Source organism: Cavia porcellus, unplaced genomic scaffold (genome assembly GCF_034190915.1).
Source record: "Cavia porcellus strain 051 isolate PalLab524CR breed Dunkin Hartley unplaced genomic scaffold, mCavPor4.1 scaffold_16, whole genome shotgun sequence".
Taxonomy (NCBI): Eukaryota; Metazoa; Chordata; class Mammalia; order Rodentia; family Caviidae; genus Cavia; species Cavia porcellus.
Window position 1 is genome coordinate 57,846,815 of NW_026947499.1, and position 142,378 is coordinate 57,989,192.

Here is a 142,378-nt window from a genome sequence, read left to right on the forward strand (position 1 = left end):
TATCTAGTTTGAAAATCTGTACTTAGAGTGGAAAACACACAGGAAATGGACATATTTCTAGAAACATATGAACTACCAAAGCTCAACCAAGAATTTTGAATAACCCAATATTAGCTATTGAAATTGAAAATGTAATTAAAACTTATCAACAAAGAAAAGCCCAAGTCCTGATGGATTCACAGCTGAATTCTACAAGAAATTTAGAGAAGATTTGATGCCAATACTCCTCAAACTCTTCAGTGAAATTGAAAAGGAAGCAATCCTCCTTAAATCATTCCTGGAGGCAAGTATTGCTCTCATACCAAAACCAGAGAAAGACCCAACCAAAAAGGAGAACTATAGGCCAACCTCACTACTGAACATTGATGCAAAGATTCTCAATAAAATACTGGCAAATAGAATGCAGCAAACCATCAAGAAGATTATAGATCATGACCAAGTGGGATTCATCTCAGGAATGCAGGGATGGTTTAAGATATGCAAATCAATAAATGTAATACACCACATCAACAAAGTCAAAAACAAAAACCATATGGTCATCTCAATAGATGCAGAAAAAGCTTTTGATAAAGTCCAACACATGTTCATGATAAAAACCCTTCAGAAACTCATAATACATGGTGTCTACCTCAATCTTATAAAGCCCATCTATGACAAACCAAGAGCCAACATCAGACTAATTGGACAAAAACTGAAAGCTTTCACTTTAAAATCAGGAACAAGACAAGGATGTCCACTATCACCACTCCTATTCAATATAGTTCTGGAAACACTAGCCAGAGCAATCAGACAAGAGAGAGAAATAAGAGGAATAAAGATAGGAAAGGAAGAAGTTAAATTATCACTATTTGCAGATGACATGATATTCTATATTAAAGACCTAAAAAAACTCCATTAAAAGACTACTAGAAGTAATATACAAATTCAGCAGTGTAGCTGGATACAAAGTCAACACTTAAAATCAATAGCATTCCTGTACACACACAAAAAAAACCTCACTGAGAGAGGAATTATAGAAATATGGCCCTTCACAATAGCATCTAAAAAAATAAAATACTTAGGAATCAACCTAAAAATGTGAAAGACCTATATGCTGACAATTATGCTACGCTAATAAAGGAGATTGAAGAGGCTATTAGAAAATGGAAGGATAGGGGCTGGGGATTTAGGTCCGCGGCATAAGCGCCTGCCTTGTATAGCAGGCAGTTGTGAGTTCGATCCCTGGTACCGATAAAAAGGAAAAAGACAAAAAAAGAAAAGAAAATGAAAGGATATTCCTTGCTCTTGGCTAGGAAGAACCAACATTGTGAAAAATGGCCATACTCCCAAAACTGTTCTACAGATTTAACACAATCCCAATCAAGATATATTAGTATATCTCACAGGTTAGAGAAAACACTCCTAAAATTCACTTGGAAACAGAAAACACCCAGAATAGCAAAGGCAATTCTGGGCAACAAAAGCAAGGCAGGAGACATCTCAATTCCTGACTTGAAACTATCTATAAAGCCACAGTGATAAAATCAGCATGGTACTGGCAAAGAAATAGACCTGAAGATCAATGGAACAGATTAGAAGATGCAAACACAACTACAAAGACACTCAGCCACCTGATATTTGACAAAGGCACTAAAAATGTTCACTGGAATAAGGATAGCCTCTTCAATAAATGGTGTTGAAAAATTGGCTCTCCACATGCCGAAGACTGAAACTAGATCCATGCCTATCATTGTGCACGAAACTAAAGTCTAAATGGATCAAAGGCCTAAATATTAAAACAGAAACAGTAAATCTACTGGAAGACACGGTAGGTAGAAGTCTTGGAGACATAGGGATAGGCAGAGAATTCATGAACAAAATGCAAACTGCATGGGAAACACTTTAAAGAATCAACAACTGGGATCTCATATTATTGAAAAGTTTCTGTACCTCAAAAGAAATCACCAATAGAGTGAAGAGAAAACCCACAGATGGGAAAGAATTTTAGCTAGTAACTCCTCAGACAAAGGACATATCCAGAATATATAAAGAATTGAAAAACATCAAGCCCCCCAAATTCAAAGACCCTCTCCAAAAATGGGCATCTGAGATGAACAGTTCTCAGATGAAGATATATAAATGGCAAATAAATACATTAAGAAATGTTCACCATCACTGGTCATTTGAGAAATGCAAATTAAAACAGCACTGAGATTTCATCACACTCCAGAAAGAAGAGCTGACATCAAGAAATCAACTGATAACAAATGTTGGCAAAAGGAACACTGCTCCACTGTTGGTGGGAGTGTAGACTGGTGCAATCACTATGGAAATCAGTGTGGAGAATTCTCAAAAGACTAGGATTGGAAGTTCCATTCAACCCAGCTACTCCCCTCCTGGGTATTTTCCCAAAAAAACTGAAAAGGTCATATCAGAGTGATAATTGCACATTTTATAGCAGCACAATTTGTGATAGCTAAATGTTGTCAACAACCAAGATACCCATCAACCGCAAAGTGGATGAAAAAGATGTGGTATTTTTACACAATGGAGTATTACTCAGCTATGATCGAACTCACAAAAAGCATGATCTTGAGGCCTTTATACACAAATGGAGACAACTTGAGACTATACTCATTAGTGAAAGAAATAAGAATCATTATTAAAAATATCATATTGTGCCCCCCATTATCAAATGGGAACCAGAAATCTGAGCGTCTCCTGGGAGGTTGACCATAGCAAATAAGGGGGACTTCCTTCTACCATCTGTTTGAAGGCAAATATTTTTATTACTGTTTTGCTCTTTTCTGATTAATGGTACTGCTCTATTCAATATTCTGTTTTGATAAGTTCTATAGTGTTCTATATTTCATCTCATTTTGACATATGTGATTGAAAGAACACTATTATAACGATAACAAAATATACTGTGATACCTATTACTGTTATCCCGGTAACCTGCTGTGAAGTTCTGTACCAATTTCACTGTACGATCTTAGTTGGCTTTATTCTGTCTTGTTCTGTTGAATACTTTCAAAATAAAAAAAATCATATTGTGTCTCTAGAGAAATATAGCAGTAACAAAATCCAAAATGTGTAATTTCTATTATAAAAAAGAGAGGAAAAGAAAGTGCTCTAAAAAATATAACTGCATGTATGTTTAAGTGTGTAGGATTCATAACCATATTACTAAGTTTTTTGTTGGATAATTGAGCAGAACTGTTTGCAGTCTCACTATTTGAATGTCCACTTTGTATGCTTTACTTTTGTAACTTGAACAACTATTTCTAAGACAATATGTAATTATCAACTAGTGATTTCTTACTGTTTTTTTTTAAATTATGTATTATCTCTACCCTTTTTCTGTTTTGTTTTGTTTTGTTTTGTTTTCTCTAGATAAAAAAGGCATCTCAGAGAGCGGTGGAATTAAAAATAATTTTCACTCTCTTTAAATTTTTACATGCTTTATTATCAGTCATTTTTTTCATTTTATCAGAATCATGCATGTAAATACTATACAGAAGCATATGGTTTTGCAAGGTTCATTTAAAAAATAGCCCCAAACCAGGTATGGTGGTGCACACCTATCACCTCAGCACTTGAGAGGCTGAGATAAGAGAATTGCTGAGTTTGAGGCCAGCCTGTGCTATATAGTGAGATCCTGTCTCAAATAAATAAATAGTAGCCCCAGCTCTTTGCACCTCTTATTTTTCACTCACAAGATGCAGTCTGTACCGTAGACCAAACTCATGATCTTGCACTTGCCAGGCAGGCACTTATGCCACTGAGCTAAATCCTTGGCCCAAGTCATTTCATTTTCTAGCCATCTCTAACTACCATAATGTTTTTTAAAAAAGAAAATGAGAAAAAGGCCAGAGATATAGCTCAGTGACAGTGCCTGCCTGACAAGTGTGAAGTCCTGAGTTCAATTCCCCATATAAAAAAGAAAGAAAGAAAGAGAAAAAGTAAGTAACAAAACCTAAGCGAGCTCTTCCTTGTCTTTACCCTTGGCTTGTGGAAGATAATGACTGGCCTTGGAATGTATCAGAAAGCATAACAAAATGATATGGGGGGGATGCTAGATTGCATGGTATTAGTTGGTACCCACTGTAGTCACGGCTTACAAGGAGAACCATTACATACAAGACACAGAATTTACATTATTATTTTATAAAGGTCACCCAAAGTTAAATACAAAAAGTGCAGGAAATCTGTCCACAACACTAAAGACCCAGGAAATCCAGTCAAGGGCCTGGATCCCATAGTAATGTCCTGCATGTGTCCAGCTGAAGACCTAGAACTCATAGAAAAGCCTTTCCAAGTCCAACTGGAGGCCTACAGCCCACAACAAGGACTCATGCAAGTCTGCTTAACAGATCTGCACTGGGAAAGCCCTAAGGTTAGTGGTGGAAGCTAGAAAGTCTATGCCAGCAGGGTGAAGGAATTGTGCTAGTATAGGTTGAGGGTTCTACAGTGAAGCCAAGAAGTGATGCTTAGAATGACCAGGGCTCCCACGAAAATTATCACAGGCATCCTGAGCAACAATGAGATCCCGAGCTCCTCTGACAACAGTAACAGCTGAATGCGTCAGTAAGGCAGCATAACAAGCTTTTCCTGGAGATTAAACAGCAAACACCTTCCCCTCCAGAGCCAGGAAGCGATGCTTAACTTAAGGACCAGAGCTCCCCAGAGGTCCCCAAAGTGAACCTCAGCCATTCTCAGCAACAAGGTCCAGAGCTCCTCCTATGATAATGGCTGAACAGCCACACTTAAGAGAACCCACAACACCATACTCTTCCTCTCCATGTCTCCTTTTATGTTGGCAAGTTTCCTCAGGTAGGCCATCTACACTCGGCACCATGCTGATTTAATTCTTCTGTTGTTAAACTGACCACCAGTTTTTAATCCATAACAATATGTGAGCAGCCAACTATGATGCCCCAGTAAAAGCTCTGAACATAACTTGGCTCAGATATTCTGACTGGTAGTATTCTGTGGGTATCACCACACATCCATGCCAAGTGTTTAATGCTTCACTGACTTTACAAGGAGACGATAACAGCATGTTTGGTACCCTTTTGAACTCTATCTTACACATTTTCTCCCTTGGCTGACTTGAATTTGTATCCTTACATTGTGACAAATGGCAACTAGGAATAAGATAGTTTCAGTGAGTTCTGTAAGTCTTTCAAGAAAATTATCAAACCAGAGAGGTTTTTGGAATCTTTTGACATTCCAACTGGTGTCAGAAGGGCTGTTGTGGAGATCTGTCTTCTCCTAATCATGTAGTGGGCTAATCTAGCACATTATTCTTGAGGGACTCCCCGTGCCCTGAGTGAGTGGAGGCTGTTTCTTGATTTCAGCCAAGACAGTATGATAAAGGTAACAGGATGCACAGAATTATGGGTATGTAATTGTGTTAAACAAAACCATAGCACTCTCTTGCCAAAATCTCAAACTTCCTAGCTTTGAAGAATTAAGCTACTACTGTTGTGGGCTCACAAGTAAGGAGTTGAAAGCAGCTCCTGGAAGCTGAGGGAACCCTCAGCTGACAGCAAGAAACAGAAGCCTTCAGTCCCATAAATTCTACCCCAAAGAGTGGGTGCTTCTCCTGCCATGCCATAAACAGCCCCGGCTACTTTCATTATAGCTTTGTGAGATGCCAACCAGAACTATGCTCAGAATCTTAATCCAGAAAAGCTGAAATAATAAGTATACATTGTTTAAAATCAGTAAGCAAAAAAATAAAATCACTAAGCTTGTGGTTACTTTTTATACAATAGGAAACTAAAACAATCCGTGCTCCCTCTACTGCCACTGGCACTTAACCACATCCTCCTTCCCATAAAGTGAATCATAATGTTGATGAGATTAACAGTCAACTCTTCTATTACTGTCATTTTATAAATATAGCTGAGAACTATCGTCAAATTGGACTATGACTACTTTGTCATGTGTGTCCCACATGAGTACTTTTGCTGAGAACTGAACCCAGGCCCTTGTGTGCCTCTGTCACCTTTTTTTATAATGTTAATATACCTTGGATTTTTTGTTTGATACTTTTCAGTTTATCATCATTAATTGTCCCTAAAATGCTTTCTTATATGTTCAAATATAGTAGGCTGTAAGAAATACAATGCACAACTCATAAACAAGACTGATAGACTACATTAAAATTTTACAACTTAGTTTATTAAAAGGCACCAAAAAAGACAATCACATAGAAGTTGTCACATAAGCAACAAACAAAGGCTCAGTTTTACAGAACATACATAGAACTGCAAAACAATGAGGAAAATGTAAACCAGCTTTCGTACTCGGTTTACTCAGCCCTGGGACATGAAACCCACCATCCAGAACTAAAAGAAAAGAAGTCTTATTTGGCTGTTGGTTTCAAGGGATTCAGTCCATGATCACCTGGCTCCAAGGCAGAAACATTCTGGTGGAAGGGCATGGCAGGACAAAGATGTTTAGGTCATGACGGCTGGGAAGAAGAGCAGGTAACAGTACTGGAGGAGAAGCAGCCAGGGACCATACATAGTATCCAAGGTCATGCTATCATGATCCACCCAGATACATCCAGAAGTGTGCTTTATCCCATAGTGGGCTTACAGGCCAATCAACTTGACCCAATTAAGCTTAACTATCACATTTTATTCTTGTCAATTTGACACTCAAACACAGCTCTTAAATCATACTTCATCTCTAAACACAAGAAAAAGGTCATAATTACACCTAACATGATACAACTATCCAGTGTATGAATGAAAGTACAATAATCTCTTCCCTCAGTCTCAAAAGTTCCAGTATTTTTCAAAAGTCCCAAGTCAGTCTCTCCTAAGAGTCAAGGCAAACTCCGAGCCATGAATGTATATAAAAATCAAGAACAAGTTACAGAATCCCAATAACATTCTTATTCCAAAAGGGAGGACTAAAGAGGATAAAAAAAAAAAAAACAACTGAACCAAAACAGCCCAAAAACCAGCAGAAAAAACATTAAATCTTGCAGGTTTATGTCCAGCATCCATAGCACACAGTGGTAAAATGTGGGTTCTAGAGGGCTTCAGTTGCAGCTCTCACAGCTTTTTCCCTGTGCTGGCTCCACCTTCTGTCCGTAACCTTCTTCAGCAGATGTTCTGCATTTCTGGCATCTCAAACTTCCAGGGTCTCCACTGGACTTTTAGTCTCATAGCTTCATGCACTGTCCTCTCAGGAGCTCTTTGCCTAGCCTCCCAGGCCTTCCTTTGCAATCTGAGTTGAAGCCTCTCTGACTCCACAATTCTTGCATGCCATATGCCAATAACACCAGTATCAAATGGAAGTTACCAAGCTCTGTTACCAGTGCAGAAAGTAGGTAGGCCCCCTTGAAATTTGGCTGGAACAATGTCCAAATGCCTGGATGGCTGAGCACAGTGAAATGAATCCCAAGGACCCAATTCCCCAGGAGTGCCTTCTCAAGCAGAGGGGCTAGACATTCTCTTCTCAAACAAAAAGTTTATACTTTTGCATCTTTGAGCCTGCAGTGCGTGAAGTCTTGCTGATTCCTGAGATGCCCTGAAGTCATCTTTCTTGTCTCTGTATAAAGTAGTTGATTCCTTTCGGTGGCGATAATCTCTTCAGCAGACAGACTTTGGCCCAAGCATTACATTTGGCTCTTTCTGGGCCAAAATAGTAAGTTTTTAAAACTTTTGTGCTCTGTTTTTTGCCCCTTGTTCTTGCTATAAACCTGGCTCAAAGTAGTCAGCAGTTTCCATGCCACAGTCTGAATACTAGGCTGCCTTGAAATTTCTTCTGCCAGATAAACTTGTCTTCCACCCTTAATCTGCCTCCTGCAAAATCTCAGCATGGGCAAAATGTAGGTTTTATTTAATTTAGTCAGAGTATAATATGTGTCCTTTGGTCCAACTGCCAACAAAGTCCTCATTTCCAGCTGAAACCTCTTGAGCCTGGCCCATTAGCATTCTGGTCTTACGAGCTCTAAGCAGAATCACCCATCAGTCTCTGCCTACAGCATTCTAAGGCTTCTCTAGCGAGCCTTGCCAAATCTTTCCAAACTCCTGCAAGTTCCAATGGCTTACAAACCACCTAGTAAGGGACAGTCACAGCAACACCACTTCTCCAGTACCAATTTACTCTATTAGTCAGCTTCCCCCATCACTAGGACAAAATATCTGACATCCCAAGTTAGAGGAAAAGGAATTTAATTTGGTTCACAGTGTTAGGCGAGTCACTCCATGGTCATTTTGCTCCAAGGCAGAAACATCAAGGTAGAAGGGTATGGAGCAACAAAGATGCTCAGTTCATGATGGCCCAGCGGAGCTGGGTAAGTGCCAGAGAGGAGGCCAGAGATCATATAAAGTTCCCAAGGTCACACTTTCAGGACACACCCACACCCACACCCAAAAATGTGCTTTACTAATCTCATAGGTGGCTCCCAAGTCAACTGAGCTTACATCATTAAGTTTAACCTCACAGCAAATAAGAAAATGTGCAAAATATATGAACAGGAAAAAGTGAACATCAGTTGCCTCTAGGTGGACTGCTGTTTGACTACCAAAGAGAGCAACATTTTACTAGAAACTTGTCTCTCTGAGTTTGGTACTATATGCATACATTACCTTCCCAGAAACACAAATGGAGTGTTACTAAAAATGAAAATAAATTTAAAAATAAGTTATGTGTTATATTTAGCCATGTTATAAAGTACTTTAGATTTTCCTACAAGATTTTTGTATCTCCTAAAACATGTAGAAAAATATAGAATCAGTTTTCTTTCTTTCCATAGTGTATATGACAGGGCATTATATCCCAATGTATTTATAAGCTGAACAAAGCCTAGTTTTGTGGAAGCAGTCATCATTTCCCCTTTCTTCTTCTCCTTCTTTCTCTTATTCTTCAGTGCAGGGGATAAAACCCACAGCATTGTGCATGCTAGGCATGTGCTCCACTGCTAAGCTACCTGCATCCTCAGCAGTGAGCATTTCTAATAATGTCTCTCACAACCTTCCAGATACTTGTGCTAGGTGACAACTAGTGTTCAGGAAGTACCTGATGAATTTTATTAGGGAGGATACCTATTTTATTATATTTATCACTTTCAAATCTGGTAAAGTTCCTATTTCATAATCTACTTTTTATTTGACACAGGGTTTGCCATATAGCTCTCAATGGTCCCAAACTCATGGACTCAAGCAATCCTCAAGCTGACTTTGCCGCAGCCTTGAGCAGCTGGGATTACAGACATGTACCACTGTGCCTGGTCCAGTGAAGTGTTTAGATTTTAAATACTCCTTTTCTTTCTTATCCCTTAGTTAACCTTTTTGCTCATGTACTTCCTTACATTAGGTTGATTATGACAAAATAAGAACTGAGTAATTAATTATTGTTTTTAGTCCACAATTGTTTTGACAATCTCAATTACTATTGTCATTCCAATTCTTGAATCTTTTTTAGAATACAATTTCAAAATTCACTAAAAATTGGAAATTGATTGTTTCTTTCATATTCAATTTGCTTTGCAAGAAATATTTTACTTTTTGTGTCAATGTATTCTTGAGAGAAAAGATTGACTCCAGGAATAAAAAAATGCTGAAGTTCTTCTTTCCTGAGTCTCTCAAGAAAGAATGCCACACATTCATCAAAGCAGAGGTGTATATCTTCGGGGTTCCAGTAACTGTCCTTTGGGTACTTGACGCATAAATGAAAGAAGGCAGTTTTCACATGGTAAGAGCAGAATTCAGATAATTCTTTTCGTTTTTCAAACTTTTTTTTCAGCTGCTCCAAAAGGTATTTCATTAGTTTTAAACAGTCCTTCCTGTTTAATAAAAAAAAGCAAGCCATTTACTTTTACGTCTGTACAAACTATATTCATTTTATTTTATTTTATCTTTGTCTTTTTGAGACAGGGTCTCACTATGCAGTTGAGGCTGGCCTTCAACTCACTTTGTAACCCAGGCTGGTCTCGCACTCCCAACAATCCTCCTGCTTCAGCCTCCCAAATGCTGAGATTACAGGTGTGTGCCACCACACCCAGCATGCAAACTACATTATTTCTCTAGTGGCCAACTTCAGAAACTCAAAATGAGTAATCCCTTTCAACCTCATTTCTTTGTGGTACACTGCGTTACCAAGAAAAATAAATGCCCAGTTAGTGTAGTTCCAAGTTTGACCAGATAGTCTCTAGCTTTCAACTTAGCCAAACCATCCCAAAGCAATCATCAATAGCTAGTGAGACAGACCCCCCAACCCCTGCACTCTCCTCCTATACTTAATATGCCCTCCTCCCCCAGGTCTCCCCAGCCCTGCAGTATTCCCCAACCCAACCCAGAAATGATCAAGTCTGAGCTTTAGAGTCAACAAAGGCATAAACATATGACACATAACCTGCCATTTAACAAAATAAGAACATTACCTGCAACATTTCATTCCATCAGTTTCACAGCACTTTTTAGAGTCTCCATGATTGTTCAAAATGTCCTTTTCAATGTGAGAAAAAGATAGCCGCCATGTCTCTTCTTAATTTCAAAAGAATAGAAAAGTACTTTACCAAAAGCGTGCATATCTAAACATTTAAGTTAGGTTGCGTCTTTATTCAAATAGGATTCTGAAGATATTGTAGAGGCAAACACATAATGTGAGCAGGTACATTATGTAGTTACATATTAAACCAAGTGATATAAAGAGAATAGGGAAAAATGGGAAATCAGGATAAAGGCAAGGATGTCTGCTATCCCTGTCCCTGTTCAACCTGCACTGGGTGTCCCAGAAAACACAGTAAGGAAAGAAAAAACAGAGTCACCACACAGGAAAGGGAGAAACAAAGCCATCACTATTGATAGATCACATACTTGCACACACAGAAAATACAAAAGAACCCACAAATAAACTCACAAATTTGATTAAGAGTTACTAACACAACAGATATAAAAATCAAACATATTTTTTTTTTTTTTGGTACCAGTGATCAAACTCACAACTGCACACTTGCAAGGCAGGCACTTATGCAGCTGAGCTAAATTCCCAGTCCCCAAAAATCAAACGTGTTTTATATATGACTAATGAAAATGAAATTTTAAGAATGGTATCATTTACAATGACATAAAAATATCAATTTACTTCTAGATATAACTACAAATGAAACATAGAGAGAAGCTGTATATATGACTTCTGTGATGGTTTATGTCAGTGGCCCCCAAGCCTCATAGAATTATGGATGGGACCAAATCTAGCATTTGTGATTGGTTCATTGTCTAGTGCTTGGATTGGTGGTGTAAGTGCTACACCCGCCTAGGGGTGGAGCTGCCTTGCAGTTGGCTGCTGCCAGGAACTGCGGCCCACAACGGCCACCCTGCCTTGGAGCCAACTGAGTATTGACTGAAACAACCTTTCCTTCCCTAATTTTGGGCATCAGGTATTTTGTCTTAGCAAGGAGTAAAAAGTGACTAATACAACTTCCAAGTAACACAGTATGAAAAGGAGGAAAAGAACAACTCAGCAGTGGAGAAACTGAACAAACGCTACCTCAGCAAGGTGGGCGTGGGCAACATGGCCATGCTAAGCTATGCTCATGGAATGAGAAGGGCGCTTCATTTACCTCTGCACGCTTGTTCCCCAAAAGCGCTAACTGCAATATGGGCAAATGAAAACCAGTTAAGGGATTTCCCACAAAACACCTGAGCTATGTTCCTCAACACTGTCAAGGCCAAGAGAAACAAAGGAAGACTGAGACATGGTCACAGTCAAGAGGAACCTAAGGAGACCTAAGTGATCTGTGGATGGGATCATAAGAGCAAAAAAGGACACTCGGGGGACATCAAGGAAATCTGGGCAAAGAATGAACTTAACAATGGTGTGCCAATATCAGTTCATGAATTGTAAGAACTCCTAAGTGAGAAGTTAATGGGGAAAATAGTGTCAGGGGACATGAGAACACTGTACTATCTCTGTGCATTTTATGTAAATCTGAAGCTTTCTAAAATAAAGGGTTTATTAGTTTTGCTTTGTTTTTTATTTTTGAGACAGGGTATCACTCTGCAGCCCAGGCTGGTCTTGAATTTGCAATGATCCTGCCTCAACTGCCCGAGTGCTGAGATTACAGGCATGAGTCACCATGCTGGCTAAATTTATTTATAAAAAAAAAACTACCCTGAGATATCACTTCTTCCTTGACTGTTTAGTTACAAAAGTTCCAACTGGCAAAAAGTTTTACCAAGTTCTACTGACAAGGGCCGGGGGTACCTGAAGCCCTGGGTTCCACCTCCAGCGTAGGGAAGCAGCCTTCCCAGCCTCTACCCCTCAGCCCCAGTTCTACAGCTGAGGGTGGAATGTACTCTGATGCTCTGTGTGAAATTCAAGTTGGGACAATGCCTATGGAGGGAATTTGGGCAGTGTCTAGCAAAATTACCTATGGATTTACTTTCTGACCAGTAACAAAAAAGAGACTTGAATGGGATGGATGTTGGCTGAGGATGCCCAATGTTAGGATGTAGGCTTAGCAGGTATTCATCCCTGGACTCAATCCCTAGCACCCAAGAAAATGGGAAAAAAGAAAGGCTGTTATTTCTATACTAAGTTATGGAGTGATAGCCACAATCTCGTTTAGAGATCAGAGTGGCATATGACTATACCAGTGGTACCTCAGTTTGTGAACTTAATTTTTCCATATTTGGGGAAAGATGACCTAAGGTGTATTTATCATCCAATGCTGAATTCTTGAACAGAAGCAAAATATTGTTGAATGCTTCTGTTTGTGAAATGACTCATTTGCTAACAGAAGCATTTGTGAACCAAGGTATTACTACATATGTACGTATCATATATTTCAAATGAAACATAAACTAAAGGAGATTAATAGTTTATACTCAGGAAGAAGAGAATTCAAAGGAGACATGCATGGAGGAGGAATACCTTTTTCTGTAGCATTAACTTTGGAACTAAAAAAATAAAATAAAATGAACCAGGGGCCTCACCAGGAGGTGAGCCCCACCAGGAAAGCAGCACCAGGCACCAGCTGCTGCTAGAGTGGGGACAGCTACAGCCAAGCCTCTCTCAGGGAATCAGCACCTGGACTGACTGGGGGGCGGGGGAAGCAGGCCTCTCCAGGAAGCGATTCCAGCAATCCCCCGTATCATTATCATTGTTTTGTTTGGTTGGGTTTTAGTCTCTATTTTGTTTATGTTAAATATGATGGCAGTAGCAGCTATTTGAAAGATTAACAAGACATATTGGATTTACTAGTGGCTTGTTTTGAAGTCCTTTATTGCATTCACTGTTTTGGTTTATTGTTTCTAGTCTCTTCTGTTTGATTTTTACTATGACCGAAAGTATCTGCAGCTATTTTGAAGGCAACAAAAGACATTATGGTAACTATTGTTTGTTTCCTAAAATTTTGAAGTCCTGTATCACTTATGCTGGTTTACTTTTGATTGGTTTCATTCTGTTTTATTTTTCTTTGTTTTATGCTCTGTAAAATAAAATATATAAAAAAATTGGAACCATGTGAGTGAATGCATTATAAATTGATCAAAATTTAAAACCAGCATCTAAAAACAGAAACTATAAGGGAAAAAAAGGTGATTGGGCATGATGGTACAGACCTATAAACCCAGCTACTTGAGAGGCTGAGGCAGGACAATCACAAGTTTGAGCCCAGCCTAGGCAATTTAGGGCATTTTAAAAATACAATTTGTGATAGTTCTAGAAAATGTTTGGAAAGAGAAAAGCCAAGACATAAGTGTCTCCAGGCCAGTGTAAGTATTTTCACCACCAGCAAGACTGTTGAATCAGTGAGGTGTGTATACACACACAGGTCTTGTCTAAAGGTAGTCTGCAATAAGAGACACAAAACAGTCCATGGTATCAGACAGCAGTGCTGGAGTTGAACACCCATCATCACCTTCACTCTCTGTCACCTGAATGCAAAAACGTGAGGACTGACCCACTAGGCAGGCCAACGGGGCTGCAAAGGACTTTTTCTCCTCTGCACACTGGATTAGCTTCCATTTTTCTTCAAGGCAGCAGAGGGTCAGCAAGCAGATAGCATGGGGCCATGCTGAGATTGCTGTTATCACATACAAGGAGGGTTTTTGGGAGCTTAGAAAATTGGTCAGGGGTATAGCTCCTTTTTACAGAAAGCTATGTTGTTTACAAAACCATGAAGATAGGTTAGATAAAACACTTGAAGACACTGGTATAGACAAAGACTTTGTGAACAAAACCCCAGCTGCACAGGAGCTATCACAAAGAATCAACCACTAGGATCTCATCCTATTGAAAAGCTTTTGCACAGCAAGAGAAACCACCAACAGAGTGAAGAGACATTTTTTTCCCACAAGATGGGAGAAAATGTTTGCCAGTTGTACCTCAGACAAAGGATTACTATCAAGAACATGTAAAGAACTCCAAAAAAATCATTCCTCCCAGATTTAAAGACCCAATCTAAAAAATGGGCATCTGAGATGAATACATACTTCTCAGATAAACAAATACAAACAGCAAATAAATATATGAAAAAATGTTCAACATCACTGGTTATTCAGGAAATTAGAACAACAGAGATTCTACCTCATGCCAGAAAAAGTGGCTCTTAGCAAGAAATCAAGCAGTAACAAATGCTAGAGAGGTTGTGGGGAAAAGGAAGCCTTTTCCACTCTTGGTGAAAGTGTAGCCTGGTACAACCACTGTGGAAATCAGTGTGGAGATGCTCCAAAAAGCTAGGACCAGAGTTCCCATTCAATCCAGCTATTCTCCATCTGGCTATCTTCCCAGAAGAATTAAAAACGTCATACCACAGCAATATATATGTATCAAGTGACATGCTTTTGAAATTTTTTTCTCTTTGAAATAAAATAGATTTGAAAAATAAACAAATAAATAAATTTATGGGAGAAAATGAAAGTAATCAGCTACTTTGTTTCCTGCCACCTGAAAAAAATATCACAACTGCCCAGTTTTATTGTCTGGTTCTTGGAACTTGCATGTTACTTCACCACAACCTAAAGATCACCCTGCTGGGAGAGGCCAGGACATCAAGGAGAAGGCAGCACTCACCACCTGGCCCCAGTGAGGCGGAGGCAAGAGAGTGCACTGGCTGTTGCTAGGTGAGATGCGAAGGGAAACAGTGCTAAGGGTGAGCAGCTAGGTAGTGAGAATGCTATGGATCATAGCAATGAACTGCCATGAATTGAATGAAGTTGGGACCTCACAGGCACCAGCTCATTTCTACCTTCCTAAATAACTCTATTAGCCCAGCACACAGATGCGTGAACAGGCTCCAAGAGGACCTGCACCCAGGTCAAGATCATACAGCTGGTCAGAGAAGATGTCCCAGGATTCAGAACTGGAACAGTCTGACTCTAAGGCCAGTACTGCCTTTCTTTAAAAAAATAAATAAATTTCAAATGTAGGTATTTCATACTCTAACTATGCACTTTTCAATTCCACCTCCAGGCCAGGCATGGTGGTGCACATTTCTAATCCCAGCACTTGGGAGGCTGAGGCAGGAGGAGCACTGTGAGTTCAAGGCCAGCCTGGGATACATAAGGGAGTTCAAGGTCAGCCTGAACTTCATAGTGAAACCTGTCTCCAAAAACCAAAAAAGAAAAAAATCAATTCCATTTCTCACCAAACTATCATCTTGCAACCTATTTAGCCTGATAGGTTTCAAAACGCCAACAGCATTAGCAGGCTGTTGATCTACTACCCTTGTATGTAATACTAACAACTCTTCAGTCTTTACATTAAAAATACCTTGGAAACTTTGTCCTTCTTTCGCATTTTTGGGAATAAGATAAAATGGCTTTCGTCTTAGTTCAGTCCTGACTTTTCCTCCAAGCCAGTCTTTGATGGGCAGGCCTTCTGTGGTCTTTAGAGGCCAGCTACTCCTTAATTCCAAAGCAAGGATTATATCCACAGATATTTCTTCAGGTTCTTTAATAAGAAGTGTCACTGCAGGGCTCCTGGGTTTTTTCCTTTCCATAACGACCTTTATGTCTGTTTAAATGGATCAAAGGAAAGAAAAAGTTTATTGACTCAATTTTTCCTGGAAGTGAGATAACTGATCTGTGAAACATTAAGTAGAAAGTGAACCTGACTTCTAAGACAGAAACTGGCCCCAGGCGGAGTGTTTACTGATTTAACCAACACTTACTGACTGCCATGGAGGCATGGACACAATGCAAGGGGGCGTGCTCTGATGACTGTGGGGCTTGGGCATCTGGGATGAAAATCCCAGGTAGGATTGTGGGACACTGGGGTAGAAGGGGGAGCCATGTGAGCAGCAGAAGAGGGTTGGAAGGCAGTCTCTGCAGCAGTACAGCATAGACAGTGAACACTGAGACCCAGGGGAGGCAGGGGAGAGCAAGGGGTCAAACCAAGGCTGGGCTGCAGCTTAATTAATTATTCAGTTCGATAAAGGGGTTCCATTCTGTGGATCTGCAGCAGAGGCAGGATACGTGAGGGGAACAGGAAGGTGACCTTGAACCAGGAACCCACACCAGGATTTTGGCCTGGGAAATGGTTCATTTTGACCCCATTCCAAAAAACAGAAAAAGCAGAAGGAATGACTGGGCTGAGGCACATCATTCTTTTGGTGCTATGACTCTAATTGCCCAAAAGCAGATAGTCACTGGACAGGTGGCTGTGGAGGTCAGAGTCCAGGTGTCTTTGGGAGCCAGGGGTGTATGGGCAGGAAAGACTCCTAGGAAAGATTCCCAGGAGAAACTACGCTGAGCACAAAGGAGAAAATGCAAAAGTGCACCGGTACAGCAATTCCTAGTCCTAAGAAAAAGAAAAAAAGAAAGACACTGACAACTAACGGAATGGAACCCTAACTGTCAAGTGGACACATGCTTAAGAATCAATTGGGAGTATACCAGACTCTCTTGGGCAATCAATTAATCATCCAGTGTTTTGTTTTGTTTTTTTATTTTGTGGTCTTTTTGAGACAGTTCAGGCTGGCCTTGAACTCACTTTGTAGCCCAGGCTGGCTTCAAACTCATAGCGATCCTTTTGCCTCAGTCTCCCAAGTGCCAGGATTAACAGCCTAATCATCCAGTTTTTGAAACCTATCTGTGTCATGATGTCAACTCTGTTAATCTTATTATGTCATCATTTCTTAAGTCTTCAATATGCAAATAAAACTATTTTCTTTGTTCAAAATGCTGGAGAAATCTGCATATCTGCCTCTGTTGTACCTTCTGCCCTCCTGTCACCACTGAGAAAGTATGGTCCACCTGTCAAAGACCACCTCTGCCCATAAGTTCTGCATCCCTTTCCCCCTCCCTGCTCAAGCACCTCACTCCTTAATTATTCCTTTGGGAGCATCAGCCGTCTCTCCTTTGCTACAGGATCATTTGCACAAAGGGTTACAGTCTCCTATCTGAAATATACCTTTCTCTTGGCTCTACACCTTCCTCCTTCCCACACTTATCCATTTTCCTGCTGCTTTGACAAGCTCTTCCTCAGTTATCACCACTTTCTCCAGTTCATTCCCTAGAGCACCCACTGCAGCTTGTGCCTAACGCTGCTCACACTCTAGGTCTCCTCTAGACTGGAGCTTCAATCAGGGATCCCACCAATTTCATCAAGGTTCATTTACCCAGCGCAACTGGCAGCAGTGCAGGAAATATTCAGTAGAAATCACAGCAGAACCAGCCAACAGTTAAGAAGAATACCAGGAAGATGCAGCAGACTGAAATCAAGCGCAAGGTTGTTTGTAGCAGGAGGCAGTACTCAACAGTCAGCTGCAGGGAGGTCAGGAAAGATCAGGAGAGGAGTGAGCATACACTGGCAGTTAACAGGCAGAACAAGAACTTTAAGGATCAAAAGTCAAAAAGCTTACCTGTGATGTTTTTAATTTCTTCCTTAATAATTTCTCTAAACTTCAACAGCATCTTAGAAGCTGATAATAATTCATTTTCTACAAACCTATTCAGAGGATTTTCTTTGGGATTTCTTTTGAATTTCACAAAGTAATAGGCACCACTGTTAGAATATTCCACTAGCTCAATTCTGGGGACTTCCAGTATAAACATGACATCAAATTCGTTAGGTGCAGAAATCTAGGAAACAGTAAAAATAGTACTGAAATATCTGCTAATAAATATTTTATAAGCAATTGCAATTTTTGTATAATTTTCATTTGAAACCTTGCTTTGAAAAGCAACAATCCTAACATTTAAACCCTCTGGGAGAAGGTCTACTAGAGCTGGGGTTAGGCAGAGAAGTACTGTTGGTTTTAATTTACCGGGTCCACTCTCAATTCACTCTTTCTTATCATTATCAACCATTATTTTTATAATTAATATAATTTTAAATCACAGAATGTACTCTTTTAAAAATCTACTGCAGTTGGTGACAGGTGTGCTGGCACACACCTGTAATTCCAGCAATCAGGAGACTGAAGCAGGAGGATCACTGCAAGTTCAAGGCCAGCCTGAGCTATGAAGTGAGTTCAAGGACAGTCTGAACTACATAGCAAGGCCCTGTCTCAAAAAACAAAACAAAAAGCTGTACCAGTTGGAGTTTTCTAAGTTTAAAATCTAATAAAATAAAACACTTTTAAGAATTTACCTTTTATGTCACAAGATACATACTGCAGCCACCCTCCTGTCACCCCCTGACCGTCCAGCGAGGGCTCTCTTAGCACAACCACCAGGATGCCCCACGTCATGCACTACACTAATGTCTATGAATCACAGTGTTTCTAAGAGCTTTAAAGAATCTTCTTTTCCATACTCAAAATAATAATTTAGCAATCATAATATTTATTCTTCTTTGTTAAGAATATTGTGCTATCTTAGGCTACAAAATGAACCCAAAGCCAGCCTGTACTACATAGCAAGACTGTCTCAAAGAGACAAAAACAGACTTCCGAGAGAACATGGAGGATAGATGGCAGCAGCTACAGAGGCTCTCTGAGATACCCCGCTTAAAATCCAGGAATAGTGCGGTACGAGAAGTCCTAAGCAAGGGAGATACACCCTGCCGACCCAGGAATGAACTAAGCTATGAGAAACCAACTGGAAATCCAATCCTGGTGCTATAACAGGAACAGATAAAATCTCAGCCCAGGAAGCTAGAACCCACGCCACTGGAAGCCGTGATTTCAATTTCCTGCTGCCGCTGCTGCATCCAAATCTGCAGGGCAGGGAGAGGGACACGCGAAACCTCTGAGAGCAGGAATCTGCAAACGGAGTTGAGAGCAGAACTAGCAGGGAGCCCTACATCGACTTGCAGTGAGTGAGCGGAACGGGGACCCTTTCATAGAGTAGGAGGCTCCAGCAAAGGACATACTGGGACCGGGCAGACTCGCCGGGAACAGGATGCTGCAGTGACATTAGCCGTATATTCCCCTCTCAAGCGGGATTGGTGGGGAATGCCTGGCCTGCGTGACACCGCTGACTAAGACCCAGTAGGCAAGCCCAACACAGGTCCCAGTGCCTGGAGGTTCACCCTAGTGAAGCCTTCGGTAGGTTGACCTGGAGGGGCGGGCCCAGCAGAGGCTGCCCAGGTCTGTGTCTTCCTAGTACACTGCAGTGGGCGGGAACACCTAGCCAGCACAATTCAAACAAACTATAACTGACAAAGAGAAAGAAAATTGGGCCTCCTACATTCGCTTATATGGAAGAAACAAAAAGTATGGGAAGAGGAAGCAACAAGAAAGGGTCCTCAGTCCCCAATACTGAGAACACTGATCAGGACCAAGGAAAGGAAAGGAAAACACAAAGGAAGACAAGAAAACATGCAATATCAGACATGGCACCAATAGACATAAAGTGGTATCTCCAGAGCCTCATAGACAAGTTTAAAAATGAAGTATTTAATGAAATAAAGCAAGATATAAGTAGAATAGTTAGAGAAATGCTAAGCACCGCCCAAGAAAAAACAGATGGTGGAATGGAAGAACAGAAAAAAAGGGAAGAATTGTTTGATGGAGAAAATAGAGAAAACATAGAATACGTGAAGCAGGTTCAAAGAGATTACCAAGGAAACTAAAAACTCTGTCGAAACCTGGCACAACAGCTTGAAAGAAACTAAGGATAGATTATCTGAATTGGAGGGCAGATTTGTAATATGGGAGCATGAACTGAAAAACTTCTTAAAAATAACAAGAAAACAAACAGCAATAATACAAAGGCTAGAAGATGATAAGAGGATCTATAAGAATTAAGAACATAAAAGAAGAAGTAGGGACACAAACAAATGGACTACGAAAGCTATTCACAGAAATAACCCAAGAGAATTTCCCTAATTTAGCAAAGGGTAAAGATACTCAGATGTATGAGGCATACAGGACCCCAGCCACCTACAACCCAAACAGAGCTACACCCAGGCATATAATAATCAAAATTCCAGAAATCCAATATAAGAACAGAATACTAAAAGCTGTCAGAGACAAGAAATAGATCACTTACAAGGGAACATCCATCAGAATTACAGCAGACTTCTCGGCACAAACCATCAAATCATGAAGAGCATGGGGGGAAATAATTCAAGCTTTGAAAGATAACAACCTCCAGCCAAAATTGATATATCCTGCACAACTGTCCCTAGAAATTGGTGGAAAAACAAGGTGCTTCCAGGATAAAGAGGAACTAAGGGAATTTGCAACCACCAATTCAACTCTACAGAGAATACTGCAGTATATTCTAAAAAAGGAAAATACCAAGACTTCAGAAACAATGGCAGAAAGGCCACAATGAATGGAGCAGAAAGTGAAATGAAGAAGACGAACTGACAACAAACGACAGAAAAAGATCTCAACAGAAATGAGGCAGAGGAGATTGGATGGTAGGAACAGCTATTTTGGAGAAAACAAGACATCATAATATCTAGTACTGATTTAGTATCATCTTGCTTTGAAGTCCCACCAAGCTTTTATTCTTCTGTCTCCATCGGTCTTAACAGGTTGTATCTTATTGGATTTTATTATATGTGACAATATAAGCAAAAACTTTTATAGACAAGGAGATAATACAGAAATCATTGTTCATTTTCTGATAGTTGGTTCTAAATACCTTGTAATACTGTCATTCTCTTGAATGGCTTTATATTGTCTTGATATGTTTGGTGCTACAGTATACGAAGTTATATTTCAAAGATTTCAAGGAAAGAGACACTATGGTAACTACTTTTATGTCAGGATATCTTGTGGTGAAACACTATTTTGCTTAAATGATTATGCTTTGACCTGCACTGGTTTGTTGTTATGCCCTCTTTTATCTCAATCTCCTTTTTTAAAAAATTATTTACTTTTTTATTTTTATCTTAATTAGGGAAAAATTTAAAAAGCAGGATACATTATAGTAACCCACTTTGATTTCCTATTAACTTGATTTGAAACCCTGTATAGCCCTCACCATCTTGCTTTGACTGATTTTCTTCTATTCTGCTTTGCTTGATAGTACCAAGTTCGAAAGTATAGGCAAAACTGTGAAGACAATAAGATTCATTATGACGCCCATCCCGGTTGACTATTATCTTCTTTTAAAGTCCTGTAATGTCTCCAATGTTTTGGTTTTATTCTTTACTGTTTTGTTCAATTTTATTATAACTGATGATATAGGCAATTCTTTTAAGATAGCAAGAGGCAGTATGGTAACCATTGCTGATCACCTAGTATTTTGTTTTTACATTATCTATTATGTCCATCCTTTTGATTTGACTGACTCTGTCCTGTTATGGCACATTTTGTTTTACTCTCTTCAAAACAAAGTAATAAGAATTGTGGGAGTAATAAAACCTAAAATGTGTAATTGTCATTGTACAAAACAAAGGAAAAGAAAGTGGTCTAACTGCATATATAACATGAATAGAACTGCATATATATATTTAAGTGTATAAGATAGATAACCATATTACTGAGTTTTGTTGGATCATTGAACAAAACTGTTTCCAGTCTCACTGTTTGAAAGTCCACTTTATATGCTTTAATTTTGTAACTTGAATAACTATTTCTAAGATAACAATATGTAATCTATTAACTAGTGATTTCCTACTGTTCATGTTTTCTGAAATTCTGTATAACTTGTACCCTTTTTCTGTTTTTTTCTTTTTCTCCTTAAATAAAAAAAAAGAGACAAAAACAAAAAAGAATATTGTAAATCTTTCTTTACTCCTTAACAACTATTATACAGCACTGTTACCCCCCACCAAGCGGGAGAGGGGCATTGTTTGTTTGCTTTTTGAGACAGGGTCTTGCTGTGTGGTTCAGGCTGCCTCCAGGGTGCTGGGCCACCACACCCAGCCGGATTGCACTGTTTAAACCAGGACAGAGTGGTTTATTCATTGCAATGAAATACAGCAAGTCCCAACTCAAAGATACCATGCGGCAGGTTCCCCAAATCCACAAATTGAAGTTCTAACCCAGAGTGTGATTATACTCAGAGATAGGGCTCTCAGGTAGTAACTGAGGTTAAATAAGGCCATAAGGTAGGGCCCTAATCCCACACACCTGGTTCGAAACAAAGAGGAACAGCAAGGGTGTGCCCCTGCGCATGTGCGCTGAGGATGGCACTGAGGGCACACAGCAGGGAGGCAGCCAGGAGAGGCTGACACCTGATCTCAGACTTCTGCATCTGGAACTGTGCAGACACAGCTCGACTGCTTAAATCCATGATACTTGGCCACAGGTAGCCCAGGACAACTAGGGTGTACTGTGAGGTTGTGGGAAGCCGCCTATGAATGGCGCCCATTTCCTGCTTCCGGGTTCTTCCCGGCCTGAACAAGCCCGCCAAATTGTCATATCTGCCCAGTTACCCGTGACGCTAGCCTATCAGCTTGTTAGGCGCGCTTCTCTGTGATTGGATACTGCTTCCCCTTATAAGAGGTTGTTCCTGCCCCCAACGGCGGAAGAGGAAGCAACACTGAGGGTGGCGGACCTTGTCAGGTCCGGTTCGCTGTACGTAATAAAGTTTGAGAGCTGATCCTGCTCGAGTTTGGTCTCCTGTCTCCCGCGGCTCCGGTCATCTGGTGGCCGCCCGTACGGGGAAAAAGGTAAAAGACTCAGCGACGTGCCTCTTCGGCCGGGAGGTGCGATTGCTGTCGCCTGCGGTACGACGGAGGACCTGGCCCAATAACAACAGAAGGCCGCGAGCGCCTCTTCTCTTCACCCTGATCAGCTACATGAGATACAGCGGTTCCCGGGACAGGTGAGTACTGGGTCACCTGGGTTGGGTGGACGCACCTAACAGATTTTGAGCGCCACACGGGTGGACGCCGGTCTTTTTTTTTTTTTCTTTTCTTTGCATTTGTTTCGCTTTCGTTTCGCCATTGTGGGCAACGCTGCTCGCAAACCCCTCGCTGACTCCCTAAGAGTCCTGCTGCGGACCCGAGGCATCTAACCGGGTCACCCTTTCGAGATTTACGTTCCTTCCACCAGAGGGTATGGTCGTGGCTTCCCTTTGAGTGTTCCGGTCTCCATGCATTCCCGGTAGCCCTTAGAAATTAAACAACTTAAAGCTATCAAGGACGCAGTTTCAGCTTATGGGCCCAATGCGCCATTTACCATGGCGCTTTTAGAGGCATTGGCAGGTCTGCTTTTAACTCCTGGAGATTGGACCCAGCTGGCACGCGCCTGCCTCTCCCCCGGACAATATTTAGATTGGAAGTCCTGGAATGAGGAATTCTGTGTAGAGCAGGCGGCAGCCAACAGGGAAAATAACCAGAGAGAGTGGAACAGGGATATGCTATTAGGGCGAGGAGCCTTTGAGGAAGATCAAACTCAATACCCTCGCCAGGTTTATGAACAAATTAGCCGCTGTGGCCTCCAGGCCTGAAGACGGCTGGCTGGAAAGGGAGAACATACGGGTCACCTTACAAAAATTATACAAGGGCAGGGAGAGCCATTTTCAGACTTTGTGGCCCGCATGCTTGAGGCCGCTAACAGGATTTTTCCAGATGCTGAGGCGGCTCACCCTCTCATAAAACAATTGATTTTTGAACAGTGCACTAAGGAGTGCCGTGATGTCCTAAGAACTAACAAAAATAGGTCCTTAGAAGAGTGGACACGCCTGTGCCGTGAATTGGGTGGCCACGGCCTAACGCCCAAAGGAAGAATATCATTGGCACTCTTTACCATAAATTTTTTAAATCTTAATCACAATAATCATTCCCCTGCCATGGAGCACAATAACCCGTCCCCGGCCGACAAAGGGCTGGTGAGATGGAAAGATGTCCTTACAGGACAATGGATGGGCCCGGATCCAGTGATTAGCTGGACCCGAGGTGCGGTTTGTGTCTTCCCACAGGAACCAGGCTGTGAACCGCTGTGGGTCCCGGAAAGATTGACGCGAGCAGTAAACTCCCCACCAGTTCCTGATAAAGCACAGGAGGATAAGCCCGCGGACACAAGTCAACTCGACCCTTCTGGGACCGACGCTCAGCACCCGAGACCATCTACAAACTAAAATGTCTGGTTTGGAGCTTTTTCTATTCTGTGGGTTCCTATTACACCTACCTACCTAAGTTTCACAATTTGTCCCTCATAGTCGGTCAGGAACTTGACAATATGGATGGTATCCAACTAGGTCCAGTCAGATTCGATTTATCAACTTTAGGCAGTGTTATAGCCAGTTTGTGGGAACGCGTCACCTCCTGGTTCTCCTGGCCCAACCTGACTACTTGGATCCTGATTGCCGTGACATTCCTAGTGGGGCTTGTGGTTATTAAATGCTTGTTAGATCGCCTCATACAAACTCAGCAGCAGGTTAAGATCACGGCTATGACAGCCATGCAAATGGCAGCAGGTGGCCCATCAGGCCAGCAGGCCGCCACATATCTCCTTCACATTGCAGAACATCAGTTATAAAAGCTGAGTGGGCAAGCCAATGACGGGTAAGACGGGAAAAGCCCTCCCGGTCAACCTAAGACAGGCTCCACTCAGATATACATGGCCTATAAGGCCAGGGGTCCCTCCCGGAGTCAAATTATTGGCATTGAGATGCGAGACCAAGGGTACTGCAGTGCCATCCGCCTCAAAGGTTGGGGGGAAGGCATGAATGAATGTCTATATGCATCCAGGTTCGGTTCGCATATGCCTGGCCCTGCGAAAAAATGAACCACTCACCTTGAGCATGGTCCTGGCGCAAGGATATGCACAAAACAAGGTGATGCACAGCAGGGTATAGACCTCTACATTCTCTCATGCCTCGGCCTACAAGGTAGGCCCACTCCTAGGTGTCTAACAGCAACAACGTCATAGACACCTTGGAGGGACCCACAGACCATCCTATTTTAATAAATAAAAAAGGGGGAGATGTGGGAAGCCGCCTATGAATGGCGCCCATTTCCTGCTTCCGGGTTCTTCCCGGCCTGAACAAGCCCGCCAAATTGTCATATCTGCCCAGTTACCCGTGACGCTAGCCTATCAGCTTGTTAGGCGCGCTTCTCTGTGATTGGATACTGCTTCCCCTTATAAGAGGTTGTTCCTGCCCCCAACGGCGGAAGAGGAAGCAACACTGAGGGTGGCAGACCTTGTCAGGTCCGGTTCGCTGTACGTAATAAAGTTTGAGAGCTGATCCTGCTCGAGTTTGGTCTCCTGTCTCCCGCGGCTCCGGTCATGAGGTGAAACACATTCTGGGAACATAGCTACAAAGAGCAAAGCTAGAGCCTCCAAAAATCTGTTATTTCACAAAAACAGTAAGAGCCCAGGCAGAAATAACCAAAATTCAACTTTTCCAGAACTCTAGAAGCAAAGATTTGCAACAAATCAAAGAGGATTTATTCAAGAAAAACCACTGAAGCCTGATATGTTGGCCCATGTCTTTAATCCTATCACTTTGGGAGGATGAGGCAAGAGAATAGCAAGTTCAAGCCTACTCTAGGCAATTTAGCAATTTAATGAGATCCTGTCTTAAAAATAAAAACTGGGGTATGACTGGTGAATACCTTGGGTTCAATCCCCATGTTGGGAATATGCCCCCAGACTCAATTTGTTGGTGCACATAAAGAAACACCCCGACGCTAAGAAGAAATCTGGGCCAGGCAAGGTTTTACTTCTGAAGTAAGAGAGCACAATCTAGCATAAGGTAGCAGGCGTGCAGGGAGGCCAGCAACAGGTTCTTTTCATCCCTACTGAGTGAGAAGCAGCTGGCGTTTCCCCCACTGGCTGGGCTAAAGGTTCACAATCTATCCCAGCTGGCAAGTGTTAGCATGTGGAGAGGATGTGAAAGGCTGCTGGGCAGGGTTGATAAGCACAAGCAACAGTGCAGGTAAAGGGCACTGTCTTTGGCTATCAGCTGTGTTACTGGAATCTAAATTGAACAAGTATTTTTCATAAATTAGTGTGCTGGGGGCCAGGGATTTAGCTCAATGGCACAAGCACCTACCTGGCAAGTGTGAGGTCCTGAGTTCAATCCCTGGTACTGCAAAAAAAAAAAAAAAAAGAGCTCCACAGGGCTTGGGCCTGCCTGCACCAACTTTACGGCAGCCATGCTCGGCCAGCTCCAGGGATCTGGGCCTGCCTGCCTGTGCCCTCAACTCTGGAGATTGGGCAGCCCGGAATGAATGTCCCCATACCATCCTGAGCCTCAGAAGGAAGTTAAGATCCTTCTCCTGCTGGCCAGGGAACTCTGTGGCTTCCTGCCACACTGCACTGGTTCAGGAGGGCTTGAACCTACCTGCCCCATCCCCAGTGACCCTCTCTCAATCCGGGAAACTGGGCGGCCAGAGTCCCAGAAACTGAGAGCATAGAAGAGGATTTCAAACAGGCCAAGGGGAAGCCTCAGAATAACACTTGAAACATGGAAATGTAGGAAAATGACCAAACGAAAGACCAAAATACAATCTCAAGCATCCAGCACATCCCAAGAGACCTCAGGAGCTATGTACATAGAAGAAAACATATGCCATACACCTGAAATGCTGAAATAATAGCAACTGAAATAAAGAAGCAACTCCAGGAAGCTTTAAAGGAATTCAAACTAGAAATAAAGAAGACAGATAAAAATTGGGAGAACTAAACAAAAAGATAGAATCCCTAGATGAACAATATAAGAAACAAACAGAATACATGAAGCAGATGCAAAGAAATATACAGGAAATCAAAAATTTCATTGAAAGTTGTAAAAACCGCCTCAATGAAAGTGAAGATAGAATTTCAGACCTCGAAGACAAGATTGCAGCTAGCAAACAGGAAAGGAAAGATTTTTTAAACATAACAAGGGATCAGAAAATAACAATTCAACAGCTGCAAGGTGATGCAAAGAAAAACAACATAAGATTGATAGGGATAAATGAAAAAGAAGGAGACAAAATAAAGGATTTTTCAAGAGGATATTTAGAGAAGTAAGAGTTGAAAATTTCCCAAACATGAGAATGGAAACTGACATCAGGATCAATGAAGCATATAGAACTCCAAATAGCCATAACCAAAATAAAACTACACCCAGACATATAATAATCACCATCCCAGAAATCCAATATAAGAATAGAATATTAGGGGCTGGGGATTTAGCTCAGCGGCATAAGCACCTGCCTTGCAAGCAGGCAGTCGTGAGTTCGATCCCCGGTACTGATAAAAAGGAAAAAGACAAAAAAAAAAAAAAAAAGGAGAAGAATAGAATATTAAAAGCTGTCAGAGAGAAAAGACAGATCACCTATAAAGGAAAACCTATCAGAATTACAGCAGACTTCTTAGCACAAACAATAAAATCAAGAAGAGCAAGGAGTAAGTATTTCAGATCCTAAAGGAAAATGATTTCCAACCTAGACTGATGTACCCTGAAAAACTGTCCTTCAAAATTGATGGAGAAATAAGATACTTCTATGACAAAGAACAGCTGAAGAACTTCATGATCACCAAGCCAACCCTGCAAAGAATACTGAAAGGCAGTTTAGATACACTTAGGAAAAAACCACTAAACAAAGAAGACAAACAGAATAGAAAGATAAAGATGCAACAGCAGAAAGATAACATGTCAGCAATAAACCAACATATAACAGTGTCATGGTTTATGTTTGTGTCCCCCAGGCCTCATGAGTTTGCATTGTGCATTTATGATTGGTTCATTGTCTAGTGCTTGGATTGATGGTGTCAGTGCTACACCCACTTAGGGGTAAAGCCAGGATGTGATGTAATGGCAGGAAGAAGGTCTGTCTTTCTCTTTGCTGGTTCAAGCTTGCTGTCAGTGGCTGCCATGAACTGTGGTCCAGCCATGCCCACCTGTCTTGGAGCCAACTGAATGTGGACTGAAACCTCCAAAAACTGTAAGAAATAAACCTTTCCTTTCCCAACTTGGGCTTCAGGTATTTTGTCTCAGCGATGAGCAAAAAATAACTAAGACAAACAGTTATAACTATTAATGTAAATGGTCTCAATGCACCAATTAAAAGAAACAGACTGGCAGAATGGGTCAAGAAACAACATCCAACCATATGCTAACTACAAGAAACCCATCTAACCCAAAAGGATACTCACAGACTGAAAGTCAAAGGATGGAAAACAATATTTCATGCAACAGGAACCCCCCAAAAAAAGCAGGGGTAGCTATTCTGTTTGCAGACAATGTGAACTTCAAACCAAGAATGATCAAAAGAGATCAAGAAGGTCATTACATACTGGTTAGGGGAAAACTTCAAGTGGAAGAGATAACTATCTTAAATATATATGCACCAAATTCCAGACCACCCAGTTATACAAAGCAAGCATTAATAGAAATGTAAAACCAAATTAGCAAAAACATAATTCTAACAAGAGACCTTACCACACCATTGACACCAAGGGACAGATCAATCAGACAGAAAATCAGCAAAGAAATAACAGAACTGAATCACACCTGTGAACAAATGAACTTGATAGACATATACAGAGTGTTCCATTCAACATCAGAATACACATTCTTCTCAGCAGTACATGGCACATTCTTTAAAATAGACCATGTACTAGCCCACAGAACATATTTAAATAAATGCAAAAGAGTTGAAATTATCCCACGCATGTTATCGGATCATAGTGCCATGAAACTAGGAATTACTGATACAAGAAACTGCAAAAACCCCACAAACACATGGAAACTGAATAATACACTCTTAAGCAATCAGTAGGACACAGGGGAAATTAAAGAAGAAATTAAACAATACCTACAAGCAAACAAAAATACAAATACAACATAGCAGAATCTGTGGGATGCAATGAAAGCGGTCCTCAGAGGAAAATTTATCACACTGAGTTCCCACATCAGGAAAACAGAATGAATACAAATAAACAACCTGTTGCTATACCTCAAACATCTAGAAAAAGAAGCGCAAGTCAAGCCCAAAGCCAAAAGAAGGGAGGAAATTATAAAAATCAGAGCAGAAATTAATGCAATAGAGACCAAGAAAACAATCCAAAGAATCAGTGAATCAAAGAGTTGGTTCTAGCCAGGTGTGGTGGCTCAAGCCTGTAATCCCAGCACTCGGGAGGCTGACGCAGGAGGATCGTTGTGAGTTCCAGATCAGCCTAGGCTACAAAGTAAGCTGAAGGCCAGCCTGAACTGCACAGCGAGACCCTGTCTTAAAAAGAAAAAAAAAAAAAAAAAAAGTTGGTTCTTTGAAAGAATAAATAAAATTGATAAGCCCCAAGCCAATCTCATTTAAAAAAGGGAAGAAAAAGCTCAAATTCATGCAATAAGGAATGAGAAAGGCAAAATCACTACGGACTCTTTGGAAATACAGAAGATCATCAACACCTATTTCGAAAACCTCTACTCTCATAGGTTTGATAGTACAGAAGAGATTGACAGATACCTAGAAACATATGAAGTATCAAAGCCAGGTCAAGAAGATGTAAAACTGCTGAAAAGCCAATTTCTATTAATGAAATTGACAATGTAATTAAGTCCTTCCCTACAAAGAAAAGCCGAAGCCCAGATGGATTCACTGCAGAATTCTACAAGAAATACAAAGAAGACTTAATGCTGATACTCCTCAAACTCTTCAATGAAATTGAAAGGGAAGCAATCCTTCCTAAGTCATTTCTGGAAGCAAATATTACTCTACAACCAAAACCTGAGAAAGACCCAACTAAAAAAGAGAACTACAGGCCAATCTCCTTAATGAACATAGATACAAAAATCGTCAATAAAATATTGACAAATAGGATGCAGCAAATCATCAAGATTATACACCATGACCAAGTGGGATTCATCCCAGGCATGCAGGAATGGTTCAACATACGTAAATCAATGAATGTAATTCACCATATCAATAAAGCCAAAAGTAAGAATCACATGATCATTTCCATAGATGCAAAAAAGGCTTTTAATAATGTCCAACATTCATTTATGATAAGAACCTTATAGAAAATTGGAATAGATGGTCTTTACCTCAATATAATAAAAGCCATCTATGACAAACTAACAGCCAGTATCATACTAAATGGCCAAAAACTGAAGGCCTTTACCTTAAAATCAGGCACAAAACAAGGATGTCCCTTATCACTGCTCCTATATAATATAGTACTGGAAATACTAGCCGGAGCAATTAGACAAGAGAGAGAAATAAAAGGGGTAAAGACAGGAAAAGAAGTTACATTATCATTATTTGTGGATGACATGATGCTCTACATAGAAGACCCCTACAATTCCATTGAAAGACTCCTAGATATAATAAATTCAGCAATGTAGCTGGATACAAAATCAATACTCAAAAATCAATAGCATTCCTATACACTAACAACAAAATCACAGAGAGAGAAAAAAGAGAAAACACACCCTTCACACTAGCAACCAAAAAAATGAAATATTTAGGAATTATTCTCACAAAAGAAGTGAAAAAACCTATATAGGGAAAATTATAATACACTGAAAAAAGAAATTGAAGAGGATTTCAGAAAATGGAAAGACATCCCTTGCTCATGGATAGAAACAATAAATATTGTGAAAATGGCCATTCTCCGAAAACTGTTATACAGATTCAATGCAATTCCAATAAAAAATACCATCAACATACCTCACAGGTCTAGAGAAATTACTCCTAAAATTCATGTGGAAAAAAAAGAGACCTAGAATAGCAAAGAGTTCTAAGCAGCAAAGGCAAGGCAGGAGGCATCACAATCCCTAACTTGAAGTTATACTACAAAGCAACTGTTGTAAAATCAACATGGTACTGCAATCAAAACAGAGCCAAAGATCAGTGGAATAGATTAGAAGATAACAACCACAACTACAAACACACTCAACCACCTTATCTTTGATAAAAGGGCCACAGAGGTTCACTGGAAGAACGACAGTCTCTTTAATAAACGGTGTTGGAAAAACTGGCTCTCCATATGCCAAAAACTAACACTAGATCCATGCCTATCACCATGTACTAAATTAAAATCTAAATAGATCAAAGATCTGAATATTGAAACAGAAACACTAAATCTATTGGAAGACAAGTTAGGTAAAAACCTTGAAGACATAGGGGTGGGTAGAGAATTCATGAACAAGACTCAAACCATACAGGAAATACTTCCCAGAATCAACAACTGGGATCATGTATTATTAAAAAGTTTCTGCATGTCAAAAGAAATCTCTAGCATAGTGAAAAGAAAACCTACAAACTGGGAAACAATCTTAGTGAACTGTCCCTCAGGCACAGGATTTCTGTCTAAAACATATAAAGAATTTTTAAAAATCCGACCCCCAAAATTCAAGGATCCAATGCAAAAATGGGCATCTGAGATGAATACACACTTCTCAGATAAAGAAATACAAATGGCAAATAAATACATGAAAAAATGTTCATCATCACTACTCATTAGAGAAATGCAAATTAAAACCACACTGAGATCCCATCTCACTCCTGAAAGAATGGCCAGGATCAAGAAAACTACCAACAACAAATGCTGGAGAGGCTGTGAGGAAAAAGGAACTCTCCTGTACTGTTGGTGGGAGTATAGACTGGTGCAACCATTGTGGAGGTCAGTCTGGAGAGTTCTCAAAGACTGGGATTGGAAGTCCCATTTGTCCCAGCTATTCTACTTCTAGGCATATTCCCAGAAGAACTGAAAACATCATACAACAGTGATATATGTGCACTCATGTTTATAGCAGTACAATTTATAATAGCCAAATCTTGGAAACAACCTAAGTGTCCATCAACGGAGGAATGGATAAAAAAGTTGTGGTATTTTTATACAACGGAGTACTACTCAGCTATAAATAATGACCACATTGAGATATTTATAAATAAATGGATGCAGCTTGAGACCATACTCATAAGCAAAATAAATCAAACTCACATGTATAAATATCTAATAGTTTCCCTAGTGTAAGAAATGGTAAGAATAGATAAAAGTATGTGGTAATCATGACTCCCCATTATATTGCTTTGAAGCCTTACAATGTTTTCATTCATTAATTGGAATGGTTTTATTCTGGGTTGTTTGATTTTATTGTCTGTGATGGTATAAACAGCTATTTTGAAGAAAACAAGACATTATAATAGCTAGTGATGATTTAATATCATCTTGTTTTGAAGTCCCACCAAGCTTTTGTTCTTCTGTCTCCACCGGTTTTATCATGTTGTATCTTATTGGATTTTATTACATGTGATAGTATAAGCAAAAATTTTTATAAAGGAGATAATATAGTAACCATTGTTCATTGTCTGTTAGTTGCTTCTGAATACCCTGTAATACTTTCATTCTCTTGAATGGTTTTACACTGTCTTTTTATGTTTGATACTATAGTATATCAAGGTATACTCAAATATTTCAAGGAAAGAGACACTATGGTAGCTACTATTATGTCGGATTGTCTTGTGGTGAAACACTATGTTGCTTAAATTGTCCTGTTCTGACCTGTGTTGTTTAGTCCTCTTTTATCTTAACCTTTCTTCTAAAATAAAAATAAACTATTGCATATATTTTTCAAAAAATTACTGTGCTGGAAGGAAAACAAAGAGGGAGGGCTGCTTAGAGTGAATTAGAGTTCAAGATGGAGACACTCTTGTTCATATTTTTGATAGAAAAGACAGGGAGGGTTTTTCACATCCAGTACCAAGGAGGGAAGGAGAAATAGTTGAGTACCAGTAAGTACAGCGCATGCTGTGCCATTTGACCTGCCTATTCCTATCCCCATGAGCACAGGACAGCCCTGTCCCCACTTCCTGTTGGGTAACCTCCAGCAAGGGTTATTCAAACACCTCGGGCAGTCTGCCTCTTTGGGAAAGTCCTGTCAGCGGAATCAGATAAATATATACTTTTTAAGTATCTGATTGATTTCTTTTTTTTAAATTATTATTATCTTTTTAAAGAGAAAAAAACAGAAAAAGGGTAGAAATAATACAGAATTTCAGAAAAATAAACAGTAAGAAATCACTAGTCAATAAGTTACATACCGTCATCTTAGAAATAGTTGTTTAAGTTACAAAATTAAAGCATACAAAGTGACATTCAAATAATGACACTGCAAACAGTTCTGCTCAATGATCCAACAAAACTTAGTAATATGGTTATCAGTCCTACACACTTGTTTTTTATCTTAAAGACGGTAAGATTAAACATGTCAAAACAACAAAACAGTTCATAGGAAACAATTTAAAGAAACACAGATTTCAAAGCAAGTCCACTGGAGATGTTCACTGTCTATCTAGTCTCTAGTTTTCTTCCAAATAGTTGTCCCCATCTTCATACACATTGAATATATACTAAACATTATAGAACTAATCAAATCATTACAGGATGATGAAGGCTTTTTAGGTCTTCAAGACCTCCTGATTTGGGGGAAGTCAATAATTACCATAATGTCTCTCATTCTCTTCATAGTAGCTATCTTTATCTTTATGTATGCTGAAATTGAACATAAGAGACTAGACTAATATCACTCTGAACAGTGAATAATAGTATTGCTAGATTTTATATCATAATGCTACAGAATTAGCACTGGATTTCATAGTGTCTCTCCTTCAGAGTATCTGTTCATTACATTGTGTATTACATAATCTGTTCCCGTAAATAGTTTAGAAATTCTTCCCATGTGTGAATCTCTACATGTATATCTATCCTGTCTGTATTTTAGGGAAAAACAGATCATAACAAGACAACAAAACAAATTCCTAGAAAAACATGAAATGAAGAAGACATGTAAGACCACAATATTAGGTGACCTACAGTAGTTACTATGCTTTCTCTTGTTATTTTCAATAGAATTGTCCACATCATCAAGCATAATATAGTTAAGCATAGCATTACACATCTATTTTTATAAAAACACAACTTTGAAGACATTGTAGGACTTGAAAGCACTTAATAATCAAAACTGGAATGGATATCTTTTACATCTTGTCATCTTCAGAGTAGTTGCCTCTACTCTTAGACTTGAAGTATCTAATTTCTTTAATTTAGCATTACCTCTGTGAGATTTAACATACTGTTGTATATACTGGTACTTTGTTCTTTTTCACTCTGTATAGTATTCCACTCAATTAACAGAAAATACCAAATTCATTATGTTGATGGTTGTTGAATTGGTGTCTGTTGTTTTTTAAGTACTGAAGGTAGAAGAACCCAAGGCCTTTCAACAGTAGATAAGAGCTTTGCCACTCGTTTTTCACTCTTACAAATAACGTTGTTCTGTGCTCTCATATATAACTTCAGAAGATATCAAGTCTCTATCTCTCCCTCATATTCTCTCATCCTCTTGCTTTTTCTCTCTCTCAGATGGGTTCTGTAAATTTCCCAAGTTGACCTCAAATTTCCAATCCTCCTGCCTCAACTTCCAGAGAGGCTAATATTACAGATGTGTACTACCACACCCAACAAAATCAGTGATTTTCTAAATAGGTAGTTTCAACAGTGTAAAAGAATTCCAGTTACTCGCACATCTCCTTCAACACTTAGAACTGTCAAGTTTTGTCATCTAAGTCATACTTAATTTTAGCCATCCTAATGGGTAGGTAAAATTTTTTTTTGATACCTATAATCAAATTCAAACCTCATCCTTATCAGCCAGGCACTTTACCACTGAACTATATCTCTAACCCAACAGGTAGAATTTCATCATGGATTTAATTTACATTTCCCTCATGATTGATACTGCCACAATTTTCATATTTATTTCTATTTGCATTGCATAGGAAACTATCCAACTCCTTTGACCAACTCAAAACTAATTTATTCATCTTTTTTATTGATTTGTATGATTCCTTTATCAAATATATGTACTATAGAAGAGGCAAAGGTGGCGGATAGATGGCAGATAGATAACAGCTGGCTACAGAGGCTCCCCGAGATAGTCAACTTAAAATTCAACATAATACAGCATGGGGAGCCCCGAACAGAGGGAGATGAATTCTCTCGTTCCAAGGAGAAACTAAGGTGAGAAGAACCAATCAAACATACAGTCCTGGTGCTATTATTAAAACAGCTAAAGGTTCAGTGCTCCTGCCGCAGCAGGCCACTTGCCAAGCAGTCCAAGGTCCTGCTGCTTCAACTCACTGGAGGCGCAGTCACACTGAGGTCAAGGGTTGGCCAGCCGAATGGAGAGCTGAGCTGGCAGGGAGCATCAACCTGTGGTGAGTAACAGGAGTGGAGCCATTCCACAAAAAGGGGGGTTCCAGTGGATGACATTCTGGGATCGGGCAGGACTGGCAAGTACAAGGGACAGCACTGACTTCAGTCAGTTGTTCCCTTCCCGAACGGGATTGGTGGAGTAAGCTAGGCCTGGGTCACGTGACCTGGCTGAGACCCAATAGGTTATCCGAAATCAATTCCAATGGCAGTGGTGCACACTAACGCAGTGAAGCCTCAGAAGTTTGACTAACCCGGAGGGGAGGCAGCACATAGTAATACAGTGCAGGCCTCAGCAGCTTGACTGATCCAGAGGGGAGGGGCCAGCATACGCTGCCCCTGTCTGCAACTCATTAGCACACTGCAGGGGAGAGGGTCACCTAGCCAGCAAGCTTCAGAATTGTAACCAACAAAGAAAGAAACTGAGGCCTCCTGGAAGAAACAAAAAAGATGGGAAGAGGAAGCAACAACAAAAAGTCCCAGGTCCCAACCCTGAGAACAAACCAGGACAGGTAAATACAAAGGAGAATGAAAACAGCAAACAAGCAATATCAGACACGGCACCAGTGGACATAAGGAGATATCTTTGGGACCTCATACATGAGTTCAAAAGTGAAATATTTAGCCAAATAAAGCAAGATATAAGAAGATTAATAAAAGAGATGCCAAGTATCCTCATGCAGCACAGATGGATAAAGGGAGAAACTCAAACCAAGGAGAGAACCATTTGATGAAGAATATAAAGAAAACATAGAATACATGAAGCAGATTCAAAGAGATTACCAGGAAATTAAAAACTCTGGAAAGATGGTAAATCTGCTTGAAAGAATCTAAGGATAGCTTATCCAAACTGGAGGACTGTTTTACAATGTAGGAGTATGAAAGGAAAAACCTTTTAAAAATAACAAGGAAACAAGCAGTAACAATACAAAGACTAGAAAATGACAAGTGGATCTACAACTTGAGAATAAAGAATGTGAATGAAGAAGCAGGGATACAAACAAAGGAACTACCAAGGCTATTCACAGAAATAATTAAGGAAAACTTCCCAAACATAGGAAAAGAAAATGATACGCAGATGTATAAGGCATACAGAACTCCAGCCACTTACAACCAAAACAGAGCTACACCCAGGCATATAATAATCAAGATCCCAGAAATTCAATATAAGAACAGAATATTAAAAGCTGTTAGAGACAAGAAACAGATCACCTATAAAGGAAGGCCCATCAGAATAACGGCAGACTTCTTGACACAAACCATCAAGTTAGGTAGAGCCTGGAGCAGTACTTTTAGAAGCCTCAACCCTTGCACATCTGGAATGAGAGGTAGAGGATAATGCAAGGTTTAGTAACTTCTTCTGACTCAGACTAATAATATTTGTGTGAACAATACTGTGCAAACATTACTAATGTGCCTAATATATCAAGACACTGACTGGCAAAAAAAAAAAGAAGAAGAGCCTGGAGCAAAATATTCCAAGCCCTGAAAGAAAATAACCTCCATCCCAGATTGATATACCCTGATAAACTGTCTCTAGAAATTAACAAAATGCTTCTAAGACAAAGAGGAACTTGGGAAATTCGCAACCACCAACCCAACTCTACAGAAAATACTGCAGGGCATTCTAGAGAGAGAGAAAAGTACTAGGATTCCAGAAACAGTGGCAGAGAAGCCTCAATGAATAAAGCAGAAAACAGAATAAAGAAGGTAAGCAGACAAGTGATGGCATGAAAAGAACATAACAGAAATGAGGCAGAGAAGGTTGGTTATAATCTCTAATATAGATGGCCTTGATACACTAAATTAAAAAAAATCACACGTGGAATAGATCAGGAGGCAGGGTCCATCGAGATGCTATTTATAGGAAACATAATTAACATGGAAAAGAGTACATGGACTGAAAATCAAATATGAGAGCCAGGCGTGGTGGCTCATGTCTAATCCCAGCACTCAGGAGGCTGAGGTGGGAGAATTGTTGCAAGTTCGAGACCAACCTGGGCTACAATGTGAGCTCAAGGCCAGCCTGAACTGCATAGTGAAACCCCATCTCAAAAAAGACAAAACAAAAAGAAATCAAATATGAGAAAACAATGCTCTATGTGACAGAGAACCAGAGACTAATAGGGGCAACTAGACCAGTGTTTGTGGATAGGTTGGAAAGACAGGCTTTAATAGGTAAAGGAATACAACTAGAGATCAAGTCCAGGAGAGAGAAGGTTTGGAACCACTTAGGTAAATAGCAGGCTGCCCCCCTCCCCAATTTAAAACCAAGGGTCTTGGTCAGACCCAAAAATGTACAGTGTACCCTGGGGAAGAGAAAGGGGAAGGAGAGTCTTAAAAAAGATGGCAGAAGATATTGTTAATAGTGCATCAGGATTTAAAACCCACATTACTCGTACCACTCTGCTTGGACAGATTTTATTCTTTTTCCTTTTTGATAGATTTTATTCTGTCCCAGTTTATCTACTTGCATTAGATTTGAGGGCACAGATAGCTATCCCAAAAACATCAGGATATAGCACAGTAATCATCTTGAATTTCCTGTTATCTTAATCTGGAGCCCTGTATGACTTAACATTGTTTTTGTTTTTTGTTTTCTCTTTTTATCAGTACCGGGGATCGAACTCATAACCGCCTGCTTGCAAGGCAGGGACTTATATTGTTTTATCATGACTGATCTTAGTTAAATCTGGTTTGTTTGATTGCTGTTTGGTATCGACAGATTTTATTCAAAACTGCTATGATTGATAGTACCAAGTCTGAGAGTACAGGCAACTACACTGAAGATGACAAGACTCTACGATACACATTCTGGTTTGATAACTGCCTGCTTTTGAAGTTTTATACTATATACAAAGTTCTGTTATTATTAATACTGTTATGTACTGATATATTCAATTATACTATGTCTGGTGATATAGCCAATTCTATTGAAGATAACAAGAGACAACACAGGAACTATGGTAGAACTCCTTGTACAACAGTCTTATGTGTCTTTTTCATTCCATGTGTTTATAGGAATATGTTTTGTTTTGTCTTGCTTTGTTTCTCTCTCTAATATAAAAAGGATAGAAATACATGTTAAGATTCATCCATGTGTAGAATCTATAAACAGTTTACGAGAACTGATCTTAAGACACATGATGAAATGAACATACTCTGAAGAAAAAGAGACACTAAAGTACCCAGTGCTGTTCCTGGAGTGTCATAACGTGACACCAGCAATAGTATTATTCTTTGTTCAGAGTGATATTAGCCTGCTTGGGTTTGTTCAATCTCAACATAATTGAAGAGATGGATAACTGCATGTATGTTTAAGTGTTTAGGATTGATAACCATATTTTTAAGTTTTTGTGGATAGTTCAACAGAACTGGTAGCAGTCTCACTGTTTGAATCCCCACTTTATATGCTTCACTTTAGTATCTTGAATAACTATTTGTAAGAAGACAATCTGTAGTCATCAACTAGTGATTTCTTACTGTTTATTTTTTTCTTTGAAAGTATTATTTCTACTCATTTTGTTTCGTTTAGTCTTTCTTTAAATAAAATTTAAAAAAACAAACAAACCAAAATAAAAGACCCTACAGTACCCAGTGCTGATCCTGAAGTGTCATGATGTGAAATCCAGCAATACTATTATTCTTTGTTCAGAATGACTTTAGCCTGCTTTAGTTTGTTTAATCCCAACATAAATGAAGATATGGATAAGTGCATGTATGTTTAAGTGTATAGGATTGACAACCATATTACTAAGTTTTTATTGGATAGTTGAACAGAACTGTTTGCAATCTCACTGTTTGAATTCCCACTTTTTATGTTCCACCTTTGTATCTTGAACAATTATTTGTAAAAGGACAGTATGTAAACATTAGTGATTCCTTAACGTTTATTTTTTCTCTGAACGTATTACTTTTACCCATTTTCTGTTTTGTTTAGTCTTTAAAATATATATCTCTCTATATATATGTACTATATCTTCAACCTATAGGTTGACTCTGTCAGTGGTATCTTTTGATAAACAGAATATTAAGCCTAATAAAGTCTAATTTGTCTATCATTTATCATTAGCAACTTTAGCATCTTCTTTAAAATTACAGCATCCCAAACTGGGCACCTGTAACCCCAGCACTCTGTGAGGCTAAACCAGGAGGATCTCAAGTTGGGACCCAACCTTGCCATTTAGCAACTTAGTAAAGCCATGTCTCAAAATAAAAAAGAGCTGAGGATGTAGCTCAGTGTGAAGCCTTGGGCTCAATCCCTAGCAGAAAGAAAGGAGGAAGGGAGAAAAAAGGTAGTATTTGCAAATGCAGTTGTTTCCCATGTGGATATCCAGTTGACTCACTCCTAGAAAAAGGTATCCTTTTCCCTCCTGAATACCTGGATGTCTCTTTTACATGCTGTTTGGAATCACTGTTTATAAGTGGGTTCATTTCTGGACTTTCTAGTCAATTGGTAATCTGCCTAGAATTGCACCAATAGCACCCCTTCATTAGGACAGCTTTATACTAAGTCTTGCTTTCTGGTCAGGTAAATCTTCTAACACTTCCTCCTTTAGGGTTGGTTTGGCTATGCTAATTCCTTTGCATTTCCGTATAAATCTTTTCATCAGTTTGTCAATTAAAACACTAATGAGATTTGCCTGATACTGCACCGAACACACAGAATCAATTTGAGAAAACCTGACCATAATACAGCTTTCTATTACTTAGTTCCTCTGCAGATTTATTCAGTGCTGTTTTGAAGTTTTGAACACTTTTAGTAAAATTTGGTTTTTTTTTTTTTTTTTTTTTTTTTTTTTTTGGTACCAGGCATTAAACTTGCAACCTTACACTTGCCAGGCAGGTATTTGTGTCACTGAGTTAAAACTCCCAGCCCCCATTTTGTTCCTATTTTGTTTTTCATGCTATTGTAAATGGTATTTTTATTTGTTTTCAGTTTTTTGCTAGCATATTGAAATAGTTTGATTTTTATCTACTGAGTATTCTACAACCTTGCTAATTAGGTTTTACATAAACCTAATCAGAGCATCTGCACCTAACAGTTTTATTACTCTTTTTGCAGTCTTCTGCACCTCATTTCTTTTTCTTTCTTGTTGCATTTGCAGGGATTCAGCTCCATTCCTTGCTTTTTTCTCTGGGGTGCTAGGAAGGGAGCCCCAGTCTCAACACATCACTGAACCCTCTGCCACGGAACAGCACCCCAGCACCAGCCTCCATTTTCTCCCTCTGCATTTTTCACACAGATTTCAACACAGATCCTTCTCATCAGTAAACAAAAGAGGAAGGAGGCTTAGCATGGCGGCAAGCATGGCTTAGCATGACAGCGAGGGAGCCATGGGCTCAAAGTCACAGTGCTGTGTCACAGTGTTATTTCTACCCAGTTGGAAACACATGAGTTCTTGTGTTGCAGCTGAGGAAGCACAAAAAGACAGAGAGGCAGGAACAGAACCCAGCAGGACCTAGGTGAGGGGGTAAAGGGAGAGCAGGAATGGGGTGGTCCCTTTCTTAGCACAGCTGTCTGGGTGTCCCTAGGGCCCTGCCCCTCCCCAAGGCCCCTGTGGACTGGAGATGAAGGTTTCACACACACACACACACACACACACACACACCCCAGTTATTCTGTTATTCTACTTCAGATCCAACAGAAACCCAAACTCAAAGCCACATTGGGGGGCTGAGGATGGGGGCACAGGGTGAATGAAGTCAATTCATGTTCAGGAAGAGGAGGTAGAGGTGGTGAATTCTTTTATTTGAAAGGCCTGGGGCACACACGATTTCAGATTTGGGAGTTTGGGGGGATTTCAAAACATTTGTTCGTCCTTTACTAGTTGGGCATCCCTAATCTAAAACAACTAAAACTCCTCTGAGCACCAAGATTTTCCCATCAAGCACTCACAACATGTGAAGAGCTAACTCCCTAAATGAGGGGTAGGCTATAATCCCTACACTCGGGAGGCTGAGGCAGGAGGATCACTATGAGCTCAAGGCCAGTTTGGGCTACACAGAAAGACCTAGTCCCCCCTTAAAAAAAAAAAAAAAACAAAAAAAAAACGAAGAGAATGAAACGTTTATTATTCCAAAATCCTACATCTAGGTTTTACAACCATCTGCCAGCTTACTCAAAGAGAGCCACTCAGTCTAATAAAGCCAATTTATCATTCTCAAATTATGGTCACATGTTAGCCTGTATTTCAGTTTATCACACACCCAACATTTTACTTAAAGCTAAAGGAGGTGCACAGCTCAGAGCTCAGAAAACAGACTGAGCAGGTCAAAAACAACCAGGTTCCTGTCAGGAACTACCTCCCCTCTCGACCTCCAGTGGACTCATTCCATGATCCAATCACCCAGAAAGGCAGCTGAAGAATATATACTTAAAAGCAATGACATGGGACATGTATTCAGAAAGAATGTTGTTTTCATATATCATTTTTTTTTTGCTGTTGTTTATTTAGGGAAGAGATACACTAGAGATACACTTAATTTTTTAAACATCTCTCACTGAGAGCTTTCCATGACATCTTGGTAGGATACAGGTCAGTGGCTAGGAACAACAGAGCTCAACACAAGCATGAAGCTCTGGGTTCAATTCCAGCATGATAACAAAATAAAAGAAAATTAATGGCGGGAAGGAGGCCTGCAGCACAGATGTCCTCTTCACAAGTTTCTCGGATATATTAATAAATAATTACATAACTCAGTGTTTCAAAAAAGTGGTGTGCCATTCCTGCACTTCCATTAAGGAGAGCAGTGCCTGTGTGTTTGCCTGAACGAATCACCAAGTACAAATGCTTCCCACCCGTCGGGTTTAGAATTGAGGTTAGGATTAGGGTGATTCTTGGATGGGGACAAATCAATGAGCGCTGCTCACTTCGGTAAGGGGCTCAGAGCCTGGAGCGTGGGCCACCGGGGTGCCCGGGGGCATCTGGCCCTGGGGGAGCTCACCTTCACGCGTTCGTAGTAGCTCCCAGAGCCCAGCTTTGACGAACAACGGAGCTCGGTGGGCTGCAGGGCCCGCTGCAGCCGGTTCACTAATAGGTTCACCGCGGTGGCCGCCACCGATTTCTCCTCTAGCCTCAGGCGCAGCTGGGTCAGCACTTCGCGGAGCTGCCGGGCGGGAGTGTCGCGTAAGGAAGCCCGGGCACCGCGGGCTGTGGGCTTGTGGGTCGGGCGCTCCTCCCGGGGTTTCTCCTCCTCCTCCGGGGGGTCCTCCTCCTCCGGGGGGTCCTCCTCCTGCTCGCGGGTGTCCCGGACAGCCCTCCTCTGCGCCCGTGGCGGCCGCGTGGGTAGACCGCACTGTCCCACGCGAGCCGGGGTGGCCAGGGGTGCGGCCCGAGACCTGCTGGGCTTGGCCCGGGTTGCCTCCGGAACCGGCCCCGGACCTCCGGGGGAGGGGTCTCGGGCCTGGGGTGCTGTCTGCTCCGTCTTTCGGCGTCGAGGAGCCATGTCTCCCAAGAAGGAAGAGCTGACTTAGCGGAAAGGTGGCGGACAGGAGAACCGGCGGCCACCGCTGGAAATGAAACTTAGAAACTGGCGCGCGAGGCGTCTGCGACCGGAAAGGAGCCGAAACCACGCCCACCGGGGAGGAGCCTCGATACCACGCCTGGGATGTTGGGGAGTAGGAGCCCCAAAGCCTCGGAACCTCTTCCCACCTGAGGAGAGGTCTCAATATCTAGCCCCTCTGTGGGGAAAAAGGACACAACCCCTGCCTGCGAGGGCAGAGCCCGAGTCCCACACCCAAGCGGGGAGGAGCCCCAGAGATGGGCAAACACCCATGTTTCCCGAATACCACCTAAAATTATTGTGGAAAACACATATTTTTGCATATTGAAGTTGACAGAGAAATTTTTTTTCAATGTAAGCTAAATTAAAGGTATTTTTTTTACTTTTAATGAAAAATAGAAATATTCAAACTACATGATAGAATGAGATGAGGCTTGATGAATTAGAATACTATATTACATTTTATTTGACCTTTTTAAAAACACATAACCTCTTAAACAACTTGTTTAAAGTTCCTATCTGGAGTGTTTTCCTTGTTCTGTGTTTTGCAATGTTGGGGCTCAAACCTAGGGGCTCAAGCAAGCCAAGCAAGCATTCCATGTTCTTTAGAGCTACAACCCCAACCCCTATCTACACATCCAATGACTGGACTAAGCACCTCAGAAAGCCAATGCTTGGAGTTTAATCATCCATACTGTTCTGTATGGTGACACACACCTGTAATCTCAGCATGCTGAGGCAAGAGGTTCCAGCCCCACCTGGGCAATTTTCGCATTTAGACCTTTAGAGACCTTATCTCAAAGTAATCTGCCAAACTGATTTAGCAGTTGTAATTCCAGAGTATCTTAATGGAGGCTTCAAACATCTATTTCTAAGGTAACATTTCCTGCTTTATAGAAATGCATATTAATCAGAAAGCCCTTGGTTACTTGATTATTGTTGGTGGTAGTGTTGGTGGTGGTAAGACAGTATCTTGCTATGTAGTTCAGGCTGGTCTTGAACTCACTATGTATCCCAGGCTGGTCTCAAACATGTTAGATCCTCTTGCTTCAGCCTCCCAAGTGCTGGGATTACAGTCATACATCACCACACCCAACTTTATTACTTTTAAAAAAAAATCTTAACCATATGGCTGTTACTTTTCTCTTATTGATGAGACAAAATACCCAACACCCAAGTTAAAAGAGTTATTTAGGATTATTTAGCTCAGACTTGTAGAAGGTTTCAGCCCATTATCAGCCGGCTCCAAGATAGGGTGGAACATGGCAGAGGGGCAGCCATTGATGGTGCCAGAAGATACCAAAAGCAACAAGAGCAAAAGGGAACAGCAAGCCTTTTTCTCTCCCTTATATTGTATGCAGGCTACCCACCCTGGGTTAAGTGTAATTCTCAACCTCTGATCCCAACACTAGACAAGGAACCAACCACAAACTCTAGATTCAGCTGCCACCAAAAAGCCCCTTTCCCTGTGACTACATGAGCCCCTGAGGACATACAGACAGAAACCATAACATTCCACCCCTGGATCCACAAAGACTCAAAAACAAATGTTTAAGCAAAAGGCATTTAGTCCACCTCTAAGAGTTGCCAAAGTCCTATCAGTTTCCACACTGCTAAAAAGTCCAAGTCCCAAATCTCCTCCAAGATATAAGGCAAACTCTTAGCTGTGAGCCCCAATACAAAAGTTAAACACTTCCAACATTCAATAGCATGAGATAAACATTTCCTTTCCAAAAGTTACTAACAGGTGGGTAGAAAAGAATGGGACCAAAGCGAGTTCAAAATCCAGGAGGACAAACATTAAATCCTGTAGTTCCATCTGCAGCATCCAAGGCAATCTGACAATTCATGGGTTTCAAAGGACTTAGGTGACTCTGTCCATATGGAATTTCCAGTAGTTTTAGCTCCTTGGCTTCTGTCTTAGGTCTGCTTTGCTCCTTCCTTCCCGCTTTCCTTAAGTGATCCATGTTCCTGACTTCTCCAGGGTTCCCACTGCACCTTTGGCTTCACCCTCACAGCCTCCCAAACTGGCCTTACACCGTCACACTGCCTGGCCTCTGAAATTAGAGTGGAAGCCTTCTTAACCCCTCAACTCTTTATTCTGAATGCACCTAAAAGCAGTGACACATGAATAAGGCCAAGGTCTGCTGCCAGTTGGAGCAGTTGCCAGGCTGCCCTCTCTCTTGGTTGTAGGGCTCAAGTACCTGGGTAGCTGAGCACTCAGAATTTGAGGAACAAATTCTTTATGTTGCTTCTATTCACAAAAGATCAGCAACTGGGATGTCATCTTATTAAAAAGCTTCTGTTAGTCACATTAGCCAGGAGACAGCTGAGCCATGCCCTCCTATCAGCCAGCTGCAGTATTGTGGCAGGGAAAGAAAAGCTTCTCACTCATCCCCATAAGCAACCAGCTGATTTGGAGGAACACAGGCTGAGATGATAGCAACTGAAGTAAAGAAACAACACTTGTAAAGTTTGACTGACTTTGCAGTCCTAAAGCCCATAGTCTGAGCACCCATTTAGAGGGTAACAATAATTACAATATAGTAATTATTGGGGATTTCCTACTGCCTTGTTTTTGTAACCCAATATTGTTTTCATTATTTTATTTTGTTTCACTTCTTTTATTTCCTTTAAAATAAATAAAAATAAAGCTTTCGCACAGCAAGAGAAACCATCAACAGAGTCAAGAGACAACCTACAATGTGGGAAAAAATGTTTGCCAGTTGTTCCTCAGACAAAGGATTACTATTGAGAACATATGAAGAACTCAAAAAAAATCAAGCCACCCAAATTTAGAGATCCAGTTCCAAAATGGGCATCTGTGATAAATACATACTTCTCAGATGAAGAAATACAAACATTAAATACATGAAGAAATGTTCAATATCACTGGCCATTTGAGAGTTGCAAATTAAAACAACACTGCAATTATGTCTGACTCCAGAAAGAATGGCTATTATCAAGAAATAAACCAACAACAAATGCCGGAGGGTAGTGTGAAAAAGGGAATCCTTTTTCCACTGTTGGAAGGGTAGACTGGTGCAAGTGTTGTGGACATTTCTCAAAAAACTAGGATCCCAAGTCTCATTTGACCCAGATATCCTCCTCTTGGTATAAACATCATACTGACATATGTATACCCAAGTTTATAGCAGTAATAGAGTAATAGTAATAGTACAATGTATAATAGATAAACTTTAGAACAACCTAAATGCTCAGCAACTAAGGGAAAGATAAAAGTTTTTTTGCTTTTTTGTTTTTTTTACCAGGGATCAAATTCATCACCTTGTGCTTGCCAGGCAGATGCTTGTGCCACTGAGCTAAACCCTCAGCCCAAAATGTGTTTTTTTTTTATACAATGGACTATTATTCAGTCATAAAAAAGAGTAAAACAGTATAGTCACAGTATTATACAAACACAGCAATAGTAGCATTAGTGTATGCTTTAGTTACTTTTCTCATTACTCAGACAAAATACCCAGCACCCAAAGTTAAAGAAGGAAAAGTTTCTTTTGGCTCATTGTAGAGGTTTCGGTCCATAGTTGCTGACTCCAAGCCAAGGTGGCATGGCAGAGAGGCATCACAAAGGATAAACAGTCCATGGCAGGCCGAAGGCAACAAGGCAGCTAAGTAGTGATGAAACAAATTAAAACAACAGCAGCCCTCTTTCTGCCCTTGCATTGCATCCAGGCTACATGCTCTTAGAATAGCACCCACACTTAGAGCTGGGCACCCTAAACCCTATTTATAATTATGTCAGACCAATTTGTGGACTACTTTAGTAATCACACACCCTTGATCCCAGCATCATAGACTCCAGATCTATACACCTATGACGACATGAAGCTTTGGGAGGACATGTAGACACAAGCCATAACAGTGTATGTATAAAAAAGATAGAAGCCAGGAGGAGTAGTGCCTCCTGTAATCCCAGTCCTCCGGTCAAATATATTGTTTGTCGATAGCCACAAGAAAATACAGCTGGCACAGAGCAATAGGACGGGATCGCAGCTTGCATCCCAGAGCCATTGGGTTGGAGCCCCGAGCCCTAAATCCTGTTCCCAGCCGCCCGAGACCGGAAAATCGCGCCGAGCCGCAATTAGCGGCGACGCTAGACGCAGGCGCGCTGCGAGTGACGTCAGGCAACATGGCTGCGTCCTGCTTGGTTTTCCTCGTCGCTTAGGCAAGCCCTGGATTTCCACCAGCATGTTTCCCCTCCGAGGCCGTGGCCTCTGGGTCGCAGCGACCCTCTCCAGACAACACCTTCCGTCTGCCCGGCTCAGCGGCGACAGCGCGGCGCCCCGCTCCCCGCACTTCGACGTGGTGGTCGTCGGCGGAGGCCATGCGGGGACCGAGGCTGCTGCAGCCGCCGCGCGCTGCGGCTCCCGGACTCTGCTCCTCACGCACCGCGTAGATACGATCGGTGAGAATGTGAGCGCCCCGGAAGCCGGCGCCCGGCACCCCCATTTCCCTCTGCTGCCCGCCCGGGCCTATAGAGATCCGGTTCTGGCGGGTACGCTGTGGTCCAGGCGGGCGACCGCGGAGCTGCTGCTACCCTTGAAGAAGTTGTTGCGCTGGGGAGAGGCAGGCACGGTGTCTCGGGAGAGGCACAATTTTCAGAAACACGAGGTGGCAGCATCTTAGTTTGTTAGTAGGTTGTTTTTCTGTCTTGTTACCTCAGGTAAAAGGTGGCTTCGTGCCGCTTGCAGTTGTTTATTGAGCGATGTGTGTGTTTTTGAGATTTTATGAAGCCCTTTTGAAGAACGACGCAACCTATTGCATGCTATGGTTGTGTTTAGGATACTCAGTGATTCCACACCATCTTATAAATGAAGCCTTCCTTTCCTTTTGCCTTTCAATTAAGAGAGAACAGTAAGTGGAATATATACCTTGTTTTCTAAAAATTGTGAATAAATCACTATTTGTACATTGAAATACTGTACATAAAAATTACAATTCTGTTTGCAATTAAAGGTTACCTTTTTAACCGAGGATTTAGTTAAGCGGCATAAGAACCTGTCTGGCAAGTGCGAGGTCGTGAGTTCGATCCTCAGTACCAAAAACAAAACAAAAAACAAAAAAAACCGGGAAACTTTTGCGGGGAAAGGCGAAGGTGTCACATTTTGTACCTGGTCAACATATGGAGTTGCATCCCTGACCCTGTTGTGTGTTTTTCAATTTTATGTATTTATATATTTTTATGTATTATTTTATATATTTTATATATTTATATATGTTTAAGACAGGATCTCCCTAAGTTATTAAGTTACACCGCTTGGGTTTTAATTTGGAATCCTCCTACCTTGGGCTTACAGAGTGCTGGTATTACAGGTGTGTACCACCATGCCCAATTTGAGAAGTATACACTTTTGTTGGAGGGTTTTTGAAACAGGGTCTCACAGTGTAGTCTGGGCTGGGCTTGAACTCAGTATGTAATCTAGCCTGGCCTTCAACGCACAGTAATCCTTCTGCCTCAGCCTCCTCAGTGCTAAAATTATAGGTGTGCACCACCGTAGGTTGAGAAATGTACACTGTTAAAATCTATTGTTTGAGGAGCAAAGAGACGGTATGATTCCAAATTTCATTTTGCTCTTGTGCCTCCAATGTTTGTATTTTTTAAAAAATAATTATCTGGTAAACTTTTGCACTTCAGAGAGAAACAAAGTGAGAATCTAATGAACAAAAAAAGTATTGTTGAAACTAAGTTAAAGGTTAAATACTGTAAGTAATATTCAGGATTCCCATATCTTTATTTTGAATCAACATAGTTGTAACTACTTGAGTATAGTGTAACTTTTCAATACATGTATACAATGTGTAGTGATCAAATCAGAGTAACTGGCATTATCTGTTAGCTCAGGTATATAATTTCTTCGCATTGGAAACACTACTCACTTTCTTGAGATATTCAACTAAATATCTTCAGCCATAGTTAAATTTGCTGTGTTATAGAACATGAGAAGCTGTTTCCCCTGTCCAGCTGTACCTGTATACCAATTAACCATCCTCTCTCCATTCTTTCCCACACACACAAACACACATACAAACACACTTCCCAGATTTGGTACCCATTATTGTGTTCTGTGTTTCTTTTTTATCAGCAGTTTTGATTCCACAGAGTAAATGAGACCATGTCTTATGCACTTAACATAATGTCCTCCAGTTCCATCTACATTGCAACAGATGACAGGTTTCTGTTCCTTTTTATGATTAAATATTCTAGTGTGTAAATGTGTGTGTGAATGTGTGTATATGCCTACTACTTTCTTCAGTTGATGAACATGTAGGTTAATTTCATTTTTGGCTATTGTAAATAGTACTGCAGTGACTGTAGGAGTCAGATGTCTCTTTGACATACTGACACAAGTTCTTTTCAATGTATACCTCGTAGTGAAATACCTGTATCCTTCCATTAATGCAATATAACCTAAGTTTTCTGTTTTGATAAATACATTTCAAAGATTTTTTAAAAGAACTTTTATGTATGAGCTACTTTCAGCTTATCTTCAAACTAGCCACTATCTTCATGACTGCAGTAGTTTCACATCCAGATATGAAAGCTTTCAGCAAGATTTTTCTTATTTCTGGAGACTTAATTACTTTTCCCTCATTACTTAATAATGCCCTTGACCGCAAACAGGCGTAACATGATTACTCTGTACCAAAATAAGCACACCTAAGTGAGTTGAGGTCATACTCTGAGCACAAAACCTCATGAAGTGGGAGGGAAGAAGATAACTTAAATGCAATTATGACTGTTTCAGAAGAATAAGGAAGAAAATAACCATCATCCCTGTTTTCACAGGAGTAAAATTCAGGTATAGAAAGTCAGATAGCTTGCTGTAATCATAGAGCTGGTAAGATCTAGAAATTGAGCCAGGTTCTTCTACACATTCTTCATACATAATCCAGATGCTTATCCTCCCTGCACTATTCAGCCTCTTTGGAGGCCATTAAAACTTTGAAAGGCTTTGATGATAATCATAGCAGTAGCAATTGTGTAGATGCTGACACATCCACCTCACATAAAAATCTTTGAGGCAACCACATAGCTTTAGACCTCCAAATAAGTTAGGGTCAATTTAAAGGAAAGGGATAAAATATAATCTTAATTTTGAAGATTATGTCTACAAAATAAGAGCAAAAATAAAACAAGTGGCATTTATAAGCCATAGTTGATGAACCAGTCCAAAGAATTTCTCCACAAAGTTTTGCTTGATGTGTCGGTGTACACTTGTAGTCCTAGCTACTCAGGAGGCTGGGGTGGGAAGATTGCAAGCTCAAGGGCAGCCTGAGCAGCTTAGACTCTCAAAAAGTAAAAGGGGCAAGCTAGGCATGGTGGCGTATGTCTGTGATTCCAGCACTCAGGAGACTGAGGCAGGAGGATCATTGCAAATTCAAGACTAGCGTTGACTACTGAGTTCAAGGGCGGCCTGAACTATGTAGTGAGACCCTGTCTCAAAAAGACAAAAAAATAAAAGAGACTAGGGTGAAACTCAATGGTACAATACCCTGGGTTCATTTCCCAGTACCCCCAAAAAGACGTGCTTGATTTAAGAAGGTTGCATAAGGTACAAAGTCCATGTTTCAAAAGCAACCCAATGAAACAAAAATATACATAAAAAGATTTGAAGAAAGATAAGGGACAGATTGGTGTTACATGCCTGTAATCCCATCACTCTGGGAACCTGAGACAGAATTGCAAGTTCAAGCCCAACCTGGGCACCTTAGTGACTTAGCAAGACCCTATCTCAAAATAAAAAAAGAAAAAAAGGACTGAGATGTAGCTCAGTGCAAAGAACCTGGGCTCAAGCCCCTGCAGAGGAGACAGGTAGGCAGGGTAGGAGGATCAGTAAACTAGTAAGCATACTGTGGACAAGTTGGGAACTTTATGGTATAGATCTCTAGCTTTCTATTTTTTGTTGTATAGCAAGGTGATTCTATTCACTTACATGAATATTTCTTTACTAAACCCTATGCATAGTGCTCATGCATTTATTTCATGTCTGTTCTCTTCAGGTCAGATGTCCTGTAATCCTTCCTTTGGTGGCATTGGAAAAGGACATTTAATGAGGGAAGTGGATGCCTTGGATGGCCTGTGTTCTCGCATCTGTGACCAGTCTGGTGTGCATTACAAAGTGCTAAATCGGCGTAAGGGGCCGGCTGTATGGGGACTGCGAGCTCAGATTGATAGGAAACTCTATAAACAAAACATGCAGGTAAGGATAAGTCGTGAGAACAGGAAAGACTGCAGTGATCCTTTAACCACCATGTTTTAGCTGGCCTTCTCTTTTGTCAGAAAGAAATCCTGAACACACCACTACTCACTGTTCAGGAAGGAGCTGTGGAAGATCTCATTTTGTCAGAGCCAGAGCCTGGGCACACTGGGAAATGCCGTGTCAGTGGTGTTGTTTTGGGTATGTATGTAACCGTTACAGGTGCTGATAACATCTTAGCAAACTGAATGTAAGAAACTTATTTGTGAGCCAGATGTGGTGGTGCATGCCTATAATCACAGCTCTTGGGACACTGAAGCTGGAGGATCATTGCAAGTTCAAGACCAGCCTGCACTACAAAAAAATCTATTTGAGAGCAAGGTTGTAAATATTTTTCTTATTCCAGGAAATTTTTGGTTTTCTCTTCTTAGATTAGGAAAACTATGTAAGTAATCATGTTTCTTTCCATTTTGGCCATCGTGAAGCTTAGGCATATTCTGGGCTTATTAGTTTTTTTTTTTTTTTTTTTTTGCCATTCAATATTGAGCACTGAACCCAGAACCTTCACACTGAGCTATGTCCCCAGCCCTTTTTTATTTTTGTTTTGAGACAAGATCTACAAAGTTGCCTAGATTGGGCACAAACTTGTGATCCTCCTGCCTCAATCTCCCAGAATCCTGGGACTATAGGCATGGTGCATCATGTTTAGCTTTATCAGTACTGCGTTAGTACTGCATGTCAGCGTAGGACTGTATATTTGCATCTTTTCTGCTGGTCTTTTTAAATTTGTTTCTTTTCTTTAGTTCTGACTTTAAATTTTAAGATCTTTGTCTTTTACCAACACACACACACACACACACACACACACACACACACACATATGTTTACATAAATCAAAGTAATGAATACACATTTTCTCTCTCTTTTTTTTTTTTTGTCTTTTTCCTTTTTTTTTTATCGGTACTGGGGATCGAACTCACGACTGCCTGCTTGCAAGGCAGGCGCTTATGCCGCTGAGCTAAATCTCCAGCCCCTACACATTTTCTCTTAATTAAAAGAAATTTAGCAATCTGTATGGGAAAAAATAATTGTATGGGAGCTGAGTGTGGTGGTGCACTAGTGAGTTCAAGGCCATTCTGAACTATACAGTGAGACCCTATCTCAAAAAAAGAAGGACAGAGAGAAAGAAGAAAAAAGAAAAGGGAAAGAAATTTGTATGGGAAAAAAACTAATGTATCCCTTGCTGGTGAGAGCTGTGTGGCCCAGGGTGACTTCAAATTCCTGGCTAAAATGATCCTTCTCATGCCCTAGCCTTCCAGGTAGACTGGATTAACTATAGGCATATGTCACCATGCCCAGATACCTTAATGTCACTTCTGGTGTACCTTCATATTTGTAAACAGTTTTTCTTCCTATATTTATTTTCTAAATAATCAGCCTTAGACATTACTTACTAACATTTTGTTATTCTAAGTGTCTTTATTCTTATACTTTGCTTTCTCCTACCTTTCCAGTATAATGATGGCATAATTTATTTATTTTAGGTTGCTGGGGATTGAACCATCTCTTACATGCTAAACATAAGTTCTACGCCGGAGCTAAGCTCCCCAGCCCCAATATGTCATAACTGACAGTATTCATATCATTATGATTATTTAAGTGTTGTTTACTGTAGGTTAGAATAGAACATTGTGCTTGTTTCTCTCATAACTTTTTTAAAGTGTGCTTTATGTATCAGTATCATTTTCTTTTCTTCTGATACTGGGATTAAGCTCAGTAATCTTCACAGTGAGCTACATCCCCAACACTTTTTTTTTTTTTTTTTTTTTCGAGGCAGTCTCACTTTAGTTGTCCAGGCTGGGCTCCAATTTGGTACCTCCTGCCTTTGACTCCCAAAGTGCTGGAATCACAGGCATATGTTTGTTTTAGAGACACTCTTACTGTGTGGCCCAGGGTGACTTCAAACTCCTGGGCTAAAATGATCCTCCTCATGCCCTAGCCTTCCAGATAGACTGGATTAACTATAGGCATATGTCACCATGCCCAGATACCATTTTTTTAATGCTCAGAGAGATTGCGAGTGATCACTGTTATTTCTTTGATATTCCTGTCAGACAACTGCTTTTTTAGCCCATGAGTCCCTCTGTGATTTGCAGACATCACAGGAGTTAAGACTGGCCTTGAACTCACTGTGTAGCAAAGGCTGGCTTTGAACTCATAACAATCCTCCTGCCTCAGCCTCCCAAATGCTTATAGGCATATACCACCAACACCTGGCTCCTCTACTTTTGACTGTATTGCTCCATAGTCTTCTAGCTTCCAGTTTTGTTGTTGAAAAGCTAATGATACGTTGATTTAATTTTTTTGTATATTCTTTTCTTTCCCTCTGTGAAAGCTTTAAAACTCTTACATTTATCTCTATAGAGTTCTGGAATTTTGAAATAGTGTCCCTCAGACAGGTGTGGTAGTACACAGCTATAATCCTAGTACCTGGGAAGCTGAAGCAAGAAGATCACTACAAAGCTGGGTGTTGTGGCTCATGCCTATAATCCCAGCACTCAGGAGGCTGAGGCAGGAGGATTGTTGTGAGTTCGTGACCAGCCTGGGCTACAAAGTGAGCTCAAGGCCAGCCTGAACTGCATAGCGAGACTCTGTCTCAAAAAGACAAAAAAAAAAGAAGATCATTACAAGTTCTAGACCAGCATGGGCTACAGAGTGAGACTCAGTCTCAAAAATACATAAACACACACACACACACACACACACACACACACACAAAGGTGTCCTTTAGTGTTCTTTTCATTTAGTCACTGTAATGGGATGTTTCATTTCTTGATTTTACTTTTTTTATTAGTTGAGTGTAGTTTAGTTATTTTTTGCATGGATAGGGACGGAACTCAGGGACTTGTTTCTGTGAAGCAAGTGCTCTACCACTGAGCTACATTTTCTTCCAGCCCTTGGTACTCCCTTTTGATCTACAAACCTATATCCTGGTTTTCCAGAATGTTTTTTTTTTCTGTTTTTCCATGCTGTTTCTCTCTGCAAGTCCCATGCTTTTCTGGATTGATTCTCTAGGTTTCTTCTTTTATTGTTTTGGTGTACTTTTTCATAGGAGATGACTTCAACTTTGTTCAAATTTTTCTTTTTTTTTTTTTTTTTTTTTGTTTGTTGTTGTTGAGACAAGGTCTTACTGTGTAGTTTAGGCTGGCCTTGAACCCACTACGCAAACCAGGCTGGCCTCAAATTTGTGGTGATCCTGCTGCCTCAACCTCCTGAATGCTGGAATTATAGGTATATATCACCAAGCCTGGCTGTCCAAGTTTTTCTAATGAAAAAAAATTTTTTTGTACAGAGAATTGAACTTAGGACCATCGCACTTGCCAGGCAGGCACTGAGCTATACCCCAGCCCTGAAAATTGTTTTAATTAATTAATTTATTTTTAGGAAGAGAGGTTTATTTTATCTCACAATTTGTAGAGGTTTAAGTCCATAATCTGCTGGTTCCAGAGCAGAATTGGCATGGTGGGAGGACCTGCTGCAGAATAAAGCAGCTCACCTCAGACAGGAAACAGAAATTGTAGGGAGGGAGATAAGTCATTGCAGGCCACATCTCTAATGACCCACATCTTCTACTAACCGCAAATCAGCTATGAACTCCCATAATTGAATCACCTTCCAAAAGCCCTATGAGTGCATGAGCCCATAGTGGGAAACATCTAGATAGAAACCATTGCATTCTGCCTCTAGGCTCCAAATGGATACCCAGTTGTGTCCGTTTATGCAAAATGCATTTGTTTAATCCATCTCTTAAGAATTGCCAGAGTTGCAGCCAAGCATGGTGGCTCACACCTGTAATCCCAGCACTTGGGAGGCTGAGGCAGGAGAATCATTGCAAGTTTGAGGCCAGCCTGGGCTACAAAGTGAGCTCAAGGCCAGCCTGAACTGCATAGCGAGACCCAGTCTCAAAAAGACAAAAAAAAAAAAAGAACTGCCAGAGTCCCAGCAGTTTCAGCATGACTAAAGAGTTCAAGTCCAAAATCTTCTGAGACTTAAGGCAAAGTCTTAGGCACAAATCTCTGTGAAAATCAAAAGGAAAGTTAAGCACTGCTGACATACAAAGGCAAACAGTCCCATTCCAAAAGGGAAGCATAAGGGGATTTGTCTCATTGCTGAGACAAATACCTGACACCCAAAGTTAAAAAAGAAAAGGTTTATTTGGGTCACAGTTCGTGGAGGTTTCAATCTAGAGTTGACTGGCTCCAAGACTTTGTGGCATGTAAGAGGTATTGCAGAAGAGAAACAGTTCATGGCAGGCAGAGGGCAGCAAAGTAGCTGGAATTGCTGAACCATGTCCACCTTTATATCTCATCTAGAATACCTGCCTCTTGGGTGGTGGTATCCATACGCAGTGTGTGGCACACTTAATCCAGCAGTTATTCTGGGACCCTTAGTCCCAGAATAACACACCCCAGATCCAGCCACCTCTGAAAATCCCACCTGTGATTCCCTCAGGCTTTGAGGGCCATCTAGATAGAAGCTATAATATCCCACCCAAAGATGCATGCATATCCCTTTATGCAAAAGGCATTTAGCCCATCTCTTGAGAGTTGTCAAAGTCCTAACAGCCTCAGCATTGCTGAAAAATCCAAGTTCAAAGTCTCTTTTGATATTTAAAGCAAATTCTTAGCTTTGAGCCCTCAGGCAAATGAAAATAAACACTTCCAACATTCAATGGCACAAGACAGACATTGCCATTCCTAAAGGTACAAAGAGGCGGATAGAAAGGAATGGGAATAAAGTAAGACCAAAACCCAGCAGGACACATATTAAGTTCCCATAGTTCCATCTCCAATATCCAAGGCCATCTGTGGCAAAGTATGAACTCCAATGCTTATAATTCTTGCATATTTTCTCTTGGGCTAGGTCTGCCCCCTCATTACAACTTTCCTCAGTTGATCCACATTCCTGGCTTCTCCAGCCACCTGGGGCTTCCACTGTACCTTCAGCTTCACCCTCACAGCCACACATAGTGCCTCTCTAGGGCACACTGCCTGATCTTCTGGGTGTTCTGAAATCTGGATGGAGGCCTTCTTGACCCCACAACTCTTGCATTCTGCATGCACCTAAAACCAGCACCATGTGGATGATGCCAGGGTCTGCTGCCAGCTGGAGCTTCAGGCTTCTTTCTCTCTTATCTGTAGGGTATTTCTGAGTGCTGTGAACCTGATCCTGAGGAACAGATTCTTTAAGCAACCACCAGTCTGGAATATGGTGCTGTGGGCTATCTTCTTAAAGCAGTCTTTTACCTTTGCAGTTCGGAAGCTGCAGACTGGAGTTCTGCTGGTTCTTGTGATGTTCTCAGGCCATCTTTTCTTGCCCTCTTTTGAAATACTTAGTTTTTTTATGGCTGTTTTTTTCAATTTCTCCTCTGTTCCGTCTTTAAAGGCTACAACTTTATGGAGCTTCCTTTCTGGCCAAACTCCAAGCATTTCAAATCATTCTGCTGGGGTGTTTGCTCCGGATTCTCAATATAGATCTGGCTAAAAGCCCCAGACAACAGCTATACCACCACCTCAACCTTAGACTGCTTTGAAACTTCTTGTGCTAGATTATTTAGTCCACTAAATAGTTTCAGGCAAAGTCTCTGGACATGAGCAAAATACAGGTATGTTTTCTGCTAAAGCATAACACATGATTTGGAGTCCCAAGTGCCAATACACAGACCTTCCCAGCAGAAACCTTGTGAACCTGATCGTCTCTGTCTGCTTTTTTCACTAGCATTCTGGTTTTCTAAGTTCTGACCAGAATCTCTCAAGCTTGGTAACAGCGTTCTAAGGCTTCTGTAGCCAGCAGCTCCAAACCTTTCCTAACTCCTCCTGAGAACCAGTTCCAAAGGCTTCTAAACCACATTTCACAGTACCACCCTGCTTCTCTGGTACAAAAATCTGTTTTAGTCACTTTTTCATCATTGAGTCACAATATGCAACACCTGCCAGTTAAAGGAGTAAGGGTCCAGTGGGCTCAGTATTTGTAGAGGTTTGTAGATAGGGTCTCACTCTGTAGCCCAGGCTAGCCTTAAACTCAGCATGGTCCTCCTGTCTCAACCTCCCAAGTGCTGGGATTATAGATATGTGCCGCCATGCTGATTTAACAGTAGACTTTTTTTACATGTTCTTGTGTGTGTGTGTGTGTGTGTGTGTATGTGTGTGTGTGTGTGTGTTTTGTACCAGGAATCAAACTCACAACCTTGCGCTTGCCAGGCAGGTGCTTACACCACTGAGCTAAATCCCCAGCTTCTGTTCTTTTTTTCTCTCTGTCTTTTTTTTTTTCTTTTTATCAGTACCAGGGATCGAACTCACGATCGCCTGCTTACAAGGCAGGTGCTTATGCCGCTGAGCTAAATCCCTAGCCCCCCCAGCTTCTGTTCTTGTTATCTATACATTATTCTCTTCAGATTTCTTTCTTTGTGCTGTTATTTTTTGTATACACAGCTTCAGATATCTAGGGAACTTCGAATGTCTGGTCAGAGGCAATAAAACACTAATTGGAAAATTTGTATATATCACATACAATTAATTTATTGCCTGGCTGATCTGTATCATAGTGATTTAAGAGTTGAAATGGGGAATGAGACATGGTGATACACACCTACAATCCCAGTTGCGCAGGAGACTGAAACAGGAAGATTGCAGGTTCAATCAGGTTCAATCCCAACTGGGCAAATTAGTGAAACTTGTATCAAAATAAAGAGACTTGGGGATATAACTCAATGACAGAATGTTTGCCAAGTGTGCAGGCAGCCTGTATTCAATCCCTCGCCATTGAGGGGTGTGTGTGTGTGTGTGTGTGTGTGTGTGTGTGTTAAATGGCCTTTTTGTTCAGAGCTCCTAAATATTAATATGTGTTTGCTTTTAAGAGAATCAGTGTTTTCCCAGGTGGATAAATACTGTGGCTGCCCATTAGCATTCTAGTAACAAAATAGTAGCAGGTGCTATACTGAGCAATCTCTTGCTTTTGCAGTACTGGAGATTAAATCCAGGACTTTGCACTGAGCTACATACCTACCACTTTTTTTAAATTTTGAGAGACGTGCACACTTAAGTCACCAAGTCACCCAGGCTGAGCTTGAATTTGTGATCTTTATGCCTCAGCCACAGAGTGCTAAGGTTACTGATGTGTCTTACCACACTGGCTGGAATCTCATTTTTTAAAAGTATATCTTAATTGTCTTGTTTTTGTTTTTTGAGACAGGGTATCTCCACATAGTTCACTGACTTTTCAGTGATCCTCCTTCCTCAGCCCTGTCTCCCTCAGCCTGTGATCCCAGAGCTCCAGGAGGCTCCAACAGAAGATTATGTGTTCTGGGGCAGCCAGGGCTAGATAGTAAGACTACGTTGCAAAATCCAAACAAAAACCAAGAAATTGTCATAGAGCTTTTTTTTTTTTTTTTTTTTTTTTTGAGACATCATCTTGCTATGTAGTTCAGGCTGGCCTGGACTTACTATGTAGCCCAGGCTGGTCTTGAACTTGTGGCAATCCCCCTGACCTAGCCTCTCAAGGGCTAGGATTATAGGCATGTACCACCAGTCTGGCTTGTCATAGAACTTTTTGACTCGCCATAGGCCTGCAGAGGAGGAGCTGGGCAGATCTGGGGTGCCCTCACCGGCCTCTCTGCGTGTCTGGAGGACTCTGGATATCTGCACCCAGACTGCTGGAGTTCCCTCAGGCTTCCAGGTGCAGTGAAGGGGAGAGGTGGGTTTGAGGCTTCCACATCAGCCTCCCCATTCCGGCTTCACTTGGAGACCTGCTGAGCTCCCGATAGGTGGGCTGGCCCACACTACCAGCCTAGCCCAGCCTGTTTAGCTGCCGCGCCTGGCCATTGGTCTGCAGAGGAGGAGCTGGGCAGATTTGGGGTGCCTGCATCGGCCTCTCCATGTGTCTGGAGGACTGTGGATATCTCTGCAACCAGGGAGGGTCCACAGGTTCCTGAAGCACTGTGGCCTGTGGTGAGTACCCTAACCCGGCTGCGATTGAAGAACTGTGGAGCTTCCAAGGGGCAGGTGGGCGCACAGTGTCCCTGAGGCCCAGCTTGTCTGGAACTGCGGAGTTCTGAGCAGGCAGAGGAGGGCCACTGGTTCTGTGGGCCTAATGGCTTGGGGTAGCGCGGCACCAGAGTCTCAGTAGCTCCAAACATAGAAGGGGATTTTCAACAGATCCTGAGGAAGCTTTCAAATAACACTTAAAACACAGAAATATAGGAAAATGACAAAACGAAAGACCAAATTACAACCTCAAACCTCCAGCCCATCTCAAGAAACCCTAGGAGCGATGTATATAGAAGAAAATATATCCCATCCACCTCATATATCGGACACAATAGCCACTGAAATTGACAAGCAACTCCAGGAAGCTTTAAAGAAATTCAAACTCGAAATAATCTCCCAGATAAAAGAAGAAATGATAAAAGAAATGAAAGAGATTCTAAATATATCTAAAGAAAACACAGATAAAAAATTGGAGGAACTAAACAAAAAGATAGAATCCCTAGACGAGCAATATAAGAAACAAACAGAATACATAATGCAGATGCACAGAGATATACAGGAAATAAAAAACTCCACTGAAAGTTGTAAAAACCGCCTTAATGGAAGTGAAGATAGAATTTCAGACCTTGAAGACAGGATTGCAGCTAGTGAACAGGAAAGGAAAGATCTTTTGAAAATAACAAGGAACCAGGAAACAACAATTCAACAACTGCAAGACGATGCAAAGAAGAATAACATAAGAATGATAGGGATTAATGAAAGAGAGGGAGACAACATGAAGGATGTCAGGAGGATATTTAGAGAAGTAATAGCTGAAAATTTCCCAAGCATGAGATCAGAAACTGACATCAGGATCAGTGAAGCATATAGAACTCCAAACAGTCATAACCAAAATAAAACTACACCCAGACATATAATAGTCACCATCCCAGAAATCCAACACAAGAATAGATTATTAAAAGCTGTCAGAGAGAAAAGACAAATCACTTATAAAGGAAAACCTATCAGAATCACAGCAGACTTCTCAGCACAAACGATAAAGTCAAGAAGAGCATGGAGTGAAGTATTCCAGATCCTAAAGCAAAATGATTTCCAACCAAGACTGATATATCCTGCAAAACTATCATTCAAAATAGATGGTGCAATACGATACTTCCATGACAAAGAACAGCTGAAGAACTTCATGAACACCAAACCAACCCTGCAAAAAATATTGAAAGACAGTTTAGATACACAAAGGAAAAAAGCACTAAGCAAAGCAAATAATTAAACAGAACCGAAAGATAAAGATGCAACAGCAGAGAGATAACATTCCTACAATTAACCAGCATTTAACAGTAATAACCATTAATGTAAATGGTCTCAATGCACCAATCAAAAGAAACAGACTAGCAGAATGGATCAAGAAACAAAATCCAACCATATGCTGTTTACAGGAAACCCATCTAACCCAGAAAGATACTCACAGACTGAAAGTCAAAGGATGGAAAACAATTCTTCATGCAGCAGGAATCCAAAAAAAGGCAGGAGTAGCCATTCTGTTTGCAGACAACGTGAACTTTAAACCAACAATGACCATAAAGGACAAAGAAGGTCACTACATACTCGTAAGGGGAAAACTCCAAGAGGAAGAGATAACTATCTTAAATATATACGCACCAAACTCCAGAGCACCCAGTTATATAAAACAATTATTAACAGAAATGAAAACTCAAATTATCAGTAACACAATTGTAACGGGAGACCTTAATACACCACTGACACCAAGGGACAGATCAATCAGACAGAAAATGAGCAAAGAAATAACAGAACTGAATCACACCTGTGAACAAATGGGTTTGATAGACATATACAGAATGTTCCACCCAACAACATCAGAATACACATTCTTCTCAGCAGTACATGGATCATTTTCTAAAATAGACCATATATTAGCTCACAGAACATATTTAAGCAAATGCAAAAGAGTTGAAATCATCCCTTGCATATTATCGGATCATAGCGCTCTGAAATTAGAAATTAATGACAAAGGATACTGCAAAAATTCCGCAAACACATGGAAACTAAATAACACACTCTTGAGTAATCAGTGAGTCACAGAAGAAATTAAACAATACCTAAAAGAAAATGAAAATGCAGATACAACTTACCGGAATCTGTGGGATGCAATGAAAGCCGTTCTGAGAGGAAAATTTATTGCACTGAGTTCCCACATCAGGAAAACAGAACGAATACAAATAAATAACTTGATGCTACACCTCAAACAGCTAGAAAAAGAAGAGCAAGTCAAGCCCAAAGCCAAAAGAAGAGAGGAAATTATAAAAATCAGAGCAGAAATCAATGCAATAGAGACTAAGAAAACAATCCAAAGAATCAACGAATCAAAGAGTTGGTTCTTTGAAAGAATAAATAAAATCGATAAGCCCCTAGCCAACCTTATTAAAAAAAAGAAAGAAAAAGCTCAAATTCATGCAATAAGAAATGAAAAAGGAGAAATCACTACAGACCCAATAGAAATACAGAGGATCATCAACACCTATTTCGAAAACCTCTACTCTCAAAAGTTTGATAACACAGAAGAAATAGACAGATTCTTAGAAGCATATGAAGTACCAAAGCTAGATCAAGAGGATATAAAACTGTTGAATAACCCAATCTCTGCTAATGAAATTGAGAATGTAATTGGGTCCTTGCCCACCAAGAAGAGCCCAGGCCCAGATGGATTCACTGCAGAATTCTACAAGAAATATAAAGAAGACCTAATGCCGACACTCCTCAAACTATTCAATGAAATTGAAAGGGAAGCAATCCTTCCTAAGTCATTCCTGGAAGCAAATATTACTCTAGTACCAAAACCTGAGAAAGACCCAACTATAAAAGAGAACTATAGACCGATCTCCGTAATGAACACAGATGCAAAAATCCTCAATAAAATATTGGCAAATAGGATCCAGCAAATCATCAAGAAGATTATACACCATGACCAAGTGGGATTCATCCCAGGAATGCAAGGATGGTTCAACATACGCAAATCAATAAATGTAATCCACCATATCAATAAAGCCAAAAATAAGAATCACATGATCATCTCTATAGATGCAGAAAAAGCCTTCGATAAGGTCCAACACTTATTCATGATAAGAACTTTACAGAAAATTGGAATAAATGGTCTTTACCTCAATATAATAAAGGCCATTTATGACAAACCAACAGCCAGCATCATACTAAATGGCCAAAAATTGAAAGCCTTTACTTTAAAATCGGGTACAAGACAAGGATGTCCTTTATCACCACTCCTATTTAATATAGTACTGGAAGTACTAGCCAGAGCAATTAGGCAAGAAAGAGAAATAAAAGGGGTAAAGATAGGAAAAGAAGAAGTTAAATTATCATTGTTTGCAGTTGACATGATACTCTACATAGAAGACCCCCTAAACTCCATTGAAATACTCTTAGATACAATAAATAAATTCAGTAATGTGGCTGGATACAAAATCAGTACTCAGAAATCAATAGCATTCCTATACACGAACAACAAAATTACAGAGAGGGAAATAAGAGAAACTGGACTATTCACATTAGCAAGCAAAAAAATGAAATATTTAGGAATTACTCTTACGAAAGAAGTGAAAGACTTATACAGTGAAAATTATAATACACTGAAAAAGGAAATTGAAGATGATCTCAGAAAATGGAAAGACATCCCTTGCTCATGGATAGGAAGAACAAACATTGTGAAAATGGCCCTTCTCCCAAAACTGTTATACAGATTCAATGCAATCCCAATAGAAATACCATCAACATACCTTATAGATCTAGAGAAATCACTCCTAAATTTCATCTGGAACCAGAAGAGACCTAGAATCGCAAAGGCAATTCTAAGCAGCAAAGACAAAGCAGGAGGCATCACAATCCCTGACTTGAAGTTATACTACAAAGCAACAGTAGTAAAATCAACATGGTATTGGAATCAAAACAGAGCTGAAGATCAGTGGAATAGATTAGAAGATACAACCACAACTACGAACACACTCAACCACCTTATCTTTGATAAAGGAGCCAAGCAGGTTCACTGGAAGAACGACAGTCTCTTTAATAAATGGTGCTGGAAAAACTGGCTCTCCATTTGCCGAAAACTAAAGCTAGACCCATGTCTATCACCATGTACTAAATTAAAATCTAAATGGGTCAAAGATCTGAATATTAAAACAGAAACACTAAATCTATTGGAAGACAAAATAGGTAGAAACCTTGGAGACATAGGAGTAGGTAAAGAATTCATGAACAGGACTCAAACCGCACGGGAAATACTTCCCAGAATCAATAACTGGGACCACTTCTTATTAAAAAGTTTCTGCATGTCAAAAGAAATCTCCAGCATAGTGAAAAGAAAACCCACAAACTGGGAATAGATTTTAGTGAACTCTCTCTCAGACAAGGGCCTCTTGTCTAAAACATATAAAGAATTAAAGAAACTCAGACCTCCGAAATTCAAAGATCCAATCCAAAAATGGGCATCTGAGATGAATATGCAATTCTCAGATGAAGAAATGCAAATGGCAAATAAATACATGAAAAAATGCTCATCATCATTGGTCATTAGAGAAATGCAAATTAAAACCACACTGAGATACCATCTCACTCCTGAAAGAATGGCCAGGATCAAGAAAACCGACAACAAATGCTGGAGAGGCTGTGGGGAAAAAGGAACTCTCCTGCACTGCTGGTGGGAGTGTAGACTGGTACAGCCTTTGTGGAGATTTCTCAAAAAGTTGGGACTGGAAATCCCATTTATTCCAGCTATTCCACTTCTAGGCATATTCCCAGAAGAACTGAAAGCATCATACCACAGTGATATATGTGCACCTATGTTTATAGCAGCACAATTTGTAATCGCCAGATCTTGGAAACAACCCAAGTGCCCATCAACTGAGGAATGGATAAAAAAGTTGTGGTATTTCTATACAATGGAGTATTATTCAGCTATAAAGAAGGATCACATTGAGATATTTATCAATAAATGGGCGCAGCTTGAGACCATACTCATTAGTGAAATAAATCAATCTCGCATGTGTGAATACCGAATAGTTTCCCTAATGTAAATAATGATTCAAATATATAAAAATATGTGGTAATCATGATTCCCCATTAGGTGGCCTTGAAGCCTTATAATGAGGGAATAAGGTGGACAAATTATAGCAGAAAAGTGGAGTAGCAGACATGAGGCAGAGACGGTAAGCTAGTCTTTAGTAGAGACAGCTCTGAAACTATATTTAAAAAAAAAAAAAAAGCAGAGGTCATTGCTAATGGTGTATAACGATTTAAAAGACACAGTAGTCCTAGTGCCATATTTAGATTGAATTAAATTTGTTCTGGTCTGTCCACTCATATCAGATTTGAGGACACAGACCTCTAGAACCAAAAATAGCAGGTTATACCACGGTAACTATCCTTACTTTCCTATTGACTTAGGCTGAAATTCTGTATTACTTACATTGTCTTACTCTGACTGATCTTAATTGTATCTGAATCATAAGACTATTGGTTGGCCTTGACTGATCCTATTTGAAATCGGTATGCGTGTTAGAATCAACCCTAAAAGTAGAGGAAACTACTCTGAGCATGACAAGATGTAAAGGATATCCATACTGGTATGAATCAGTAACAGCTCTCAAATACTACAATGCAGTCAAAGATAAGTTTTTATAAAAATAGGTGATAGTATGTTTAACTATAATAAGCCAGTGTTGTCGACAAATCTATTGAGAATAACAAGAGAAAACATAGTAGCTACGGAAGATCATTTATATTATAGTTTTATAAGTCCTATCCATTGCATGTTTATCTAGGAAATTGTTTCACTGTCTTGTTATGAATTGGTTTTCCCTATAATACAGAGAGGATAGGAACAAATACTCTGAGGAAGAGACCTGAAAAACCCGAGGCTTATTTTGTAGCATTATAATATAAATTCTAGCAATCTATTGCTTGCTGATTAAAATGACTCTGGACTGGTTTCTTCAGCTCAACTTCAGCATATGCAGAGATGGGGACGGCTATCACAAAGAGAATGAGAGATGCGATGGTAGTTGGTATTGTCTTCCCTAATTTGGAACTTGAGGACCTAAAAAGACTCCATCATCCTGTAATGATTTGATTAGTTCTATAATATGCAATAAGTATAGAAAGTGGGTGAAGTTAGGGACAACTATTTGTAAGAAGCTAGAGACAGATAAGGTAGATCTCCAGTGGACTTGCTTTGAAATCTGTATTTCTTTAAATTGTTTTTTTTTTTTTTTTAAATGTTCTGTCCTGTTTTAATATGGTTAACCTTATCCTCTTAGAGATGTAAAACAAATAGGTGGGACTGATAATCATATTACGGAGCTTTTGTTCGGCCATAGAGCAGAATGGTTTGTAGGGTCATTTTTTTGAATGTCATTCTATATACTTTAATTCTATAACCTGAACAGCCATTTCGAAGATGACAATTTGTAACTTATCAACTGGCAATTTCTTACCTTTTGTTTGTCTGTAATTTAGTATTATTTCTACCCTTTTTTTAAAATCTCCATGTATTTTTTTTTCGTTTCCTTTTCTTTAAATAAAAAAAAAAAAAAAAAAAAAGAACTTTTTGACTTTCCCAAAAGTACTAACATACTGTTGACCAAACACTTACTGATAAGATAGTGTATTAATTGGGCTGAAGATATATATAGCTCAGTTTGCCTGCCTGGCAAACGCAAGGTCTTGAGTTCAATTCCAGTACCAAAAAAAAAAAAAAGGTCTATTTTGAATTTATATATTTTATATATGATGGAAAATCTACAAATCCATGAGTGATCATTAAAAACTGCCATTTTCAAATTACTGAAAAGATGAATTCCCTTTGCAGATTTGATAGCCTCACCAAGCTCACTGCAGTAGCAGTGGAGGTGAATGCAAAATGATTATAGTATTGCAGTGGGCACCATAGTTACCTTTACTCAGTTATGAGCAGATTTAATATTGCATATTTATGTTTGTTTATCCTAGCTGCGAATGGCACTGTGTAAGGTGCAGGGTTTTTGTTTTGTGGTGGTGGGGATGGGCACCAGACCTGTGCACTGGCTAGACAAGGGCTCTAACACTGTACAGTTTAGGCAAACTTCTACTGATCTACATTCCCTACCCCTGGTATGTTTTGATACATTTTAACTTTCATCGTATATATTTTATGGCAGTAAGTGATAAAATAGCCTGTTGCCTATATAAGTTTTATGCATTCATGGCCTACCTTTTTCTTGATTCTTTTTTAGTATTTCTAGACTGTGAGGTTCATCAGATATTTCAGGTCTTTTTCACCTTAATCTGTATCATCTTCATTTGGGAAAGCAATAGTTCTTTTAAAAGTTTGTGGTTTTATTTGTTCCAGCAGTAGTAGCCTTGTTTTTTAGCTTGATGGTTTATTTTGCCAGAGATTTAACCCAGAGTCTTGCACATGTCAGGCAAGCCCTATACCACTGAGCTAGTTCCCTGGCCCGTAACTGATTTTATATGATATGCTCAAACTTCTTTCTTTTCAGTTGTTTACTAAATTTCCACTATGAAAAGTTAGCCAGTTTTCTTTTATTTTCCTTCTATCCTTTTGCCTCCTTTCTTCTCCAGATATCATGATTACATTGTTTTTATTATAGACTTTCATACCTTTAAGTCATTTAAACCTCTGTGATTTTTGGATTTTTTTGTTTTTTGGGTTTTTGTGTTTTTTTTTGTTTTTTTTTTTTTGATGGTACTGAGTCAAACCCAAGGCCTTGTACAGTTTAGGCAGACTTCTACTGATCTACATCCCCCTTAAATGCTATTTTTTACCTTATCTATATTTTTTTTATTTCAAAGAGAAAAAACAGAAAAATCAAGAAGCAAACAAACCATCAAAAAACAACAAAAGCAACTTTATCTATATTTTATAGACCTAAAAAATGCAGTTTTGTTTTTGTTTTATTGTGTAATTGTGCTAAGGATTGAACCTAGGGCCTTCCCACTAAGCTGTTTTATTTTGTTTCATTTTAAATTTCAGTACAGTGTAAATTGTAATTTGTCCAGGTTGGGTTTGAACTTGAAATGCTTCCACCTCCCAGAGTGCTGGGATTACAAGCCTGTGCTACCATGCCCAGCTGGTGTTTTGCTGTTGTTGCATTGTTACAAAATACACATAACATTAAAACCTATATTTTAACCATTTTTAAACATGCAGTTTAGTGTCATTAAGTACATTTGTAAGATTATGCAATTGTTACCAACATACATTTTTTTCATCATCCTAGTCTGACTTGTGTACCCATTAAATAGCATTTCCTCATGAAGTGAATTCTTATTTTCCTATAAAGCAGATCTGTCTGAGGACCAAAGTTTAATCATAAATTTCAGCAATTTCTCTCATTTTAGTCCCAAGCTTCAATGCTGTGTTCCTCGGTTCTCCTCCTCAGTTCCTTGGCATCAGAGGCTTACAAGGCAAATTAGTCTATTCTAACTGGTGTCTTTCTCTTTTATTTGGATCCTTAAGTTGTAGCCATCGCTCTCTTTTTTTTAATTTGTATTTTATTTTTTGAAAGGGAGTCTTGCCGTGTATACCCAGCCACAAACTTGCAGCAGTCCTCCTCCAGCCTCCCAGGTGCTGGGATTACAGGCCACCACACTGGGCTGTTTTACATTTTTTTATTTCTTTATTTAATTTTCTGTGCTTTTAGAAGGGGTGAGAAATCATATAAGGGAATCAGCTATATTTAGTCAAAAATCTGAAATTAATTAAAAAACTAACTGGCTTGTGTCTAGATGTGCCTTCAAAACCTCACACATTCATAGGTGGGGCTTCTTCAGAAGCACTGGATCTAGAATGTGATTACTAAATCAGTCCACTGATTGGCTTGACACCACCCTAATCCTGGTAGCCTAGATAGAGTATAAAAGGGGCAGGAAGAAGCTGCTGAGGTTGCTTGTTGGTTCCCGTGCTTGCTTGCTTTGCTTCCTTCCGCCTGCCATGAATTGTTTCCCCTTGGCCGTTCCCCGCTCCGGCCACCTTTGAACCAGTCAACTATAGACTGAAACTGCCAATAAACTTTTCTTCCTTTGACTTTGGGTGTCAGGTATTTTGTCTCAGCAATGAGAAAAGTAACTAAGACAATATTTGAGACTAACTTTTCAGTGCTAATAAGATACCAGGAACATGTGAATTGATAACAACTCATTGTGTAATTCCTACTAGATTTCTGGAATCATTTTTTTTACCAATAGGAAGAATTTATTAAGCAAAAGAAAGCTGTCTCGGGCTGGGGATTTAGCTCAGCAGCATAAACGCCTGCCTTGCAAGCGCAGACTCGTGAGTCCAATCCCTGGTACAGATAAAAAAAAAAAAAAAAGAAGCTGTCTAGTAAGGAAAGGAGGCCCAGAAAGTGATTATTTATTGAGCAAAGCCATAAGGTGGGGCAAGTTTAAGGTGGGACAGAACTATAATCAACCAATGAGATTTCAAATACAGTGGCTTAGGTAATTTTGTTTGTTTATTTGTTTTGGGGTATTTTATTTTTATCTTTTTGAGACAAGGTTTTACTCTGCAGTTCAGACTGGTCTTGAACTCACTTTGTAGCCCATGCTGGCCTTGTACGGGCAACAATCCTCTTACCTCACCCTCCTTAGTGCTGGAATTACAGGCCTGTGCTGGCTTGCATAGGTAATACTAATCCAGTGGCAAATCATGGGATGGATATAAGGTAGGACAAGTTTATTTTCAACCAATAGGATTAAAACAAGTTTAGTCAATAGGAGGATATTGATTAAATAGAAACAAATGGGGAAGCAGGTCATACAAGCACATATAGGCAGACAAGGACTTTCCTGGAAGAGATAGGTTAATGAGGTTTGGTCCTCCATCCCAAAAGAAAATAAAGTAGAATATCAGTCACTGCTGTTCATCCTTAGGGAAACTAAATGGGTGAGAGATTTCTGGAATTCTTTGATGTATACATTTACTGATTTTGTTTATTTACAATGATTCGTTTTATTTTTAAAATTTTTTTAGTATTTGCAACACATAATTACATTCACACAAGTATTTGGTACATGTACACAACACACATCTTAATTCTTTTTATGTCTGCTTTCCCTCCCCTTTCCTCTCCCCTCACTGCATCTCTTGGTCTCCTTCACATTTAAAAAATTACCTCCTATTTTGTTTTCATGTATACTTTGGGTTTCTCATAGAAAAGAAATTTTGCAATATTTAAGCTTGTGTGTCTGATTTATTTTACGAAACATTGTAGTCTCAGGATGCATCTGTTTTTCTATAAATGACTCAGATTTGTCCTTTATGGCAGAGTAGTACTCCATTGTGTATAAATACTACGTTTCCTTTATCCATCTGTTGGACAGATAGGCTGCTTTCAGGATTTAACTGTTGCAAGCTGTGCTGCTTTAAGTGTAGGTGTGCATATACCACTGTAATGTCTTCAACTCTTTTGGAAGGGTAATCTAGAAGGGGAATAACTGTATTGAATGGAATTTCTGGTTTTAGTTTTCTGAGAAATTGCCATGCCGATTTCTATACCAGTTGTTTTAGTTTACATCCTCACCAAAAATGTTAAAGAATTCCTTTTCCCTGCAACCTCTCTGGCATTTGTTATTGCTTCATCTCTCTCTCTCTCTCTCTCTCTCTCTCTCTCTCTCTCTCTCTGATAACCGTTCTTTTTGAAGTACATTCAGATAACATCAGTGTTGTTTTTATTTGCATTTATTCAATGGCAAGAAGTGTTGAATATTTTTTATGTATTTCTTGACCATTTGTACTTCTGCTGAGAAGTGTCTATTCATTTTAGTTGCCCATATTTTGATTAGGTCTTTTGCTCATGAAGGTGATCTATTTTTGAGCTGTTTATATATTCTAGATAGTAGTCCTGTGAGGAAGAGCTGGCAAAATTTTGTTGACATTCTGTAGATTGTTTCTTCAGTCTGGGTCATTTCCCTTGCTGTGTAAAAACTTTTGAATGTGCCATGATCCCATTTTTTTAATGTTAATTTTTGTGCAGTTAGGGTTTTGTTAGAAAATCCCTGCTGATGCCTGTGTCTTCAAGAGTTTTATTTTATTTTAGCAGCAGATTAAGTATTTCTATTTTATTTTACTTACTTATTTTTGGTTGTTTTTAAAGAGTCTCACTGTGTTGTTGAAGCTAAATATAAACTCAGTATGTAGCCAAGGCTGGCCTTGAACTCACAGCTGTTCTGCCTCAGCCTTCCAAGTGCAGATCTGCACCACCACACCTGGCAAAGTATTTCTATTTTTATATCTAGGTCTTTGATCTTTTGATTTGATTGTAGTACAATGTGTAAGAGATGGATCCAGATTCAGTGTTCTGCATTTGAATAGTCAGCTTTTCCAGAACCATTTTCCAAAGAGGCTGAGTTTCTTCCAGTTTATATTTTTGGCCCTTTATCAAAGATCAGATAACTGAAGCTGGGCATTATTGCTCATGCCTGTAGTCCCAGCACTTGGAAGGTTGAGGCAGGAGGTTCATTGCAAATTTGAGACCAGTCTAGGCTACAAAGTGGGCCCAACGCTAGCTTGAACTGCATAGTGAGACCCTACCTCAAAAAGACAAAAAAAAAAGAAAGAAAAAGAAAAAAGATTAGATAGCTGAAAGTTCCTGGGATTGTTTCTGCATCCTCTGTCTGATCCATTGATTCACTGATCCATTGACCCATGTCTATTTTTGTGCCAGTACTATATTGTTTTTATCACTGTAGTTTTAAAGTATAACTTGAAATCCAGGATTGTGATGTTACCTGTTGTGCTTTTCTTGCTTAGGATTGCTTTTGCTATTCTGGATCTCTTCTGATTCCATATGAATTTTAGAATTGTTTAGCAAAGCAAGAACTTGTGTGAATAAAAAATTTTTTGATGTATAAAAAAAAATGTTTCTGAGGCAGGAGGATTACTTTCAAGTTCAAGGCTACCCTGAACTGCATAGTAAAACCCTGTCTCAAAAAGACAAAAATAACAATAATAAAAGTTTTGAGTACTATATTAAACAGGAAGGATGATAGTGGTCATCTTTGTCTTATTCCTGATTTTAAAGGAAAAGTTTTCAATTTTCCCCTTTGGGTGTGATGTTGGTAGCAGGCTTGTTATAAATGGCTTTTATCAGATTGCGATAAGGTCATTCTATACCTTTTGGTTTTAGAGACCGTCCCTCTGTGTAGTTCAGATTGAGTTGACCATGAACCTATGACTCCCCTACCTCAGCCTCCCAAGTGTTGAGTTTACAGGTTTATGCCACCATACCCACCTTTCTGTCACCGTACCCAGCTTTCTATACCTGTTTTCTTCAGAGTTTTTATCATGAATGAGGATTGGATTTTGTCAAAAGTGAAATTTCTGCATCTTTTGAGATGATCCTGTGGATTTTGTTCTTTTATTTATTTATTTACTTTTTAGCCATGCCAGGGATCAAACTCATGACCACGTGCTTGCAAGGCAGGCACTTATGCCGCTGAGCTAAATCCCCAGCCCCTTGTTCTTTTATTTATGTGATGTATTACTAATATGATTTGCTTTTTATTCTTTTGAGACAGTCTTGCTGTGTAGTCCAGGCTGGACTTGAACTCACTATGTGCTTAAGGCTGACTTCAAACTCAGTGATCCTCTTACCTCAGCCTCCCCAGCACTGGAATTATGGGCGTGTGCCATCATATCCATCGATAGGTGATCTTTTTGGTGATTTGCTGCAGTCTGTTTGACAGTATCTTCTTGAGGATTTTTGTGTAGTTGTCTTTCTTAGTTGAGCCCTTTACAGTTTTAATATCAAAGTAATATGCCATGAATGAGCCAGTTGTCCTTCCCTTCCAACTTCATTAAAGAGTTAGTGGAGTATTGGCCTTAGGATTTCCCCTGAAGTTTTTGTACAATTCATTAATGAATCCATTAGGTATTGAATATTTACATGAGGTAGGGTTTTTATTGCTGCCTCAATTCCATTGCCTGGTTTTGGATTATTCAGGGTGTTTATATCTTCTTGGGTCAGTTTTGGTAATTCATGTATCTAGGAATCTGTCCATTTCTTCTAGATTCTCTAATTTACTGGGATTCAGGTTTTTAAAGTAGTTGGTAATAATCATCTAGACTTCGGTGGTGTCTGTTGTGGGCTCACCTTTTTTGTTCTTGAGTGCATTGATATGGGTCTTGTCTTTCCTTTTTTTTTTTTTTTTTGGCTAGGTTGAAGATTTATCTATTTTGTTTATTCTTTCAAAGAACCAGCTCTTTGACTTACCGAGTCTTTGTAATTTTTTAGTCTCAATTATTAATTTCTGTTCTGATCTTTATATAATTTTCTTCATTGTACTAGCTTTTTTTTTAAATTGGTACCAGGGATCGAACTCACGGCTGCACACTTGCAAGGCAGGTGCTTATGCCGCTGAGCTAAATCCCTAGCCCCTCATTGTACTAGCTTTAGATTTGGATTATTCTTATTTTTCTGGACATTGAGGTCAATCATTAGGTTATCATTGGGCTCACTCTTTTTCTGATATGGGCATTCAAGGTATAAGCTTCCTTAAGAATTGCCTTAATTGTGTCCCATAGATTCTGGCATGATATACTGACATCATTTGATTCTAAAAACTATCTTGCCTGATGTGGTGGTGCATGCCTGTAATCCCAGCACTCGAGAGGCTGGGGCAGGAAGATTGCTGCAAGTTGGAAGCCAGCCCGGAATACATAGCAAGACCCTATCTCAAAAATAAAAGATTATAAAATTTAATTTCCATGTGTTTGCATAATTTCTGTGGTTTCTTTTGCATTGACTTCTAGTTTCATTGTACTATGATCTAATAATATGCAGGACATGATTTTCATTCTCTTGTATTTATTTAAGTCAAATTTACAGGCCAGTATACTGTCAGTGTTTATATGTGGATGTTTCCAAAGAGCCCTGTGTACTCACTGGTGGGGCTGGAGGGTGCTGTTGGGAGGAGGGGTCTGGTCTCACCTGGGCGGGTGAGCTACAGGAGTTAATCTTCTCCTGGCTCCTCCCTCTCTGTCTGTCTCTCTCTGCCTCCCTGCCATGTATGGTAAGTGCAGTGATCACCTCTCCTCCCCTGTGTACTTCTCTGCCTGGCTGTCCTGCCTTGCAGCTGACTATAGACTGAAACAGGAGCCACAATTAACCTTTCTTCCTATAACTTGTAGATTTCAGGTATTGTGTCTCAGTGACAAAAAAAATGACTAAGCCAGTCTGTTTTGGACAAAGTTCTGGGTGCTGCTAAGCAGAAAGTATATTTTGTGGGGTGGAACATTCTACATGTATCTGTTAATCCATTTGTTTGAAGGTGTGATTCAATTTTTATTTCTTTCTTCATCTTACTCATTTAAAATTCTTTGTTAGCACTTGGGAGGCTGAGGCAGGCGGATCATTGTGAGTTCGAGACCAGCCTGAGCTACAAAGTGAGCTCAAGTCCAGCCTGAACTGCATAGTAAGACCCTGTCTTAAAAAAAAAAAATTCTTCCTTGGGGTCAGGGCAATGGAGAAATTTTGGCCAAAAGGTACAAACTTTTAGTTATAAGGTGGGTACTTTTAGGCTAGACCTTAAGTCTTCTTAACAGACACTTAATGTGATAACTAAGGCCTGGGCACAGTGGTAGAAAGCTATGATCCTGGCACTTGGGAGGCTAACATAGAATCACAGGTTTGGGGCTAGCCTCGGCTATGCAGTAAAAAGAGGTAGTCATCAGGTATGTTAGCTTCACTGTAGGACCCATAACATGAGGTATACTTATAGCATAAAATACCGTATTACACAACTTAAGTAAATATGTTTTCATTCATCAACCATACTTCAATAAAACTCAAAAAAAAAAAAAAAACCACTAAAGCCAAGCATTTTTTATTGAGACAGGGTCTCACTATTTAGTTTAAGCTGGTCTTGAACTCATATATAGCCCAGGCTGGTCTTGAACTCACTATATAGCCCAGACTGACCTCAAACTTGCAGCAGTCCTCCTGCCTCAGCCTCCTAAGTGCTGGGATTACAAGCATGCTCCTGGACACCTGGCATCATGTATATTTATAAAAGATTTTCAGGTTTTTATAGACAAGTTTTCCTGTAGCTTCAATGTAATGCATTCATACTCCATTTTGCTCTGATAGAAAATAGCTTTATTCCCTTCTTGTTGTTTAGTGGATGGGAGCACAGTCCATGCAGAGAGTGTGATCCTGACCACTGGGACGTTTCTGAGAGGCATGGTTGTGATTGGACTGGAAATGCATCCCGCAGGACGTCTGGGGGATCAACCTTCTGTAGGATTGGCTCAGACTCTGGAGAAGTTGGGGTTTGTGGTGGGAAGATTGAAGACTGGGACTCCACCCCGAATTGCGAAAGAGTCTATTGATTTCAGTATTCTAAACAAGCAGACACCAGATAATCCATCTGTACCGTTCAGCTTCCTCAATGAGACTGTGTGGATTAAGGTAAGCGATTTATGAAGTCTGGCCTTATAGTCGATCTTGGCTATTCCCAGCAGAAGATAGCTTAACCATTTCTTTTCTGGCAATTTACTTTATGTCACTCTTACTTAGGGTACAAAGAAGTGAACTTTAAAAGTACTGGCTAAGGGGCTGGAGATTTAGCTCAGTGGCATAAGCGCCTGCCCTGTAAGTAGGCAGTCGTGAGTTCGATCCCCAGTACCGATAAAAAGGAAAAAGGAAAAAAAAAAAAAAAGTACTGGCTAAGTTGGCTACTTAGGTGTTTGCCTAATTGTTTTTTGTTTGTTTTGTTTTTGTTTTGGTACTGGGGATTGAACTCACGACCATGTGCTTGCAAGGCAGGCGCTTATGCCACTGAGTTAAATCCCTGGCCCTTTGCCTATTTGTTAAATTTCATCACTTGAATAACTTTGGCTTTTTTACTTTTCTTTTTCTGAGATAGTGTCTCATGTGTAGTTCAGGCTGGCCTTGAACTCACTATGTAGCTTAGGCTAGCCTCTAATTTGGAGTAATCCTCCTGCCTCAGCCTCTCTAGTGCTAGGATTACAGGCATGCAGCACCATGTCCAACCTCTTTTCTAATTTTTAAGACAAAAATCTGCCTGTGTAGCCTACAGTGGCCTTAAACTCATGATCCTCATGCCTCAGCCTCCCAAGTGCTAGGATTCCAGGCTGTATTACTGCTCCCAACTTCACTTTATCTATTTTTGAAATAATTTAAGATATACAGAAAAATTGTAAGATGATTAAAACATTTCTCGAAGCCATTGAAAGTTGCCTGTTTATAATATTGTACCATATTTACCTCCTTTTACATAAAGAAATGCGGGCTGGGGCTATAGCTCAGCAGCACAGCACCTGCCCAGCAAGCATGAGTTTGTGAGTGTGACTCCCAGTCCCTAATTTATATATTTAACATATAAGGCAGTATTTAAGCCAGGTATAGAGTATAGCAAGTTCCAAGCCAGCCTAGACTACACAACAAGACTGTCTTACTACCACTCCCAACCAAAAAGTAGACAGGAAAATAGCAACTTTTTTTGGAATGTTTGAGGGTAGGTTGCAGAGTTCTTGAGCCTTTACCTTTAAATGCTTTGGTCCATGTGTCAGCTGACACAAAGACATGTGTATCCTCAACACAGTGGTGAAATTTGAGGAATTTAACATCGTTACAGTGCATGTTATCTAACAGAAGATCCATAGTCTGGTTTTCCTGATTATTCCAATATCCTCTGGAATGACTCTCTAGCACCTTCCTCCTGTCTCCTATTCCTCCTCCTCCCCTTCCGCTCCTTTTCTGGGGTCTTGCTGTGTTGCCCAGGCTGGTCTTGAATTCAGGTTCACATGTTCCTTCTGCCTCAGTCTTCCAAATAGCTGGGACTATAGGTGTCACCACCTTACTCAGCTGTCAGTTCTCTTTAATTTCTTTTTAATATGGAACAGTTCCTCTGTCTGCCTTGCTTTTTGATTACTGTTTCGTTTTTCTTTTTTTAAGACAGGATCTTACTATGTAGTTCAGGCAGGCTTTGAACTCACTATGATCCTCCTGCCTCAGTCTTCGTGCTGGGATTGTAGCCATGTGCCACACAAACCGGGCTTGGAGTGCTTGCCTAGCATGCACAAGGCCCTGAGTTCAAATCGCAGTACCACAAAAACAAACAAAAAAACAAAACAGTGAGGACAGGGATACAGCTCAGCAGCGAGGTCCTGAGTTCTATTCCAGTACCAAAATCAATCAGTCAATCAGTATACCATAGCATTTGTTTAGAATTGAGCAGGACTTAGGGTAAATGTCCTAATAATTGACTTTTGTTTTGTTGTGGGTTTTTTTTTTTTTTTTTTTTTTTTTTTTTTGAGAGAGAGAGAGAATTTGATGTAGTAATTCAGGCTGACCTGAATATGTGGCCCTATATTCACCATGTATCCCAGGCTGGCTTTAAACTCACAGTGACCCTCCTGCCTCAGCCTCAGCCTCCCTAGTGCTGATAGCAGGCACGCACCACCATGCCTAGGTACTGTTTTGTTTTATTTTTGAAACAGGGTCTCCCTTTGTAATTCAGCTGACTTTGAACTTGTGGTGTTTCTCCTGCTTCAACTCCTGAATGCTAGAAATCACATTAGCTGGCCTGTGCCCAGCTAAATGTGTATCTTTTTAAACTTTTTATGGTAACTTTTCACTTTTACACAAAATAAGGAAATATAGTGAATCTATTTATCTGTCACTTAGCTTCAGCAAATAACATTTTGGAGCTGGGTATGGTGGTCCACACCTGTAACTCCTCAATTGGGAGGCTGAAGCAGGAGAAACACTACAAATTCCAGACCAACCTGGGCTACCTAGTGAGTTCAAGGCCAGCCTTAACTGGATAGGGAGGCCTTTTTTCAAAACACATAACACACCAAGCATGGTGGCACACACCTGTTATCACAGTACTTGGGAGGCTGATGCAGGAAAATCACAGCAAGTTTGAGGCCCCCTGAGCTCCATTAGTGAGTTCAAAGCCAGCCTGAATTACATAGAAAATCCTTGTGTAGGAGGAAAAAAAAATCCACATAACAGTAACATTTTGTTATTCTTGTTTTATTCCTTCTTGCAGAGATTTTAGTATTGTTGTCGTTTTGTTTTTTGAAGCAGAGTCTCACTATGTAATGCAGGCTGAGTGTGAATTCACAGGGGTCTTCCTACCTCAGCCTTCCAAGTGCTAGGATTACAGGCATGTGCTACTACGCCTGGCTCCTCCTTGCTGATCTTAAAGTAGTAGTTCTGTGTATCACGCATCATTTCACTTGTACTTTGGTATATGTCACTAATAAAAAAGAGCTTTTTAACAAAAACAGCTGTACCATGGTAACATGATCACACACAACAAATCATTTCAGGGTCTCGCTATGCAGTTCAGGCTGGTCTTGAGCTCACTTTGTAGCTTAGGCTGGTCTTGAATTTGCAACGATCCTCCTGCCTCAGCCTCCTGAGTGCCGGGATTACAGGCATACACCACCACGCCTGGCAACAAAACATTTCTTAACATAATCTAACACTCAGTGTTCGGTTTTCCTTGTCTCATTCATTCATTCATTCACTCATTCAATCAATCATTTAGTGGTGCTGAAAATTGAATCCAAGGCCTTATGCATGCTAGGCAAGCACTCTTACCTCCCAGCACTTTTAATTTTATTTTGCAATAGGATCTTGCTAATTTGCCCAGGCAGGACTCAAACTATCAATCATCCTCCCTCAGCCTCCCAAGTAGCTGGGGTTACAAGCATGTACTGCCATGCCTTGCTCCAAAAAAAAAAATATTTGTAGTTGTTTTATTTGGACCAGGAACAAAATAAGGTCAGTCAAAAGCTGTTTTATAGCCATTTCCTGGTTTTCTTCTTAGGATTTATAAGTGGGAGAAATTGAGGTGTTGGTTCCATAGAGCTTCCCACAGCATACATTGTCTGATCATACCCTTCTGGTGCCTTATTCTTCTAACCTCTTTCCCCCTAAACTGGTGCTTAGATCTAGGCTTTCTTAGATTTAGATTCGTCTTTTGGGTTATTTTTGTCAAGAAAACTTCATAGATAGCACTGGACATTGTAAATGTATTGTCAACCACACATGGTGGTGCATGCCTGTAATCCCAGCACTCGGGAGGCTGAGACAGGACGATCAGTTCAAGGCCAGCCTCGGCCACTTAGTAAACTCAAGTCCAATTTGACCCACACAGTGAGACCCTGTCTCAAAAAAAAAAAAAAGAGTATTGTCTATTAAAGATCCTGAGAGGCCAGGGATATAGCTCAGTGGCACAGCATCTTCCTGGCAAGAGCAAGGTCTTGAATTTGATTCTTAGTACTAGAAAAATAAAATAAAATAAAAATCATGTAGAATTGATTTGAATAAGGGGCAAACTAGTAGAAAAGCAAACTAGCACAGTGTGTGGCCCTGGTTATTGTTTTTTAGCCAGAAGATCAGCTGCCCTGTCATCTGACTCACACCAACCCTAGGGTGGACGCCATCATCCTTGAGAACCTTCACCTTAACAGTCACGTGAAGGAAACGACAAAAGGGCCTCGGTAAGCACGGAGTGGTTGTGTTCAGCCACTAAAGTGACATCTTATTTTTTTCTGTCTCAGTTTTTTCTTTGATGTCTTGCTTTAGATACTGCCCCTCCATTGAGTCAAAGGTTTTGCGCTTTCCAAACCGTGTCCATCAGGTTTGGTTGGAACCTGAAGGAATGGATTCTGACCTTATCTACCCTCAGGGGTTGTCTGTGACACTGCCAGCTGAGTTGCAGGAAAAGATGATCACATGCATCCGAGGCTTGGAGAAAGCAAAAATGATGCAGCCAGGTAAGGGCACAGCACCCTTCCCTCTGGGTCACACTGTCCATGCCTCAAGGGTCTTGGCCACCCTCGTGTGGCTCAGGGCCTCAGAAGAGGAAGCCCAGGGTCTGTGCATCTGAGATAGTCTGCGTCTTTAAAGGGCATGGCTCACACCTGTAGTCCCAGCACTTGGGAGGCTGAGGTGGGAGGATCGATGCAAGTTCAAGACCAGCCTGGGCTACAAAGTGAGCTCTAGGCCAGCCTGAACTGCATAGCGAGACCCCGTCTCAAAAAAAAAAAAAAAAAATGGTGGGGGGGCATTTAGTGATAATCTTTGCATTTTCGTCTTAGGGAACTCATCTCTATTTTCACTTACTGTATGCTGTATATTCTTTGGGCAGGCTATGGTGTGCAGTACGATTACTTAGACCCCCGGCAGATCACACCTTCCCTTGAGACCCGTTTGGTTCAGCGACTCTTCTTTGCTGGACAGATCAACGGCACCACAGGTTATGAGGAAGCTGCAGCTCAGGTGAGAGTGTGTTGAGGTGGCAGTAGGGGACTGCATGGCCGGGGCTCTCCTGTGTCTGCCGATGAGCCGTGCAAAGCTGTAACAGAAGGTACCTTGTGTCAGGGCATCTGAAACATGGAAATAGGATTTTTAGAACATGACTTTTTCTTTTTTGGGGGTGTGGGGCACTGGTAGTGAGGTTGAACCCAGGGCCTTCATTGTGAGTTACATTGCAGACCTTTTATATATGTTTATGAGACAAGGTTTCATGCAGAATTGCCCAGTTTGGGCTTTAGTTGCAATCCTCCTGTCCCCTAGGATGTTGGTATTACAAATATGTACCACCATACCCAGCTACTTGTGGTTTTATGACACTTTTCTGAACTCCCAGGTCTGATATCTTTTTAATAATGTTTTTAGTAGATTCAAACAACAGCATGCTGCCACTAGGTACATTCCTGGCCGTTTTAAATTTTTTTTTTTTTTTTTTTTTTTTTAATGGGCTTGCAAACTTACTAAGTTGCCAGGGCTGGGCTTTAGTTTGTAATTCTCTTACCTTACCTTTCCTTACTGCTAGGATTATAGGTTAAGCCAGTGTGCCCAGACTGATACCATATTTTGATTAGATTTGTCATGTTGCTTTTGAAGTTTTTTTTTTTTTTTTAATTTGTTTTCTTAAGATAGGAATCTTACTATATAATTCAGGCTGGCTCACTGTTTAAAAAAAAAAAAAAAAACAAGGAGCTGGGAATTTAGCTCAGCGGCATAAGCACCTGCCTTGCAAGCAGGCGGTTGTGAGTTTGATCCCCGGTACTGATAAAAATGAAAAAGACAAAAAAAAAAAAACACCTCACTGAAGCCCAGGCTGGCTTCAAACTCATGATGATTCTCCTACCTTAGCCTCCCAAGTGCTGGGATTACTGTTATGTGCCACCAAGCCTGGCTTGCTTCTGAAGTTTCTAAAGAAAATTTAGTTTTTTTAATATAACTGCTTTATTGAAAATTACTATTATTCCTTGGTCCGGTGTGGTGGTGCCCACCTGTCTGTCATCCCCGTACTTAGTAGGCTCAAACCAGAGGATCACTGGAAGTTTTAAGGCCAGCTGAGTTAAAAGTAAACTTGAGACCAACCTGCACTGCATAGCAAAACCCTGTCTCCAAAAATTAAATAAATAAGAAACAAATTGTTTTTTATTTATAAGTGGGAAAAAGCTAACAGTCTTACAGGTGAGTCTGAGAAAAAAGATGAACTACTTCTCTGGCCTTTGAGAAATGTTGGGTGTTTATGGGAGCATATTAACATGGGGCATTGCCCATGTTCTCTTTCTGAATATGGATCCCAAGTTCTAGGCTCACTTTCCTGGTATCTCACACCGCCCTGTCCAGGCTGTCTTCTTCGTAAGGCAGCACAAATTGCTTAGCTCATAATGGCCTTTTCAACAGGGTGTGATAGCGGGAGTGAACGCTAGTCTTCGGATCAACTGCAAACCGCCCTTCATTGTCAGCCGGACAGAAGGCTACATAGGTGTCCTGATCGATGACCTCACCACATTGGGCGCCAGTGAACCCTACCGCATGTTCACCAGCCGCGCTGAGTTCCGTCTATCACTGCGCCCAGATAACGCCGACAGCCGGCTCACATTCCGAGGTGATTCTGCCGCACCCTGCAGCCTGGCTTCCTCTTCGTTAAAACTTCTCCCACTACCTTACATTCTCTTCTTTCCTAGGGTACAAGGAAGCTGGCTGTGTGTCCCAGCAGCGGTATGACAGAGCTGCTTGGATGAAGTCTTCCTTAGAGGAAGGCATTGCTGTGTTGAAATCTATTGAGTGTTCAAGCACCAAGTGGAAAAAGTTAGTCCCACAGGCTTCTATAAGTACCAGTAGAAGTGTCTCTGTCAGGTATGTATTTTTCATACAGATTCTCTCTTTGCAGAAAAACTAGATTATATCAGTGTGACATCGCCTACAGATTCCCTACACATTTTAAGTGAATGTTACTTGTTCTCGGCTTCTTTTCAGAAAGTTTTAGATGTAACTCACCTATTTTTTAAGTATTAAATATGTATATGGCTTGTAATCCCAGCACTTAGGAGGCTGAGGCAGGAGGATCACCTCAGGTTGGAGGCCAGTGTAGGCTACAAATGGAGTTTATGGCCACCCTCAACTATATACCGAGACCTTGTCTCAAAAAGAAAAAAAACACATGTGAGTGTATGTGTGTATCTATTTATATATATAAAAACTCAGTGGTAGGGGGCTGGGGATTTAGCTCAGCGGCATAAGTACCTGCCTTGCAAGCAGGCAGTTGTGAGTTCAATCCCCGGTACCGATAAAAATGAAAAAAAGACAAAAAAAAAAAAAAAAAAAAAAAAAAACCCTCAGTGGTAGAATACATATATAGCATGGAATATATATGTACACACATACACATGTGTATATATATATATTTAAGAATCACATAAAATTATTTTCATTTTTTTACTATTATTTCTCTTTATATCATGGCTTTTGAGTCCTTTGGTTTTCCTAAAATTTAAAAGACCCAAACTAAGAAGTATCTGTTCTGTTTAATGGGCTTAGAACAATCGTATGGCCTTATCTTGTTCGTGAGCTATAGTAAGGAGTCTCTTTTGACAGAGCAAAGCAGAATGTTATCACTTCTTTGAATTTACTTGAGAAGCCTTGCTCCATTTCAGGTTTTGTGTTCTTGTTTTCAGTCATTCCAGTTATGTGAGCTTGGAGTCTAAAGACATACAAATACGTTCCTAAGCACCTTAAATGTCTCTTAAGGTCACCATACCCAGATGGGACCTGGCTAGGAGATACTGGATTTGATTCCCCACATCACAAAATAAATACAAAGCCACAAAACAAGAAAACTCTCGATTACATAATTTAGTTTTGGGGGTTTTTGTGTATTAAGACAGGATCTCACTATGTAGTTGGACGGCGTTGAACTCGGTATGTATCCTAAGCTGGCCTTGAACTCACAACCATCCTCCTGCCTCAACTTTGCAATTGTTGGGACCACAGGCATGTTCCAGCACACTTGGCAACTATGTAATTTATAAACAACAGAAATTGATTGTTCACATTCTAGACAGAGAAGAGCCCAATCTCTGGCACAAGCAGATTTGTTATCTGCCGAGGGATCCTTCTGTTTCCAAAATGGCAACTTCTTTCTGCATCTTCACATGGTGGAAGCAACAGGGACTCCTTCAAGCCCCTGTAAGAGCACCAATCGCATTCATTACGGCTAGCCACCTCTTAGTATCGCAATAAGATTTTAGGTTCCAATATAGGAATTTAGGCAAGAATCCAACATGCAGAACAAAGCAGTGACACATTTGCTGATTGGCCATATTAGTTAGTTTTCTGTTGCTGTGGTAAAATATCTAAAGCTGAATACTTTCTAAAGAAATATATCAGCTGGGCATGGTGACAGTCTGTAATCCAGCACTCAGGAGGCTGAAGCAGGAGTAGCACTGCAAGCTTGAGGCCAGGCTAGGCTACACAGTGAGTTCAAGGCCAGCCTCAACTGCACAGTGAAAGCCTAGCTGCAGAGAGAGAGAGAGAGACAGAGTGGGTTGGGGGAGGAAAAGAAGGAAAGAGAGAGAGAAAGGGAGTAAGACAGAGAGAAACACGTGTCTGGCTTACTGTTGGGACACTGCAAAGCCATGGCTGGGCAGCCCTGTCTGTGGCTGCTGGTGAGGGTGTCATGGCTGAAGGCACCCAGGCAGGGAGGCGGTGGGTACACTCTCCCTCCAACACTTGCTCCCATGAGAACTGCATACCTGTTGCCTCCCCCGAAGACTTCCTGAGTTCCATGTGGCCACAAGGCCCATGCTACCTGCATGGGAAACCTTCAAGACCAAAGTCAGCAATGTGGCCCAGGGAATCAACACTAGGAAATAGCAGTCATGAGCAGTTTATGGTTTACTCAGTCCTTCAGCAGTTCTTCATTTGTTCATTTTTATAAGGCTTTATATTATTTGGAAAATTGGACAACGTTTTTTGGGTTTTGTTTTGGTTGGTTTTGTCTGTGATGGGGAATCAAACCTAGAACCATACCTGTGCTAGATAAGTGCTCTGTTGTTGAGTTCTATGTCTCTCCCCTGGACAAAGAATTTTTAACATGATGCTTTATCAATTATTTATCTATTTTAAAAGTTTTAAATTAGTATTTGTATTAAACATGAGTAGTGTTTTTCATTTTTTGTTTTTGCAGTGCTAAGGATTAAATCCATGGCCTTTGCCCTGAGCTCCAAACCTTTTTTTATTTTTTATTTTGAGACATGCTCTTGCAAAGTTGCTCAGGCTGTCTTGCCTCAGCCATCTAAAGTGCAGGGATTACAGGCTTGTGCCACCACACATGCCTACAAATGGACTTTTTAAAATCTGATTAAAGAGCGGGGTATGATGGCTCACGCCTGTAATCCCAGCACTCGGGAGGCTGAGGCAGGAGGATGGTTGCAAGTTTGAGACCAGCCTGAGCTACATAGAGAAACCCTGTCTCAAAAAGACAAAAAAGTCTGATTAAGGGTTAGCATGTACTCTGCCCTGTATCCAGTCCCTGGCACCAAATAGATAATTTTTCAAATTCAATGTCCAGCTTATATATTTTTTTCCTCTATACCTGTATAATTTTGGGTCTTATAATTAGGTCTTTAAGCCATTTTGTTTGCAGTGTGGATACCCATCATTCCCAAGACCAGCCTCCCGAGAGCTGGCATTACAGGAATAGGAATGCACCAGCACCTGGGAAATTGTGTTCTGTTTTCAAAATTGTTTTGGCCATTTAGGGTTCTTGATAGCCCATGTGAATTTTAATATGAAATGTTCTGTTTCTGTTCAAAACACCATTACTCCTATTGGGGGCCAATACTCCCAATCTTCCCTCCCAGTGCCTTTTAAAGACCAAAAAAAAGGCCTCATGTAAACAATAAATAATGTAAGTAATAACCAAACAAGAAGTGGTCTAGTTAACTCCGTGATAGAATGGTTCTGGGGTCAAATTAGGGTTGGAGGCAGGCAAGGGGAGACCCAAGAGCTCTGTGGAAGGCATTCCGAGGCTCAGCACACCCTGTTTTCTGTCCCCAGTGAATGAAGTCATAGCAAGTCTCACCTGATCTCCCTTGGGCTAACCCTCAGGCACATTCTTTTGATGACCTGTGTAAATTATGTGGGGATTATCACAGTTTTTCTGATTAGCTCCAGGCATGTATTGTTCTGTCTCCTTGGTTTCCTCCAGGAGACTTTAGCCCGACCACAGTGAGTAGCAGAAATCTAAGATGTCTATCAGAAGCTCCCATGTGGTAAGGAGTGAAACATTTTACCAAATTGGAAGAAAATACCAGGCTGGAAGGATCCTTTTGAACTTATGTATTATTTTTATCAGTTCATTTTCCAGAATCAATAGTGCCTTCACCATGGCCTCTTGTTCTTTGGAGCGCTGTGAGAAAATCAGAACTGGGCAAGATGGTGACGCGACCCACACAGCCAGTGGGGTCCTGAAAGGGCGACAGGAGATTAAGAACTACAGACATGTACTAAAAGAAATGCTGGGACTGGGCCCTGACCTCTCCAGTGGAAAGGCAGCAACAACCCAGCAAGCTCAGTCTGCCTCTTTCTTTATATACTGTGAAAATGGGGAGAAGAGTGGGACAGGGCGGAACTTGCAAGGTCTCAGTGTTTTTGCTGAGTGCACTGAAGGCAAAACATTCTCGGAGCTCTCTGTGCTGTAGTTAACAGAGAGACACCTGCTGGACTGGCCTGGCTTGGTCCCAAGAGCCTGCTTACATGACTGGCCTCTGGTGCTCCCTGTTCTTGGAGCTTGCCTTGCCCTAGCCCCGAATGTGTGGTTGATCTCCAGCTCAGCCGCTCCCCACATGGTGGTACACACTGGTCAGGCCCCTGGGAGACTGGGCCAGAGGGTCACCTGTTCAAGGCCAGCCTGACTACATATGACACCCTGTCCTAGAAATGAAAAAAATACATGTATATGAAGGCAGCTAGAGATGACCTCAATGTAAAGGCCAATAATCCCTAGATGTTTAAAAATAAATAAATAAAAAGACCTCCTTTATGGTTCCCAGGATGTAAAAGGGTAAGTCTTCTGTCCTTACACAGAAGACAAATGGATTCTAACTAGACAGCCCTTATGAGCAACTTAATCCTCATGATAGAGTCAAGGGCAGTCGAATATTGAATCTTTTAAAATCATACAGTTTTGCAGATGGTGGTGTGTTTGCTCACTGTGCTTGGGAAGAATTGAGGTATCTTGGTTATTTACTCTGAGATTGGGTAATTCCAAAGAAGGTGGTTCTTTCACTGCTTTAGGTGAAGCAGACTCTTACGTTAATGAAACTTGTGTATTTACAGGGCTCTAGATGTCCTGAAGTATGAGGAAGTGGACATGGAGTTGTTGGCCAAGGCTGTTCCAGACCCTTTGAAGAAGTATACTGAATGTCGAGAGCTAGCTGAGAGGCTAAAAATAGAAGGTAGAAAGTAATTTTTGATTTAAGCTTCCTGCAAATGGTACTCTTGTTTCTGCTTGTGCAAATTATGAGTGGACAGTAAATCCATTAAGAGCTGTGTGTCAAGGACTGGGCAGGGTATGTAATCCCAGAATTTGGGAGGTTGAGGCAGGAAGATGTTGAAGCCAGCCAAGGCTACATGGTGAGTTCAAGGCCAGCCTGAACTACATTACGAGACCCTGTCTCAAAGAAAAAATAAATTAAAAAAGCTGTGCACCAGGGGGACCCTTGATCCTTGTGGGCCCAGCGTGGTATCAGGCTTCTAGCAGCACTGCACACCTGGGAGCTTTGTCAGAAGTGTGTGTGTGCAGCACCTCAGGCCTGCTGAGAATCTGCATCTCCACAAGACCCATCATGTGCACGGGATAGGTTTGGGGAATGCCGCTGTAGACCTCTCTTTTTTTTATTTTTTTTATTTTTAAAAGCCAGTCAAATTTAGCAGTGGGGGGGGTGGTATACCAACTTTAGTGACACTAATGTTAATAAGTTCTGATAACCCACTGCCATCGGACCAGCCTAGACCTCTCTTTTAAAGAAGAGAACCTGACAGGGTGTGGAGCCACACACTCTGGAGCCTGAGGCAGGAGGATGGCCATGAATATGAGGCCAGCCTGGGCTACACAGCGAAACCCTCAAAAAAAAAAAAAAACGAGAACCCAGGATTTAGCTCTGTGGTGCAAGTGCCTGGTTGTGAGTTCAATCCCTGGCACCACCAAAAAAAAAAAATTAAAAACAGGAAAGAAAGAAAGCTGGCAGGGAGGGAAGGAGGGAGAAAAGAATCTGGTTTTTATGTTGTCCCCTCAATGTTAAATAATGAAACAGTACTATTACCTTTGGATTTGACAGTGTGCTAGGTTATCCACCTGTGACAGATAACTTAACTCTGCCTCAGTAAGCTCCTATACATTGTAACATGTGATGTTACAGTGGTAAATCAGAGCCACCATTGTCTTTGTTTTCTTTTACATCGATACTTCTAGTTTTTTATTATGAAGAATTTCAAACAGGGAAATAGAATTAGAATAAGATTGACTACTAGGGCCTGGTATGGTGCCAGGCGCCTGTAACCCAGCACTTGGGAGATTGAGGCAGGAGGATCATTGTGAGTTTGAGACCAGCCTGGGCTACAAAGTGAGCCCAATGCCAGCCCGAACTGCATAGTGAGACCTTGTCTCAGAAAGACAAATAAAAGACTGGCTACTAAGCTTTTCTGCTGTAACTGCCATCTTACAGGCATTTGCCAAAATGACGAACACCAAGGGAAAGAGGAAGGAAACCTGGTACGCGTTCTCTAGGCCTTTTCGAAAACATGGGGTTGCTCCTTTGGCCACACCCATGGGAATCTACAAAGTGGGTGAAATTGTAGACAACAAGGGAATGGGTACTGTGTTAGAAGGAATGCCACACAGATATCACCATGGCAAAACAGGAAGAGTCTACAGTGTTACCCAGCACACTGCTGGCATTGTTATAAACAAGCCGGTTAAGGGAAAATTACTTGCCAAGGGGATTAATGTGTGTATTGGGGATGTTAAACACTCAAAGAGTCATAATAGCTTCCTGAAACATGTCAAGGAAAATGGTCAGAAAAAGAAGGACGCCAAAGAGAATGGAACCAGCCTGCACCAATCAGGGAAGCACACTGGAACCAGTGGGAAGGAGCCTGAGTTGTTGGAGCTATTCCCTGTGAACTCATGGCATAAGCTAGGCAGGGAGCCCTGACATTCAGAGCCTAATTGGTGGCTAAGTGTTCTGGGCCCTACAAAAGATAAAAAATCATTGTGCATTGTAAGAATGGTTTTCTTAATTGAACAGGTGTGGTACCTTTACCTCAGAAACAAATATTTGGAGTAGATTTTCATTCTACCTACTTAACTGTGTCAGGTCTTTGCTCTTCAGTGTTTTTCTTGCTGAAAGACTGCTAAAGTATCATGTAGGTGTATACCCAAATGGCCAAGTATTTATGAAATATTTATATTGACTTTAAAATTCTATAAATCACCATGGGGAAAAGATGTAGCAAAATAAAATGGAAGTCACTTCAGTTAAATAAATTGTTTAAAGCACCAAAAAAAAAAAAAAAAAAAGATCGGCTGTTTTCAGGCATGGTAGCACACACTTTTCTTGGACAGAAAAATTATGTAATGAGAAAGACACAGGCAAGATGATGTGGGAGAAGGGTAGGAACTGTGGGGTGATGGTATACTATTCATACATTACCTCAGATATTCCATGAGACCCTGAAGAGTCTTCTAGGTCATAAAATGATAATTTGCTTGCTAATGTGTTGTAATATTGTACTGTACCTTTTGTAGATTACTTTGATTGATATTTAAACCCACCCTGTGAAGGATCCACTGTAGCATTTTGCTCTAACTTCACAAGTAAATAAAATACTTTACTAAAAATCCCACAGCTGGTGAGTGGCACAGCTGGGATTTGGACCTCGGTTATCTGACTGTGTACAAAGCCTGTGTACTACAAGGTTGTCCTTAGCACTCCTGTGACCACGGGTGTCTTCCATTCCAGACCTGCTTCTCTCCATAAAGAAGCCAAGGCCCAGGGCAATGAAGGCAGCCCTCATGGGCAGTTCTCTGGTGGAGCCGCAGTCAGAGATGAGACTGGCTGGCTGCTGGCAGCACACACTACCAAAACCACAGAGAGGCTGGCCTTGAACTCAGTTTGTAGCCTATGCTGGCCTCAAATTTGCAGTGATCCTCCTGCCTCAGCCTCCCAAGTGCAAGGGTTACAGTCCTATGCCATAGCACCCAGCTATTCCCTTAGCTCCGTCTCCTGTAGAAGAAAACTGTGTTGTGGTATAGAGATGAGTGTTGGATGAAATGATTGATGCATAGCTCTCTAAAAACAATGAGAGCGAAATGCTGTGCAAATGTAGGTTGTTTATGTACTCTGGTATACAATATTAATTCTCAGCCAGATGTGATGACACACGCCAGTAATCCCAGTGCTCAGGAGGCTGAGACAGGAGAATTGCTACAAGTTCGAAGGCCAGTCTGAATTGCATAATGAAACAAAAAGGCAAAAAAAAGAAAAAAACTTGCTCATTTTGTTCACCAGCCTCTTACGAATCCATCTTACTGTATCAACTACAAGAAATAAAGGAAGTTCAGAGAGATGAGGCCCTCCAGCTGCCAGAAGACCTGGATTATTTGGGTATCAAAGATGTGTCTTTGTCCCATGAAGTTCGGGAGAAACTACATCTCAGTCGTCCACAGACGGTAAGAAAGCAAGCAAACAAGTGATTAGCAAAGAGCCAGTGGGGCTCACAGTGGCCGTAAAACCAATGCTTTATTTACTCATGAGATTCTTTTTTTTTTTTTTTAACTTTTTATCCGTACCAGGGATTGAACTCACGACCACCTGCTTGCAAGGCAGTTGCTATGCTGCTGAACTAAATCCCCAGCCCCTACTCATAAGATTCTTAAGATGGGCACTGATGGAAGTATAATCCCAGCACTTAGAAGACTGAAGCAGAAGGATCACCATGAGTTTGAGGCCAGCCTGGGCTACATAATGAGTTCAAAAGGCAGCCTGTACTACATGGCAAAACCGTCTCAAAACAAATAAAAATCTTACATTGTAGTTTATTGCTGTGTGAGAGACACTGGTCTCTGAGAGATAGTAAAGCTTAGTTGAAATAAATAATTGGAGCTAAGAACTGGCTTGACTATCAGCCTGTACTATTGTGTGCTAAACCACCAGTGTAAAGTCACATCCTGGATGTATGACCTAGACAACACATGGCTGGCTTTCCCGTCACTCCTAGGGCTGCATGGCACTGCTTAGAAGCTGTGGGGAGAGGAAACCCCGAGGACCTCCACCTGTATGTCTGCCTAATTGTGTGAAGGTGGGGAAGCAAATTTCTTTAAAGTACTTTATTAAGTAACATTGGACTTCTAAATGTTTTAAAAGATGCTTTATTATAGCACCTGCCTGGCAAACACAAGGTCCTGAGTTTGATTCCCAGTATACGCATAAAAAAAGAAAAGATGCTTTATTTATTCTATTATGCTTTTCTTTCTTTTTTTGGAGACAGGGCTTTGCTGTGAAGTTCAGGCAGGCCTTGAACTCACTACGTAGCCCAGGCTGGCTTCAAACTCAGTGATTCTTCTGCCTCAGCCTCCCAAGTGCTGGGATTACAGGCGTGTGGCATCACCCTTGGCAGTATTTATTGATTCTGACATGCACATTTTTCTGTATTTTGACATCTCTAGAACTGGGTTAAAGATTAAAAATTAGCTGGGTATGGTGGCACACAACTGTAATTCCTGCTGCTTAGGCATCTAGGCAGGAGGATTGCAATTTTGAGCCTCACTTGGGCACCTTAACAAGATCCTGTCTCAAAAAGAAAAAGAAAAAAAGGGCTGAGGATCTAGTTCAGTGGTGCAGAACAAGCACAGTGCCCTGAGTTGAACTCTCAGTATTACAAAGTATAAAAAAAATGGGCAGTTTAGTTTTTAAATAGGGGTTCATAAAATAGGGCATTTTACCAAAACAGTCTGGGAGGATAAAACTTTTTTTTTTTCCCAAGACAGTGCCTTGCTGTGTAGTTCAGGCCGGCCTCAAACTCCTGGTGATGCTCCTGTCTCAGCCTCCTGAGTGGTGGGATTACAAGCATGGGCTGACATGCCCAGCTTCAAAATTTATTTTACCTGGAGCAGTGATCTCATGAATGTAATGTGATACTCTTTGCAATAGATACCATGTAAACCAGGCAAATAGGCCTCACATTTTATAACTCCCCTCCTCCTATTGATTTTCGGTCAAGTTTCTCTGAATAATCATTGGCTACACTGCCCAACACAGTGCCACTAGCCACGTGTAGCCATTTACCTTAATTATGGTTCAATAAAATTTAACAGTTAGCTCCTAAGTCTCATAAGCCACCCTTCAAGTGCCCAGGAGCCACCTGTCGGTGAGTTGCTGCCAAATTGGACTCCATACTGCCACAGCACAAATGCTGCAGAGGATTCTCAGCATCACAGAAATTCCAGAGCACAGCACAGGTCAGCGCTCACAGCCCCTCGGCTGCACCTGCGAATGATGCAAGGCTCTCAGGGCTGGGACAGTGGCACAGCACTTGCCTGTGGTGTATGAGGACCTAGATTGGATCCCCAGCACTGAAAAACTTGGCTACGAAATCATTTTATAACAACTGATCCCACCTGACATGAGGCTGTTTGGTCTTTTTCTGAGTGAGTATTCACACATCTGTGTGAAAACACTCTACCAGAACTGAGATTGTGAGGTGCACCCACCACCCATGGAGCTCTTACCTTCTGTATGGGATTAGACCTCAGCACAGAAACTCCAGACTCCAAATAAGGGACCGTGGGGCTGGATCGAAGAACAGAACTCAAGTATGGGTTTTCTTAGTTTAGTGAATAGATAAAGTAGTTAGTGATCTTACACAAATCATCTTCTCAGACTTTTTTAATTTTTATTTTTTTATCAGTACCAGGGATTGAACTCATGACTGCACGCTTGTAAAGCAGGTACTTATGCCACTGAGCTAAATCCCCAGCCCCGTCTTCTCAGACTTGAAGACATAAAATCACATTTCCTTTACCTACTTGTTTTGAAGGTCCATTAAGAAAAAGAATAAAGTTACAGTAAGATAGTAATTTTTTAAAAAGCTGGGCATCGTAGTCCAAGCCTGTAGCACGGTACCAGGTACCTGAAGCAGGAGAGTCACTTCAACCCAGAAATTTGAGGCCAGCCCAGGCAACATAGACGGGCACCATCTCAAAATGTAAACGTGTTGTGAAATATACCACACTGTTAGGAGGACAGGAGGTGTAATTTGATGTCACTGATGATTCTCTTGTGGTTTTAATTCCCAGATTGGGGCTGCCAGTCGTGTACCTGGAGTGACCCCAGCTGCCATCGTTAATCTGCTCAAGTTTGTGAAGATGGTTCATCGAAGACAGGCAGTTGAGAATGGATCTTCCCCCGATGATCCACACTTAACTGATACAGGCAAATTTCAAGAGTTATAGTTTTCCGTCCACAAAAGAAGACTTTTAGAGTGTGAATAATTTAATCTGTACAAAAGTATAAATAGGAGATAACTATTTTAACACCTGTGGACATAGCTCTGTGAGGTTTGTCATTTATTTATGAAGAAAATAGAGATTACATTTGTGCTCTTTGAGGGGGGATTCATGTTGTGTGCCTATAATCGCAGCATTCTGGTAAGCTGAGATAGGAGGATCCCAAATTCAGTCCCAGCCCAGATAAAATAGCAACATAGCGAAGACCCTGGGTTCAAACATAAAAAGTTCAGTACTTTTTATGTTTATTTTTTTGTCTTTGAGAGAGGGTTTTACTGTCAGTTCAGGCCGACCTCAATCTCATGGCAATCCTCCTGCCTCAGCCTCCTGAGTGCTGGGATTACAGATGTGTGCCACCACACCCAGAAGATTCTGGTAGTGTTTTTTTGTTTTGTTTTGTTTTGTTGTTTTTGGTACTGGGAACCAAACTCAGGACATCATGCTTGCCAGGCAGGTGCTATAGCATTGAGCTATATCCCCAGCCCTCTAGTACTGTTTCTTAAAAATGCTTTTTTGTATATCTGAAAATAATTGTAGGTAGTTCATATAGTAAGGAGTTCCAATATAGCGATCTTACTCATATACTTTATTCAGTCTTCATCAGAGAGATAATAGTGAAGCTAAAACTATAAGCATCTGGGAAGCTGAGGCAGGAGGTTAGCTATGAGTTCAAGAAAATAATGAAGCCAAAACTAAACCTGAAAAAAACCTCAACTTGTAGATTTGCCTACTCACAAGTACTCTGCTCATGAAATATATTACCCACCCAGATCCCCCAACCACATCCCAGTCTCTTGGCCCCAGTCCAGTTTTTTTAACAAAAGATCAGTCTCTGCTAAAAGCTCACAGTTTGGTCAACCCACTCAGGACTCCTTTTGTCTCTCTCTCAGACAGAAGCTTTCTTTCTCTCAATAAATATATTCTGCTCAAAAAAAAAAAAATCTGCTCTTACAAAAAAAAAATAAAAGCCCACACACAGTTTGTTAGGGCTAAATATTGAGACTATACCATATTCCACTAATTTTTCATTTTAGGATGTAATATTTGCTTCTTCAGGAAATTCTTATCAATAACTGTTTTTTGAACATTAATGAAAGCCCTATAAAATAGATTTGAAGTCAGCAATCCCTATCATACAATATAAAATTTGTTTGGTAACCTGATTGACAAAGAATATACAGTAATTGGAGTTACTTTGTATAACACAATAAAGATATTTTCTGATAAAGTGCTGACCATGACTTCACTCTACAGGCATTTCCAGGGGAAGGCTGAGGAGTGTCTTTAAAGCAGCATTGACAGAAACACAACAGTGCTGGTGTCCCTCTTCTCCAGGATCACCTGAATGATATGTGGTCACAAGGGCCAGAGGGAGGCAACAACTGGGCGCTTTTCCCTTGGATGTCAGCCCAGGGAGGCTCCGGTGTCAGCTTGGGCTCATGTGGGTACCAGAAAGTTGAGAGGGCTCCAGGGTTGCTCTAGCCACAGCATCTAGGCTAAGCAGGTGATGAGTGTGAGCTACCAGATATCTTGTCATAATTACTGAGGGCCACTTTTATTAGATCAGCTTCCATCAGTGTGTTTGCTCTAATTTTATAGTCTTTCTAGAAAGCAAATCAGTACCAATTTAAAAATATTTGCAGTCCTGGACTATGTATCTATAAGTGATGAATTCTTTTTGATGATACTTGATTTAATCATTATAGTTACTCAGCAAATTATTACAGAGGCAGTATTAATTACAGTACACAATGGGGGGAAAAATACATGGTGGAGCCTTGACTTAGGAGCTCAGTTTGTTCACTAGGACTCGTTGTAATACAAGTTGGTTGTAAGGCAAGACTTTCCCTTAAGAAATTATGAAAATACCTATAATGCATTCCAAAACACCCCTTAACCTTTCATAATAAATAAGTTGTGTCATATGCATAATTTGCCAGAAACACCAGTAATTTTCCTAGTGTATTCACTAAAAATTATAACTGCCTAGTGTAGCAGAAACAAAATTTCATACCACATTCACCATTCAACTTGACAACTTTGGCTTGCAGGAAGGGAGGCTGAAATGGAAGATGATTATTGTTTGAAAAGAGAATACCCTTCCAAAAGAACATCAGGAGTTAGGGCTCAGACTGATGCTTACAAATGCTTTTCTGACCTCAAGAGTCTGTTTACAACCACACAGGAGGGGGCCCGGCAGTCAGGTTGCAACTCAAGGCTTCTAAGTGAAACCTTAATTTATTAGGTTTTTAAGAATATTTTTGTCACTTTTGAGTCTAGCATAAGGTAAAATGGCTTTATACTTCAGGTATTTCAACTCCTAGAAAGATGTCCTAGCCCAAGCAGTTATTGGAAATACTAGGAAAGGTGCCAGCCACAGTGGGGCAGAGCTGCTCGGGGTGGGGTGGGGTGGGGGAAGCAGGTGCTTGGCATTTGTTTCACAAGCTCCGTGAAGTTACTCTAAGGTCAGCTGTGAATCACTGGCTTGCTTGTCTCTCTACATAGCCATTACCACAGCTGCTTTTGGCAAAAACTAGATCACAATTCATTTAATGGGTGCTGGCCCAGGAGCCAGAATGCACATAATGTGTTATTGATTAGTGTAGTACAGCAGAATGCCAAGTTCACGTTCAGTGACAGGAATTTAAGTCTGGAGGAGAGCCATTTCACCCCCTAGTGGAGAGGGGCTGCGATGATTTGTGGACACCACAGTGTGTTTTCAGATTTAAGCTTTAGGATTGCTTAACAACTGGACAAAATGAAAGTTGAGACCTGATGCTTTTATACCAAAGAGAAAAAAGGCAGCTGTTATGTCACAGAACCTCATCTGTCACTGACAAAACCCAACATTCTCTATACCACTGGCTACAATTGCTTAGTAGTTTATGAACTTCTGTTGACATTGGTGATATTCTGAAATTGTTGCAATGATTCAAATGCAAATTATATTTTTCTCTAAAACTGGAAGAACCAAATAGCTTAGTGGCACAGTGCACCTGCCTGGCAAGTGCAAGGTTGTGAGTTCAATTTCCCGTTAAAAAAAAATAAAATAAATTGAAACTGCTGGGCACAGTGGTGTACACCTGTGAACCCAGCACTCAAGAGGCTGAGGCAGGATTGCTGTGAGACCAATGTCAGAGTGAACTACAGGCCAAGCCCTATCTCAAAAAATAAATTAAAAAGCCCCTGCACCCTGTACAAAGTTTAGAAATGTAAACTTGAGAAAATTTCTTTACTGTGGTTCACAAAGCATCGAGGGCTGGGAATGATGCTTAGGGGTAGAGCACTTGCCTGGAGTATGGGAAACCCTGGGTTTTACCTCTATTTGGGGGTGGGTGTGGTGGAGGGTACTTATGCATTGACAACTGCGATTTAATTTTGCTGAAAACATATTAGAAGCCCTAAACTCTTAAGAAAAACTATATATGTGATACTAATAGCTACAGGACAGGATGAAGTGGTAGATACCTATAATGCCAACTGTTAGGAAGAGCTGGACATGGCGCATTGCGTGCCTGCAATGTCAACTCGCTGGGAGGCTGAGACAGAACTGCAAGTCTGAGGCCAACCTGGAGAAGTTGGCAAGACCCTGCCATTCGTTCATTCCTAAATAAATAGGGCTGGATATAGCTTATGGCTGAACTCTTGCCTGGCTTCAAATCCCTAAGGGACATCAAACTGATGTCTTAAATTAAATGACTCCTATAGAAAAAATAAAGCTGGGCACGCCAAGTTCAAAACCAGCCTGAGCTATGTACCACCCAAGATGCAACCTGAAAACGAAAAAAGAATGAAGTCATTTTGACTAGGGAATAGCCTAGGGGCTGGGGATTTAGCTCAGTGGCATAAGTGCCTGCCTGGCAAGCGCTAGATCGAGTTCGATCCCTGATACCAAAAAAAAAGTGGGGGAAAAGCCTGTGTAAATATTGCAAAAAAATACTCATCTTACAAGTAAGCTCTCATACTGCTCTCCTGCCTCATTCTAACCTCAATCTCCTCCCAACCAAGGTAGTTGTGGAGTCTACGATCTGACCTCTGATGTAAGATATGAACACCAGAAAGGTAACTTCGTCAGATTTCAGTCAACATTTTCAAAATTTGCTTAGGTTAGATTCAGTTAAGCTTTCTTTTGTGAAACTAAGTTTCACTTTTTTTTTATTAAGTCTTACATACTGAGATGCCTTAACATTAGTGAGCCAGGCACTGAAGCACACACTACCTGTAAGCCTGGCACTGGGGAGGCTGAGGCAAGAGGGTCTCAGCAAGTTCAAAGTCAGTCTGGACTCCCTACTGGGACACTTTTTTTAAAAAAAGTGTTTTCATATACCCCTGTAACTGCTTATCCTTCAGGCCTTGGCTGTTCTGACAACAGAACAGTCTCTGGCCAGTCTAAATTGTCCCTTTTACTCTTCCTTACAGTAGCTGCTTTTCCTTCATACCATCACAATGGAATTATGTGCTTGTACTATGTCCCCCCAGTAATTACGAACTCAAAGAACAGTATGCTATTTTGTTCACACCTCTCTGCTGTGCCTAGAAACAGTCCTGGGCAACACAGGTGTAACATTTTTTAAACAAATACAGAATCTGGTTTTCCTTAAAAATTGATTTCTTGCCAGGTGTGCTGGCACATTTACCTCTTTAGCAGTTGGGAGGCTGTGGCAGGATTGTTCAGGGTTTGAGATCAGCCTGACCTACATAGTGAAACCCTTTCTCAAAGGAAACAAAAATGAGCAGGGACTTAATCTCCTGTTTTCTAAAATCCTTTGCCCCACTGGGATGTAACTGAGTGGCGGTAGAGCACCCACCTAGCATGTGCACGTATGTGTGGCCCTGGGTTCCAACACCCACCACTGGAAAAACAAAGTAAAATTAATCGGCCTAGATAATTACTGCATTAGTTTTTGTACAACTCAAAATTACCAGGCAAGTGAGCTAAATTCTCGACTTATCTTCAGTGTGTTTCCCAAGGAGGCTGCAGATTTAAGCTGTCCAGAGTAAATGACTTCACTTCCACTGACTTCACTTAACTTCTGCTGGTGACAAATAGATTATCACTTTTTAGAAAAAAAGTATGGGGCCAGGGAGTTAGCTCAGCAGTGTAAGCACCTGCCTGGCAAGTGCGAGGTCGAGTTTGATCCCTGGTATCAAAAAAAAAAAAATTAAGTATGGCTGTAACCACCACCAGTAGCAATATGGCAGTTTCCTAAAGTAACTTTTCTTCCAAATTGGTCCCCCCACTGAGAAAGCAACGTATTGTCTTACTTCAAACAAGTACTCAGATCTGCAAATGATAGAAATGGTTGCCACTTAATAGTGCTGGGTGAAACAGCACCTACACTTTTTGGGAAATTACAGAAATCAAAACCAAATCCCCCCCAAAAAAATAAAAAAGTTGGAGAAATGTCAGTATTCTGCCCTTTCATCAGCAAGCACGCTCCTCCCATCACAGACTCAGATACACTGTTCACTGCCTTCAGAATGGTCAACTCAGCTCAACATTCCAACCAATGGGTTTGAGCACATGACCCTGACCTTCCCAGACAGGAACTTGTGCTGTTTAATTCTATCCCAGGCCATTTTGAGAAAAGGTCTCCTGTAGTCCAAAATAGCCTGAACTCACCAAGAGCCCAGGCTGGCCTCAAACAGCAATCCTGCCTCAGCCTCCCAAGTGCTAGGATTACAGGCAAACTGATTTTTGCAGCATTCCAGGACAGTAGTGTTCCCCTCCTGAATCACAAGGCTTTTTTTGTTGTTCAACTGCTGGGATTACCAGGGTGCAACACCACAGCAGGCCCCCAAAGCGTTTGATTTTTATGGTCATAGTAGTCCAAGTTTCTGAAAGTTACTACAACAAAGGCAAAAGGCAAAAAACAACCTTGTAGACAGGCATGGTAGGACAACCCTGTAATACACTCACAAGGGCTGAGGCAGGAGGGTCATGGAAAGTTCAAGCCCGGCCTACACTACACATAACTCAAGGCCTGCTTCAACTACAGTGAGACCCTGCCTCAAAATTTTCTCAAGTGCTGATTTTGTGTCACATCAGACTTCAAAGTCATCTCTTAAGCACAATGTACCTCAGACCTTCCTACAACACACAGAAGTCACAGCTAATTTGCAACTTATTATCTGCAAGGAAAATGAGAACTACAGGAAAACTTTTGTTACAGTATCTATAACTATCAGACTACAGCAAGAGATATTCAAGTATGTTTCTAGCCTGTAATCTCAGTGCTCAGGAGGACTGAAGCAAAACTGCCTGAGGTCAAGGCACTATATGTCTCTTACATACACACACACACACCCCACTTACTTTGGACCAGGAATCTAATGACCTCACACTTACCAGGCTGACACTTACCCCACACTGTTACTATTGTCACCAACCCCAGACCATATCAAAAAAACAGTAACAAGAGCTGGGGATAACTGCACAGCAAAACCATCTCAAAGACTCCCAAAAAGAGTGTCAGATTTTTTCGTTTGAGACATCCTCTATGTTGTGCAGGTTACAATTTAAACAGTTTGAATTCAAGTTAGCTTTCACTTAAAATCTATCCAAAATGTTTTCCTGTTCAGTTACGTACCTTTAGGTTTATGAATTATCCTACTGAACCTAGTAAATAACTGCCAGTAGATGTTCAAAACACATAGTCTTCAGCATACATTTAAAAGTGCTGTTTCACAAAAGAATCTGAGCATGCACCTTTGTGGGGCTCATTATTGGGGGCTTGTCTTTTCTGCCCTTCTATGCAAGACTTTCTAGACTCATTCTTAGGTGTGGCTGTTTCTATTATCTTGGGACTGCAAATTTTATTACTGTGGAAAAAACAATAATATTTTGCATATCAACATGCCAGGCCAATTATGATGCTGCTCATCCAGAGCAGCAGCACCAAAGCCACACTGGCAAGCTCTCCAACAACCTAGCTGGGTGATGCTGCCTCACACCTGTAATTCTAGCAGAAAACAGATGCATTTAGTCCTCTGACTTACAGCCCTCAGTTCCTAACTTACCATTAAGCATTTTATGCAGTTTAGGCCTAACGTAATGGAATCCTCTAATTCAGACCTATGGTGGCCATTACAGGCCGATTACATCCCTGGTACATCAGTGAGTACCTACTGAGTTTATGTACTTGGCAGGTAGTCAACTATTAAAATCATTTTTTTACCGGTACCAGGGATTGAACTCACAACCACGCACTTGCAAGGCAGGCGCTTATGCCACTGAGCTAAATCCCCAGCCCCTAAAATCATCTTTTAACACATTTAAAATCTGCTTAACAGGCTGGGCATTTAGCTCAACGGCACATGCACCTTTCTGGCAAGCAGTCACGAGTTCAATACCAGTTCCAAAAAGATCTGCTTAGCATAAATCTGCATTATAGGTTTAATTTTGCTAGTCTTGTTTCAAGCTACATTAAATTTTTCCTTACAAAACTTTGCAATGTTGCTCCAATCCCACTCTCAGCAAGATTGTTCTAGGCCATCAGATACTACTGGATATATTCAATTTGGGATAGATTTTTCATCAATAGCCAGAAAGAACCAAGGCAAATTACTCCTAAGTCAACCTTTTTTATGTCCTTAGTGATTATTTATTCCCTTAAAGTTACTGGGCATCTGGAATTTTTTAAACAGACTTCTAACTAGTAGAGCTACTTTACAAAACTGATTCTGGCCAAAGTACTCCCAGCTAGGGGAGGATCTCAAGTCTTACAAAATATTTTATATTTGGAGATCTCTAGATTAGCTTGCCTACATTTACCTCCCAACCCAAACTTACTTCCCTCATGTTAAGTCATCCACATCAAGCAACGAGTTTCCATTTATCTTAAAACCTGGGTATACATACTTATGGCCCCTTAGGAGTGTTTCTGGAGATCAACATTAACCAAAATTAATTTTTGCACATAACAGGTTTGGTATTCTGCAATTACACTAATACAGAAGTATTCTGTAAATTGGTTAATCAACACAGCCCCCCCCATGCCTTTTCACTCAAAACAGCTTCCCCTTTCCCAGATACATAAAGCAGCCAAAATTATAATCAAGTTTCAAAGCTAACACCTGAAACAGGTAAGAAACTGTAGCTGTGTTGACCAGAGACACAAGTTTCTCATTAAACTTTTGTTTTAATGGGTCTCAAAATTGTGACAGATTTTTGGTCAAGTTGTTTCCATTAAAAAGTGATTTTAAAAACTAATAACTTAAAAACTGCCACACACAAAAAAAAAATGGTCCACAAAACATTCTCCTTTCCTTCTGAAGGTTTTACGATGCATTGTTATCATTAACCAGTCTTTCACTATTAAACTTAAATGGCCAATTGGGAGAAACAGTTCTGAGACCGGTCTTCCGCCACTGATTAAGACTGGGGTGGCAGGTGTTAGGGGTAATATTCATTTAGCCTTCTGAGCTTTCTGGGCAGACTTGGTGACCTTGCCAGCTCCAGCAGCCTTCTTATCCACTGCTTTGATGACACCCACGGCAACTGTCTGTCTCATATCACGAACAGCAAAACGACCTAACAAGATACAATTTTGATTGTGAGAAATGCTTGTTGCATAAAATTGTTTCACAAATCCATAATTTCTAATCACACATAATAAATATCCTTACCCAGAGGTGGATAATCAGAGAAGCTCTCAACACACATGGGCTTGCCTGGAACCATGTCAACGATGGCAGCATCACCAGATTTCAAAAATTTGGGCCCATCTTCTAGCTTCTTACCAGACCGGCGATCAATCTTTTCTTTCAGCTCAGCAAACTTGCAAGCAATGTGAGCTGTGTGACAATCCAGTACAGGGGCATAGCCAGCACTGATCTGGCCAGGATGGTTCAGGATAATCACCTTGGGGGAAGAAAAATAACCATTTAGTGCACCTCAGTGACACCAGGCTCACGTAAAGCTAGAAACACATCACTGACTGAACCATTACCTGAGCAGTGAAACCAGCTGCTTCCATCGGTGGGTCATTTTTGCTGTCTCCAGCAACATTGCCACGGCGAACATCTTTGACAGAAACGTTCTTGACGTTGAAGCCCACATTGTCTCCTGGAAGAGCTTCACTCAAAGCTTCATGGTGCATTTCAACAGACTTTACTTCAGTTGTCACATTGACTGGAGCGAAGGTGACCACCATGCCAGGTTTGAGAACACCAGTCTCCACTCGGCCCACAGGGACAGTACCAATACCTAAGATTTAAAACATACTGTCAAACACCTTACATAAAAAAGCAAGGTTCTTATCAAGTCTGGTTATCATATGTACCTAAACTGAATCCTAAGGAAATTAACACTCAACTTACCACCAATCTTGTAGACATCCTGGAGGGGCAGCCTCAAAGGCTTGTCAGTTGGGCGAGTGGGTGGAAGGATGCAATCCAAAGCTTCAAGCAGTGTAGTTCCACTAGCATTGCCATCTTTACGAGTGACCTTCCATCCTTTGAACCAAGGCATCTGAAACACAAAATTTTCAGTTCACCCCACCATCCATTTTAAGCATTATTTAGCTTTAAACATCTTGAATGTTGCTTACATTAGCACTTGGCTCCAACATGTTGTCACCATTCCAACCAGAAATTGGCACAAAAGCTACAGTGTCAGGGTTGTAGCCGATTTTCTTAATGTAGGTGCTGACTTCCTTAACAATTTCCTCGTATCTCTTCTGGCTGTAGGGTGGCTCAGTGGAATCCATTTTGTTAACACCGACAATTAGTTGTTTCACACCCAGGGTGTAAGCCAGAAGGGCATGCTCACGGGTCTGTCCATTCTTGGAGATACCAGCTTCGAATTCACCAACACCAGCAGCAACAATCAGGACAGCACAGTCAGCCTGAAGGGAAAAAAGTAAATAACCTATTAGATCCTGCAACAAAAACCTCACCTTCCAGAAAGAATGGCCAGTTTGAATAGTCAAGAATCTCACAAACCTGGGATGTGCCTGTAATCATGTTTTTGATAAAGTCTCTGTGTCCAGGTGCATCAATGATAGTCACATAGTACTTGCTGGTCTCAAATTTCCACAGGGAGATGTCAATGGTGATACCACGCTCACGCTCGGCTTTCAGTTTATCCAAGACCCAGGCATATTTGAAGGAACCCTTTCCCATCTGTAATTATTTAGGTTGTTAGTAATATGCCAAAAACTCCGGTTAATACATTCTGTGTGTTAAGCTTAGACGCTTTATACTTACAAAACAGAACAATTTAAAAGTAAATCCTATTTACTTTGCATCTTAAAACATTTAAAACCAATCACACCACGTAGCTTTCAGGAAAATTACTTCCACCTAATGCTTCTGCTGACAAACTATTTTAGTTCAGCTAACTTTCTTTGGGCCATTGTACTTGCCTCAGCAGCCTCCTTCTCAAATTTCTCAATGGTTCTTTTGTCGATGCCACCACATTTGTAGATCAGATGGCCAGTAGTGGTGGACTTGCCGGAATCCACGTGTCCAATGACGACGATATTAATATGAGTCTTTTCCTTCCCCATGTTGCCTTTGATTTAGTGGTGGTTTTCACTACACCTAAGAGATAAGGAAAAAAAAAAACTACCATTAAGCCCCCCCTCCCGGCCAAGAAGCTATCACCAGCCCGGACCGCGACTGCCCAGAGCAAATTCCAAAATGACGCCGGCCCTCCCGCGTGGCCCCCTCCCTCCCCCGGCCGCGAGGCACAGGAAGCTGTGGCGGCGGCGGCGGGCGCGGCCTCTCCTTTGTGTGGCGACTCCGCCCGCCTCACCCGGCCGCCCGCCGTCCTCCATCTTGGCGCCCGCCGCGGCCATCTTCCGCGGGACACATGACGCCGGCCGCCAGCAGGGCCCCTCGCCCCGACGAGGCCGCGGCGACACGTGCTCTCCCGCCCGCTCCCGCGGACAAGGCAGCCTCAGCTCGCGGGACTCGCAAACACCGGCCACCCGCACGGCGGAGCAGCGAGGCTCGCACGCGGCGACGCACAGGCCTCACCCGCACGAGGCGGCCCACACCGCGGGACGCGTTGCCTTTCGTCCGGCCACCCGACTGCCCGAGCCCCAAACAAGAGGCTCAAGGCCCCGCTCAGGCAGCCCTCGCCAAGGAACCGCTCGCCCGGGAAGGCCAGGCCGCCTGCGGCTGGACCCCACCTCACCTGTGCTCGCGCGGCAAACCCGTTGCGAAAAAGACCGTCTAGCCCGAGCGCTCCGCTTATATAGCGTTCTCCCCCCCGCCCTCGGAAAAGGGGCGGTTCCGGCAACGACACCACTTCCCAGGTTCCCCCGCGCACCTCGGCCCGCGCCGGGTCGGCTGTGGCGCAGCCCCTCCCCCGCCTTCCTTCCGGGGACCGGTCGGGGGGAGAGGCGCTCCTCCCCGCGGACCCGCACGCCGCGCGCCGCGCATGCTCCGTCGTCCCGACTCGGGGAATTTGACGACGCTCCCTAAACGCGCAGCGCACCCGATTGCACGAGCTCCTCCCGCAGCTGGAGGAGTGGAGACCTCCCGCCCCGCTCGGCTGGGGACTGGGTCCCCCTTTCTGCCTCCTTGCCCTCTCCCCCTCCGCAGCGCAGCCCTTGCTCAGCCACTCTGCTCACCTGCGCTGGGGGGAATCCCCGACTCCAGGGCGCCCCCTGGGTTTGCGGCAGTGTCCCGTGAGCGGGCCTCGGAGCACCGGGTGGAGCCAGCCTGCGACACGAGCACCCGGCGCTGCCGACGTCCAGAGCTGCCGTCTGGAGTGGACGTGAACCCTCATGCTCAGCTCCGCTTCTGATTTTGGCCTTGTTACATAAAGACGTGCCCAGTACATGTGTGTTCCCGGGGCACGCTGTTGGCTGGTTCGTTGAGCCAGGCTCCAAATAAATAAACTGACCTTGAACTCACCCTGTATCCCTGGCTGGCTGGAATACATGGCGAGCCTCCTGCTTCAGCCTCCCGGATGCTGGGGTTACAGGCATGCGCCACCACGCCCATCTTTCCCCGGGTACATTTTTAAGTGTATAGTCATCTTGTTGCAAGCATGAGAAACGGAAAAAAAAAAAAACACTTTCAATCTTTCCACATGATTTCACGGAGAGACTAAAACTGCCTCAGCAAGCACATCCACCCAGTAGCCCAGTGCCTGTGCCTAACTTGCTGCGAAACCACTGCTTTTCAAAAATACCGTATACTTAAATGCTTTTATTTTCTGCCGTCCTATTGCTTGTGACTGCATTTTAGCCTAAATCTAGAGCAAGATTAGATGAGACAGGTTTATGAGGTTTTCTGTTTGCTTTGGTTTTTGTGACTGTTACCTAGAGGAGTCACCAACTCTTGGACTCTAGGGACCCGAGCGCCGCCCCCGCGCCCCCCACTTCCCTCCGGAGCCGCGATCAAGGTAGGACCACAGCTGAGGATGGGGCCAGGAGAGGAGACTAAGAGGCGCTGAGCTGCTATCCCGGCCGCAAGCCCACGGGTGTTAGCCCGCTAATCACTGCAGCGGGCTTTCCTCCAGGTGTAGCACATCCCTGCCCAGCTCTACTAACCAACCTATTACAAGTAATTATTGAGCGCCTACTGTGTATTCAGCACTAAGCAAAGCTCTGGGACAGAGGATAAAAGAAAGCATTCTTGTGGAAGAGCCCGCAATCAAATCTGTGAAGGAAACGAATCTTTAAAACAGTTGTGAAACAGTTAAAAGAAAATTTGGCGCTTACTTGCTTTCTAGTTCATTGTTTCGTATTGTTTTCTTTTCTTTTAGGCCTGGGTCTGACTGTGCAGCTCAGGCCACCTCGAAATCACAATAGTTCTGCCTCAGTCATCCGAATCCTGGGACTACAAGTGTGCATCATCATCCCTGGTTGAATGCTATTATTTCAGATTAAGATTTGTGTGTCTTGGGGTTTGGGATATAATTTAGTGGTATGGGGCTGGGGATTTAGCTCAGTGGCATAAGCGCCTGCCTTGCAAGCAGGCAGTCGTGAGTTCAATCCCTGGTACCGATAAAAACGAAAAAGACAAAAAAAAAAAAAAAAAAAAAGAAAGAAAGAAAGATAATTTAGTGGTACAATGCTTCCTGGCACGCACAAGGTCCTGAGTTCAAGTCCCACCACCAAAAAAAAAAAAAAAAAAAAACCAGATTTGGGTGCCTTGATAGACTTAGTCCTGTGCCTTCTCTAACAGTGTGCACCTCAGCCACGTGTGAGATGCACACCTATAATCCCCGAACTTCGGAGGCTGAGCCAAGAGTATCATTGAGAGTTTGAGGCCAGTCTGAACTACATAGCAAGACCCTCCCTCCAAAAACACAACAAAACTCATAATAATTTGAAATATATGCTTGCAGTTTAATTATTGTTTGAAAATATCAGCCTACTTCAGGATGTGATTTTTATTGGTGTGTACATTCAGCATTTTGAATTCTTTAACTGAAAACAATTCCTTATAGCTTCTAATTTAAATATGACCTAAATCTTTTGCTTACTAGTACCTCAACCTTATACTTTGGATGTTGAAAAAAATTCTAAAATTCTAAATATAATTAATAGTTAACCAAAATGGGTGTTTCCTTTTGTTTTGTGGCTTTCTGAGACAGAGTTTCACTTGCTCTGTAGTACAGGCTGGCCTTATAGTCACTATGTCACCCGGGTTGGCCTCAGACTCACAGCAATCCTCCTGCTCACCCTTCTAGAGTTCTGGGATTACAGATGTGCAGTACATAGAACCTCCAGCTTTTTTTTTTTTTTTAATGACATTTATTTTTAGGCCACTCCTCAGTCTGTGTTTGATTTTTTTTTTTTTTTTTTTTTTTTTTTTTTTAGTACCAGGAACCCAACTTATGACTTCACACATGCCAGGCAGCACTGTGCCACTGATCTACATTCCAACATCCCCCCAACTTTTTTGAGACAGGCTCTTACTCTGCAGTTTAGGCTGGCCTTAAACTCACTGTGTTGCCTAGATTGGCCTCAAACTCATAGCTGTCTTCCTGCCTTACCCTCCCAGGTGTTAGAATTGCACCTCAAATGTGTTTTGTAACAGGTGTCTGTATAGGCCAGACTAGTCTTGAACTCAATAAGTAGCCCAGGCTGGCCTTAAACTCCCAGTGATTCTCCTGTCTCAATCTCCCAAGAACTGAGACTAAGGTTTGTGCCTCTCACTTAGCTAGGATTGCTAAAATGTTTTAACTGAAAAATCAAGTGTTACATTGTATACATTTTAATACACAGTCTGTGTCCACTTACTATTGCTTATAGTGCATCTATTTATAAAATGTGGACTTGAGGCCAGGGATTTAGCTCAGAGGCATAAGTGCCTGCCTTGCAAGTGCACGGTTGGAAGTTTGATCCCTGGTACAAAAATAAATAAATACATTTTTAAAATGTGGACTGTAGTACTATATTAAATACTGCAAATACTAAGACCATGCCTGCTGCACACAAATACCATTTTATTTGGACAATAAATAATTCCTTGATTTAATCATACTGTAAGACAACCTTTAAAAAGTCATTTTCAGGAGGCTAAAGCCCAACCTGGGCTAAGTGAGATCCTGTTTCTCGGGCAGGGGGGGGAGGGGGGATAATATTTTCAGCTGACAGAGCCAAGACAAAAATGTGACAAACTACAGCAAAATTGAATTACCTGAAGCTGCTTTCAATTAAGCCAAATAAGCCCAGCGTGGAGGTGCATGTTTGTGATCTCAGCACTCTGGGAAGCTGAGGCAGGATGATCACTGGTTGAAGCCCAGCTTGGGCAGCATAGCTACTTAGCAAGACCTTGAGCCAAAATTAAAAAGGCACAGGAATGTAGCTCAGTGAGGAGGCCTGGATTCAACCCTCAGTACCACAAAACGCGTGTGCGCGTGCACACACATCAAGTAGAATTAGCCAATACTAAGAGATGCTTAGTGAATCACAATTATGTATATCAAAGAATGATAATTATTTAACCTTTGACTATGCAAATAACTAAAATCCTTATTCTTCTTTCTAAAATAGCACTCCAGGGTTTTTATTAATTTGTTTTTTGTTTGTTTGTTTTTGGTACTGGAGATAGAACTCATGGTCTCATGCTCGCCAGGCAGGCTCTTACACCACTGAGCTAAATCTCTGGCCTTTTTATTTATTTGTTTTGTTTTGTTTCATTTTGAGACTGGGTCTCACTTGAGCCACAGAGTTTAGTCAGGGTGATACAGTGAGACCCCATCTAAACACACACACACCCCATATTAAAGGCTGGACTAGCTAGGTTCAAAAGACAGCTCTGATATTATTGGCTATGTGAACCTATTACTTAATATCTTAAATCTCAGCTGCTTTATTTGTAAAATGAAAATAATATTACATTTTTATAGAGTTGTTATGGAACTAAATGTTAGTGCTCGTATTGTAAAGTTCTTTACATCCTCAAAGTATTAATTATTTTGTCTTTTTATTCTTTCCGAAGGCCTTGAAATAGTGTCTGTACAATAAATATTTGTTAAACGAATAAGTAAATAGATACAGGGTATGCTGTCTCTCTGTGTGAACATTAACTCATTGACTTGAGAATTTCTTTTTTTTTAAATGTGTAAGCTGGGCATGTTGGCACAAACCTGTAATCCCGGCATTCAGAAGGCTGAGGCCATTTTTTTTCTTTCTAAAAGGGCACTCAGGTTTTGTTTAGTTTACTTGTTTAGTTTACTTTTGTTTCATTTTGACAGGGTCTCACTTGAGCCCCAGCGTTTGGTCTGGGTCTTACAGTGAAACCCCATGGAAACACACACACACCCCACGTTCAAGGCTGGACTAGCTAGATTCAATACCTACTTCTGCTATTCACTGACTATGAACCTATTATGTAATTTAAAGAGAACCTATTACTTAATCTCCTGAAGCAGAAGGGTCATGAGTTCAAGGCCAGCCTGAGATACTACAGGGTAAAACCCTGTCTCAAAAACCTAGCTAAATAAAGTTTTAGTGGAGGGATGGTTCTCACTGTCATTCATAGAGAGGCTTTACTTGCAAACAGCATTGAAAACTGTAGGGAAAACTACTTTGAAAAAGTTTATAGGGCTGGGAATTTAGCTCAGTGGCATAAGCGCCTGCCTGGCAAGCAAGAGGTAGTGAGTTCAATTCCTGGTACTACCAAAAGTAAATAAACAAATAAATAAAAGAGTTTATACTAGACATGGTGGCACACGCCTGTAGCCTCAGTATGCCAGGAGGCTGAGGCAGGATGATCTCATCAACCTGGGCTGTGTAGTGAGGTCCAGTCTCAACAAAATAAAGGCCAAGGATTTAGCTCAGTGGCAGGATACCTGCCTGGCAAGCATGAGGTTGTGAGTTCAATTTCCATTGCCAAAGCAAAACAAAAGACTATACCAGTAAGTTATGGAGAAGTAAATAGCTGAATCTATGCAATCCTCACTGAATGACAGATTCCAGCCCTACAGTGAAACCCATGTAAGTTGATGAGACCTGGCCAAGGGACATCAGAGTCATCAGCCACATTGCTGAAAATCCAGGGCTGGGAAACCCTCCAGGGCATCCCCAGCCCCTTGTGTAGCAGCTTCAAGCACAGCTATCATCCCAAAATTCTTTGTCGGGTGTCAGTACCCTCCACAGATGCAGGGAAGAAAATCACAAGGAGATGCCAGGTGTAGTGGCACATGCCTATAATTATCACTCGGGAGGCTGAGGCAGGAGAATTACAGGTTTGAGCTTCAGTTGGATAATGTAGCATCTTAGCAAGATCCTATCTCAAAACCTAAAAATTAGAAACAGGACTGGAGATGTAGCTCAGTGCAAAGGGCCTGGGCTCAATCCTCAGTACCAAGGGGGCGGGGAAATGCACTGTCTCATAGGGTTGGGAGTGTGTATTAAATACACAGGTGATAGGTTCAGTAGCAGGCACTGGTGTCACACAGGCCTGAAAGTTGCAAGGTTTCTGCACTGTCAGGAATCAATCAGTGCAAATCCAAGCAGCTGATGAGAAGGTGAGGGCATACATCACACCGCAAGCCCGAGTGGACGCTGAAAATCGGGTGCAGAGAAACAGGGCTGAGCTGACAGCAGAGCTCTGCTGTGCATTAAGAGCTGTGTGTGCTCTTGGCCCTGGGTCTGGGCCCCAGCGCTGCAAGAACAGCGAACCTTAATGTGAATGCTCCCTTTATTTTATTTTATTATTATTAATTTTTTTTTTTGTCTTTTTCATTTTTATCGGTACCGGGGATCGAACTCACGACTGCCTGCTTACAAGACAGGTACTTATGCCGCTGAGCTAAATCCCCAGCCCCTTTATTTTATTTTTGTATTTTAACATTTTCATTTTTTGAAACAGGACCTCCCTGTATGGTACAGGCTGGCCTTGAATTCATTGCCATCCTCCTACCTCAGCCTCCCCAGTGCTGGGGTTGCAGGAGTGCGCCACCCTATCTGGCTGGGAACATTCCCTTTGAAAGATCTTGTTTGTCAGGATGAATTCAAGAAAACATAAAAAACCTGCTTCCAAGACTCCAAGAGACCCTCTCTAAATATAAAGCCGAATATGAGCTTGCGTTAAGTAGAGTGCCCCTCAGTTGGGCACTTTGGAAACCTTTTAAAGTTTGCCTGCCTCAATCACTGTACCTGTAAGACAGGAAATAATTATATTCTGTCCAACATTGCAGCAGTTAAAGATAATTAAGTGGTTAAAACAGACAGTGCAAATACGATGCGGTGCGGTAATTATTTCCTTCTAATAACACTTTATGCTGTATTTCATCCCAGTTATCTCATTATTTTTCTCTGAATGGCCCTGTTGACTTCCTGCCTGCCCCACAATGGGGATGGGACCCAGGCCCTCAGTCCTGCTAGACAACTTCTCGGCCCTTGAGCTATACCACCTGCATTTTTTTTCCTTTTTCTTTTTTGAGACCAGGCCGGGGTAAATTTCCCAGGCTAGCCTAAAACTTGGGGTCCTCCTGCCTCAGCTTCCCAAATAGCTGGAGCTACAGGTGTGCACCAGTGTGCTCAGCAGTGACAGTGTATTTCAAAACTAAATGCAATGCATTCCCGTGAACCAGCCAGTGTGCAGGCTGGGAAACCAGAAGAGCATCCCGTGTCCGTGTCCTGCTCCCCCTCCCAGCCACCGGCTGACTCAGAGGACTGGGTGAGATGGTGGCAACTGAGGTGAAAGGAATGGCTTGATGCTGGTATTGTTTGAGTGACTTTGCAGGCCTGGGGCTGGCAATCTGGGCCTCTATTTGGAGGATGGCAGTGTCTATTGGATTGGCAGTGTCAAGCGTGGGGGATTTCTTTCTGTCTTGTTTTTGAAGTCCAATGTTTTGTTCTGTTTTACTGTTTTGTTTGATTCCTGTATCTGGTAACCTGAGCAATTATTTCAAAAATAACAATATACAGTATTTAACCATTGTTAAATTCCTGTCATCTTGTTTTGAAAACAAAACAAAACAAAACAAAAAATCTAAAGTGCAGCTGGGGATTTAGCTCAGCAGCATTAGCACCTGCCTGGCAAGTGTGAGATTGTGAGTTCAATCTCTGGTACAAAAAGGACACACTTACAGTTGCAACTCTCAGGAGGTCAAGGGCAGAAAGATCCTGAGTTTGAGACCAGTTTGAGATCTCAAACCTGGGCTATACAGGAAGAACTGTCTCAAAAAGCAAGATAAAACACAAACAAAAAAGAACTGTTTAACAAATAAATGGTTAAATAAACAACAAAGCCAAAAATGTACTTGGTCGTGCAGGTCAGTGACATTCTAATCTGGCAATGGACTTTCCTTTCCAAGATGGGATCGCACAGTGCTGTCCAGGCCTGTCTTGAACTTGAGGAAGGAGGCAACTAAAGAAAAGACTGCAAAAATCAGGGAAGGCAGGCTTTGGAGCCTGCTCTTGGGCCAGGGCCCATGTCAGAGCTAAACATTAACCATAATCTAGGTGCCCAGACCAAACCCAATGGTGAAAGGCAACCAGGTAGCTCGGTCTTTGCACAGGAAATCCCGGATGTACACTCAACGTCTGTTGCAACCCTTGGTCACCCCTGCCCTGTCCCACGCCATCGATTACCATAGTATCTGATCCATTGGCTCTGGGCACTGTGACAGTTCCTCCAACAGCCATCAGATGTCAAAACCACCATTTGGGCCAAGCCCAGCCCTTGTGGACAGGAGTCAGACCTAAAACAAGACCAGACATAATGGCACATGCCTGTAATCCCAGTACTCTGGAGGCTGAGGCAGGAGGATCACTACGAGTCCAAGACTAGCCTGGACTACATAGTGAAACCTGGTCTTAAACAAACAGAAAAGTAATTGATTAATTTTTAAAAGAATTAGTGGAAGGAAATGAAAGCCAGACAATAAAAGACTCCTGTTATTTTCCACTCTAGCCTCTCCCTTCTGAACTCTACTAGGACACATAATTATTTTAAGCACCTGGCTAACGTTTCCCTGTTGCTTCCTCTCTAGAACGTGGGCTGGCTCCGGCGCAGAGTGCTGGCTCCATCCATCCATGCACAGCCTGTTTCAACCCCCAAGTGGACCGAGAGCCCCCAAGCTGTGGGATCCAGTGCTTGGGCCATAGTGGAGGCTCAGTGGACTCCTATCTGTAGGAAGAGTGTGCGAATCAATGAATAGGCAGGAAGTGGGGCATCATGTGTTTCTCAAAGTTCTGTTGTGGTGGTTTTTGGGTTTTTGAGACAGGATCTCCCTGTGTAGCCCAAGCTGGCCTTGATCTTGCTGCAATCCTCCTGTCTCAGTCTCCCAAGTGCCAGGGATTATGGATGTGTGCCACTGGACTTGGCAACAAAGCTTTTTTTCTTTTTGAGCTTGCTAAATTGCCCTGGCTGACTGAACTTGTGATCCTCCTGCCTCAGCCTCCTGGGGCAGCTGGGATTACTGATATGCACTACTGTACTCAGCTGTTCCTCAGTAGTGTATTCCCCTGGCTTGGGTACATCTTCCTCAGTTTCAACCATAAAAACCCATTCCAATATCACTGGAATCATTCCAGTAGTCATGTGTTTTCCAGCCGCCCTCTAATGTGGGTGGGTGTTCTAGTCTGCAGTGTTTTCTGATTTTTTTTGTGCTTGATGAGAAGGGAGGGGTCACCCAGGTGTTGGGAGGTATAGGGGTCACTCTTGCATGCAACTCCTGATGCCTGCGTGGCAGACAGAGAGAACAGCATTTTCCTGTGGCCCTTCCAGGAAGGGCAAGCGTCCAGCTGATGATGATGGCAGTGCTGGGCACTGGACCCGAACCCTTCACTCTGAGCTACATCCAGGCCCTTAGTGAGAGACTAAGTCATTAAATTGCCCAGGTTGGGCTTGATTTTTTTTTTTCCTTGTCTTTTTGACAAAAAAAGTTTTGTCTCAGTATGCAGTTCAGGCTGGCCTTGGGCTTACTTTGTAGCCCAGGTTGGTCTCAAACATGCAACGGTCCTCCTGCCTCAGCCTCCTAAGTGCTGGCATTACAGGAGTGTGCCACCATGCCCGGCTCCTCACGGCTCCTCATGGCCTTGTGGGGTTCAACTCACTGCTGCTCACACTGGAGGCCCGATCTCATGCTCCTGGCTGAGTTCAGGCCGCAGTTTGTCCTGCCCAACCCCCTTCCACCTTCATACCCACCAGTGTTCAGCTACTCCAATCCAGGAAGAAATGTTTTATAAGACTCCCATTAAGTAGATGGGGTTTCTGTGATTTGTTTTTGTTTGTTTATTTTAGCTGAAACATTACCCAATACATGGAGCTGGTTTTGCAGCTCTGAGTGCTTACTCCTGCCTAGCTGACAGCATGATCTAAGCCAGCTGCTAACCTGCACAGCTCCAACAGGGCAACAATGCTGTCTACTGGGCATCCTCCCTCCTCCTCCTCCGCTGCCTCCTCCTCCTCCTCCTCCTCCTCTCCCTTTCTCCTTTTCCTCCTCCTTCTCCTCCTATTCCTCCTCCCCGGACCATTTGAGTTCCTGGGTCCACTGCCCCGGAGCTTGCACTTACTGTGACAAACAAGATGAACGGATAAAAACCATCATGAATGCATGAGTAGCTCTCACCTGCCGTCAGTATGGTCCAGTCCTTTACAGTGATTGAGATATGTACTAAAACCCTTTCATAGATGAAAAACTGAGGCTTTTTTTTTGGTTTGGTTTGGTGTTTTGAGACAGTGCTATGTAGCCCTGGCCAGCCTCAAACTTACAGCTATCCTCCTGCCTCAGCCTCCTAAGTGTTGGGATTACAGATGTGTGGCACTGTGCTGGTCAACAGGTGAACTGTAGACAATAATCAGGAAAAACTAGAAGTGTTTTCCACTTTTTCCCCCCTTGCTGACCCTGACTTTGCAGCCTCCCAGCTGTGACTCTCAAGTCAGGACCTCAGCCTGGGTGGTGCCTGTTCTGATGAAAAGACCACACTCCTCCTGCTGCACAGGGCCCAGCCACCCTGTCTGTCCTTGGCTGGGGAGCGTCTGTATCCTTCAGTCCCTTCAGCTGGAGGAGAAAAGCAGCCCCTTATTTCTGAGCTGGTCATCTTTCTCTGCATCTCCATCTCCCCAGCAAATGACACAGAGCTGAAGGCTGAGCCAGCAGGTAGCTTAGTTGTCAGCAGTCATGCCTTATCGTGGTATGGGGGGTCCTCACGGCTGACCGATGGGGGACACAGTAGGGTGACAAACACAAACAGGTCCTTTTCTCACGGGAGATGAGATCAGATCACTGGCATCTGCGTGTTCTGTCAGTCTGGCTGAGGAGAGGCAGAGTGAAGTTTAGAGCCTGAACAGAGGAAATTTATAGAAGCCACTTGGTTGTAAAGGGGAAAAAAATCTAGCCGGGCGTGGTGGTACACATTTTTTTTTTTTTTTTCTTTTTTCCTTTTCCCTTTTTATCGGTACCGGGGATCGAACTCATGACTGCCTGCTTGCAAGGCAGGGCTTATGCCGCTGAGCTAAACCTCCAGCCCCCGTGGTACACATTTTTAATCCCAGCATTTTGGGAGGCTGAGGCAGGAAGATTGTTGCAAATTCGAGACCAGCCTGGGCTACAAAGTGAGCTCAAGGCCAGCCTGAACTGCACAGCGAGACCCTGTCTCAAAAAGAAAAACAAAATCTAACTTTTTAGGTTTTGACTGACCCAAGGGATTTTGCACTGAGCTCCATCCTCAGCACTTTCCTAATTTTTATTTATTTTGAGACAAGTTCTCACTAAACCACCAAATTGCCCAGGCTGGTCTTTAATTTACAGTCTTCCCGTCTCAGCCTCCCAGAGTGCTAGAATTACAGGCCTGCAGCTCCAGGCTGCTTTCCTCTTTTTCTTTCTGGTGCTGAGCCTAGGCCTCTGACTGCAGGGACAGCTCTAATGGGCTGGATCTTTTCTTAATTATCAGCAGCTGAAGGGGAAAGAAAGCAACCCAGGCCTAGAGTTTTGCGTTCCTGGGAGGACTGCACAGTCATTTGTCACCTCTGCAGCATCCGACTTTGACCTCTGTGTCCAGCTGGCCGTCCCAGCCCTGTGGGGGGAGGACCCTGGACTTAATTCCCGTGTGTGCCAGGCACAGAGCTGTCACTGGGCAGACAGCTGCACTTTGGCCCCGCCGCTCAGGTGCCGGCTGTCTTGGCCGTGGGGCTGTCTCAGCTAGCTCTAGTTTTTGTTTGAATTATGAAGACCACACTGAAATAGTTTAAATAGCACTAGAAGCACAAGTCCCTCAATTTTCAGGAAAATGGGAACTAGTTTCGTGTCTTCACTGCCTCAGTGGCTGTGGGAGTGAATCTGCAGGAACAGCCTCACGGTGCAGGCTGGGTCCTCCTTCCCCTGCTCCCTCCGCCCCTCTGGCACTGAGCTGCACTCCTGGCCCTTTCTATTTTATTAGAGTCTTGCTAAGTTGCCCACACCGTCCTCCCACCTCAGCCTCTGGAGTAGTTCTCGCCTCACTTTTTTGTTTGTTTGTTTACTTTTTGAGACAGGGTCTCACTCCATAGTGTAGGCTTGCCTTCAACTGAGTGCATAGCCCAGGCTGGCCTCAAATTCACGGTGATCCTCCTGCCTCAGCCTCCCTGGAGCTGGGATTACAGGTGTGTGCCACTATATCTAATATTTCCTTTCTGTTTCTTTTTTAACTGGTACCAGGGATTGAACTCATGACCACACGTTTGCAAGGCTTAGGCTGCTGAGCTAAATCCCCAGCCCCCCTTTCCATTTCTAATGCTATGTTTATCACTAAAATGGACAGATTCCATTTCTACATATAATAATTATTGTTCTAAAAAATAATAAATATTAGGGGCTGGGGATTTAGCTCAGCGGCATAAGCGCCTGCCTTGTAAGCAGGCGGTCGTGAGTTCGATCCCCGGTACCGATAAAAATGAAAAAGACCAAAAAAAAAAAATAATAATAAATAAATAATAAATATTGTTCTATTCTCCTCTACCAAGCTTAAAACATCTTACATGACTGCACAATGTCATTGACCACCAGTGATCCTAGTGCTCAGGAGGCTGAGGCAAGGGATCTCCTGAGTCTGGGAGTTCAAGAGCAGCCTGGATAACACAGGCAGATCCCCCCACACCCCCCCCCCCAGACCATCTCAGAAACAAAAGACAATACAACCGGGCATGGTGGCTCACGCCCTTAAGTTGGGAAGCTGAGGTGGGAGGATCCTTGCAAGTTCAAGTCCAGCCTGGGCTACAAAGTGAGCTCAAGGTCAGCCTGAACTGCTTAGTGAGACCCTGTCTCAAAAAAGACAAAAAAAAAAAAAAAAAAAAAAAGACAATACAACAAAAGCCTCTAATGACAAGAATCAAACTCTCAGGAACTCTCTATTCCTGTCACTTCCCCCCTGAGACACCTCTGTTAATATGTGGAGGCCAAGGGTCAATGCACAGCTCACTGATAATAGCCAGGGTTTTATCTCTAAAATCTAGAACTTTTTAAACCATGGGAAGTTTCCACACTTCAACCCTTGACACCAGGCAAAATTCTCCCCGTTCCTTGGTAGGCTATCATGCCACAGTGTCACTCTGATGCCACCGGAGGCTCACAAAGGATTTTTTGCGCTAAGCAGAGTCACACCTTACTCCCAGCTGCCATGAACCCACTCCACTCTACTTCACTTCCGGGGTGGAGCCCCGCCTTACCAGAAGCTGGAGGGGAGGGCAGAGTTTCTGTGCTCCCTACCAGGCCTGAAGACTATTCTCCGCAGACAGTCGAGCTACCTTCTCTCTTCTGCTTCTTCATTTGGTTTAGGCAGGGTCTCACTCCATAGTCCAGGCCAGCCCTGAATTCTCAGTCCTCCTGCCTCAGCCTCCCAGATGGTGGGATAACAGGTGTGTGCCACCGGGCCCAGCTAAGACCTTTTCTATGAGCAAGAAATGACTCAAATTTCTACTTCTGGGTAATACACATTAGGAAAAAATTTTTTTGTAATATGGATATTGAATTCAGTGCCTCTCCATCATTAGCCATATATTTACCTCCCTCTTTTAAGCTGATTTTTAAAATTTTGAGATAAGGGAGATCTCAATAAATTGCCCAGGGAGAATCTGAATTTGTGAACCTCCTGAGTCAGCTGGTCAAAGTGCTGAGATTAAGACATGCACCTAGGCGACAACCCACTCTTTGGTACCAAATTTTGTCTTAGTTATTTTTTTACTTCTCACTGAGACAAAATACCTGATGCCCAAAGTTAAAAAAAAAGAAAGGCTTATTTCTTATAGTTTATAAAGGTTTTAGCCTATACTTAGTTGGCTCCAAGGCAAGATAACATGACAGGGCCACAGTTTATAACAGCTACAAAACAACAAAACAAAAACCAACAAGAGCAAGAGACACAGCCTTTTTTGCCACTACAGTATATGTTGGCTTTAACCCTATACAGATATAACACTGACACCATCAATTTAAGCTCTAGACAATAAACCAATCACAAATACATAATACAAATATATGAGGCCTAAGGGCCACCAACATAAACCGTGACATATACTTTTTTGTTTTTTGTTTTCTGGGACAAGGTGTCACTATGTGTTGCATGCTGGTCTTGAACCCACTATGTAGCCCAGACAGCCTTGGAATTGACAGCAATTCTGGGGCTGGGGATTTAGCTCAGCAGCATAAGCGCCTGCCTTTCAAGCAGGCAGTTGTGAGTTCGATCCCTGGTACCAAAAAAAGACCAAAAAAAAAAAAAAAAAAACGTAAAACAAAGACAGCAATTCTGCCTCAGCCTTTTGAGTGCTAGGATCACGAGTGTGTACCTCCACATCCAGCTTGGATGCTTTTTTTTTTTTTGGTCTTTTTGAGACAGGGTCTGGCTATGTAGTTCAGGGTGACTTGGGCTCACTTTGTAGACACACTGGTCTTGAATTTGCAATGATCTGCCTGCCTCAGCCTCCAGAGTGCTGAGATTACAGGAGTGCGCCACCATACTCGGCTGGATACTAATTTTTAAAACTAAAGCCAGATGCCGTGTTAAGACAAAATTTGGTACCAAAGAGCGGGGTTGTCGCTGTAACTATACCTGAACATGTTTTTTGAGAGGCTTTAAAAATGGCTTGTGGACAGAGTTTAAAAAGGTTCAAACGTGTCGTCTAGATGCATAAAAGTTTGCATTTTGCTCATGCTCAGAGACTGAGACTGAGACTAAAGACAATAGACTGATTAATCTGACAAAAAAAAAATTTCAAGACAGTCAAACGTTGAGGCCGTGACATGGATACTATTGGGGGCTTTTAGCCAGCTTTATGTTACAAATCAAGAGCAAAGAGCCCAACAAGATAATTTACAATGCTGTGAGTTTAGCCAAAAACAAACAAGCAAACCAAAAAAACTCCAAAAAAGCTATAGATTATAAAGACAGAGTTAAAACTTTGATTGCTAAAAAAAACAGAAAAATAAAAAAGAGGCCATGGGACATCCCAAAAAACAGTGGGTCTCCACCCTTTACATCCTCAACTGCAAAAGTAAAAAAATTTGCTCAAAAAAAAAAAAAAAAAAAAAAGCTATAGAGCACCAAACTCCAAAATGACAATAGAGGCCACATGAAGTTTCAAAATGACAACAACATAAAAAAGCTTTTCCTCACAATCAGATAAACAGAGCCCAACAACCCAAACAACTGACCCCTACAACTAAAAAAAAAAAAAAAAAAAAAAAAAAAAAGCCTGGCTGCTGCTCCAGCTGACAGCAGAGCTTGGCGACATGCACATGGTGCTGATTTTAGGTACAAAAAAATACACAAATTCTGAGAGTAAAATGGCTTCTACCTTGATTACAAAGGGCCGGGAAGCCCAAACATTGTGCCTCTGAGAGGACAATTTATAAATATATAAACATGAAGCCAAAGATACAATAAAAACCCCAAAAGTTTACAAAAGCCAAAAACATAGATCATCCCAAAAAGTGAGCAGATGGGGGCTGGGGATTTAGCTCAGTGGCATAAGTGCCTACCTTGCAAGCATGTGGTAATGAGTTCGATCCCTGGTACCGATTAAAAAAAAAAACAAAAACAAAAACAAAAAACCTCCCTACCACTCATTAGGAGGAGGAGAAAAAAAGAAAAAAAAAGTGAGCAGAGAGGGTTTAAAAAAAAAAAAGGCTGTGCGAGCTAATATCCCTAAAAGTGTCATGGGGATAAAGTCACCCAAGCCTTTTAGAGCTTACAACCAGATTGCTTCAAATGCTGAGCATAAAAATCTTAACACTTAATGTTTGCCCTGCTGGATGTTGGACTTGCTTTGTTTCCAATGCTTTATATTCCTGTTTGTAACTTTTAAAATGATAATGTTTGTCTTGTGCCTTTACATTTTTGAAATGTTTCATTTATACAGCGGGTTACAATTAACAGTTTGAAAAGTACATTTCAAAAATGTTTCATTTGCTGGGGATTTAGCTCAGTGGCATAAGCACCTGCCTTGTAAGCAGGAGGTCGTGAGTTCGATACAGATGATAAAAAAAAAAAATGTTTCATTTATACAGGGGGTTACAGTTAAGAGTTTGCCATAGCCGGTCATGGTGGCTCATGCCTGCACTCAGGAGGCTGAGTCAGGAGGATCGATGTGAATTAGAGACCAGCCTGGGCTACAAAGTGAGCTCAAGGCCAGCCTGAAGTGCATAGTCGAGACCCTGTCTCAAAAAAGACAAAAAAAAGAAAAAAAAGTTTGCCATAAATCTTTAAAAAAAACCTTAAAACTTAGACTTTTCAACAATGCTAAAACTTTTAAGACTTTGACAACTATTAGAGACTGATAGACTAAAACTAAATGTCTTTTATATAAAAGATACACATGAGTCCTGGGGGCCAGGGGTGGAATGTCACTCACGGTTTATGGCCTGCAGGTCTCATACATTTGCATTATGCATTTGTGATTGGTTCATTGTCTAGAGCTTGAATTGATGGTGTCAGTGCTACACCCACAAGGGATAAAGCCAACATACAATAGAATGGCAAAAAAAGGCGTGTCTCTCACGCTTGCTGGTTTCTGCTTTGCTGTTTTGCAGCTGCCATAAACTGTGGCCCCGCCACGCCACCCTGCCTTAGAGCCAACTAAGTATAGACCAAAACCTCCAAAAACTATAAACTTTCCCAACTTTGAGCACCAGGTATTTTGCCTCAGTGACAAGTGAAAAATAATTAAGACAGGGGGCTAGGGGTTTAGCTCAGCGCCATAAATGCCTGCCTTGCAAGCAGGCAGTTGTGAGTTCGATCCCTGGTACAGATAAAAAGAAAAAAATAAAGACAAAAAAAAAAGTCTCAATAATTAAAAAAAAAATAACTAAGTATCCAATCTCTAATACTTATATCTGTGATTATGCAAATATCATATATATTTTTTTACTTGCCTACAGGTATAACTATAATAGTAATGTGAAGCAATTTCAGTTACAATCTTTTTGTGTTATTTGCGATACTGGAGATGGAACCCAGAGGTGTTCTCCACCACTGAGCTACATCCCCAAGACTTCTTATTTTTTATTTTCAGACAATACCTCACTAAACCATCTACACTGGGCTCAAATTTGCAATCCTCCTGCCTCACCCTCTGAGTGCTGGGATTACAGGTGTGCGATACCACACCTGGCACAATTCCTTTTTTTTTTCCTGTTTAAATTTTCATACTTTATTCTTTGTGTCAATAGGTTAAGAAATTAAAATTTTCCCAATACTTATTTATGGGTAATGTTTTTGTAAATAGCAACAAAAAATTCAGCTTCAAAAAAAGAACATTCAGTGACCTCTTTAAATGTAATTTTAAGGACCGGGGATAGAGCCCAGTGGCACAAACACCTGCCTAGCAAGCGCAAGCTCCTGAGCTCAATTCCTGCTACCAAAAATAAATAAATAAATCAAATGTAATTTGATGCTTATTTTAAACTAAGGGCAATAGGGTTGGGGATTTAGTTTAGTGTCTCAAGTACCTGCCTGGCAAGTGTGAGGTTGTGAGTTTGATCCCCATTACCAAAAAAATAAAAATAAACTAAGGACGATATTCAGTGCCCACGCCATGTATTTTTCCTGTTGCACCATTTCCCTTTCTGCTGGCATGAGCCCTTTAAACTGTCGTCTTTAAACTTCATTAAACTTAGCTACCTTTATTTGTTTGTTTATTTATTTATTTTTGGTAGCAGGGATTGAACTTACAACGTCACACTTACCAGACAAGTGCTTGAGTCACTGAGCTAAATCCCTGGCCCTTAAACTTAGCTGCCTTTAAAAAAAACAAACAAACAAACAAACAAAAAAAAAAAACAGAAAACAAAAAACTAAGTGCAATAATAATTTAACGCAATGACCTAAGTATATATTAAAACCTGTATATCCTGAACTATGCAAAGAGGTTTCTATTGCCACATATTGAAAACCTTTAGTTTTAGTTTTAGTGTTAGTCTTAGTGTTAGTGTTAGTTTTAGTTTTAGAATCTTTGATCTGGGAAAATGAATTCTCCTAAAACTTAACAAATATCTGTAGTGTGATATAAGACAAAAAGCTTTTTTTTTTTGGACTGAGGATCAAACTCATGAACTTGGGCTTGCCAGGCAGGCACTTATGCCACTGAGCTATAGCCTCTCCTTAAAAGAAACACAAGGTAGTTCACTGTCTTTAAAAACCTCAGACAACTATTGTCTAAAAACTTCAGAATACGTAAAGCAAACACATGCCTTAGCTGTCATACTCAAAAAGGCCATTGAAATTTTACATATTAAACAGCTAGAATACAGCTTATATTGGCATGAGCATATCTAATATACAAATAAAAGTTTACTCTTCAGATGTTGAAAGTCAAAAGGGACTGCATGGTTTGTAAAGCAGTTTAACTTATATGTTGTCATTACAAGCTAATAAGTAATTGAAGAATAGTTATATAAAGGCAGGCAACTAAAGGCTCAAATCGAATGCTCTAAAAACAAAGACCTGAAAATAAAGTCTAAAGACTTTTGTTTCTTCCTCTCATGTACAGGCCTAAATATCAGGACATTACTGTAGAAAATAAAGTTATGGGGCTGGGGATATAGCTCAGCGGCATAAGCGCCTGCCTTGCAAGCAGGTAGTCATGAGTTTGATCCCTGGTACCAATAAAAAAGGAAAAAGACAAAAAAAAAAATAAAAGAAAATAAAGTTATATTTGGTTGGGCCAGGGATATAGCTCAGCAGCACAGGCGCCTACCCGGCAAGTGTAACATTTTGAGTTCGATTCTGGTACCAAAAAAAAGTTATATTTGGTTTCATAGAAGATAATGAAATTTCAGAAAGTACAAAAGACGTCAAGACCCATAGTTCGCTTTATCAAATGCTTTTCTAGCCGGCTGTGGTGGCGCAGGCCTGTAATCCCAGCACTCAGGAGGCTGAGGCTGGAGGATCATTGCAAGTTTGAGACCAGCCTGGGCTACAAAGTGAGCACATGGCCAGCCTGAACTGCATAACAAGACCCTGTCTCAAAAAGACAAAAAACAAAACATGCTTTTCTAGCTCGTTACAATTCTTCATTCATAGTAAGCAAGTCTTTAACCTTAACTTTCTTGGGTCCTTTTGATCAAGAAGACAGTATCTTCAACTTGTACTCCACCTTGAATTCCAATGGACATTACCTTAGGAGTCGTTTCAATGATGATCTCTATGACCAGGTCATTGAGAATATCCACTGACTCAGCACAAGGATTCTGGTCATTTTCAAACCCATACAGCATTCTTTATAATTCTTCAGAAGAAAGTCTCTTTGTTCTACTCATGTCTACCTTTAGCACCTCCTCCAATTTCCTGATTTTCCTCCTCAAAGTTAGGATCCTCTTCCTCATGTCATCCCACCAGCCAGCAAAGCTACTTACTGCATGGCGCTTGGTCTCAGAGGCTGTTCTGAGACAGCACATGGAGAATATTTTCTGCCTAAAGAAATGAATGTTTCACTTAGAGATCTTATTGGAGGTGAAGTTGATTCCGGAATTATAAGGGACAGATAGAACCAAAAGCCATCTCATGTTTATTTTCTTTTTCTTTTCCTTTTTTTCTTCGTGTTACAACAACAAAAACGGAGAGAATTTCCAAAAATGAAATTTCTATAACCAGGCATGGCAGGCCGTGCCTGTAATACTAGTACTCAGGAGATTAAAGCAGGAAGATCGCCATGAATTCAAGGCCAGTCCAGCTACGTAGTGAGCTCAAGTCCATCTTGAACTACCAACTGAGACTTTATCTCGAAAGAATATTTTTCCTATGAAATTCACATTTGAAGGCCCACCTGTTCAATCATGCCCAGTGGCTTTCCTGCTGCCGCGGCAGAATTGTGCAGTTGCACAGGAATCCTGTGGCCCACAAACTCTGCATTTTTACTCCGACCCTGTACCACAGCAGTCCACTGAGCATGCCGTGAGGCTTGGCTGTTTAGTGTGTCCTGTGGACCAGGGACGAGGGACATATTTTGCCAGGCCCACCTGCTGAGGTCCAGGCTGCCTTTTAGTGAGTTGCCGAGTGATTTGCGGAAAGAGCATTCTCCAGCCTGGATGGCTTCAGCCGGACACAAGGAGACCACAGAGGAGAGACAAGGTCCTCAGTCTCGAGGAGAATGCCTCTCATTCCAGTGTGCCTGCACATTCCTGCCCCGGGTCTCTGAGACTTCTGCATATTTAGAGCCCAAAATGAAGATGTGTTGCAAATTAACATGTACATTTTAAAAAAATATGGTTCATCCTGTTATCGTTATATGTATTTGGTACATAAATTCATATTATGAATCCTGTAAGACAAAGTCCTCTTTCCCCTTGGTGTTGAGATTGAACCGAGGGCTTTCACAGAGAGCTACATCCTCAGCCATCTTTTTTATTTTATTATTTTGAGACAAGATCTCCATATGTCAGTAAGTTGTTCAGGCAGGGCTTGGAATTTGTGATCCTTCTGTCTCGACCTCCCGGAGAGCTGGGATCACAGGCACGCACCAGCATTCCTGGCTTGCTAAAGCATATTTTGGCAGATGCTAGAACAGAGATGAAAATGTGGTGTAGCCTGTAATCTCCTCTCAGAAATCCTTGAGAAGAAGAGGTGCCACTTGATACTTCTCTAGTTTGTTTTTTAAAGATCATTAGCCAAGGGGCTGGGGATTTAGCTCAGCGGCATAAGCGCCTGCCTTGCAAGAGTGCTGTCATGAGTTTGATCCCTGGTACAGATAAAAACAAACAAAAAACAAAACAAAACAAAAAGATCATCAGCCAAATTCAAGGAAGGATTTTTTTGTTTTTGGTCTTTTTTGGTCGCTGAGAATCTAACTGGACCTTGGGCTTGCCAGGCAAGGGTTCTACCGTTAAGCTATATCTCCACCCCACTCCCCGCCCCCCCCCCTTTTTTTTATTTGTTTTTGAGACAGGGTTTCACTAGCATTTCAGGCTGTGTAACTCACTGTGTAACCCAGGCTGACCTTGAATTCACAACAATCCTCCTGCCTCAACCTTCCAAGTGCTGGGATTAAAAGTGTGCCAACATGCCCAGCCTCAAGGAAAAATTTACTGGTTTTCCAATTTGAAACCATGCTGAAGATGTAATGTCATCATGCCATGCCACAGCACTGCTCTGCTGGAACATGCAGCTCCCAGCGACCCTAAACCCAGCACATCAAGCAAAAGTAAAGTACTAAAGGAGCAAAGTTTAAAGCTGGGGATTTAGCTCAGCGGCATAAAGCACCTGCCTTGTAAGCATGAGGTCGTAAGTTTGATCTCATACCGAAAAAAGGAAGAAGCAAAGTTTAAAATAAACAAAGCCAGGTATGGGTATGGTGGTGCACAGCTGTGATTCCAGCACTGGGGAAGGAGGGTGTGAGGCAGGAGGATAACTGTGAGTCTGAGGCCAATCTAGACTACATAGTGAGTTCAAGGACAGCCTGCACTACATAGTGAGAAAGTCTGTCTGTCTCTCTCTCACACACACACACTCAGACATAAAAGTCTGGGGATGCAAAGGCCTTGGTTTCAATCCCTAGTAGTGAGAGAAAGAAAAGTTGGATGTAAATAGAAGGTACCTGTGCAAAAGAGTAAACAGCAAAACAACATTTTGGACCAGTATAGAAAGTGGATCAAGTGATTCTAATAGAAATGCTGATAAATATTGGTTTTGAAATCTTTATATCAAATTTTTATTAAAAATATACATTTAAAATGGGCATGGTGGCACACACCTGTTATCCTAGCATTTGGTTGACTGAGGCAGGAGGATCATTGCAAATTGGAGACCAGCCTGGGCTACAAAGTGAACTCATGGCTAACCTGAATTACATAGGGAGACACTGTCTCAAAAAGACCAAAAAAAAAAAAAAAAAAAAAAAAAAAAATATATATATATATATATATATATATATATAAATTAAATTAAACACTTCATTTACACTTACATACATGTTTGTTTGTTTATTTATTTATTTGAGACAGAGTCTCGTTGTGTAGTTTAGGTTGGCCTTGAATTCACTATGTAGCTCAGACTGGCCTCAAACTCAATCAGCCTCCTTTAGCTTTTTTCGGGGGGAGGATACTGGAGATTGAACTCAGGATCTCATGTTTGCCAGGCAGGCACTTACTGCCACTGAGCTAAATCCCTAGCTAGCCTCCTTCAGTTTTTAAAATATTCATTAATAGCTGGGTGTGGTGACACATGCCTGTAATCCCGGCATTCAGGAGGCTGAGACGGGAAGATCACTGTGAGTTCAAGGCCAGCCTGGGCTACATGGTGAGACTGTCTCAAAAAAAAGAAAGAAAGAAAAGAAAAGAAGGGGCTGGGGATTTAGCTCAACGACATAAGCACCTGCCTTGCAAGCGCACAGTTGTAAGTTCGATTCTTGGTACAAAAAAAAAAAAAAAAAAAAAGGAAAAGAAAAAGAAATATAGCTCTTCTGCTTTGTCCAAAGTCCTCATGTGGGCTTGGCTTGGCCCCTAACTATGTCTTCTCACAAGATCTTAGGGTCAAATGATCCCTGGCCAAGAAACAAAAGCAGAATTGCCCTGTTGGGGTCAGGGGTTTAGCTCAGCAGCATAAGTGCCTGCTTGGCAAACTGAGGTCATGAGTTTGATCCCTGTCCTCAATGGACCCAGGAGATGAAGACGTAATAAAATCAGGTGCGATTCCAAGAGGAGACACCGAGGGGACCAAGGCGGGACTGTAAGGCACTGCACCTGAGCTATGGCGCTTGCTCTGTGTGCAAGTAACCAGATGATACATTCGTCTGGGCCAAGACAGCATCAGCTAATCAAGCTAAAAACTGGCCGCTGGCTGCAACTTAGGATGCATGATGCAGGACCTCCAAATGGCAGAAGGGAAATAGAACTTCCAACCTACTAATTTCTGAAAGGCCGAGTTCATGTTCACTACAATTGAGGGATAAGCTCTAGGAACAGAGGTTAAGAGTAGGAAGAATTTATTGAGAGAAGATGCTTCTGTCTGAGAGGGACAGAAAGGGCCCTGGAAAATAGGCTGCCCACCGACGCCACTTCTCAAGGGTGTTTTATTGAGCAAAGCCATGAGGTGAGGCAGGTTCAAATTGGGACAAAATTATAGTCAACTGATAAGATTACAAGCAGAGTTGCTTAGGTAACATTGATCCAATGAGAAGTCACAAGGTAGGTGTGAGAGGGACAAAACTATGGTGAACCAATAATATTACAACTACAGTCACTTAGATAGCATTGATTAAATGCAGGCCAAATGGGGAAGCAAGTCCCAAAGCAAGTGCACAGGGGCCAACAAGGATTTTCCTGGAAGGGGTGGGTTAAGGACATTTTGGTTCATCCCCCACAAAGAGATTATCAATCACTGCTGTTCCTCCCTAGGGGAAGCTTATGGGTGTAGTTGTTCCTCTTTGTCCTGAGCCCTGACCTTCAATAAAGTACCTCCAGCCATAATTGTCCTTTGCACTGATCTCTGGAGGACCGAGGCCTGTCTGCTTATCATATTTCTAAATCACTTTTAGCTATCTTTGATAGCTGGACGGTAGAATATGCTTGATCAGGAATCATTTTTCTTTTTCTGTGATCATCACTAGTGGGTGATGTTTGAGGCCAGGCATGGCAGTTCACATCTGTAATCTAAAAACAAACAAACAAACAAAAACTCAGAACAAAATAAATTGAAAATATATATCATAACATCAACCTCAGTATGGAAGAAAACATGAAAAATATTATTAAGGTGCTATATATAGAAAGCAAAAGCAATTTTTCCCATAATACATTTTTAAAAAAAATTTTTTTGATACCAAGAATTGAACTCAGGACCTCATGATTGCCAGGCAGGCACTGTCCCACAGAGCTATATCCCTAGCTAACAACATATTTTTAAATGTAACTATGGCTGTCTTCTTTTTTCTTTCTTTTTTTTGAGACAGAGTCTCTCTCTACAGTTCAGGCTGGCTTTGAGCTCACTTTGTAGCCCAGACTGGCCTTGAACTCACAGCAATCCTCCTGCCTCAGTCTCCCCAGTGCTAGGCTTCAGGCATGGGCCTACACTTTTGCCATGGTTGCTTTTGTAATTTGTTTTCCTTGCAAGGGAGCAGGATAACACTACTTTCTGGCTGTTGATGGCCTTCTGAGTAAAGCCAGGGCTCCTAGACTTAGTCTGGACAAACTGCCTTGAAAGAGGTGTGGTGCCAAGAGCCTCCCTCAGGCTGCCTGTACTTGCTAGGGCTGGGTGCTGCTGTGGGTGGGAGGTGGCAGTAAATTGAGAGGCAGAGTGGGGGTCTGGCCCTCTCTGTGAGGTGGAGAGGTGGACAGCAGGTTAGCAGCAGCGGTAGGCAGACACGGGGGAGAGAAAGTAACCTACTTCTCAATTCTTGTGCTCAGGGACTTCCGGGAGAACATGGCGGACAGATAACAGCAACTACCGGAGGCTCTCTGAAAGACTCGGCTCAGAAGCCAGGAATGGTGCGGACTAAGGAGACATAAGTCGGTAGAGATATGCTCTGCTGACTCAGGAACGAACTGGGCTGAGAGAAGCCAACTTGGAATGCAGTCCTGGTGCTAAAACAGGAACAGAAAAGACTCGGTGTGGAGGCTGGAACCGCGCCATTGTAAGCCGTGATTTGGGTTTCCCGCCGCGCGGCGGCTGGCTGCCTCTACAGTGGCTCAGCAAGGGGAGAGACGTGCAGAAGCTCTGAGAACGGCAATCTGCGAACGGCAGGGAGGTGTGCACTGACTTGTGGTGAGGTGAGTGAGAGAAACTGACACTCTACCACAGTTTGACTCCAGCAGAGGACTTTCTGGGCCCGAGCAGTCCTGCGGGAGCAGGGCGCGGTGGCGACTCCAGCCACACATCCCCCTCTCGGGCGGGATTGGTGAAAAGTGCCTGGCCTGCGTGACGCTGCCGGCGGACCTGGTAGACTGTCCCAACCCAGATCCCAGAGCCTGACGGTGGCCGGGAGGGGAGACGCGTAGGCTGCCTGGTCCGTAACTCCCTGGTGCGCAGCGGTGAGCGGGAACAACTAACTGGCGCAATTCGATCAGGCTGTGGCTGACTGGGAGAGAAGCTGGGCCTCTTATATAAGCTTGCATATATAAGGAACAGAGAAGAAGAGGCAGCATGGGAAGAGGCAGCAACAAGAAAGGCTCCTCGGCCCCCAATTCTGAGAAACAGGCAATAGCAGACACCACACCAATACACATAAGGCACCATATAGAGAGCCTCATAGACCAATTCAGGAATGAAGTTATCAATGACCTGAAGCTAGAAGTATGCAGAATAGTTAGAGAAATGCTAAGTACCACCCAAGAAAAAACAGGTGGTGGAATGGAAGAACAGAAAAAAAGGGGAGAATTGTTTGATGGAGAAAACAGAGAAAGCATAGAATACGTGAAGCAGGTTCAAAGGGACTACCAAGATACTAAGAAGTCTATAGAAGACTGGCATAACAGCTTGAAAGAAACTAAGGACAGACTATCTGAACTGGAGGGCAGACTTGTAATATGGGAGAATGAAATGAAAAACTTCTTAAAAATAACAAAGAAACAAACAGCAATAATACAAAGACAAGAAGATGATAAGAGGATCCATAACTTAAGGATTAAGAACATAAAAGAAGAAGTAGGGACACAAACAAGTGAACTACAAAAGCTACTCACAGAAATAATCCAGGAGAATTTTCCTAATTTAGCAAAAGGTAAAGATACTCAGATGTATGAGGCATACAGGACCCCAGCTACCTACAACCCAAACAGAGCAACACCCAGGCATATAATAATAAAAATTCCAGAAATTCAATACAAGAACAGAATATTAAAAGCTGTAAGAGACAAGAAACAGACCACTTACAAGGGAACACCCATCAGAATTACAGCAGATTTCTCTGCACAAACCATCAAATCACGAAGAGCGTGGGGGGAAATAATTCAAGCATTGAAAGATAATAATCTCCAGCCAAGATTGAGATATCCTGCACAACTGTCCCTGGAAATTGATGGAAAAACAAGGTGCTTCCAGGATAAAGAAGAACTGGGGGAATTTGCAACCACCAATTCAACTCTACAGAGAGTATTGCAGGATATTCTAAAAAAAGAAAAATACAAAGAATGCAGAAATAATGGCAGAGAGGCCACAACGAATGGAGCAGAGAACAAAATGAAGAAGACAAACTGACAGCTACTGACAGAAAAAGAGCTTAACAGAAATGAGGCAGAGAAGATTGGATGATAGGAACAGCTATTTTGGAGAAAATGACATCTTAATAGGTAATACAGATTTAGTATCATCTTGTTTTGAAGTCTCATCTAGCTTTTGTCCTTCTGTCTCCAATGGTCTAAATAGGCTGTATCTTATTGGATTTTATTATGTACGATAGTATAAGCAAAAACCTTTTAAAGACAAGGAGATTATACAGAAACCATTGTTCATTTTGTTAGTTGATTCTAAATACTCTGTAATACTGTCATTCTCTTGAATGGTTTTACATTGTTTTGATATACTTAATGCTACAGTATACGAAGTTGTACTCAAGGATTTCAAAGAAAGAAACAATATGGTAACTACGTTTAGGTTAGGATTATCTGGTGGTGAAACCCTATTCTGCTTAAATGGTTATGTTTTGATCTGCGCTGTTTCGTTGTTATGCCCTCTTTTATCTCAATCTCCACTCCATTATTTACTTTTTTATCTTTATCCTTTTAATTAAAGGAAAAAAAAATAGCAGGATATATTATAGTAACCCACTTTGACTTTTCATTACCTTGATTTAAAGCCCTGTATTACTCTCACCATCTGGTTTTTAACTGATGTTCCCCTATTCTGTTTTGCTGGATAGTATCAGGTTCGAAAGTTTAGGCATCAGCTGTGAAGATAATGAGATTCATTATGACGCCCATTCTTGTTGACTTTTATCTACTTTTGAAGACTACAATGTCTCCAATGTTTTGGTTTTGTCGGTTTTATTCTTTACTGTTTTGTTCAATTGTATTATAACTAATGATATAGGCAATTCTATTAGAGATAGCGGGAGGCATTATGGTAACCATTGTTGATCACCTTGTATTATGTTTTTACATTATCTATTATGTCCACCCTTTTGACTTGACCGATTCTGTTCTGTTATGTCACATTTGGTTTTACTCTCTTCCAAAAAAGTAATAAGAACCGTGGGAGCAATGAAACCCAAAATGTGTAATAGTCATGGTACAAAAGAGAGGAAAAGAAAGTGCTCCAAACTATATAACTGCATGTATATTTAAGTGTATAAGATAGAAAATGATATCACAGAGTTTTATTGGATCAATGAACAGAACTGTTTGCAGTATCATTGATGGAATGTCCACTTTACAAGCTTTAATTTTGTGACTTGAACAATTATTTCTAAGATGACAATATGTAATCCATTAACTAGTGATTTCCTACTGTTCATTTTTTTTCTGTAAATCTGTATAACTTGTACCCTTTCCCTCCTTTTTTTTTCTTTTCTCCTTAAATAAAATTAAAAAAAAAATGAAAAAAAAAAAAATTCTTGTGCTCAGGCTCTGGCTCCAGTGTGCGGCACCTGAGGACAGCTGTCAACCCTGTGCGGTGCTGCACCCCTGTGATGCCTGCTACTTGGGAGACTGAAGGGGCACCATGGTAAGTTCTAGCCTGGGCAACAGTGAGGCCTTGTTTCAAAACATAATAAAATAACATATAGCCGGGCATGGTGGTGCACGTGTTTGATCCCAGCACTTGAGAGACTGAAGCAGGAGGATCCTTGCAAGTTCGAGATCAGTTTGGGCTGCAAAGTGAGCCCATATATAACAAAATAAAATGGGCCAGCAATGTAGCTCAACACTCCTGGGGGTCAGGTCTCAGTATAGTCAAAGATACCTGGAGGCCAAGCTAAACCACAGACCTCAGGGGCCCACAGCTCCTGAATCTGTAGGGTAACAGGCCTCTAGGTCACAGTGATTCCCTGATGCTATGGGTCCCTTAACTCCATTTGAGAGCCATTGGTGCAATCCGATGCTTGGCTCAGCACAGCCTGGGGCTCCCAGAGTCAGCCTGGGTGTCGGGCGGGTGTGGTGACACGGCTGCCCCAGCTGGCACACACCCATCCCTCCCCACCCAAAGTGGCCAGGCCGCAAGAACCAGTTTGGAAAACGCTGCACCTCCTAGTCCTCTGCCCCGGGTCACCACTCCCGCAGCTGGGTCCTGTGCACCTTGAGGAGGATCACTAACAAGTATGTTTCAAATAGAAAGCATCTTTACGCTTCGGGGAGCCCTGTATGGATGATGGGATGGCATTAGAGGTTGTCCTTCTGAGGTGGAAGATGAGCTGCTGTCCTTGGTGTCTGCCAAGTGGACCTTCCAGCTCCCAGGGTCTTGATGCTTCCTCTCCAGCCGGCCTCTGCATCCTCTGGAAAACCCACAGGCCAGGAGGGGAGGTGAGCACGTGGGGAAGGCCCTCAGCTGCAGAGCCCACAACTCCAGGGTCTCACTATAGTCCAGACTGGTCTCCAACTCACGGTGATCCTCCTGCCTCAGCCTCCTGAGTGCTGGGACTACAGCTGCCCAGCCAACCGCATAAGATCTTAAATGCAGCTTTCTTGTTTACTCACTCATTTGTTCTGTCTCAGCCACTTCTCCACTAACCACTGATCCAATGTCAGGCATAGTACTGGACGTTAGTACTGGAGACCTCGCCAAGGTGGTGCACACCTGTGATCCTTTCACAACAGCTCACTGCCCCGGAGGATCACAAGCTTGAACCCAGTCTGAGCAACTTACAGAGAATATAAACACAAAAACAAAACAGAACAACAACAACAACAACAAAAACCAAGATAGGTGTTTACTAGGAATGTAGAATGTAGCTCAGTTCAAAGGCCCTGGGTTTAATTCTTAGTAATCAGAAAAAGATTCTCACAACACAGGGTAGTACATTATTATGTCAAGCACTAGGGCTCTCTGGGCCTTGGAGGAGACAGATACAGAAGTGCCTGGAAGAGCTACAATGTCCCAGCGATGTGGGACAGAGCTAAAGGTGCTGCCCTGACCTGCAGGTTGTGGCAGAGGGTGATGCAGATGGGCTAGGCAGGGATGCAAGGACATCCCATAGAGCAATGGCACAATGTCCAGGCCACCCTGCCTGCATCTTGGGTGCTTTTTTGGAATAGACTGGTTCAGTGTAAAGTAGGAGAATTTTGGAAATTATGACAGATACTCAAGAGTTTTCAGGACATTCAGGCTGCGTGTGGTAGTATATGCCCTTTATCCCACCTTCATGGAGGCTGAGGCAGGAGGATTATTTGAGTCTAGGAGTAAGAGACCAGCCTGGTCAACATAGCAAGGCTTTGTCTCAACACAGGAATAACAAGTACTTCATTAGTGGCATTTTTGTCTTAAAATGGAAGTTACAATGTAAACCTTCATAGCACTTAATGGCTTACAGAGGGGTTTGTGCTGTATACAAAGCAAAACTTCCAAAGGTGTGATATAATGATTGTATTTTAATTTAATTTTATTTTTGCAGTGCTGAGGAATGAACCCACGCCTTTGCACTGAGCTATATACCCAGGCCATTTTATATTTTTATTTTTGATACAAGGTGTTGCTGAATCACTACATTGCCTAGATTGGGCTTGAACTTGAAGCCTTCCTGCCTCAGCCTCCCAGAGTGCCAGGATGACAGGCATGAGACTCACGCAGGCCTGCGACTTGCCCACTGTACCAGTATTGCCAGGAAGCCGGGTGGCCTTCTGATCTGCAGCTGTGCCCTCCCCACTCCTTCACTGCCCCAGTGTTAGCTCTTCCAGGCAGGTGACAAGCATCTAGCTGAGCTGAGGTGTTGCCTGCTGGCCTTGACAGTGACAGGCAGTGACACTGTACCCCTCACAGGCCAGAGAGGAACAGTGCTTTGCAGTAGCTCCCTGGCGCCCAGAGGGCTGCTTCTCCTCAGTTGCTAGTCCTGCAGCTGTTGACAGCAGGACACTCATACGAGTCCTTCAGCAAGGGATGCTGTCCTGCTGCTCTTGACTGGTTGGGGGAGCCCAGCACAGCCTGGGAGTGCCAACTCAGTCAGGTCAGTGGGCTGCCTGCCTGCCTGCCTCAGACTCCTGCATAGTTGTCATTCTCAGCAAAGAAGGGTAATGATGAGCCGCGGGCACGGAGGCTCATGCCTATAATTCCAGCACTCAGGAGGCTGAAACAGGAGGATTGCTGTGAGTTCCAGGCTAGCCTGGGCTACAGAGTGAGTTCAAGGCCAGCCTAAACTGCATGGCATGTCCCTGTCTCAAAAAAGCCAAAAAAAAAAAAAAAAAAAAAAAAAAAAAGAATTATAATGACAATAATACCTCTTTGAGCTGTGAGCCTTAGAGGAGCTGATATATATATATATATATATACTGGGATTATAGGAGTGCACCACTATGCCCGGTTTGTAAGGGTTTGTTTTAGAGAAAACATAGAAAAGAAAAGAAAAATACCGGTCCGCTATTGCTCTCGCAGATAGCTAAGCAGCCGGAATCTGCAGCCTCCGAAGCCCATTGCTTGCAAACTGCACGTGTGCGGCTCTGCGCGTCCAGACCATGCACCGAGCCGGTCGTGGCCAGCGAGGCCGCTCTGGTGGCTTCCGCGCAGAGGGCCCCGCTGCGACACGCAGATCCTCAGATTCCCAGGAGCTGACAGGCCAGCGAGGTCTAAGCACCCTTCACCACACACAGGGAGACCTTTCAGGCCGCGGGCTGAATGGCGCTTTCTCCTCGCCCTCCGCCCGCCTCGCTCCCCTCCTCCCCGCTCCTTCTCCCCGTCCTCCGCCTCCCGCTGAGAGCAGACCGGCCGGCCGAGCCTGTGCACCCTGCAGGGGGCCGGTTCCGCCCCTCATTCGGTTTGGCCCGCATAAGCGCGGCCAGGGCCCTCCTGGGTCCTCGGGCAGTCTCCTCCTCGTTTCATGCCGTGCTGGGGTTCGAACCTAGCCCCCCACCCGCAGCCATTGGATCCATGTTTCAGGGTACTTTTCTGGTGAGATAAGAAAGCACTGCAGGGCGTGGGGGCGCACACCTGTAACTCCAGCACAGGGAGGCTAAGGCTGGAGGATCCCAAATTAGAGCCAGCGCAGCTCAGGGAAGGGAATAAATAAAGAAATGAAAAAGGAGGGGAGGGGAGGGAGAAATCTGGGGATGCAGCGCAACCTGGGTGGTTAAATCTCCAGTGCAAAAATGAAGGAAGCCTGCAGGGTCCAGCAGGGGTCACTGGTGGTGCGTGGGTGGGGAGACTGCTGTGGTGACCCCTGACTTCTGGACCTGTGCTTTTTTGGGGGCGGGGGTCTTTTTTGAGACAGGGTCTCGCTATGCAGTTCAGGCTGGCCTTGAGCTCACTTTGTAGCCCAGGCTGGTCTCGAACTCGCAACCAGCCTCCCACCTCAGCCTCCCAAGTGCTGGGATTACAGGCGTGAGCCACCACGCCCGCCTAGGACCTGTGCTTTTAGATCGCAAGAAGTTTTACAAAATTGCTATTGTTATTTTTACAATTATTTGACAGTTTTAGAGCTAATTTTGCATTTTGGTCTAAAGTCAGGAAGTGAAGGTTAAGAAAGTCACTTTTTGCTATGCTTGACCCTCCCCATCCGTTCGAGCGGGGATGTACAGGGGTTGGGAGGCTGTAGACACGGGTTGGGGGGCAGTGTAGACGCGGGTTTGGGGCGGGCAGGCGGTGTGGACGCGGCTCCGGCGGCTGAGTCGCGGTCTCCCGCGGCCCGGACGTTCTGACTCAGATCCCGCTGACTGTGAGTCAAGCCGGCTTCCCCGGCCGCGAGGTTCCGGAGCCCAAAGTCCTGGCCGGAGTCCGGACAGATGGGGTCGGACAGGGCCGGCCCAGGGCCGCTGGGGGAGCGGCTCCAGGTGCTGCTGCGGTGAGAGGCACACTGTGTGCTTTAAACAGCTCCTAAAATAAATTTACTTGCTGTTTTCAGTATCAGGAATCGAACTCAGGACTTTGAGCCTGTCAAACAGGCACTTGTGCCGCTCAGCATCACCCTTGGCCAGATTTAGTTATTTTTATCTTTTTTATTTATTTAGTTTGTTCTTTGAGACAGGGTCTCGCTATGCGGTTCAGGCTGGCCTTGGGCTCTCACTTTGTAGCCCAAACTGGTCTTGAGCTTGCAGCGATCCTCCTGCCTCAACCTCCCAAGTGCTGGGATTACAGAGGTGCGCTACCACGCCCGGTTTCTTTTTATCTTTTAAAATATATTTATGTTTCTGGCATTGAACCCAGGCTGTTTGCACTGAAATACATCTCTGGTCCCTTTAAAAAGGTGTTTTTTTTTTTTTTTTTTTTTTTTTTTTTTTTTTTTAAAGGTCTACATAAATCAATTCCCCGGGCTGGATTTGAATTTGGGAACCTCTTGCCTCAACCTCCCAAACGCTGGGATTACAGGCGTGGATCATCACGCCCCGCACCCATCATTACAAAGTGTCAAGAATACGTAGAATTCCGGGGAGGAAGTGCTGGCCAGTTTCCCAGTGCAAGCCGGATTCACTTCTGCAGCCATGGGCCGAGGAGCCAGCCTTTCCGCCCCAGACTGGCAGGAGGCGGGAGGATCTGAGGACCGCGACTGGGCGAGCCTGGCTGCTGCGCTGGCCGGGAGGGGGCGTGGGGCGTGGCCTCTGAGCCGACATCTGTGCCCAGTGGTGATTCCAGGGAGCAGAGTCTGCTCTTCCGCTGATTGCTAATGGATATGGGGTTTTCCTTGGGGGAGATTTTTGATAATGTATAATTGCGGATCACTAAAAGTTACTTATGAGGAACCAAATACAGAACACCAATACAGAAATCAAACCAAATACAGAACATCATAAAACTTATCAGAGTATTGAATAAAGTAATACAATTAATCAAAACAAAGCAAAACAGTGATAACAATATTTGCCTTCAAAGAGGTGGTAGAAGGAAACCCCTCAAATTTGCTATATTGCATACGGTCATCTTTCCAAGAGATGCTCAAACCTCTGGCTCCTATTTGCTAATGGGGGGAGGGGATGTTTGATTTTCAGCCGGTGCACCGATAGGCTCACAGCGGCCTGATAGGGCAGCAAGCGGGTTGCATTGTTGCCCAGCGCCCTAAGTTCCAACATGGAGCTGATCTTGGGAGACACCGGCTGGCTGCTTCTCTCCCTGGATTGCCTGCCGCTCACTTGAGGTTCCTTTGTTGCCCGGATCCCTAAGTTCCAACAAGGTGTGGATTTCGGGTGACGTTGTCTGCCTTTAACTCAACATTTTTTGAGGTCTGTTTTCTTGACTTACATTACTCCATAACAAATATTCATCGCATTTAATTTGTTTCCCTAATAATAAGTACCTTAGTTAACAATAAATGGAGAAATATGTCCCCCATTAAGGACTTGAGTAAGAACTACCCTGGATAGCCAGGCACAGTGGCACACACCTGTAGTCCCCACACTTGGGAGGCTGAGGCAGGAGGATCACTACAATTTCCAGGCCAATTTATGCTACATAGTGAATTCAAATTCAGTCTAAACTACATTATGAGATCCTGTCTCAAAAAACAGTAACAAACCAGGCATGGTAGTGCATGCCTGTAATTCCAGCACTTGGGAGGCTGAGGCAGGAGGATCATTGTGAATTCAGCCTGGGCTGTAAGGTGAGCTCCAGGTCGGCCTGAACTGCATAGCAAGACTTTTTTGAGATAAGTCTCAAAAAAGACCAAACAAACAAACAAACACCAAAAACCCAAACTCAAACCAAAACAAAAAACCTCCACAAAAAACCGCCACAAAACAAAACAAAACACAACCCACAAAAACAAAAACGAAGAAAAAATTATCCTGAGACATATCAAAGTGTGGGGCATATATATATAACTAGAGGATACATTTCTATGTAATGTAAATGCAAATATTGCTTTCTAGAATGGATTTGCCAGTTTATATTCCATTCCCTCATTCCCTGTGCACAGGAATTTTTATCTCCCCACATTCTTTGCCAACAGTAGCACCAAACTTTCTAATTTTTGCTACTCTGATGAATCTGAAGCATATAATTTTATTTATTTTTTTACTTGTTGGTTGATTGTGATATGGGAACTTAACACCAGGGCCTTCACGCTGAGTTACATCCTCAGTCCTTTTTTCGTATTTTATTTTGAGACAGAGTCTTACTCAGTTGCTAAGTTGCCCAGTTTGGGCTCAGAATTGTGATCTTCCTGTCTTTTCTCCCTGTTATGCAGGATCTACAAGCATGGTCCCCATTCCCTGCCCTTTAGGGTTTTAACACCCCCTCCCTTTTTATTTTGGTTTCTCTAGTGACTTAGGAGCGCCAGCACATCATATATGCTTGGTCTTCACTAGATGAATTGTCTATTCATGTTTCTCTGCCCCCCCCTCTCTTCTCTCTCTCCCCTCTTTCTCCCTTCTCTCTCTCTCTCTCTCTCTCTGTCTCTCTCTCTCTCTCTCTCTCTGTCTCTCTCTCTCTCTCTCTCTCTCTCTCTCTCTCTCTCTCTCGGAATGGAACCCAGCATCTCGCGCTTGTCAGGCAGGCGCTGCATTGCTGAAATATGTCCCCGACCCTAGACATAACCTCTGATGATCAGAGAAGCCATGAACCACTGATGGGAAAACTCCAACTACTCTTTTTAGCGTTAAAAAAAAAAAAAAAAGCACACCATAAAAAGGTACTAGAGGAGTGATGTGTACACAGCTGTCGCCAGGCCTCGCTTACTGAGCCGCCGGAAGAGGCGCCGTGGGATTTGGGACCCGGAACCCACCCGCCAGACGGCCACAGCTGTCCCATGAAGCACATCTGCAGCACTCGGCCGCCCGGCCTGCGCCTGCGCGAGACTAGGCCCGAGCCGCGGGTGTGGGCGCATGCGCGCGTCAGGGCCCCGCCCAGCCGCGTGCGACGGCCGCTTCAAAGGACTCAACCCTGGCGCCTGCTCTTTGGTGACCTCCAGAGTCGGCTGAGCGCGCAGTGGAAAGTTACTGGCATCCTCCCAGCTGGTGCGGGTGAACAGGGGGGCCAGACCCGGCCGTGCTTGCACCTCCTGGCTGCTGCAGAGCGCTGGCTGAGAGTTTCCGTGCTGTCTTTCTAGACTGAGAGCTGGCTTTGCTGCTGAGGGCAGCCAGCGCTGGTCCGCAGGTCCCCCAGGAGGCGTCATGTACGTCTTATTAAGTTTCCATGAGGAGCCGGATTCTCCAGCTGAGGCCGGGCGAGCCTGAGGTCTTTCTGCTGCACGGTTACGACTGTGAGGAGAGTTCCTACTTGGGCATTTTACTCCTTCAGAGTGACCAGAGAATCTACTTTGCAACAGGAGCTAAATTAATTATCTAATTAATTAAAAACATTTTTTTACAGGTAGGTCTCACTTATGTAGCCCGGGATGCGCTCGAACTCACAGGGATCCGGAGTGCTGGGGTTACTAGCGTGCAATACCATGCCTAATTTAAGTTTTTGAGACAGTCTCACTCTGTAGTTCAGGTTGGTCTTGAACTCTGCAGTCCTCCTGCTTCAGCCTCCCATTGCTGGGATTACAGGTGTGCACCACCCTGCTGGCTGGGAACTAAATCTAAAGCTCTGTATTTCTTATTTGTTGAAAATGAAACAAAGGCTGAAGACCCACACTCTAAAGATGGCAGAGCTGCTGACTCTGGATTTCAGCGACTCGCTCCTGCCACAGTTCACTGAAGTGGAGGAGGGGACATTGTTTTCAAAGATAGAATTTAGGGTGAGACTGTAGCAGAGGATGAATCAGGTGAGCCCGGGAGAAAAGGAACTTCAGAGCTGTTCCCCTGTGCAAACAATCACGAATGGCACATAATGAACTCACACTATCTTAAGGAGTCGAGGGTGTTTTCACCTATGAACCTTATAATGTTTTCTTGAATATTTGCAGAACCACTTACAATAATTGCCATTGATTGCTTATTTCGAAGTGATTGTGAGCTTTTTTCATTGTAAAACATCATTTCTTCATTATAAGAATTTTTAATGCTGGACATGTTGGCGCATGCCTGTTGTCCGGCAGTTGGGAGGCTAAGGCAGGAGAATCCTCATGACTTTGAGGCCAACCTGTACTATATATCAAGACCCTACTTCAAATAACAAAAAAATTTCTTTTGTTTGAGACAGGGTCTTGCGTAGGCCAGGCTAGCCACAGACTTACCTGGCTTATGCTTTAATTATTTTTGTGTTTTTTTTTTTTGAGATGGCATTTCACTACGTAGTTCAGGGTGGGCTAGAACTCTTGGTGAGCCTCCTGCTTCAGCCTCCTGAGTGCTGGTGCTCCAGGGAGAACTGTAATTCCCAACCTGCCAGATGTCAAATGTGCCAAGTTCACCTTCCCTGAAATCAAAAGAATGAATTCTGAGGAACAGTGGAGGTTAGCAGTAGGAAAGATTTCAGAAACAGCTCCTGAGTGACGGGAGGGGGCCTGAAAGTGGATTGCCACTGAGGTCATTTCACTAAGAATGTTTTCCAGAGCAAAATCACAAGGCGGTACGTGGTGGGTCAAACTGCTCAAGCCATAAGACTACAAGTATGGCCGCTGAGCTGATATTGACCCAGTAGGGAAGTGGGCCATATGGTAAGGGAGCATGGACAGAACAAAGGGATTCTTGGAAAGGGATGGGTCTGGAGGTTCTGGTTACCCAGGTAACCAGACTGATGGTGGGTGACTGAGGTCTAGCTAGTTTATTGGACCAGATGATACCAATTACAGTATAATCTTGTTCTCTGTTTTTTTTAGGGGGGATACCAAGGGATCATGACCTTGTGCTTGCTAGGCAGGTGTTGTGCTGCTGAGCTGTACCCCGGCTACCGTGTAATCTCAGGTTAATGTTGAGGGGCCTGTAGGTCCAATCATTATGCCTTTATTTTGAGGCCTGCTTTTCCGATTCACTCCTGCCACGATTCTGATGGTGTAATTTTTCTGCTGACTCCCTTGAGAGCCCATCCTTCCCTGTATATTAATTAGTCTAATTTAGCTGTCTATAATATTGGGATTACAGGCATGCTCCACTTTGCCTGGCACAACATTTTAAATACATACATACCTATGTACATAAAACACTGGCAATGTAACACAGTGTGAAGGCCCTGAGTTGAATCCTCAGTATAGGGAAAAAGAAAAAAAAAGCTAAAGAGATATTTAACTGTTTTTTTTGGAAGAGAATGTTAAAAATATATGAGTTGGGCATGGTGGTGCATCCCTGTAACCCTAGCATTTAGGAGGCTGAGGCAGGAGGATCACTACTAGTTCGAGGCCAGCGTGGGCTACAAAGTCAGCTCAGGGCCAGCCTGAACTACACAGGGTCACCCTGTCTCCAAAAAAAAAAAAATATATATATATATATATATATATATATATGATGAAAAATTTGAATTTATGTTTGCCAAAGTTTTATTATACAACTAAAATGGTCTTAGGCATGTGTTGTGAGAAATGCCATGAGGAGATAATTTAAGTGAGCCCTGGCCTTAAGATACAGACTGAAGGCTGGGGACTTAGCTCAGTGGTGCAGCACCTGCCTGGCAGGCATAAGGCCTTGAGTTTGATTCCTGGTACTGGAGGGAAAGGGTGAGGGAGCTGGCAGCAGCTTAGAGGGGTGCTGGGAAGGCTCTGAGGAGACACCAGGCTGCAGGAAGTCTGTGGTGATGGGTGGTGGCCTGAGGAGGACTGAGCTGTAACATAGTCACTGTGGATGTGGGGAAAAGTTTTGCCAGCTGTTCTTTAAAGGACTGCTATCTAGAATACATAAAACACTCAAAACATCAGACACCCCAAATTTGTCTTTAAATTTTTTTCCCAAATCTATTTTATTTCAAAGAGAAAAAGAAAAAGAAGAAAAAAACCACAAAAACCTAAAACAAAATTTCAAAACACATCAATCAGGGGGCAGTGATGTGCACACACTGCACACTGTCATCCCTAAATCCTTCACCTGGAGCACAAGACATCTGCATTCAGTTGTCCAAACAATACTGGCACAGATCTTTCTCTTCAGTGAACTCGGATAGATCAGTAGTATAACTATCTTATTTTTTACATGTTTCTGTCAGCTTACACTGAGACTACGAGATTTACACGTGTGTCTTATTTATTTCATGAATGAGTATGGTCTCAAGTTGCAACTATTTATCTATAAAAGCGCTGTTTATCCTTCTTTATGGCTGACATTTTAAGTACATACATACAGTATTCCATTGTATATTTTTAAACCACATCTTTTGTTTCTGTCTTTTTTTGAGATGGGGTCTCGCTATGTGGTTCAGGTTGGCCTTAGGCTCACTTTGTAACCCGGGGTGGCCTTGAACTTGCCACAATCCTCCTGCCTCAGCCTCCCGAGTACTGGGATTACAGGCTTGAGCCACCACACGCAGCTCATCTTTTTTTTTTTTTTAGATTAAATTCATGATCTCACACCTGCCAGGCAGGTGCTTGTGCCACTGAGCTAAATCCCTGGCTCACCACATCTTTTATATTCATTCCTCAATCGATGGGCATTTAGGTGTTTCCAAGGTCTATTACAAATTATGCTACTATAAACATGAGTGCACATATATTGGTGTGGTATGATGTTTTTTAATTCTTTTGGGAAGATACCCAGAAGAGAAATAGCTGGGTCCTAGTTGTTTGAGGAATCTCCACACTGATTTCCAAGTGGTTACATCAGTCTGCTTTCCTACTAGCAATGAAGGGCTCCTTTTACCCCACAGCCCTTCCAGCATTTGTTATTGCTTGGTTTCTTGATGGCAGCCATTTTTTCCAGGGTGAGGTGGAATCTCAGTGTTGTCTTTTTGGGGGGGGGCAGTACTACAGTTTTTATCGCAGTAGCTTTATAGTATAACTTTAAGTCAGAGATTGTGATGCCCCTATCTTGTCTTTGTTGCCCAGGATTGCCTTTACTATTCTAGGTCTCTTCTGATTCTGGATGAATTTTAGGATTGTTTCCTCTAACTCTGTGAGATATGCTACTGGAATTTTGATTGGGATTGCATTGAAAATCTGTATAGGTTTTGGAAGTATGGCCATTTTCTTTTTTTCTTTTTTTTTGACTTTTTGAGACAGGGTCTCGCCGTGCAGTTCAGGCTGGTCTTGGGCTCACTTTGTACCCTAGGCTGGTCTGGAACTCACAAGGATCCTCCTGCCTCAGCCTCCCGAGTGCTGGGATTACAGGCGTGAGACACCAGGCCTGGCTCTAGTATGGCCATTTTCACGGCTGGTTCTTCTTATCCAAGAGCACGGGCATCTCTCCATTTTCTTATATCTTCAATTTCCTTTTACAGAATATTGTAGTTTTCAATGTAGAGTTCTTTCACCTCTTGTGTTAGATTGATTTCTAGATATTTAAATTTTAGACTCCCCACCAA

General features: G+C 42.0%; 3 protein-coding genes and 1 pseudogene across 8 annotated transcripts; 1 reads left to right on the plus strand and 3 right to left on the minus strand.

Moving 5' to 3' along the window:
* Positions 1-6,149: 6,149 nt before the first annotated feature.
* On the minus strand, positions 6,150-43,008 carry Cgas (cyclic GMP-AMP synthase). Of its 2 annotated transcripts, XM_003478261.4 has the most exons (5): positions 42,404-43,008; positions 17,819-18,038; positions 15,727-15,969; positions 10,391-10,493; positions 6,150-9,793 (listed from the first exon to the last, which is right to left on the minus strand). In XM_003478261.4, exons 1-5 carry the CDS (start codon positions 42,902-42,904, stop codon positions 9,442-9,444), a joined length of 1,419 nt encoding a protein of 472 aa, XP_003478309.1. In that variant the 5' UTR covers positions 42,905-43,008; the 3' UTR covers positions 6,150-9,441. The 2 variants fall into 2 exon arrangements, with proteins under 2 accessions (XP_003478309.1, XP_063082961.1); XM_063226891.1 differs by lacking the exons at positions 6,150-9,793; positions 10,391-10,493; positions 15,727-15,969 and adding an exon at positions 17,582-17,720.
* Positions 43,009-47,079: 4,071 nt separating this feature from the next.
* On the plus strand, positions 47,080-93,390 carry Mto1 (mitochondrial tRNA translation optimization 1). 5 transcript variants are annotated; one of them, XR_010039910.1, is made up of 13 exons: positions 47,080-47,387; positions 50,984-51,183; positions 51,264-51,381; positions 74,430-74,719; positions 78,680-78,792; positions 78,878-79,068; positions 79,443-79,573; positions 80,996-81,200; positions 81,280-81,451; positions 85,934-86,052; positions 89,167-89,327; positions 89,451-89,956; positions 91,953-93,390. XR_010039910.1 is itself a non-coding variant. In XM_005007632.3 (12 exons), exons 1-12 carry the CDS (start codon positions 47,171-47,173, stop codon positions 92,106-92,108), a joined length of 2,073 nt encoding a protein of 690 aa, XP_005007689.3. In that variant the 5' UTR covers positions 47,081-47,170; the 3' UTR covers positions 92,109-93,390. The 5 variants fall into 5 exon arrangements, 4 of the variants coding, with proteins under 4 accessions (XP_063082964.1, XP_005007689.3, XP_063082963.1 ...); XM_005007632.3 differs by lacking the exon at positions 89,451-89,956 and having other exon boundaries at positions 47,081-47,387; XM_063226893.1 differs by lacking the exons at positions 47,080-47,387; positions 89,451-89,956 and adding an exon at positions 47,405-47,615.
* A 6,893-nt stretch (positions 93,391-100,283) lies between these two features.
* Eef1a1 (eukaryotic translation elongation factor 1 alpha 1) lies at positions 100,284-103,478 on the minus strand. The gene is made up of 8 exons (XM_003477900.4): positions 103,306-103,478; positions 102,530-102,707; positions 102,108-102,287; positions 101,714-102,010; positions 101,484-101,634; positions 101,114-101,370; positions 100,791-101,025; positions 100,284-100,695 (listed from the first exon to the last, which is right to left on the minus strand). The coding sequence occupies exons 2-8, from the start codon at positions 102,671-102,673 to the stop codon at positions 100,571-100,573; spliced, it is 1,389 nt and encodes a 462-aa protein (XP_003477948.1). The 5' UTR covers positions 102,674-102,707; positions 103,306-103,478; the 3' UTR covers positions 100,284-100,570.
* Positions 103,479-121,851: 18,373 nt separating this feature from the next.
* On the minus strand, positions 121,852-123,395 carry LOC100720655 (transcription initiation factor TFIID subunit 13-like; annotated as a pseudogene).
* Positions 123,396-142,378: the final 18,983 nt, after the last annotated feature.

Bases quoted from the DNA above. Each gene is read 5' to 3' on its own strand.
- Cgas (XM_003478261.4), bottom strand. From the start codon at position 42,904: ATGGCTCCTCGACGCCGAAAGACGGAGCAGACAGCACCCCAGGCCCGA. The intron at 10,494-15,726 runs GTATTTTTAATG...TTTGAAATTAAG, and splicing joins AGAAGGACAAAGTTTCCAAG to AAGAGACATGGCGGCTATCT. The intron at 9,794-10,390 runs GTAATGTTCTTA...TTTATTAAACAG, and splicing joins GATGGAATGAAATGTTGCAG to GAAGGACTGTTTAAAACTAA.
- Mto1 (XM_005007632.3), top strand. From the start codon at position 47,171: ATGTTTCCCCTCCGAGGCCGTGGCCTCTGGGTCGCAGCGACCCTCTCC. The intron at 74,720-78,679 runs GTAAGCGATTTA...ATTGTTTTTTAG, and splicing joins ATGAGACTGTGTGGATTAAG to CCAGAAGATCAGCTGCCCTG. The intron at 79,069-79,442 runs GTAAGGGCACAG...TTCTTTGGGCAG, and splicing joins AGCAAAAATGATGCAGCCAG to GCTATGGTGTGCAGTACGAT.
- Eef1a1 (XM_003477900.4), bottom strand. From the start codon at position 102,673: ATGGGGAAGGAAAAGACTCATATTAATATCGTCGTCATTGGACACGTG. The intron at 102,011-102,107 runs GTTTGTGAGATT...TTTTCCCTTCAG, and splicing joins TGATTACAGGCACATCCCAG to GCTGACTGTGCTGTCCTGAT. The intron at 101,635-101,713 runs GTAAGCAACATT...TTTGTGTTTCAG, and splicing joins TGTTGGAGCCAAGTGCTAAT to ATGCCTTGGTTCAAAGGATG.